At 41.8% G+C, this 144,179-nt stretch overlaps 1 protein-coding gene across 2 annotated transcripts; it reads right to left on the bottom strand.

The window, feature by feature from the left end:
• Window positions 1–40,889: 40,889 nt before the first annotated feature.
• Window positions 40,890–90,268, bottom strand: RAD50 (RAD50 double strand break repair protein). 2 transcript variants are annotated; one of them, XM_075009361.1, is made up of 26 exons: window positions 90,222–90,268; window positions 87,409–87,592; window positions 85,506–85,589; window positions 82,334–82,485; window positions 81,380–81,565; window positions 81,007–81,211; window positions 79,178–79,306; window positions 77,091–77,256; window positions 74,582–74,775; window positions 72,366–72,572; window positions 71,686–71,868; window positions 71,299–71,456; window positions 68,982–69,157; window positions 67,919–68,156; window positions 62,831–63,020; window positions 61,124–61,250; window positions 60,674–60,867; window positions 60,192–60,302; window positions 56,276–56,368; window positions 56,086–56,199; window positions 55,075–55,202; window positions 52,254–52,478; window positions 44,089–44,174; window positions 43,532–43,674; window positions 42,108–42,241; window positions 40,890–41,357 (listed from the first exon to the last, which is right to left on the bottom strand). In XM_075009361.1, the coding sequence occupies exons 2-26, from the start codon at window positions 87,535–87,537 to the stop codon at window positions 41,171–41,173; spliced, it is 3,939 nt and encodes a 1,312-aa protein (XP_074865462.1). In that variant the 5' UTR covers window positions 87,538–87,592; window positions 90,222–90,268; the 3' UTR covers window positions 40,890–41,170. The 2 variants fall into 2 exon arrangements, with proteins under 2 accessions (XP_074865462.1, XP_074865463.1); XM_075009362.1 differs by having other exon boundaries at window positions 90,111–90,232.
• Between the last annotated feature and the right edge of the window lie 53,911 nt (window positions 90,269–144,179).

Here is a 144,179-nt window from a genome sequence, read left to right on the forward strand (position 1 = left end):
AACATCTGCAACCACCGCCTGCGCAACTTCACTTGCTATCCTTATCTGCAAGTCTACCCGGTTGGAGTCTGCTTTCCATTTGCCAGAGAAAATGTATGCCTTGATGCCAAAGCCACTACTTTAATGTACCCTTGGCTATTACTTACCAGGACCAGGGGTGGACATTTTTTATTTTTGGGTTGAGGTAAATTCACTAACTTGGTAGATGCTGTAAACTGGACAAGAAAGAAAAGAATGTTAGTTTGTTAGATTATCCTGACTAAATATAACCATGAGAAAAAACATCAATAAATTCCCTGGTGAGGTGGTGAATGTTTGTTTCCTTCTGAATTCTCCTCTCCCCAGCCCGCTTGTTTTTCAGTGACCATTCCCTGTGATGTGGCTGTTGTTCCCTGATGCCAAACGCTTATGAAAACTTTACAAGTGCTGGTATAAAACTGTGAACTCCCAAAGAGAAGCCTCTGGACCCACACACAAGCTCTCTGGGGGGAATGTCTGCCTCACCAGACCGTGTCTGCCTTTCTATGAAGGGGCTAGGACAGTGGACTCTACTTCCCCCCCCCACGTTTCCCAGGCAAGCTGCAACCTACAGGGAGACAGCAGGTTGCATGGTAGCGTCTGCAGCAGCTCCTCCTGTCACCTCTCTGCCCCACTACTCTGGGGTTCCTGACATCCAGCGACTCTTCCCCCCAACTTGTTCTCAGCTTCCCCTTTTGAGCCTGTCCATCGGGAGGCAGGTCAGAGCCACGTTCAGTGGGACACGACGAGGACTGTACCTGGCTTGGTGCTTCCCCAAAATGCAAGAGGGGGCCAGTGCTGTGGAGGGCAGCACCCAGCAAAGAGCAGATAGAAGCGCCTAAAATCAGGAGCCTGCCTTGCTGCAGCAGTACAGAACACGGCTTTTCTATGAATGCAAGAACTGCAAAGCCGGAGATACTTGGCTTAGCTAGCAGTTTTCAAGGCGGGGGGGCGGGGAGAAGAGGGAAAGCAGCTGAGACTTTATCTGCTCTGACATCCTTACGTGCTAATTAAAGAGGCTTCCTGCAGATACCTGGGAGTGGAAGGATAATCTGCCTACCCTGCAATAGAACGGTAGAGTGTATATGTGTATGACAGACCCATGCACCCAGCTCCAAGAAAAGGAAGTTTCAGAGTGTTTTAGTTTTATGGTCTGTTGTCTTGTGACGGCAAAGCTCTTGGAGAAAAGGTAAAGAGCCTGCAAACCCTTTCTGTTATTGTAGGTCCAGAAATCCTGTCAGCGCTACTGTTCTGAGGGAATTACTCTTCACTGAAAGTAGCTGAACAAACCCCCTGACAAGTTTTCTTATGAGAAATAGTGGCTGCTAAATTTCAAATCCCTCCAGGAGTTAACTTCATGGCAGTGTTTTGCCTGAAGAAGGCCTATGGGCTTTTTCCCTTTTTCACTCAATAGTGGCCTCCCACTCAGGGGATCTCTTCAGTTCTCTCTCAAGCAGAATGAGAAACAGAACTGATCAGCATCAGTATGTCAGGGTATGTTATTGTCCAGTTCTAAGGTAAAAGCGGTAACTCTTAAAACACTTCAGTACCACTGGCAGGGTTATTGCTACACAATTTGCCTACTGTTCATTGAATGGGCTTTCTTGGGGATCACCATAACAACCAGATACTATGCCTGCTTTAGAATGATTGATTTATTTTTCTCTTACCGTTGCATTTGCAAAAACATTTGTCACATTCATCTCACCGCAGGAAACCTTTATCGAGGCAAAAAGAAAGAGAAGAGACATCAGGTTAGACTAGCTGATAACCCACAAGCTGCCTTGGTTTATCCTGAGGTTATCTTCTCTTCAAAGATGGATGATGACTAGTTTGCATAACAAAATTTTTTGTAGGGCACTGTCAACTCCACTCTTATCTTTACTTCAGCAGTTACAGAACCTTAAAAATGCCAGCTGTCCCTCCCACTGAATTCTGCTGAGAATTTACATACCGTTTGCTTTGTAAGGTTGTCCAGCATCTTGATGTTCTCTTTTAAATAGGTGATCCAACAAACATGTGTTTTCGAGACCACAAGATGGTTGCAGGCTGTCAAGCAGAAGCAAATTAGAAGAACTGAAAACCTTACATCCATATCTGATGATATATAATTCAAATATCTAGCAATTGTGAATCAAGAGGATTTATTTACATTACCTTGCTGTGTGATTCTGGAAAAAGTGTCACTACTTATAGACGTGAAGTTGCTGAAGCTACTGGAAAAATACTGAAAATTCAAATAAGCGCTCTGAACAATTGGCTAAGTCATTACAGTTTATGAGCTTACATCTGCTTCCAGGATATAGATAAAAGGGAAAAATTAGACTTGTTTCTAATCTTGCAAAAGTTTATCATAGGAAATTTCCGCCCTGCCGATAACAACTGATAGGAGTCTCTTCGTGATACTTGTATGCTGTAATTGCATACGAATAACTCTAAATTGTAGTTTCTCATTTTGTTACATCAAGCACTGTATAACTTGTTGTTGAGCAGAGTTCGAGCTAAGATAAGCCCAAACCAACAGCCCATATCTGCCACCCGGAAACACTGGTTCATTTAATTACATTGTCTACTCTTGCTCCTTTTTAAGAGCTGCAATTATTGATATCATGAAAAGATTCATTTTAAAAATGGCCATTGCATAACATTATCTAGCTACTGTCTTAAGCTGCTGCAAAAAAGACGCTTTAATGATCTCTGTAAAAAAAAAAAAAAAGACTACATTTAAAAGGAAGGTGGAGAATCATAGCCAGTACCTTGAAAATTGCTGCCACATCTGCCACACTTCTATTGCTTACTTCCATTGGGATAAATTCTCAGCACAAAGAAGCAAGTATAATATAATAAAACAAGCACCTTTTGGGAGTATATACTGATGGCTAGAGCGAAACCCACCCTCATCAAGGGACAGACTTGGAGGGCTCTAAATCAGGCCCCCACTGATGTCTTAGCAATTCAGTAACTGATGCTAAACAATGCCATAGGACTACAAAAATCTTGGCTGCAGAGTGACTCAGCCATTACAGGTGGTTCTATAACTGCAAAGAAAACCTCCCGAATATGAACTGGTGCTGCAAGGCTCGGGTGAAGAGAAGCATGAGCCACTTTATGCATCTTTAAACCCCCTACCCACCTCTGTGATCAGACGTGGAGGGCTGAGCCTGACCATAAGATGTCATGAAGTCCTGCTCCCTGAGCTGAACCAGGGCCAAGGTAGCCTGTCTTGAGCCATAAGAACGGCCATACTGGGTCAGACCAAAGGTTCATCTAGCCTAGTATCCTGTCTGCCGACAGTAGCCAATGCCAGCTGCCCCAGAGGAGGTGAACCAAAGACAACGATCAAGCGATTTGTCTCCTGTCATCCATCACCCGCCTTCGTCAAAAGGTTAGGCACCATACCTTACCCTTGCTAATAGCCACCTATGGACCTAATCTCCAAGCATTTATCGAGCTCTTTTTTAAACTCTGTTAGAGTCCTGGCCTTCACAGCGTCCTCTGGCAAGGAGTTCCACAGGTTGACTGTGCGCTGCGTGAAGAAAAGCTCACTTTTATTAGTTTTGAACCCTGTCTCCACTATAGTCTTGGCCCCAAAAGTCAGGTTTTGGTGACAAAACAGCGTAGGGCATACACAGTGCAGTGCTCCTTCTGCTGACAAAAGCTCTCCTGTTTTGTTGACAAAGCCACCTCAATGAGACCTATAGAGCTTTTTGCAGAAAAGTTATATTGACAAAAAGGTGGTGTAGCAACCGTGCCAGATTATGCTCCTGTAAATGGCATCTAGTAGATGTCCCATAATGCACCTTCCTGACTGCTCTGGTCATCTGTTCAAATTCCACTCCCTGGTGTCTACGCTCTGAAGGGCTGGGAATTTTTTAAATTCCACTTCCTATGTGGAGACCTCACATCACATCTTCTCAGCTGACCATGGTGGCATCACACAGCAAATGCTCTCCCACTTGAGGCACACCTGACTTGTTGGATCTGCTGGTTCTTTGGGGCTAGGAGGCTGTGCAGTCCCAATTCCACTCCTTCCATAGGCACTTGGACCCCTATGGTGAGATTTTTCTATGGCTTGTTGGCTAAGGGCTATTATCTGAACACACATCAGTACTGGGTGAAGATAAAGGAGCTGTGGCAGGAATACCAGGAGCTAAGGGAGGCAAACCATTGCTCTGGTGCTGCACTGAAGAACTGATGCTTCCATAAGAAGTTGGATGCCAGCCTTGGCACTGTTCCCACCTCCACCGCCAAGTGCCCCACGAATTTGTCAGAGGAGCTGGAGATGATGGACACCAGAATCAATCCTCAGGAGCAAGTCATGGAGGAGGAGGTCGAGTTGGAGGATGACGTGGCACATGTGGGAAGGTTGTCCAGTGGCATGTGAGTCAGTACTTGTTCTCCAGTGGAAGGTAACAAAAATGATTTGGAGGCTGGAGCACGTGACTTATGAGGAGAAGTTGAGGGACTTAGGCTTATTTCGTCTACACGATAGAAGACTGAGGGGGGATTTGATAGCAAACTTCAAGTTCCTGAAGGGAGATTACAGACAGGATGGAGAGAGGCTGTTATCATTGGTGACAGAGGGCAGAAGGAGGACCAATGGTCTCAAGTTGCAGTGGGAGAGGTCTAGGTTGGCTATTAGGAAAAACTATTTCACCAGGAGGGAGGTGAAGTGCTGGAACAGAGAAAGGTGGAATTTCCATCCCTAGAGGTTTTAAGTTCTGGCTTGACAAAGCCCTTATTGGGATGCTTTAGTTGGGACTGATCTTATTTTGGGCAGGGGTTTGGATTTAATGGTCTTGTGAAGTCTCTCCCAGCTCTAGGATTCTATCATTTCACTTTGATGTATCTAACCAGTACCAGCAACCATCTCTGGCTTGCCTGACACAGGAGAGGAGAGCCCCAGGAAGTGATTTTTTTTTTCAAATTTGTGCTGCTGGGTTATATGTGTTACAGCAGTCCTTTGCTCTTTATAGTCTAGTAGTGGGTGAAAGGCTAGACATCCATAAGAATAGTGGTGTTTGAGTGTGCCCCATTCCCTGGTACAGCAGGAGACCGTGCATCATACCCACTGAAATTTCATGGGAATCCTCCAGAGAGATTGCAAGAAAACTTTCTGGGAGGTACTCACCAATTCTGAGCTTGGCAGCGCTGCTTTCTTCCTTCCCCCACTGCAGTAAAATTTCCCACGCTACTCAGCAATTGCTTGTGCAGGGACCAAAGCGGCACAGGGGTGTGCAGCACGTCTGAAGTTGCAGTTTGTAATTCATGCACCACACAGGGGAAAATTTTCAGCCTTAGCTTCACAAATATTATGGTGCATGCAGCAGACTGCTATGACTAAGGCAATATTTTCCTCGTTTAGATCTAATCTGCCATAAGCGCCAGTACACTTTTAATCTGTCAAAGGCACATTCTATAGTCATTATGCACCTGCTCAGACTATTATTGAGGCACTCCTTGCTGCTGTCCAAGATTCCCATGTAAAGCTTCGTGGGAGTAAAGGGTATGCTGGATCACTATTGGCATTTCAACATGCCCCATTGATATCTTCTGATCTGGAAAGGAAAGGCCCGGGTTCATGCATTCCGTACATGTGTGTACAGGTGCAGGCTATGCCTGAAGATGCATACTCCTCCTCAGACCACCCTGTCCTGATGGAAATGAGATACCACTAGTGAGCCACAAGTAGCTGCAGTACCATAGAGACGTATCCCTTTCTACTGAGCTCCAGGGCAAGATGGTTCAGGGCCAAAATTGGAATATTTGTGCCAGCTATCACCTGGCCACAGCTAGGGAATCCCATCACTTCAGAGCCATCCAGCAGCTCACACACCTTGCCATGCGTCACCAGTCCTTCATGGCTGGGTGTGATTAATGGCCCTGCACACTTGCATTCCTATGGCACCAAAGATTGATGTCCTGATTTGCAGCCAACAGATAGTAGTCGGCAGTCATGTGCTTCCACGCAGTGACTGCCACTTGGTTCTCCACCGAGAGGGCAGTTGTCATTTTGGTGTCCTTTCACGGCAGTGCTGGGGTGAGTCCCACATGCACTCAATTCCAGGAAGATGGCATTCCACATCTTGTAGTTCTTCAGCTACAGCTCAGCATCCGCAGTGCTTCCTAACAATGCGATCCTACCACTCAGTGCTTATTTCCTGGGCCCAGAAGTGGTGGTCTTCCATGCTTAGCTGCTCTGAGAATGCCAAAAGTAACCTACTAGTGTTTCTTTTTCCTATGGCACACAGCAGGTCAGGCACCGCTGAGTCTTATTCAGCTTTCTATTCATAATATTCTACATGACCAGCCATGATGTGGATATAAGAGTGACCACAATGGGGGCATGGAACCCATCCCCTGCGACATCATGGGACGCTAAGCCCCCACCCCTCCTTTATGGCAGCGAGACTTGGACCCTGTATGCCTGACAGGAAAAGAGGCTGAACGTCTTCCACTTGCACTGCCTCAGGCGCATCCTTGGAATATCATGGAAGGACAGAGTGACCAACACCACCGTCCTCGAGCAAGCTGGAATCCCAACCATGCACACCCTCCTCAGGCAGCGTCGACTCCGCTGGCTTGGCCACGTCCACAGGATGAACGATGGAAGGATTCCAAAAGACATCCTGTATGGTGAGCTAGCCTCTGGCAAAAGACCTCCCTGACGCCCCCAGTTGCGTTACAAAGATATCTGCAAGAGAGACCTCAGAGAGGTAGACATCGAGCTGGACAACTGGGAAGATCTAGCAGACGACCGCAGCAGATGGAGGCAGGGGTTACACAAGGGCCTTCAGAAGGGCGAGATGAAGATCAGACAGCTAGCAGAGGAGACGCGAGCGCACAGAAAGCACAATAAGGACTTGCCAGACACCCACTACATCTGCAAGAGATGCAGCAAGGACTGTCACTCTCGTGTGGGTCTTTATAGTCACAATAGACGCTGTAAATGAAGTCCTCAATTGAAACTTTAAAGGGCGCGATCCATAGTCTATGCAGACTGAAGGATGCCTACTACTACCACACTGCCCTGAGCTTCATTTCACCTTTCCATAACACAAAGCTGCAGAAGGTGGGGAGTAGCACAGAGGAAGAGTTACCCACGGCGCACTGTTCTCATTGTTGGTGCTACAGCTCCAACGGTGGATGTGGGCTGCCCACAGGAGTGGTGCATGACCATGCACATTTGATGTTGTTCTGCTGGTTCTTGTGGCAGTTTAACATGCCTGGACAAAGTGGCACAGTGTGGATAAGGTCTTAGTTAGCCCAGCCCTAATAGGTGTTTGTCTCACCTGTTCTGGGAACAGTTCCAGTGACGGGCCATCCACAAACTCCCTTGGAAGCCTAGCCCAGCGTTTAGCTCACCTTTAGTTAGGTCCCCCCGCCAGTAGCTCACCCTATGGGTCCCAGCCTAGAGGCTTTATGGGCCCAGCTGTGTGCTAAAAAAATCCACCATTTGTCACTCTCTGCTGGTGGGGAGGTGGGGCTGGCTAAGGGGTCAACAGCATCAGGCGGCTGGTGAGTGTTGCCTGGGGCAGAATGCAGACGAGTGGGTCTCGGTGCAGGGGATGGTGAACAGTAGAGGGATTAAGGGAGGTGCTGGTAACAAAGGCGCAGGAATTGCAGGGTGGTGCTGCAGCCTCTCCTTCATTTTACTGGGGCTCCACTCCTGGTCCTTCACTGTGGGGGTCTGGCTCACAGCCCTGTTGGGGTTGCCAGGTATCCATGCTTTGACTAGTCCGCCTGATTCAGAAGGGCCCCTGGCGGCTCCAGTCAGCACTGCTGGCCTGCCTCCTGCGGCTCCATGCTGCTCCTGCAAGAGCCCGGCAAGTCCCTGCCGCCCCTGGTCATAGGGGCTCTGTGTGCTGGCCCTGCTGCGAGAGCTGGTGCTGTAGTTCCCTTTGTCTGGGAGCAGTGGGGATGGCGCCTGTAGGCATGGGCAGTGCTTGGAATCCCCTGGCTCCGCTGCAAAAAAGGACACAGGAACATGCTTGCTGCTTTCTCAGCCCTACATCCTATACCCCCTCATGCACCCCTGCCCCACCCTGAGCCTCCCCTGCACCCACATTCCCTCCTGGCAGCCTGTCCTGCACGCAGAACCACTCAGCCCTAGCCCAATGTCCTCTCCTGCACCCCACAACAGATTTCACACCTCCAGCTAGAACCCTCCTCCGTCCTTCTGCCCCAGTCTGGAGGTTCCTTCCACACTCTGAACTCCCAGCCCAGAATCCCTCCTGCAAGCCTTAACTTCTTACCCAGATCCCTTTGCCAGCCAGAACCACCTCCCTAAAACCCAAGCCTGTGCCTCAGTCCTGAGTCCCTTCCCACACCTCAAACCCTTCATTTCTGCCCCCGTGGGGCCCGAGTTCTCCAACCAGCACCCTCACCCCAACTCTCCGGCTCAGCCTGATGAAAATGAGGGGTGGGGGGTGAGTGAGCTGTGGTGGGTGGAAGGATGGCGTGGGTGGAGCCTCTGAGAAAGGGGCTGTAATGAATGGGCTGAAGCAGGATTTGGCAACCAAAACAGCAAGAAAAGCCATTTTAAAAAAAAAAAACCTAAAAAACCCTCAGTAATTCAAGAGCTGCAATGCATGTAAATACACGATGGGCCTTAATTAAAAATGTCAAACCACATTCTTTGTAACCTGCTGTTAAGAACAGCAAACATACCATGCTTTATAATACAATGCATGTTTACTGCAGGACGTTCACTGACTTTTTAGTATTCTATTTCCTCACCCTTTACAGGTGTAAATTTGTAACACTGCCTTCCGGACTGTCACACCAGAACCTTCTTTCTCCTGCTGGAGGATGTTAGTCGTCACCTGCTTCCACTTGTCAAACACAGTAAGCCTGTAGAGAGAACAGTTATGTTGTTTGAAACAAATACACGGTTAAAGTGAGGTCATATCAACAAAATGGGACATTTAATTGTTTTTAGGATCATAACTACACTCAGAAAAAGTTTTCAACTTATTGACATTTTCAGAGGATAGAACTACATGAGACTAGAAAGTCGATTTTCGATAATTGATGTATCAGAATTGACTTTCTTACCTAGTGTAGGCCAGAACTCTTCAGGCTCACGCCAACGTCCCTTACTCCATGTGATAGAGTGGAGTACAGGGGTCACTGGCTGAGTCCAGAGAGATTGTGTTTTCTGATTCGTAACGCATGTTGCAAAAATTGAGCGCCAGAAGCTTGGCTGCACTGCAGTTGATTGGTAATTATAGATCATAGACTAGGCCCAAAACACACTAATGATGTGATTTTTATATCAGTGAAATTGGACCTTCAATTATTTTCGGCATCCAAAGTGTTCAGCTAACCAATATTTTAATAAGATTTCTGCTCGTGACATTCTTTGGAGAGTCATTCAAAGTTTGGAGAGTTGGCTGTTGTTTTCCTTTGCAAGCAGGACTGTAGACTTTCATTGTTCAGTTGGCTTCTCAGTTTGCTTTTTATGACATTCATATTTGAAAACACTTGCTCGCACAGGTGAGGATATCCAGCGATTGACAGGATACCAACTGCAGCTCTCATCATGGTACTATAGGCATCCAGTCTTGTTTTTCAAGGTCAAGCATTTCAGTCCATCTGTGTTGAAGTGCCAGGGTAGATTTCTGCCTTTCTAGATCTTCAAATTCACTCACCAAGCCTCTGAATTTACAAGTCCACATGTCCTTGTCCTGCAAATCAGCCTATTCCAGTTCTGCTCAGTCCACTGCTGTAAATGTGGACATGTGGCATGCAGAGGTCTCAGCTTCGCGGGGTTTCAACACAAATGACAAAGTTGCCTTTGCCTTTCTAAATGCCTGAAATCATCCTTCAACGGCGTTACTCATTTCACATGCTCGCGTTACCACAAAACTAGCCTCAGTTATACAACTTGGTGATTTCACACCTTTAGCAAATGTGTTCTTACTTTGCTCCACACACACTCAGCTCCTCCACGGCTTTTTTTCTGGCATCTCCAGCTGGATGCTGTTCAGCACAAGTAGTGTGTTTTGTGAGAAAATGCCTCCCCAGGTTGCATTTTGTTGTTGGCAAATTTCTCATTTCAGATGAGACAAAAGGGGATCCCAGCTGAATGTGAGATGAATGCAAAGGATTGGGTCCATTGAGTCTGAACTTCTCTCGTTTCAGCTGTGATTTTCTTCTTTTTTTGAAGCCTTTCCAGCCCCACTTTATTTTTGTCAATTTTACTTTACATTTCATTTCAGTTTTCTTTCTTAAAACCCACGTTTCCCCTTCCAGCAGGAATGCTGCAAGCTTCCTTTTCAAGTCAAGATTTTATTAGCAACATGATCAAAACACAGATACAATATCATATCCCACAAGGCACTGCACATATTAAAGGGTGAGTTATCCAATGTTTTGAGAACACACATAATTTGCTATTGAGGTATGAGTTGTTTATTGTTGAGCTTTTAGACATTCACCGTTTATTGAAAATAATTAGGAGTTTTTTTTTTAACTTTGCAAACACAACAAATTCCTTAAACAGAGCCACATGTTGCAGACCTCGGGGCTAAAGGATGTGGGGGGCAAGGGTGATCACTTGTCTGCAGTTTGAAAGCTGGCACTCCTAGGCCAGCTCTGTGGGGGGTTTCTGGGCAGGGAGCACTGGAGTTAGGGGTCTGTGGTGGCGGAGGAGTGGGAGGGGTGTTTCTGGGCTGGCTATAGGGAGTTGCGGGGGATAAGGAGCAGGGGATTGCTGTGATGCAGGCCTGCCCCCAACGATACAGCTCTGGGCTGGGTGGGTCAGTATTCAGCTCAGTGGTTCTGAAGCTGCTGCCAACATACTGCATTGTGGGCTGAGTAGACGGCTCACAATGATAATAAGTTGAGAACCAGTGAGCTAACCTAAATTTCCACTATGCCAGCCTTCTACTGACTTGAGGAACAACTGATCATCATCCTTTTAATAACAGACCTGACACATTAGGATTCTGTTAGCAGGTGGTGCCCCTCAGCCTTTTTTTCTCAAACTGTTTCAATAGTGCCGCTAGGTCAGATTTTCATTTTCTTTCATTTTTTTTTCTTTTCTGTCCTCTGGACACTCTCCAATTTGTTCACATCTTTCCTAAAGTGTTTCACCCAGATTTGGAGTCAATGCTCCAGTTGTGACCTCGCCAGTGTCAAGTAAAGCAAGATAATTACCTCCCACGTCTTACTTCCAACACTTCCGTTAACACCGCCCACCTGAGAATTGCCTTTTTTGCAAATGCATCACATTGTTGACAAGTTCACTCTACTCCCCCATTGCTTTTCTTCAGGATGACTGCCTAGCTAGTTAGTGCCCATTTTGTAGCTGTGCCTCTGGGTGTTCCTGCTTAAGTGTAGTACTTTATACTTGTATTTTTTTTTAAATTCATCTTGTTGATTTCAGCCCAACTTTCCAATTTTGCAAGAACATTTTGACTTCTAATCCTGCCCACCAAAGCACTAGCTACTGCTTCCAGGGTGGAGTGCTGCACATAGTTGAAAAGCATCTGATCCACTCTAGTGTCCAAGTCTCGGAGGGTTTTGTCCATGGCAGGTGCTACAGGACTGCTTGTTGTTTATGAAGCCACAGACTAAGAGCCTAACAAATTTATTAGGTCATGAATCTCCACGGGTAAGATCCAATTCTTCAGATGAAAAAAGTGGTGGGTCTTACCCATGAAAGCTAATGACCTAGTAACTTTGTTAGTCCCTAAAGTGCTACAGGACCATTTGTTATTTGTCCAGTACTCAACTTATTGATGAAAATAGTGAGTAATATCCAACAAACCCTGCTGAGACTCCACTAAGATGGTGAAGTTACTACAAACTTCCATGGAAGTCAGTGAGAACTGACCCCCTCAGTGCCCAGGCAGAGAGGACGCAAGTATTTTTTGTCCCATTTGTGCACACAATTGTAAATCAAACCAATTACTTTAGCTTGCGTCACTTATTCTCCTTCAGCCCAGCACATTTACGGTCAGCAATTATTGTAAGTCAGCTACAGAGAGATGCTAGTCAACCAAGTGTTATGGAGCAAGCAGGATGCAAAAATAGTACCATGACCATGACCATATGGGGATTCAGACAATAGATTTCCTCAGCATCATAAATGGGTGCTGCATCCGGCAATAATACTGAGAACAGAGCTGAGCTGGGAAAGTTTGGAGTTTTGCAATAACTAACTGGTATTTTTCAAACTCAAATAGCAACTGGCAAGGAGATGCTAGATAAGAGTTACCAAGTGCACAGAAGTAATTGAGGGGCAGACAAACTGAGAGTCTTTGTGTTTGTTCTAGTCCTGAAATGCCTCAGATGGCAGGAGTGTCACCGACTGAACAGGCGCTTTCAAAGGGGAGCTGAAATTTGAATGGTGTGAGGATGTGTGTGAGTTTATTTGTTGCTTGAGCGTAGATTAAGTAAGTCTAGCGGGAGGGCCCAGCAGTTGTAGTATCTCTGTTGATCGGAGGTACTGGGATGAATATGTGGGCGGAGGTGCACTTTAATAATGAGTAATGTGTATTGCTGCCATGCTGTGTCTGTACCATACGTAGGGATGGAGCTTTCACCTCAGGAGTCTGGTGGGGGTAGGAGAATCTACCAATCATAAGGAAAGAGGGAAGAGGCACTTTCTAGTAACTGTAGTAGCCTAATAATACACTGAAGAGACAAGGCCCCAGCCAGTAGCCAGAATTTATGGTCTAGCCTATGATTCTTGTGGGAGGAGGAGAGAGACACATAAAAAGACTTTTTGAACAGGAAAATTGAGGGGAAAACCAAGCTTAAAAGTCCCACAGACTCACAGGAGGAGCTGAGTTTGTAGGAGATTGTACGTAAAGTAGCTCTGTTCCACTAACTGAGCAAAACCTGTCTGATTTACTAATGAAGCCTGAGATTAGATGAGCCTCACTGGCCATGCAGGTGTTTTGCCAGAAATCCCCTTTTCACAGATGTGATGGTCCAACTGCTGAACAAAAATATATATATATTTTGTTTTATGAAGGTTGTTGATACCATCGCAGCTCAGGAAGGCTCCCCATAGTGGAAAGTTACGAAAGTAGGAATCAGTGACCTGCTCTGATAAACAGACAGAAAAAAATTAACCTTTAAACTCCTCACATTGACTCACTGTGGAAAACTGCATCACTTATGCCATAGCAAAACCACTGGGCTAGACTTAAAAAAAAAAAAAAAATTACCATGTGCTGTGCTTGGCGGAGGCTGCAATGTGTAATATTAATGATATTTAGGCACATAGTATGGCTGCAGATTGCCTAGCTGCAGGTTGGCCTCCCTCTAGTCCAGCACCCTTGGGACCTGACTGGTGTCGAATGAGAGAATTTGCTGGACCATGGGAAATCAATGTTGTCTAGCAGCATTACCAACGCTGCCACTGCTTACTGAGCTCTGAGAAGACATGTCAGGGCAGAGGATCACTGAGAGCCAGGACTGGTGGCTGAAAACAACTTTATGGGACCACAGGAAACTTGACCACACCCATGATAAGTGGGCTTCTGGCTGACAAAAATCAAGCTGTATGGTGTCAGATGAGAGAGTACCAGCCTGCAGAGGTTCCACATGTAGTCATAAACCCTAGGGTCAGTTGTGAAGAATTTAAAAATCAACTCAATGCAATCCCAGAGGGAACACGTGCATTCATTTCTCATAATCTCCACAGCCAATGGCCGCCTAACATAATGACCAGCTCCATCTTTCCAGTGTACAAGTAAGTCAGTACCTATAACAGAGTGAGAGGTTACACATTCTGGTGTGAAGACAAGGACTCTGGAGGTGAGCCGAAAGAGGCTGCTACCTGATGACAAATAAGTACGGCTGATAGAATTGTTTCCAAAATAATTCTATAAGCCAAAGGCTGCTAAAACTCTTCCTTTCTGCCCACAGCACCAGCTTTATTTCATTAGAGAAAGAGAGACTAGAAGAAGGAAGGTTTCGAGTTGAACATTTCTTTTTGCTGTTGAATGTATCACATACACCCTAAACTTCCATTGATTTTGCTGGAACGTTAAGGGACAATGGCAGCAGAGGCCAGGACCAAAGCCAGACCAGTAAACTCCTCCTTTAGTGAGATGGCACAGGAGCCACACACAGATAGCCTGGTCTTTGTGCCAGTAAATTAATAACATTAGTTTTCACACCTCAGATTAAAAAAACCCGTAGAGTTCTGAAACTTACCAATGACAAGGATCTTTGTGGGCCTTATTGTGATCTGTTCATGTCAGAAAACTTTAGCCTGATTATCAGTTGCTGCTCGGCAAGACCCAAAAGTGTTTTACGAATGGATTGACATGATTTGATTCTGCTAAGGCTCTGGGTTGCAGTCCTTGGAGCTCTTTAGTTTGTCATTCATAATAGGCTTTTGAGTGGCTTTCCTCCTTCCCCCTCACCCCGCCCCACTGTTTCTGGGACGTGGGCAGCCAGGGGAACATGCAGTGTGAAATCAAGCATTGTTTCAGGGTGTTATGTAGAAGCATTACTCCATTCGAGAGTGGCTTGCAGTGATGCTTTTCTGACAGCACCGTAGTAATTTTAGGTGCTGATTTGCAACTGTGACTGCTGGTTAGAGTGCGGGATAAGACTGACGATTCCACAAAGCAGCATATGCGGCATGTCAATGAAAGACAAAAAAAAAAAAATGATGTGGCATTTGAGGGCCATTTTGCATTTCCTTGTCAACATGGAAAAATGCATTCACTTTACCCATCATTTGAACAGGTCCAGTGAAAATGAGATGGAATGAGCGAAGGAGAGATTTAAATACCCAAAATGGCTTGTGAAAAGAAGACTTTTGGTTTTGATTGTCGTATGGAGATATGAGATACGGCCAATGTTCCTGGCAGCTTGCACTAATGGATGGTTGTCCAGCCTCATACTGCACTACTGTGTCGGCTTCGCGTCCGGCTGTGAATCACTATGGGAGTTGCAGACCAGATTTCAAGACAGCTTTAAAACTGCAAAGTTACAGCACCTGCCTCCTTTCTTTGGTGTATATTAACATTAGCTGTATCACCTCTGAGTCCCAGTCACGGTGCTAGGTGCTGTGCAACCACAGCTGGTTCTTGCCCCAGAGAGTGTATAGTCAAAGCCTTATGTGCTTTCTCTGCCTGGTTGTCTCCCTTAAACAAGTTTACAGTCCTGCCTGACCTTTTCCTATATCCCCTCAGTCTTCCTTTCAGGGGACTTTGACGTCAATCATGACAGCAACAAGGCTGTGTCAGGGCTTACCAGGGCTGAGCACCAGCACCTCTGAGTTTGGTGCTGCGTATCCCTGGCACCTCTGCATGTTCCCTGCATCAGCTGCGAAATTAAAACATTGCTTGCACCACAGCACGTAACTGCTTAAGTGCCAGCAGCTCTCGCATTACAGGTTGAACCTCTCTCGGCCAGCACCTTTGGGACTTGACCGATGCTGAATGAGTGAAATTGCCAGACAGTGGGAGGTCAACATCGTCTAGCAGCATTACCACCACTTCCAATGATTACTGGGCTCTCAGAAAGACATTGAGGGGTAAAGTACAGCTAAACAACAGCACAGACCACGGAGAGCCAAGACTGGCAGCTGGAAACAAACTTTATGGGACTGCATGAAACTTGGCCACACCCAGGGTAACCGGTCACCTGGCTCACTAAAATCATGCTGGATTACGGATGTGATCAGATGAGAGACCTCCAGATTAGAGCGGTTCAACTCGTACAAATTAAACAGTCGTGGAACACAAAATTAACTTTCTCATGCATCAAGTAACCCCTTACTAGTAAGAAGTTGGAGCCCAGAGACTTCATTGTTCTGAACTTTGTTTTGGTTTGCTACACAATCGATTTTCTTCAGTTTGGCTTGATCATTCATTGTTATAAGGGCAGGTCCAAAAGCCCTTCATTACATGACTTAATTGAAACCAGTATATTGCAACTGCAGGGTTGGCCCTTCACTTGGGCTGGCTGAGGCTTATGTCTCCAAAAATGTGGCAGCTGCTGCTTTTTTTGCTGTGTTTTAACCAAGTTACTTTATAAAATACTGTGAAGAATAATACTAAATACAGTCAGTTAATTGCCAAACATTTTGGTTTATATTTTATTGCTTGGTTGCAAACAGAGATATTTTATGTTGTCAGTAGCAACATGTCATAAAAAAATAAAATACAACTATATGACAGCGAATATATTAACTCTTTTGTAACACAAATAGTTTAAATATAGGGAAGAAGAATAAATTATGGCTCAGCAAAGGCTTGGTTGCTGTGCTGAGAAGGCACCCAGAAAATAACAATGTCCTGAGAATGAGGTAGCAGGATTTTAAAGACACAGAATTACAAATATATACGTTAAAATGCAAGATGTAAATTCCAAGCACTGGTCTCTTATTTTAGATTCCTGTTAAATTTAAACACATATGTTCCAAAAGCAGGACTTTGGTCTTGATCAAATAATTTTTAGAACATCCACTAAAAATAAATTACCTTTAAATAAAATACAGCAATAAATAAAATCAAGCTCTATGGTGCCATGGAATTGCTAAAATCATTAAACCATCCAATAAATGTCAATATGTTTCACAATCCTGGACTTTTACCATTAATGATGTAAAAGGACACTGTCAATATAAAATCACATATTTAAAATTATTTACTTTTCTGTACTAATTATTGTTGGATTATTACAAGTGAAAAAATTCCCACCCTTCCATTGTTTGGTGTTTTGTTCACTTTTTCCGCTTTGCTCTGCTTGTAGAATGAAACTAAACGGGTTCAATTATACTCAGTTTCACTTTCTCATTTTAGCTGTCCAATCAGAGTAACCAAGGGAATTTAGCTGAGATATTCCCACGCCTGAGCTCACCACTGCACTGTGGAGGAACATTTAAGCCTCAACGATATGTTTCCATAGGTTTGTTTTTTTTAAAAAGTAATTTTGAATATATTTTTATTGGGCTTTCTAATTGCACGTGACCTGGTTTTGATGATAAAGTATTCTGACTTTGTAAATGGGAGAAACAAGCAGCTCCACCACCCTCTGACTCCAAAAATTGAATGACTATGAGCAGGAAAGCACTTAAGTCTGCCTTTAAATTAAGCATGTGGTTAAGTGCTTTTCTGAAGGAGGACAGTTTCTTGAATTAGGTCCTGTGCTCTGATCCCCCACATCACAGCTCCCTGCCCCCAACCCTCCCCTGAAAGCCACCAACCAGGTCAGTCTTGCAATAGAAACATTTTTATGAGCTAGAGATGCCATTTGCCCAAGTGCAGAAATCACAAAGAAAGGTCATGTAGGGCCTCTAAGCCAGCCCATTGTTGGCTGACCTGTTCAGGTTCTGGGGGAGGTGACTGGCTCAGGTAGTATAGATATCCCAAGAGCAATCTGGGCACAGAATGCAAAGGTAACAAAAACCAACCATTTCAATGTGCCTTGAGGAGCATGCTCACAATTACACCACTTATATGAGTCCCATTCAACAAGGTACTTAAGCACATGTGTAATTCTGAGCACGTGAGTAGCTCCACCAAAGTCAGTGGAAAAAATTCCATCGTAGTCTGCTATGTACCTTGCTGAAGGGAGGCATATATACAGAAGAAGGAGCTTTATGTTCCACAAACAGTGCAAACTAATTATCGTGGTAACCCCTTTATGATTAAATTGCATACAGACATAGGGTGGGTTAACGTCAGTGATTTGTCACTAACCTGTTCGAAGTGGAGGAAGCACACGTTACATTTATCAATGTTACAACCTATTATAAGAGCTATTAGAACAGAGATTAATTGGCAGTTGGTTTTGAAACATCAGTGGTGACCATCACACTGATCAAGTGCTGGTTTCGTTTAGTTTACTCATAAGTTTCTGATGAGTCCTTGCGTGAAGTTTCCCAACTCAGGCAAGAAGTTTTGCAGGTAAAACTCATCTCCATTCTCCAAAGAGCAGTTATGCTAAAGAAAACAGGTAAGAAATGATTAAACAAAACCAGCAGCAATTTTCAGTCACTTAAAAAAGTAAATGCACAATTGTTTGTTTTACAAACCAAGGACGTAAGCAAAATCAGTTCTATGAAATAATTGCCCCTACTGACTGTGGAGACAATGATGGGACCTTGGAAGTAAATGTTAAGCTCTCCAGGTCATTAATTTTCTCTGTTTTGCAGTAGAGGTTGAACCCTCTAATCCAGAACGCTCTCATCTGGCAACATCTGTAATCTGGCATGATTTTAGTTCACCAGATGACCACTTAATGGGTGTGGCCAGGATTCCTGTGATCCCATAAAGTTTGTTTCCAGCCACCAGTCCTGATTCTCAGGGTTCTGTGCTGTTATTTAGCTGTAATTTACCCCTGAATATTTTCCAAGAGCCCAGTAAACAGTGGAAGTGTTGGTAATGTTGCTAAACAACATTGACTTTCTCTGGTCCAATAAATTCTTTCATTCAGCACTGGTCAGGTCTCCAGGGTGCCGGATGAGAGAGGTTCAACCCATAATATACCCGGTATATCTACAGAGCTTTAGAGATAAATAATAGTAGAACTGTATGCTATATTCAATTAAATGAGGCATGTGTTATGAACTTGGAGTTAAGGGATTCTGCTTTTCTAGGAAAAGCTGATGGGAGAAGACCTTCATGTTCAGAAACAATGCAGCCTTTATTTTATTATATTATATTAGAGTTATTGCTATTAGCACTTCTATAGCATCCCCAGTGTGACAGACGTTTTACTGATAATAAAGGGCCTGTCGTGTACAGGCTACTGAAAAATGTTTCTCTGCAATCTGATAAAGATTCAAAGATTTGTGGGAGGAAGCAGAATATTATTTCATTGCTTTACTTGCATTAAGAGGACAGATTTCTAATCCATTGCTGAGAAGTTTCCTCGGTTCGGGAGACGGCAACTTCTTACAGCTACCATAAATCTGAGCCATTCTAAGCTGGGTTTCTTTAAATGCTCTGCATACCATTTATTTTCACAGCACTAAGAGCACCAGATTTGCTATGCACTGGTGATTATTACCATCCTCATAATAGCTTGTATCTACCTGAAACTGATGCTTAAGATCTGGGTGAGCCTACTGTGAGAACGTTTCAGATTTACTCTCCAGCACTAAGCACAATCACATTGCAAAAAACCACAGGTTTAAAATACAAATTTGCTGTATAACTAATAGAGCTGAGGAATAAGAATATAGTCAGAAACGTAAACTTTTCAACAGATACTTACTTTCCTTTCATGCAGAATGCGCAAATTGCTTACGATTGGGTCATAATGATCTTTACATTTAGTGACACTCTTCAGTACCTCGAAGGCTTGGCACAACTTTTCAGACTTGGGCAGCTATTAAACAAAAGACAGCAGAAGAAAAAGATTAAAACCTTGGCAACTGCTTTAAACAGTCACATCAGTCAGTGGTTTCCAAGTATCTCCTCCCATTAAAATCAATGGGAAATTAGACTGACTCACTAAATCAGAATCCCTTTTGTTGCCCTTCACGGAGTTTTTAAATGTCATTTATATCCTTCCGACATGACAAATGACCTTGCAGTTCCGTGGACACTAAGTGGCTACACTAGTCAGTAATCCATATTAAGATGCTTTTGATGAGCACTTACAACTTGTCAGGCCTGGGTACTATTCTCAACATGGCCTGTCTTTATATCAGCCCCTACTATATGAAACCTAGAAGAACTTGTATACCATCGACCAACTAATATATTTTTTAGCTGTATTAATTACTGAAGTCTCCAGATTGGGTAATGCAGAACAAATCATTGCTGCTGATTTGGATGTAGACATTACACTAAAGTTTCATTTTCAAACCAATTTAGTAAATCAGTGAAAGTTTGTGTGAGAAAAAAGCGAGCAGTCTTTGTTTATGTTTGCCCATTAAATACCACTCAAATATAATATTTTCATTATTTCTAGGTCTTACATATTTTTTTCTGAGCACTTATTTATCATCTCTTACCTTTGAATCAGAGAATTTGACTTTCATCACTCTGGTATCATTGCAGGGTATCTAGAAAACCAATGCAAGTGATAGCCATAAGACTGAGAACTTACTCAGCGTGATTCAAAACAAAACTAAGTTTTTAGCAGTTGGTGACTGTAAAGTAATCCCACTCCCAGTAAAATCAGGCAGAGCTTTTTGATCCGCCTATGTGTAAACCATTTCCTTATAATTTCTTTTGGGCAGACTTACTCCCCTCCTCCAAAAAACAAAAACCAACCCCCTCCCTGAAATCAACCAACCAACCAGCCCCCCCTCCCCCAACACACACGCCACCCATCCCCTTTCTTTATTACAGACAGGGAAAGGGTTTGGCATAAGGAAAGACACTTTGCCCTGAATCTTTGGTACTGAATCAGGCCGTAGAAGAGCAAACGTAGCTGCTGCTAACAAGTAGAATAAATGTTTTTAAGAAATAAAAAATAGAGCCTTAAATAAACTGAATATTTTCCAACGTTATATGAACACCACAAAGTTCTTTTGAGAGTGAGAGCTCATCCATTGTCTAATTAGTCCCATTAGTCTAATTAGTCTCATCTCCATTTCTAAATGACTGCCTAATGGCCTGGGCAGCCCAGTCCTTCCAAGTCAAACAGACTTCTTGGGTGTCAGGTACTCAGGTTCGCTGGCACCTTCCACAGCAGACAACATGCCAGATCATGTTGTGTGTTATTTTTTACCCCATTCTCCACCATTTAGCTGTTCGTGCCACATTGTGGTGTGCTGCTATTGCTATGATGTGAGTTCTGGTCTCGCTCACATGCCCGTAACTCCTTTGGACTCAAACAGATCGAAAATTAACTCCTATATGTTCAGTATTACAGATGAAATTTTCAGACGTTCCAGTAGCATGGAGCTGTGGGATAAGAAAACTCCTCGGGTGGCTGATGAAGCAGGAGGATGACCCACGAGTGGTAAATTTAAACACCTCTCTCCATACTGAGTGTATGACTTCATCTCAGATTTGATTTTGCGTGATCAACCAACCAACCAAATGAAAAGGCGTTCGTGGGGGAAAAAAAATCCAAGCTATATTAGCCAATCAGATTACACCTTCAGTCCTGCTCATTTATAGACATTACACATGCAGAGGGAAATACGGCAACAGTTATTGCTGTTTTCTGCAGCAAAAGAGAAACCTGTAACTATATAGCACAACGCGTATCAGTTATGTAATAACAAAAGTGAGCTAGCCAGATTTTGCTGCCTGTATGCACGATTAATGTCATAGCCCCAGATAGTTAGGTACTGTACTTAACTGTAAGAGCACAAGTCATCCAACTGAAATCAAGGAACAGTTTACGTGCTTTCAGTAAAGCACAGATATGTGGAAGAACCCGGGCTTCTGTTCACAGCACAAAGGAAGAAAACGTGTGGCAGAATCTGACCCATATATTATGCACTGGATACCAATAATTACTAAATGCAGAAACAGTTCCTGAGGTATTATTAACAACAAAACATCAGTTGGATGTTTTTACCTGAGCTCCTGAAGTTATGTTGGTAATTGTCTTGACAATCTCCTTCAGGCTTGATTTCTGGCGGTTACCCATGGCAGGAGTATTAATTGTTGGTCGTGAAGAAATATGATCTATCAGACAGAAAAGAGCAAAAGTTGTCTTTAGCAGAACAAACATCCTGGCTCTTCTGCTCACAACCCTTTGTATTGCCTGCTTAGAACTCTTTGAGGTGCCCTCACTGTTTATGCACTTGGCGAACTAATTATTTATATAGTGAAAAAGAGGAAAAGATGACGACGTAAACTAATGTATGGCTTTTGATGACGTGCAAAAAGTTTTTTTTTTAAAGCAAACCCATGTCACTTAATCTGATAAGATTTTAGGTATCACAACACGGCTATAATATCACTGCATCCTAAGTGAAAACAACAGTTTGTATTTAGATATAAATAAGTGTGTTCCGCTTCATAATTTTTTCCGACTCGTCTACCGCGGGGGAGAGATCCTGATGAGAAACTCATGATTAGGCATTTTGCTCCATGTCCACTTCCGAACCACAAAATGATTTTGTCTTTTATCAGAGCTAGAGAATAATTCCTGGCTGTGAACTTAGTGTACATATGCCGTATACATTGTCCCTACAATATATGAATACTTGATTTTATTGTTAAATAATTTTATGTATGTATTAAATAAGAACAAACAACATTTCATAGACATCCAACCTCTTAAATTGCATACACACAATAACTCCCAGTAACCAAAAGGCTTTGGGTCATATCCATTATTAATATACATGTACTATGTACCTTACTTTTGCTGTTAGAGAGCTTAAAAACCAAATTAATTAATATACAGTAACATAATTTCTTATTAACATGCATATACTCTGCTGAATTGTTTATAATAATGTTAACAACAGAAAAAATTCTCTTAAAAGCAATCAGAGATCGGTACAGCAAAATGAAAACAAATAACATAACCACACATCTAAAATACATGGCCACAAAACAAATCACAAATGCTATTGGTATTTCTCCCCTCTAGTCCATGTCACTAGAATTACACTATTTCAAATGTTTGTTTTTTTTATTTTCTCACATTTTGACAAATTTAATCTTTTAGATGAGGATATCAGGAGCCATGCAAGGTTAGAGTATTATTAAGGCAATTGTCAAAGCAATATATAAGAAAAACAAGGTGGGGGGTGAGGTAAAAATATTTATAGGTCCAGCTTTTTTTGGTGGAGAAACAGAGGATTTTTTGCACTTCACAGAACTTCCATGACTAATTATAGGAGATCAAAAGAACAATTTTTATAAAACAATTAACAAAAAATTTAGAAATGAAAAATAAAGACGCTGACAACAATGAAATATTTTGTGAATTCAAGCTGTTTATTCCACACTATTTGGGTTAAAAATAATTCATTTTGACATTTCTGAAAGTAAACCTTAATTTTTTTCATTTAAAATGACTTTTTGGTTCAATGTTCCTTGAATTCTATTTAAAAATGGTACAAAATATTTTATAATGGTCTAAGTCAAATATAATTAATTTTCTTATCTTATTTTGGTTTGAGAGCCACTTTTCTTTCTAGATTTTTTTTATGTTGCTAACACACTAAAAAAAAAATCCATTATTGGCACAGCTGTAAACGTATATTACTGATGCTGAGACATTGTCCGGGATGAACACAACGTTGGTTTTTCAGCAACTCAGTTGCTTCCAATGCTCCCAGTTTCAACAAACAATTTTTCACCTGTAAGCTAAGGAAACAGGTGTCAGTAAACACACAGTCCATAACAGACATGAAGATGAACTCTGCATAATTTGTAACGCTGTCTTCCTCACCAACAGAAGTTGGCACAAGATCTCACCCACCTTGTCTTGCAAATAGACCCCTCCCCCCCCCCCCCCCCCCCCCCAAACCGGGCAAATCACTTTGCAGCGTCAAACTGCAATTAGGCATTACAGAGGTGCGGCTCTTTTTTGATGTTCCAACTTTGTAACATAGCTGCTAAAGCTTCTGCTTGCCAAGGGCTGCTTGATAACAGCTGCATTCCTTTGCCATTTTATTTTGTGCTGTTTCAAATTTATGCCAAACATTGGGCTATCTACTGCTGAAAAAGCTGCATTCATTCTTTTTTGGATGGCTTCAGCCTATCAAGTGATCCCAAACAGGCAGCCTGGCCTTGAAAATGTAAAAAAAAATACCGTGTAGATGACTGGCTTTGAAAAATCCATTTGTCAAGAGGCTAAATTGGAATAGTTCTTGTGAGATGGTTACAGTGAATTGAATCCAATTTTATGTCATTTATATTTCCTCAGTGTGTGACAGCTGACATCCATGGCATAAATGGGGGGACTTCAGGACCTAAATGCATGCACTGCTACAGCTTGTATTTCGCTTTCTAGTTGGGACTGTAACAGATACAACATTTGTGGCCGGGCCCTGCAGCAGGACCTATAACACACTCACAAAGGGGTTACATAATCATATCTGAAGATTTAATGAACAGTTCAAATTCAGTTCCTTCCCACGCATGTCCAACATTTAAAAGATGCAGAGTTACCCAGCTCAGCTGCAAAACATACTTAAAGAATCATAGTGTTCTAATCAGTGGCTAGAAACTACACTTTTTAACTCTGGATTTGAAAGTAGCCCTCAAGAATAGCAAGATGCTAAACCTAGAAAGCAGCTCACATGGGACGTGTGACGTTAAATTGGTCTATGTGCTGTGAACTGAGTGCATAATACTGATCTAGCACAACACCTGCAATAGCTAAACCAGTAGCGTTTCAACTCCTTTCAGCAGTACAACTTCTGTGGTGGTGAATATGAAAAGTTGGCCGTGTATTTCCCAGTCAGCCTGAGCATTGCATATTCAAGACTAGTAGTGGATAGCCACATTATTCTAGGCTAACACAAGTTAATCCAGAGCATAAAACTTTTTCACAGACGGATGTATGTCTTTCGAGATGTTCTAACACAGTTTCAGGAAAGCACGGCTGCCCAGTCAACTCATGCTTTGTTACACAAAGAAGACTTCTTGCTTCATTTTTATCACGGCAGCACAAGGGCTGGGGCTGAGATTATGTCACTGATACTTCCAGTTAAAAAAAATCATGGACAGGTCACATGCAAAAATTCATGTATCCTGTCTGTGTATTTTACTATAACGATCCCTGACAAAATGAGGACAGGCGGTGGGGGGGTGGGGGGCAGGGGGCTTGCTGGCTGTGGTGGCTGGAGCTCTGGTGCTGAGGGTTCCCCCACCATTCTCAGGCCAGATCTACACTAGACCCAAAAGTCAATCTTAGATGCACAAGTCCAGCTACAACAATCATGTAGCTGGAACTGACCTATCCTAGATCGATTTTTTTCTGTCCAGCCACACACAGGGAGGTCAACGAGAGAAACTCTCCCGTCAAACTCCCGTATTCATTGTGAGTCTGTGGAGTAATAGGACTGACTGTAGAGCCCTGATGGTTTGATTTAGTGTGTCCCCGTTCGGCACTATGACATTAACGAATTTTTAATACCCTCAGGGTATGTCTACACTTACTGGAAGATTGATTCTTTCAGGGTCGCTCTTCTGGGGGTTTGGTTTTGCACACCTAGTGGGGAACGTGCTAAATGGAGCCAGCAGGGCTCTTCAGTCAGCCTTGGTACTCCACATTGTCACGAGGAGTAAGGGAGCTTAACAGGAGAATTTCTCCTGTCGACTGACCGCCGTGGTGACAGCCAGAAAAAGCGATCTAGGATATGTCAATGCCCACTATGCAATTATCATCGCTGGACAGATGTGTCTCAGATCAACTTTTCAGTCTAGCGTAGGCCTGGCATCAGTGGCTGAGAGCGTCATAAGCCACCTACCACCTGTGGGGGCTGGCAGCTGTGGCGTACCCCTGGGGACCTTCCTCTAGAAGTGGCTTCTAGCTGCACTGGTCCAGTCCCAGGGCAGAAAAGGTCCTGGAAGTCTCTGGGAGCCAGGGATTCCATGAGATACCCATAGCCTTAATTATGGGACAGGTCCTCTGCTGCATATGATTTAACACTTGGCATTAAAAAAAAGGATTGTGGGTCTGAGAGCTGGTCAATATTTTATTATTATTATATACTATATGGCCCAGTTCTTTACCTAACTCTAGCTGGTAGTCCAGGGCAGACTGTGGAAACCATCCTAGGGTTCAAAGTGGTGGCTGGAGAGGGTCTGACAAAATGTTCTACTCTCAGAAAACCCTAGGCTGGAGAAAATGAAATGCTTAGTGGAAGCAGGGTGGTTTTGATAGAGGGGTGTTGTAAAAAATTTTGGGGAAAAAAAAAATAAAAAGGCATTGCTTTGTGATACCATCAGCATGGTCTGTGCTGTCCATATAGGCATGCAGTAGTTGGATAGGCCATGTTGAAACGACTTCACAAATGTCTGGCAATGAATTGTACACAATAAAAAGTGATAACGTTATAATGAAACATTTTGATTTTCATGTCGTGGTTTGATTGTGCCACTAATAAGGTCAATGTTTTGTGGGCAACTGTGCAATTTCTCTTTGAAATGGTGGGGTGGGAGAAAAATAAAAAACTGTGGAACAGCCTGCAAAAATAGAAAACCCAGCCCAGCAGTAGGTCATCTCCAGCCTCCACCTGGCCTCCCCACCTTCTCAGCCAGAAGTCACAGGGCCAAAGATTTAGGAGTCAGCTATGCAGCAGTCAGCTAGAAGTTTTGTCCCAAGACGTGCATCTGATGAAGTGAGTGTTCGCTCATGGAAGCTTATGCTTCCAAAAATCTGTTTGTCTATAAGGTACCACAGGACTTGTTATTTTTGCAGATACAGACTAACACAGCTCTCTCTCTAATACTTGTCCTGAGCCAGAGTGAAATGGAAGAGACTTTTAGATGCCCTATGCTCCACTCGGACTACAAGGGTTTAAGTCAAGTATGCTAGGTTTATGCCTAATGGAGAGTCCTCCAGCTAAATGGTTAAACTGAGTCCCTGGTGCCCTATGCTATCTGAGACACTAAAGGAGTTTTGCTCCAACATTATTTTATTATTAAGGAAATCCCTGTTCAGTGTCTGCGGTTGTAGAAACTACGGTGCTTAGTTCCTGCCGCATGGAGCTCACAATCTCAAAATCTACTGCCCAGCCCAGATGTAAGAACACAGACATTCCATGGCCTCAGGGACTTTCTTGATGCCAGTGCTGAGAAAGTGCCTGTCATCTTTGTCCATTGTGAACGGGAAGTGAGTGATCTGGGGTTGTTAGGAGACCGTTGCCAAAGAGGTTGGAGGATGACAAGCACTACTATGAGCTGTGGTAAATACAGGTCTGTGACCCAGGCGGGAGATAGAATCTTTTACTGGAGAGATGACAGAATATGACTCGAGATACTGTAATAGTTAAACAGGTGGGGAAAGCCTACCAGACTCATGTCGGCTCAGGCAGTGTGGGAGGAATGCAACAGAGGAGCCTGCGGAGAGATATTCTAAGAAACAACACTAATCTATGGGTTTAGTTACCAAACTACTGAAGAGCAAGGTGGAGGGAAAGAGGGCTTATCAGTTGACCCAGTATGGTGGTGTGATGAGGTGGGGAAGGAAGACAAAACTTCATTCTACAGATCTGTCTCTGATTACTGAAAGTGCTACAGCAAATTCAGCAACTAAGGGCATGTCTACACTGCTGTCATGGGATGAAATTTAACTGAGCTACTTCACATGCTGGAGCAGTGAAGCCATGCCAGCATGGGCCTCAGCCTGGGCTGTACAAACTGAACCCTGGGTGATTAGTTGGGGTTGCTAGCTTGCACAGAACTGCTTCACGCCTCCAATACTGACTGCAGTGTAGACATACCCAAAGGAAAAGGATAAAGCAGAATTCCCTCCCCTTGAGCCCGAGCTTGAGCAACAATTTACAATTCTGTGCTTGGTTGATGGAAGGAGGAGGGTCTGTTCCTTTTGGCTTCCATCTTTGACTCGCTAATACAGTGTTCTGGGAGTGTCACAGTGAGACACTGCCAGTGATGGTGAACTGAGGGCCATCCTCTTTCCAAGATCCATTTCCCTGGTTTTTTTAATGCAAATTTAGGTATTTAAAATATTATATACCAATCTATGCAAGCAACCCCAAGTGTGCAAATGTGTGTGCATTTTTGTGCATGCAGATGGGCTCTTTGCTGTTGAATTATGGCCTTGCTTGGTCAGTCTATGTCTTTGCTCAGTAGCAGAGCAGGTGAAAAACATTTGAAATTCAGCTAAGCAAATTTCATGTGGATTTGTCTTTCCTGAGAAAAATCCAAACTTAGGCCATGTTCAGTAACAGGGAATGAAGGGCGAAAATAATCACTGCTAGAAGTAGGTGGGTGAGAACAGGAACAATTTAATTTAAACCACTGCAAAAATTAGCTTATTTTAAAACCACAGCGAGCCCCCAAACCAAAAAAATCTCCCACATCTGGGAGAGAAGGGAAAATGAGAAGCTTGGTTAAACTGCAGGGCTGTTCCATTCTGAATCTCTACAATTGACTGAACCAAAGAGCCAAGCGTGCCTGCGCTCCAAAGAGGTTTGATATGGGTTCAAACTTGGGTGCTCAAGTCCACTAACTGTGGCTCTGGGCAGCACTACAAATCTCTGTTCAGAACTGTACTTACCAATGTGATGTATATTCCATTGCCCCTTGACTCCTAAACATTTAGGTGAAACCAGGATCTTTGCTTCTGAAGCACACACGTGGTCTTGTTTTTTCCTAGCTGGAGGACATCATTGTCTCAGTCTATAGCCTGGCTGTGGTGTGGCAGAGAGATTAAGGACTCACACTGAAAACTGCATTGCCTGCAATAAGCCAAAACCCTCGAGATGCATGAATCACTGTATAGTGTAAAACTCTAGGTATCTTCTGCCCATCAACACATGCCAGATTTTTAGGTTGTGTGCTCTTCCGAGACAGACTGGCTGGGTTTGAGTCCTGCCCAGCGCCTAGTACATTAATCAATAGTAACACTGAAGAACTTTACCTGTTTTTCTCTGATCAAGGGAGGCAATTGCTTGTGAGGGGCTGAAACCCCATTGATCGCTACTAGAAAATTAAACTGTACCTACAGCTAAGGCCTTTTTAGTGTCTGGCACTAACGTTAAAGCCACGCCACACCTTACAAATCTGCACACAGGACCGCTGGGGGCTTCCAAGTAAGGCTCAGGGTTTCAACATTTGTGCTTCTAAATGGTGACGCTGTTGAAAATAAGAGGGGGAGATGTGAATGCTCAATAAGATATCCATTGCTCCCGAAAATAGACAACTGCGCCCTTCCCCCAAGCACACAAGACCACCTTAAAGCAATGAAACTATCTTTAGCAGAGATGAGCCTTTGCTACAGCTTATTCCCAACGCTATGTTACAGGGCACAAAAACTGGCACCAGGGAGCCGGGAACAGTAGCAAATACGCTGAGAGTGATATTTGTTCTTTCTTCTAAGGGACGCTGTCACTTAGCACCTCCCCAGCAATCCTCCGCCTCTTCGTCCCACGTGGCTGAGGGATACTTGCTTTTTCCATGCACTTCTTTCTGTGGCTTTTTTTTTTTTGATATCAGGGTTTGTCTAGATAGGAATTTTTTCCAGGCGTACCAATATAATTACAGAGGTGTAGCTAAAGGAGTGTACAGGTACACCAATGAGCCTAGAAAAAAGCAGTCTGACTGAAAGATGACCACGTGTACCCACATGGGGACAACAACACATACTACCCTATTATAGGCAGGGCTGGGGTGACACTGTCTGTTATTAAGGATGCTCATCACTGCCCTCTATACACCTGTTTCAGTGACACAAAGGGTGTCTCTACACTTGCATTCCTCTTTCGAAAGAAGCGTGCAAATGAGGCAAACCAGAAATGCAAATGAGGTATAAATTTGCATATTCAACAGCTTATTTGCATATTCTAATTTCAAAAGAGCTTCTTTCAAAAGAAGAAAGCCAGTGTAGACGCTGCTCTTTTGAAAGTAAACCCATCTTCGAAAGAAGCCTTTCTCCCTTTATTTAATGAGAAGAAGGATTCTTTCGAAGATGGGGTTTACTTTCAAAAGAGCAGTGTCTACACTAGTTTTCTTCTTTCGAAAGAAGCTCTTTTGAAATTAGAATATGAAAATGAGATTCTGAATATGCAAATTTATATCTCCTTTGCATTTTCGATTTGCCTCATTTGTATGCCTCTTTCGAAAGAGGACTGCAAGTGTAGACACATCCAGCATGTTTAAAAAAGGGCTTTTTTATTTAGCCAGCCCTCAGTGAACATAGAGCCCAAAGCACAGAGTGCAAAGGCGGGGGGGAGGGAAATGGGAAAAGCATTGCCTCTATGCATGGGTATCATTGACACCTTAGACTGCTCTTGCTCGTCAGTAAGTTTCTTTCAGCCTCATTAAATGCACCCCTGGTGGGGAGCAGCTGGCTGGTCTGCTCTTGGTAGTTGTGGTGCTGGCTCTGTGTAGCTGCCTGTCAGGTTGCACTGATGCTTTAGGCCAGCTTTAGCCCCTACTAGCATTTGAGGTTTAGCATTTAGTTTGCTCTTATTTTCAATGTGGGGCAGGTAAATCATTTTAGGTTGGGTGGTGCCAGACAGATAACTTCACTTCAAGCAAGGAAATAACAGGTTTTAGACCTGGCAGACTAGGTATGGAAACCCTTGTGCTGAATCCGCCAATGACCCTGACCATCCTTCATGGAGCACCTAAGACTCCTGGAATTCCAGCTGGTCTGGTTTCTGTTTAGGATGGTATAGCCAAGGGGTGCCCGTCCAGTACCACAGTGCATCAGCTAGTGCCCATTGCTCTGGCTGTGCAGGTGCTCTGTTGCGTGATCCTTGATGACATGATGATTCTAAGGACTCAAGAATTTTTCTTACCAAAGATAAGATTAAATGGGGTGAGAATGAAACAAATAGTGAAGACTCTCCTTGAAAGTAGATGTCTGATTGGAAAGCTGGTGTTGGCTGAATGCCTGCACTACCTGCTCTTCCAAAGAAACCTGGTGAGGCCGACAGAAAAGCCACCCTGGAATGTTTAATAAAAGATGTTGAGAGCTGACCAAGTTGCTACACTGCAGATTTCCTCAGTTAAAGTGCAAGGTTCTGCCCAAGTCACCAGAGATTGTGTGGAGTGCCCCTCAATACCTTCCACACTAGATTCATTTGATACTTTGTGTGCCTCCATCATACAGCACTTAATCCATCTACCCAGGCTAGCTTGGCTGCCTGAAAATCTGCACTTTTGGTGAACAAACAAGTTGAACCAATCTAGTTGATTGTGTGCTTGACGTAGATCTTAAATCCACTACATACATTCAAGATTACGCAGTATCTCTGTAATATGATGCCATGGATGCAGCCGGAACAATGTTCACTACTTGCCATATGGGGATGGAGAGTGGCAAATTTCTTATCTGCACATTTCCTTTCTGCTTGCAGTATCTTCCACAATTCTCTCCTCCCTGGTTTGGCTTCGTTAGCCAAGGGACATTTTTTTTTTTAAATGTTTCAAGTATGTGGGGCAGGTAGCCTACTGCATAATTTCACTGGTTTACGTTAAGGTTATTGATTGCAATAACATTATAGGAGCACTAGACTAACGCTTTTGATGGGAAAGTAGTGTAGGAGACATGGCAAGCCCAGGCTACACTAAGGTGTAGCTATCGCTGGATCTGCAAGGGAGTCAGAACAGAGACTGCTATCTAAAAGGCATATGTTGGGTGAGAAATTTCCCATTTCCTTGGCCCATAGAGCGCTTTATTTTAGTAGTGTTGCCAGTGCTTGTAATTTCACCACACGTGTTGTGATATTTTGTACTTTCACGCAAAGCCATGGCCATGGCAGCAAAAGGTTGCATGAACAGTCTCAGGGTTTGTGCTTTTTGGCTTGTTTTCAGTAAGTTTCTAGCACTCATATTGTCAGAAAAAAGCTGGAAACCAGAAGGGAAATTAAAGAAAAATTAAAATAAATTTTTAAAAATCCTGGGATATTTTTTAAAGACAATCATGATTCTGGAGGCCCAACGCTATTTTAGAAAAACTTGACTTTGGCAATACTGTTGGTTATGTACACTCATCGGAAGACAGACAGGCCCATCATGATTATATAGTCTGACTCATGCATGTTCTGGAAGTCCAGACATCATGATTTAAAGATGCCGTGTTACAGAGAGTCCATTATTTCCTCTAGTCTAAATCTGCAAGTCTTCTGCATCCCATTCTGCAGACAAAAAATGAGTAACTCCTGGGGTCCCTGCCAAGTCTGACGTGGGAAGAAAATTCCTTGCGGACCCCAAAAATGTGGTGATTAGTTAGACCCTTGGCATATCGGTAAAACACCAGGGAACACCACTCAGCCAGCTGGGAAATAATTTTCTGTAGTAACTAAGAGCCCTCTCCATCTGGTGTCCCATCATTAGCCTTGGGGATATGTGCAACTAGCAAGCACAGATCTAGTAAGTTGCATTGTGGCTAGTTGCATACAATTCTCCCTATGAACTTCTCAAGCTCAATTCTGAAACCGGCTAGGTGTTTTGCTTTCACTGTTTCCCTTGGAAAGCTGTTCTAGAACTTCATGACATCTAATTTCACGGCTAATCTTGGCCAGTTTACACCTATGTCTTGTGTCAGCATTGGTGCTTAAAGAATTCCTTTGACACTTGCGTGTTTCTCTCTTTTACGCTGTGGGATTAATTGGCTGTACATTCCCATTCTTTGATGGCAGGTTTCCTTCCAATTTTTCTTTGGCCCTTTCTCCACTGGACAGGCTGCCATAGCAGAGGACTCTCTAGAGAAGCCTCAATGGCCTGCAATCTCCTATAGGATCTGCTCTGCAAGATTGTCTCTCTCACATCAGCCCTGTGAAGACATCTTGTTTCCTTTCTGTTTCTGTTTCAATACCTACCAACTGCCAGCTGTCCAGTCAGCCTTGTATTCTGTCCCCTTCTGTAAGAAAGAATACTTCTTGCGAGCCATGTTCCTACCCACATCAATAAATCTAATTTTCCTGTATCCTCTGTGAGTCTGGTGAACTTTCAAGCTTGTCAAGGGCAGTATGGCCCAGAGTTTCTGCTCTTGCCTTATGACCACTGCATAGAGAAGATGAGAGATACCTTTCCTAATTGGGAACTCATCTGAACTGACTTTTATTCAACCCCGCCTATGGTCTACAAATGCTATGATGGTGGCCCACTTTCAGGGTAGTGATTTTCCACATCATCTTTTACTAATACTCTCAATGATGACTTCTATTAACTACGTCTCACTCATGGCAACTTGTCAAAGCATAGTTTAAACACTGCACCAACAGTTTTTGCTTGATATAAAGGCTGCCTCCATATTTCTGAAAAACATGGGAAATGCATACATCAGATAACACGGTGTAACACTGGCTTGTTTCCTTATATCTATCGCTTATGTTTTTTAAAATTTGAAGGATTTGTGACTGCTACTTGTTCTATGCCCTATTTTTACATGAATTCGCCATGTGTAATAAACCAGGTGCTACTCAGATACTACAAGAACAAATGATATACAAATTATTATAAATAAATTGAATATATTCATGCGCTCACTAAAGAGTAAAATAAGTAACAGTATTCCCTCAGTAATGCAAAAGAATATTAGGAAAAAATACTCATGTCATGACTAATTTATTTTTTATTATGTAGCAAAAATAGTGTGTTAAGCACTTGCAGATACATACGAAGACAAGGTCCTCACTCAAAATTTCAGTCTTTAGAGTTCTACAGTGAGGGACGTTAGAAATTCTTCCTTTGCTCTCAAAACTATGTTCCCTGAGTCTTGAAATAAAAAAAAAAAGACTCAATTAAAAGAAAAGAAAAAAAATCAATGGTTCTCCTAGGAAGAAGTAGTCAGCATAGCGTGTAACTTAGACGTTCAGGCTTTTTTTGCATACATAATTATAGCCACTCAAGTTGCTGAATATGCAAAATAAGGCAATTAGTTGGTTAAAGTACTCCATTTGTGTGTGAGCAAAAACAACTTTGCAAAAACAGTTACACCCTAAACTTTGATATATAGAAATTTAAAAAAATATTTTAATATCTCCTGCTAATTGTGTGAGAGTTGATATTTAAACACCATTTACATATGTGTCATGTATTTCAGAATGACAATACTGTGTGAATGACTTGCCTAAGATATAGCTAACCAATAGTTTAATCTCGATTTGTACGTGACAACTGAAAGGGTTCAACTTTGGCTGACAAAGCAATTTACAATTCTCCTTATTTGCTCATTCTATCAGCCCTGACCCATTTACAAATAATAAATAGCTATTTGGATTTTTGCATCAATCATTTACATTTGCTTATGTAGCCAAATGATTTGCTTACTAAAAATGTGACTGTTGTATATTTCCAATATACTTATCGAAATGGCATATAAAAATCAACCACTGATTAAGAGATACTACACATGCTGACATGAGATATTGTGACTCATATCTGTTGCTATTCTGGTTATTAAAAAAATTGTTTAACTCCTACATCATCATCTGAAAGGAAAGATCTGTGCAACAATCATAAATGCTAGAAAAGCCCTTCCTTCTGTGACGTTCTATATTAGCTGGCAACAGTTACACTACCAAGTTTTGGCAACAAAATCCCAGTTTTTTGTCAACAAAACTGGTGGAACATCCACACACAAAATGCATTTTTGTCAGCAAAACTCAGCACTTTCGCCAGCAATGTTCTGCCTCTCCGCCATGAGGTATAATGCTGCTGTTGACAGATTCTGTCAACAAAAGAGCTGTGTGGATGGTCTGGGGTGGACCTCCCTCAACAGACAGGCCAGCCAGAACAATGGGCAGTCCTGTCTGCTGCGCTTCCAGGTGCATGTTTTGATGTGAGTGCAGCCGATTAGTCTGGCTGCTCTGTTGCCAGAGCAGAGCACTCTTCCAATTGGCTTTTGTGTGTGGCCACACGCTGTCTACAGAAGTTGTGCTGGGAAATCTCTTCCAACAGTGACTGCTGTCGACAGATCACTGTAATGTACCTGGAGACTCTCTGAGGGGCTGTCCAGGGGTTGCATACTCAGAAAAGTGACCTAATAACATTGTAAAAGTTACAACATTAAGCACACAAAAGTTATGGACTGATGTATTCATAGATTCCAAGGCCAAAAGAGTGCATTACGATCATCTTCTAGCTGATTGCCTGTATTACACAGGCCACAGAACATCCCAAACATAAGTCCTTTCGCACCAGAGCAGCTCTTTAGAAAAGATCCAGAGATGTCAAATCGCCAGAGATGAGCATCTTCCACAGCTTGTCCTAAAAACGCACACTTTGTGTCTCGACTGTCTAGCTTCAGCTTCCAGATAGGGTGTTATAACATTGCTAGATTAAAGAGCCCATCACTAAATATTTGGCCCCGGTATGGGGACATCTAGATGGCAATCAATTCACCCCTTAACATACATCTGCCAAAGTGGGTCTTTGCCCACAATGGCTTATGCTTCACAAACTTGTCTGTCTATAAGGTGCCACAAAATTTCTCATCATTTTCACTCCTTAAACTTCTCTTTGCTAAGCAATGTAGATTGAGCTCCTGGGGCAGCAGTCACTCCAGTGACCATAAGAACTGCTGTACTGGGTCAGACCAAAGTCTACCTAGCTCAGTAACCTGTCTTCTGGCACAGGCCAATGCCAGGTCCCCCAGAGGGACTGAACAGAACAGATAATCATCAAATGATCCATCCTCTGCTACAGGTACTGAGCTTCTGAGAAGCAGGCTAGGACCATCATTCCTGCTTATTCTGGCTAAAAGCCATTGATGGACCTAGCCTCCATTAATTTCTCTCTTTTTTTAATCCTGTTACGGTTTTGGACTTCACAACATTCTCTGGGATGGACCACCACAGGTTGACAGTGCATTGTGTGAAGTAGTACTTCCTTTTGTGTTTTAAATCTGCTACCTCTTAATTTTATTTGGTGACTTCCTCGTTTTTGTGTTATGGGAAAGGAATAAATATCTATTTGATCACTTTTGTCCACGCTACTTGTCATGTTCTGGACGTCTATGATATCCCTCCTTACTTGTTGCTTTTCCAAGCCAAAAAGTCCCTGTTAATTTCTCCTCATATGGCACATATTCTATACTCTTAATCATTTTTGTTGCTGTTGTTTGAACTTTTTGAGTTGAGGAGCCCACATCTGCATGTGGTACCCAAGATGTGGGCGTACCATGGATTTATATAGCAGCAATCAGATATTCTCTCTCTTATTCTCTATCCCTTTCTTAATTATTCCTCACGTTGTTTACTTTTTTAACTATGGATGCATATTGAGTGGGTGCTTTCAATGATGACGAGATCTCTCAAATGTTAACAGCTAATTTAGTCCCCATAGTTTTATGTGGATAGGTGGGATTATGTTTTCCAATATGCAATTATCAGTATTAAAAATGTTTCTGTGTGAAATGGCATGTTCCGGGGTCAACGTCGACCCCAGGACTCCTTGCAAGCCACGAAGATTAAAGAAGGTCAATGGGAGGCATGCTCCTGTTGACTTTCTGCCATGAAGACAGGGAAGAAAGCCGAGGGCTGAAAAGTCGATTTTAGTTGCTCAACTGACACACCTACAATTACGTATCAGCTGTTGACCTTTTGGGTGAGTGTAAATGCAGCCTTAGTCTGTATCTTAACAAAACAAAAAAAAACAGTCATGTAGCACTTTAAAGACTAACAAAGTAATTTATTAGCTGCTGTGCTTCCATGGGGCAGACCCACTTCCTCAGAGCTGGAGATAGTGGTGATAGTCTATTTCCAATGCAGTGTTATCTCCACTATCTCCAGCTCTGAGGAAGTGGGTCTGCCCTGCAAAAGCTCATCAGCTAATGAATTATTTTGTTATTTTTTAAAGTGCTACATACCTGCTTTTTTGTTTTGTTTTGTTTTTTAATGTGGGGAATGGAAATATAGGCTCTTCAAGCTTTCAGACAAACATATGTGAATCCAGTGTCTGGAAGTTAAAGCTAGACAAATTTTGAGTAGAAATATGGTGACATTTTTTTAACCAGGGAGGGTAATTAACATTGAAATAACTTATCAAAGTTTGTGTTGGATTCTCTATTACTGGAAATTTATATCAAGAGTGGATGTTTTTCTAAACAAGTCTCTAGTTCAAACAGGATTTAAGTCAGGGAATTCCTATGACCTATGTTACTCAAGATGTCAGACTAGGCCCTTCTAGCCTTACAATGTATTAATCTCTAATTGCATTAAGGTTAATATATTATATAATAACAGCTTTAAAAACTATATCAATCAGGTGCTGGAGTGTTCAGACAGTTTTGGAAGAACTCATCTATTGGCCTGGGCTGAATGGTGAGGCTTAGTATTCAGTCTCAAGTGACAACACTGGACTGGCTCCAAGTCCCAGGGGTACAGGGCACAAGTGACAAAGGCAGAGAAAAGCTGTATAGTAGAACTATTTGGAGTGGACATCTGCAGTCCAAAGCCTGCACCAAATATGGCATCTGTTTGATGAACTGGCTGTCCTGGATTTGCTATTGTTTGAAAAGCATGGGAAGCAGAGGAGGAGTAGATGCAGGTGGGTTAGATCGCCATACTGACAACGTCCCCATCCAGGAGAAAAAGAAAAAAAAGATTATAAACTGTTTGCTACTTCCCCAAAACTAAATGTTGCCACAGGAAATGGTTGGGGGGGTACAACAAGCTACCATTAACTGCTGCCCCAGAGGCAGAAGTTCTGGAGGGAAGGTGGCAAAATGAACGTGCCCAACCCAGGCTATGCTGAAACACTGAACCATCTCCAAAAACGTGGAGAAGGGGAACAGGCCACATGGCACAGAAAAGCAGGGCTATTTGGCTGCAGAAATGAGCTGAAACGCTGTTTTATTGGATAAGATAGTCCTGAGCGCCTTGTGTCAAGATATGACATTATATGGAAAACCTGGCAAGTTGCTATGACATAAAAATATCCTGGGGACAACTTGCTGTTCTGGTTTTAAGAGTATCCACTCACCTTTTCCAGAGATAAAAGGCATGTGTAGTTGCAAAGTGGATGGTGGGGAGGCAGCAGAGCTTGAGTGTGATGCACTCCTGATCCTCAATTGCTGGTGATAGCTACATGCTCCTAAGTTGTGCCACATGCCCAGACAACAGGAACTGACTTCCATAGGGTGAACCTCTCTGGTCCAGCACCCTCAGGACCTGACCGGTGCCGGATGAGAGAATTTGCGGGACAATTGGAGGTCAATATTTTCTAGTACATTACCAGCACTTCCATTGCTTACTGGGATCTCAGAAGACTGTTAGGGGTAAATTACAGCTAAATATCAACACAGAACACTAAGAGCCATGATTGGTGGCTTTAAACAAACTTTATGGGACCATAGGATACTGGGCCACACCCATGATAAGCTCTCACCCAGCTAAATAAAATCATACCAGATTATGGAGTTTGCTGGACAAGAGAGTTCCAGACTAAAGAGGTTCAACCTCTAGTTTTCTCTGGGGTGCAGCCAAATAGCGGTGGCTGGTGAGTGTTGAGCCCCACTATTTTTTCTTCTGTGGTTGCTTGAGTCTCAGAGGACCCACAGAGTCAGTGCCCATGGTTCAGAGTCTCTGCCCCTGCCAAGGGCATTTCCTTGTATTTGTATGTTTGGGAAATTATTTTTGTTGGGTTTTTCTGTTGTTTTTTTTCCCCCCAAACACCTTTTAGATTTGTGGGTGACACTACTGATTTTTCATGATGAGAAGTTCTCTTTAGAGATTCAAAGGTATTACCCCACTATTTTAAGAAACAGCAGGTTCCTCTTCTTCTCTGAGCACTAGGGGCTTGAAGAAGAGATGCAAAGAACTCCTGAATAGGACATAGATCAAACCATTTCAGGAGACTGTAGAGCAACTGCGGCAGGGAATGCAAGCATCCTTCAGGGAGGTTAATGCTTGAGACCTTGAGTGAATATTAGAAATTTTACCATCATTGGAAATGTGGAAAATGTTTGTGGAGAAGAAGGTACTTTCTCTTTTCTCTGCTGCTCATTTGTGCACGTTGTAGAAATAAATAGGGTGGCCTTGTTAACACGCATTTATCCAACAGGATAACAGATCAAAGTTGGTTGCAATGGGAAAGACAGCTCCCAAAAGCAGTGGCAGGTTTTGGAATGGCTAGTGTCTCTATCTTCCCACTACACTTACTGTCATTGTGAGTGATGGAAAAGGACAGATGTTTCCTTGAAAACTGAAGATGCTATCTGAGGCAGAAAGTTGTCAAATTTGCAAGTAAAACAGTGGCTTGTTATCCTTGTGAGTAAAATGGCATCCTTTGTCAAGGCTGACAACCCTTTTGGTTTCTGACAGGGAGATGATCTCTACCAGCAAAAACATACTCCTTGAGACCTTTAAAAAATGAAAAGCATCCTTGATTCTTTGGCTAAAGCACTATAATCTCTCAAAGGGCAAGTCCTTAATAGTGACTTGTACCTCTTTGGGAAACTCAGGTACTCACAACCAAGAGGTCCATCTCATAACGGTCACAGTCATCAACTCTGTGGTTGTGCTGGATGTCTCCATAGCTACATGCAGTGAAATTCTAGCAACCATTTGGGACTCATGATTTCTTGCCACTCCTCCCTGTTGTTCTCCTGTCAGAGATCTCTAGCAGGAAGGGAGTGACTCTATCCTGCTTGAGAAATGGAACTGGAGTCAGACAGAAATGTATTCTTTGTAGCTACAGTCTAATTTCATTGTATTTTTGTCCTTAGATGTTTTCTCTTGGACTGTAAACACCAGTAAAGATCCTGGAGTTGGTGGATATAAAAATGTTCAAAGACCTTCGGAGATATCTGGGAATTTTTTTTACCTGTTTAGATACAGGAGGAGAGTAGATGAATTCTGACAGAGTACCTTAGCCAGCTCCAGTCTGCCTCACTGATGGGGAGAAAAAATCCTGGCTGGAGTTGTTAAACTTGAAACCCGTCCTTAAAAGACTGTGGGCTCTCTTTCATATTACTACTATTTCAATGCCGAGTCTCTGCAATGTCAGACAGGAGAATGCTTTGAAATCATCAGTTCTCAGGGGAGGAGCTATTGTCACTGCCTCATCAGGTGATGAGGCCTGGACAATATGACTGCTGGAGAATGAAATATCTACATGCGCGAAAGGGGGATCTGCTCCCAGGCATATGCAGTGACAGTTAGGCAAGTTACAGCACAGGATACTGATTTGCGTGCAGCTGGTTGTCCTAGCATCTCAAATGCATCACCTTGGATGGAGTCCTTAGCAAGGGAGTTGTGGCAATGACCTTGGGGTTGCTCTCTGAAGGCAAGGGAAAGGCCTAGTGAGAGTGAGGGCAAGTAAATCTCTTCAAACAGCAGTGCCACAGAGTAACATGGCTTCTACATCAATTCTAGAGCTGGTTGCCACTCTGCAGTGGGGAATGCTGGAGCCTCTTGAGGGGTGGGAATTAAATTTGTAATTGGCTCACTCATCAGCACAAGTATCAGTGCCAGGACTCCTACACCCTGTGCCAAACTCCCCTTGCTAGAGGACTTGGGAGGCTCTGTGCTTGTAGTAATATTTTACATCCTCTTTGTTGGATGATCCCATGTGCTTTGTGGAACCAAGTTTATGCTCTGTGTAGGTTTGTCCCTTTCTGTGTGAGTGGCATAGATTTCAGCTGCATTATTGAGGGTCAAGGTTATCAGTCCTGAGGACACTGTTGCCGAAGTTTTCAGGGTTGACAACAATGATGCAGGTTTTGACTATGTCCTTTTCATTTCCTTGCTTTCACTGCCTGACCCCAGGCTGTGATGTTTACTTGGGGGAGCACTGACTGATGCCTGTTCTTTTGGCTCTACATGGCGGACATTTACCTTGGGTCTGAAGGGTACATCTGCTCAAGCAAGCCCACACTGGTTCCTGGAGTACATGTAACTTGAGATGAATATTCTTGACATGCAGGATCTAGAGAAAAACACGCTGCACACCAAACACATTTCTGGACACCAGAGTCACAGGTTGTATCTGTGACACTGAGGGGGATGAGTCTGTCACAGGGTGGACAGGATTTGAATTCTGAAAGTTTAGCTTCAAACATGTTGGCGCACAGAATCTTGCTCTGCTGTTCAAGGGTGTGTGTGTGCCTCCCTTGGGGAGGAATTGGAGACATCCAATTAAATAAACCTTGGAATAAGGATGAAGGTAAGTTTTCATCCGCAATTTAAGTGAAAAAAGACAAGGTTGAAGCTCTGAAAAGTAGAAGTTTGGAGACTTGCTGGGTTCCCTCTTGCTACCATAGGAGGAACTGAGGGCTATTTATGAACACAGATCTAGCAAACACTGAAGTTCAAAAGAATCTGACCTTATATGCATGAGACACAGATGCACTTACAATAGCACCCAGGCTGACACACACACACATAACGTGGCTTTATTTATATTCTTAAAACACTGGGTACATTTTGCAACAATTCAAAATCCTCCATGTTTTTGTACTTCTATTTAATATAAGGACAGAAATGTTTATCTTTTAATTTTTTTTAAAGAAGCCCATTTTAATAGTGCAACGATCAGATACTACTTAACTATACTTTAAACATTTTTTTCAGTGTCAGAAAATATAGTTCCTTACTTCATATTTAGCATCTTAATTTTTGCTGTGTTATCCTATAATACAAATTAATTTGATTGTTCTAGTGATCATAAGAACCTAAGGAACTAACACTGCACTTCACAATCTCAGAACATTGATCAATGTTCTTCTTTATCCTGTAGAATTTCTCCACATATTCAGAACGGCCCAAAAGCTCCACAAAATCTTCATCATGCGTTATGACAAGAAGCTGAAAGTTGCGCTGTTGTGAGCGGCTTTTTATTATCCTATGAAAGAGTTGAAGTTTAGGACATTTTTATCAAACTTGCATGCTAACTTTATATAACTTGTTAATACACAAAATAAATATTCTAAAACAATATTAAAGCACTGTTCTTATTAACACCGTATTCAATAAAAAAGTATCATCGTACTTATCTCTTCATTTTTAATTTTTTCTTATATAAGAATGCGATTAACCACTTGGGCAAAACAAGAATGTTTCTCCCTCAGTCATTTAATGAATCTTTTCATTAGTAAAACACTTCACAGTTCAGTTTTTGGCTCTGAGCATATGGATATGGTGAACTCTTAGAAAAGATAAAAGAATAGTGAGCTGTGACCCATATTAAGTGCATCACTAAGAAGCTCTTCTCTGTTCCTTTAGTAGCCCAAACGTGAATTCGCTGAGAGAGAGTATGAATAGTCAGATAATCAAACAGCTACTAATATAGAGCTCCTCTTCTCCTCCAAGATGTAGGAATTAAAAGCTTTTCTTGTCTAAAATATGGTAAGAGCTGTACAAAACTAACAAGCTATTGGGCAAAATTCAAAAAACAAATAATTTCTAACAAATGGCAAAACTACTGCAAATGCTGGACCCAGCTGGGTTCTCATTTAAAACTGAATGTCACTGAATGCACAGTTGTGTAAAACCATATCTATTTATAACAAAGAATCCACCTTGTCCAAGTCTACTAAAATTCAGAAGACATTCATCCCTAAAAAGACTCCCAATGAAAGCTGAAGTCACTTACTCCACCAGAGCATGTGCAAGAGACTCAATGTTCTCTCGATCAAGATTGGTAGTAGGCTCATCTAGTGCAAGAATGCCACAGTTGAGGCAGAATGTTTCTGCCAGAGCAAGACGAATAATGAGGGAAGCAAGAACCTAGAAGAAAACACAAAACCACTATTCAGTATGTACTTAGAAAGCACCAAGTACATAACTGTTCAATTCACAGCACAAAACAGCTGCAGCAGGAGTTATCATTAAAACAGAACACAGATGTTTGTAAATACCCATTATCAAGTTCATTCATGGTTAACAGACAGAACTAAATGAAAAAAAATTCTAATTTTAAAAAAGCTATGCAAAAAGAATGTAAGTTTGAAAAGTGAAGCACTTAAAACAGGAAATAACAGAGTTAAGTATGTCCCAGGAACCTTAATTCAGCATTTAAGAATGTATTACTAAACATTCAAATGAGCTGATTATTTTGATCCACTGCCATACCTTTTGACAATGTATTGAGATCTGTATGCACATATTAATGGACTTGGCTTCTTCTTGCACCACTGAATCACTGATTATTTTTCTGAAGTTGACACACTTGAATGGCTACACTTGAACCGACAATACAGGTTGACCCTCTCTAATCATCTAGCACGATTTCAGTTAGCTGGATGACCACTTATCATGGGTGTGGCCAAGTTTCCCACGGCCCCTTAAAGTTTGTTTACAGCCACCAGCCCTGGCTCACAGTGATCTGTGTGGTATTTACTAACACGGCTACCTCTCTGTTGTTTCTTAGCAGTAATTTACTCTTATATGTCTTCTAAGAGCCCAGTAAGCAGGGAAAGTATTGGTAATATGCTAGACAATATTGACTTTCTGTGGTCCAGCAAATTCTCCCATCCTGCACCAGTCAGGGCCTGAGTGTGTTGGATGACAGAAGTTCACCCTGGGCCCAGGCTGATACTATGTTACTAAACCTGACTGAGCAAGATCTCCTGTGATCTTTAGACTAAGTGAAAATTATAAACACACCATGAGAACAGCAGCAGGAGTATACTCTATTAAAGCATACTTTCCATTAATTACAGATGCAGATGTCATATTCCCTGATGAACTAGTTCTCAGAAAATTAATAATAATAATAATAATAATAATAATAGGAAGAAGAAGAAACAAAGATGTTCCACTTACATTTAAAAAAGGGCAAGTGTCTTAGATTTTGCTCAAAATGTAATGCATGGAATTGTTATGTACCCTTTCATTGTGTCACTGCCATGGAGCTGCTAGATATATTTTGCACCACTCATTTTAGTTGGAGGTTAATTTTTGATTTCCTTAACTTCACCTCTAAAATCTGGAATATGCTTATTCTCCCAATCTTCCTAATCTCCAACAGATTTCTTGCCTCTCAATTGTGTATTTAAATAAAATGCTGTAACATACCTTTTGCCCAGCACTGCATCTCCCTCGCATGTCCAGAGCAGTTGCTCCTTTAATCATTACTACTCTATAATTGTAGCTCCTTCTTTTATCAGACGCTGAAACATTTTCATCTGCATCAGAACGAATTTCTATATACTCAATATCTAATATGGAAAGAAAACGCATTTTCGTTATAAAAGCATATTTTGTAACAATGGATTGAGACAGTGAGGTGATAAAATTTGCAATATGAGATAATTGGAAAAGAAGACTCATGCTATAGGCAATATAATTATACAAAAAAAAATTCAGAATGCCTGTTGCCAATAAATGAATCTTTGGCAGTGTTAGGTTATATTAATCCAAACAGACAAAACTAAAGTATACTTAAACGGTACAAGATTTTTCTTTCAAAGGATGCCTGAATGTTGGAATACGTGGGAAGGGAATTAATTGCTTCTGGTTATACCGAACCATGGTTAATCATGCAATTCTTTATTACTACTACAATCTGCTCACATGTTAAAGTGGGACATATACAGATTCTGAAACGGAAACTACAAAAATAACGTATGTACCTTGACCTCTGTAGGTGTTTCGCCAAAGATCACGAATAATTTTATTGATTTCTTCCATTTTCATGCTGTGAAATGTCATTATTGCTCTAAAAAAAGGGGGAAAACAGTCTATTTGCTTTGGATGTAACTGTGTACAGCAGCTGATTGCAAGTTCCTTGGAGGAAGCACCACTCTTCTTTCTAAGTAAACTGTTGGCATGCACATACTCTAAAATAGTAATTTCTAGGAGTGAGTACAGTAGTGATATCTATACAATAAATACAGTAAAAACAAGGCACCTTTTTATTTTTTTAACCTTAACATCTTTTAATCTTGAGAGACACTGGAGCAATAAAAGCAAAATTCTTTTGTCTGATCTTCTTAGGACTTGTCTATAGGGCAATTGTGCATCAGCTTCCCATGCAGCTGTACCTTAAGCTGCCACATTCCAGGACTTTTACTGCACTGTGGCTGTCTTCACATGAGATGATACCATTTGGGAAACATTGCTTCACACCCTCTCTTGAAGCACGGTAACTTCCCATGAGACAAACTCTTGGATTTGCAAGCACTCACCAAAGAACAGAGTTACTGACTTATACAGTAAACTCTTTGATAACTGGCATCTTCAGGACTGGGAGGTTGTTGGATAAACCAATATTCTGGATAAATGAGAGGACTCATGCTGGGTGGAAGAGCAGAGGAGCCTGCCATCTGCATTTACATGCAGCATGGAGGGATGCAGGGACACAGAGGGAGTTTGTCTCTGTCAGCCTTCGGGGGCAGTTGGGGTAGAAGGTTGTGTCCCAGGTAAGAGGCGGACCCTGAGAACTGTGCACCCCTGATCTGTGGGGCCTGCAGTCAGGGTTGCTCAGACATGCTGGGCTGAGGTTAAGGGTGTGGGGATGGCTGGGGCAGCCTCTTCCTTCCTGCAGCCACTGCTTGTCCAAGCTCCCAGGGACTCTGCCAGCTCCAGCTGCACAGAGGAGACTGCCCCACCATGTGGGCCCCACAGCTAACAGCCAGAGAATAGCTCCCTGTGTTCACTGCCCCACTGTCACCCTCCCAGCAACTGCATTCCCCACAACATGCACGTGCCTGGGGCCTCACTCCCTTACCCTCATGTCCTGGCCCTTCTCCCTGAGTGCCCCAAATGCTAATACCAGGGAGTGCACCACTGTGATCCCCAAAACCCATGCTTGGGACCCTGCTGCGACCCATCCCCCAAACACACATGGCCAGTGCCTTGTTCCCTGCGCCCATCCCACCCAACACATGCCTGGTCTGCTCTGTGTCCTTCTGTGCTGTGTTTGAGTGCAGCCAGCCGGCTCCTCTGCTCTCTTCATGCTCCCGACTCGTGTCCCCTGACCAGAGCTACTCAGCTCTGAGTTATGCCAGTTATTTGAGGGTGATGGTTAATCAAATACTGTAATGTAATCATAATCATATGTAAAATCTGCATTTCAAAGCATTACAAAAAATAAAAAGTTTCCTCAAATTTGCTGTGACTATAAAGTAATTGTGATTAAGTTACACTGCAGTTAAGTTATATTTTGCACTGAAGTGGTAAAAATAAATTTAACATTATGGGTGCACCACATTTAAAAAAGTCTCAGTATACTTTCACAGAAGTGCCACCTGCTTAAGATTCTTAAAGTTACAAATTGTGGACTTCAGCCCTGATCCTGAAAACACATATGCTGGTGACTATCTTTACATAGGTTAGTATCCTCACAGAGTTCAATAAATGAACTTACGCATGTTACCAGTGCATCACTGACAACCTACAACCTATCCTGGAACACAATCCCTCATTCTCACTGAGCTTGGGACAGGCCAGTCCTCTCCTTCTGACAGCCACCCAACCTCAAGAAAACACTCACCAGCAACCACACACAAGACCACACAAACACTAACCCAGGAACTTATCAGTGTTGCCAACTCTGTCCACATATATATACAAGTGACACCATCACAAAAATTAACAGCACCAGCCACACCATCAGGCTCATACACTTGCGCATCCACTAATGAGATATAGGCCATCAAGTGCCAACATTGCCCCTCTGCCATGTACACTGGACAAACTGAACAGTCTCTGTGCAAAAGGATGAATGGATATAAGTCTGACAGAAGAAATTGGAATATACATAATCCAATAGGGGGACACTTTACACATCCCTGGACATTCAAGTAGCCATTTTTCTACAGAAGAATTTCACTACAGGATTACAGAGGGAAACATCTGAAATGGAATTCTTTTACAAACCTGACATGTTTAACCTGGGCCTAAACAGAGTTCTTAACTATCTTAGGAATTACAAGGGCCATTTCTTCACCTTTGATATCGGCAGGAATGTGACAAATTCTACTTAATTTGCTTCATTAACTGGTCCTACTACTGACAGGTAACCCTTACCCCTCACCCCCGCCATATAAACCCTGGATTCTGTTTTTACATCCCCTTCATCTGAGGAAGTGGGTTTTACGAAACTTCACGACCTAATGAATATGTTAATCTCTAAGGTGCCATGGGATTCCTTCTTGCGCAAGTGCATACAATTTTATTAAATACACTTTCTGTTCCTTTTGTATATTGCTAATATTTTATTTTTATTTACTTTTTGAATTAAGAGGAACAGAATATTGACAGTACAGGAAAACAGCACTACTTTTCACCTTTACCACTGATTCAACATAATGATTTTCAAGTAACTTCAGGGAATTAAAAATGAATAGAGATTGTGGTTAAGTATCCTAGATTCTAAAAATATTTCTAAATAGTAAATAACACAGGTAATTTTTATACACTGATTTGCAAATTATGCAATACTTTAACACAACAGGAAGGCAAAGGGATATCATCAAGAATGCTGGGCTTAGAAACTCCCCATAGCACTTCGCAGCCATATCTTGCCTCACAGGCATATACATCCATATGACTGTGTGCATATACATGTTGGCTTACTTCCTGTCCCATTCTATCCATTTATTTCAGAGTCCTACTTTTGAAGCATTCAGAGAAATATGGTATTTTTGGCTCTTGTCTGTTTAAGAAAACCAAGCAGACTAGCAGAGTGGAGGATGACACCATGTCCAAACAGAATGGCATTTTAAATCACATTTAGGGACCTGTCAGTGAGTCTTGCAAGTGGACTTTGAAATAATTTTGTCTTTCTTCACTAAAATGTCAATTTTTAGCAAATTTAAAGCCACAGATATGACTTAATTTTTAAAAAAATAAATAAAATAAAATCCTTTTAGAAATGAATGATATCTGGCAAGAAGTCAGTGGAAATCACATAATATCACAAACAAAGGACATTTGAAGCTTGGGATATATTTGGTATGCATTGCAGAGTTTAAAATTATGGACAAGTCAATGGGCAAACTTGTAGGCACTGACTAAAGTAAAACGAGCAAACAACCCGATACTAGCACATGATGGTTCACCATTCCTGCCTCTTAGTTCAGCTGATAGCAGAAGCAAAGTCACTAGTAGATGTAATGTAATGTTTGGCATGTTTCCCTTTCCTAAGCAAAAACCTCTGTTTGGAGCAGGTGGGTGAGTTTTTTCTTTTTTCATTTTTATTATTATTGTTGGCAGCAGTGTCTTCGATGGAAGAAAACATCAGGATTGTGAGCATCAATCTTATGTGAGAAGGCTTTTTGTCTTAATAGTGATAAAGGAGAAAAAATGAACTTGATTCTTTTGTTGATGTGTACATATAGAAAGATTTCTTCCTTTCAGCTAGAAAAGAAACATTTATGTCCCTTTACTACTTTGAATGAGGTATGCTCGAAAAGTCAACTTAGACATTCACTCTGCAGTCAAGAAGTCAAATTGATAACCTGCTGGATTTTGAAGGCAGCAAGAAATGAGGGGAGCTAAGTAGTGTTTTCTTGATTAGAGAGTGCGAATCTTCCCTCACTTTGGCCTCTACCAAGAATACTATTTCCATAAATGGAAATGCTTAATTCTAGTAATAAATTCCATCCACCTTGTCCTACAGTAGTAAAATTGACATCACTGATTGCCTATTTTACTTTACTTCTCCATCTAATAATGTCAAATGCATTTTTTTATGATGAATCATTTTTGGCATTGAGGAAAGACCTGCAAGAAGTAGCATTGAAGGAAAAATGCATTTTTGAGTTGACCTTTAAACAAAGTAGCGCTCAATCTGGTGCTTTGCTATATCATCAGATAAGAACGTGGAAATAGAGCTAAATTGCTGGCTCACGTCATTTACATGAACATTGTCTTTTTCCTTTTTTAAACTGAGGTAGTAAAATGTACTACTTAAAACCAATTTTTGCCATCTACAGGAACATTTTATACTTCTTTTTGGCATATACAAAATTCCCAGTACCATTAATGGGAATTATTTAGCATGAATGAAGGGGGAAAAAAAACCCTTCAAAAACACTCTCAAGGACTTAGGAATTTGTTATTCAATATTTGTTACCAGTCTTCAAATTTCAAAACAATAAAACTATATAAAGAAGAATGAATCTTACAATGAAGCCTTTACAGCACAAAAAAAACATATTACAAATACGCTGGTTTTCTCAGCCTACTTATAGAGATTTCAAACTCTGACCATTAGAGGCAAAATTTCTTCTCACTGATAATTGTAGATTACCAATAAGTGATGCTTATCTGTTTTTTCTTGAAATGACATGACTGGATTTCCTGTATTACCTTAAACAGACACACAACAGAATCTATAATGTGCAAGTGAGTTCTGTACTCAAAAAGGTAAAGCTGCAGGGGAATTCCTGGAAAGCACTTCCATTTAGGTTGCAAGGTAAAGTACTGCTTGTACTGAAGGTCAACACTCACCATTTACTAAATTCTGGAGAAGCTTATAGTGCAATATTAAATCTTTAACTGAAATTAATATTTTTAGTAATAAAATTACTTTAAGTTCACTAAATAGTATTCTAAAAAATCAACACATAAAGAAAGTATATTTTAACTGAAAATAAACCTTGGACACAGCAGAAAACAATGAGATAAAAAGTACTGTATGCAATTATAATAAAATTAAAACATAATCCGCATTCATCATAATCTATAAGTATCTCTGGTTAAGTCATTACCTATTGAGGACTAACATTTATATGTCTGCATTATTTCAATAAAAGACTATTACGATTGTGATAATTTACTATAATATGCTAAGCAGCATACCGTCAACTTCAAACTGTGGTGTCTCTGTGTCTCTATTTTTTTTGTAAAATGCAAAATACATTAAAGAATATTGGCTTAGTTTAAATTCCATTGTAAAATAAACATAGAATAGCTTTATTCTGAAAAATTTTAAACCCACTAGAAAACTAGTTTACCGCTTTTTAAAAAATATGGAGGGAAACAGTCCCCAGCAGCTTGCATTATCTTTACTATTCATTTTACATTGAGCCTGAGAACAAAGCCATCAGCTCTTAGGGAACTCCCACCAGCACAGAATGTTTCATCTCAGCTCTTCAGCAGTAAGTAATCTGTCCTCTGCTCTTGATACTGGTTTCCCATAGAACATCAATACAAAGTTCTCAACCTTATCCAGAAAATGCCCAATAAACTAGGCTGACTGAGCCTATCTTGAAGATCAACTAAATTTTTGGAATGAAGACTGTGATGAACAGCCTGCTTCTTGGAGACAATGGAGCTCTGTACGAGAAGGGAAAGATCTTCTGTGCAAGAGAGAAGTCTGTGGCTATGGTTACAAAACTCAAGGAGCATGAACACACAAAATGGGATTTGTCTACTGTATCTCAACAAAACACAGAACTTTTGCTAGCAGCATTCGGCCTCAAAGCTTTGAAACAGAATGCTGCTGTCAACAGATTATGTCAACAAAAAATGTGTGTGGACACTCTGGGGGGGGCCTTCTCTCGACAGACGAGGCATCCACAACAACAGGCAGCCCTGTCTGCTGTCCTTCTGGGTGCCTGTTTTGTCAAGAGACCAGTTGGGCAGTCTGGCTGCTCTGTTGACAGAGCTGAGCACTCTCCCAATTTGCTTTTGTGTGGCTGCACTCTGTCAACAGAAATTTTTTTGGGAAATCTCTTCCGACAGTAACTTCTGTCAACAGAGTGCTGTAGTGTAACTGTGGCCTGTCTTGAGGTGGTCATTCTGAGACCAGACAATACTCCCACAGGAAGTAAACACCATCCCAAACCTCTGTTGTAAGGAGCACTCACACTTTTCTTCTCTAACATAAAACACAGCGTGTACATTAATACAATCCTCAAACTCCACTAACTCAAAACATTATACTGCACAAACATTTCTTCATCTCTTATGAGAGTGAGAGAGTGAACCATTTGTGACAAATGCTACTCATATTGCTTATTGCACGAATAAAAGGTGCTAAGATACTATGATGATAAGATTACTCATATAGCAAAAAAAAAAAAAAAAAAAAGAGTTTTGGCATCCAAATATACATATGTTTTATATATAAATATACACATATACACGTTTTTATACTCTATGTTGCTCATAACTGTTATTTGGACATTTGTCTTTTGAGTCTCAGCGTTGTAGCCATCTTTAGCTGTAGCTTCGCAAAAAATAAAACAAAAAAGCAACCCCCTCCAGTGGTCCTGTAGCACCTGAAAGACTGAGATGCTACAGGGTGCTTTTTTTTTTAAAAGTCTTTTGAGGTTATCAGAGAAAAAAAAAAAGGCAGGAAAAAAAAATCCTTGATTATCCATAACAAAGATCTACAGCTGATGTATCTTTACTGGCTAACTATACACTGCCACTTTATTGTGCTGACACTCTCTGGTTCACAGGTGTGAAAAAACACCCCTCTCCCAGAGCAGGTGCCCTGGCCATATTTTCACTCTGAAGTGCTTCAATGGCAACACTTTACATTTAAAGTGCAGACAAAGCCTGAGTCCAAAGTTTACTACGCCCCTGCATCAACACCTCTCTCCACAAAAAACAAACCAACCAACCAACCCAAAAAAGTAGGAGGTGTGCCAATGATCAGAGGGAATGACAAGAAAATGAAATTGGGGTGTGCCTCCCCTTATACAGTTTCTAAAAAGTCCTTTATGTGGGAAAGGACACACAAGAGAACAGGGCAATCTCCATGCAGATCTTATATTTCTTAACTGTGTTTGGATCCTCTGTTTCCCAGAAGACTCTGCTGATAGGGAACTGTACTGCCTGGGTTTCTCCTACCTGTAGCTGCCCTGGAGATCCCCGTGAAGGGAGGTTTCCTATCATGGAAAGGATTCTACAGAAAAGGCCAGCAGAATAATCTTGTCTTATCCACCGGACAGTTTTGCTAAGTATAATGGTGTGAATCTTGTCTGATACCTCTTAACATGTACATCCAGTCCCAAAAGATTTTCTCCAAAGAACTGGGAATGGAGTGGATATGGAGGGATAGGACAACTTTGTTACAGAGTCAAGTTTAGTTCTATTGTGTGCAGAAAATGGAGTAGATGACATAATGACAGATACACTTAAACTTCTGGTGATTTTTTGTGGTTCTGATCTTGCACAATGTGCTAAATTATTTTCTTCAATAATAAAATTTGTTTTAAGAAAATGCATCAACTTTAATCCTACCTTTTAAATATAAAGAAGTTGTGGTTGCACATTTTCAGGAAATATATTATAGAAACATTTAAAAATAAACACCCCACATTTCTATGTTATAAAACTTTAAACTTTTAAATCATGGTATTTTTCAAGAATGTCAAGAATTTTTAAAACTTAATTTATTGACTATTCAAATTTATTTTAAAAAGTCTGAAATTATAAGCTGTTTTCATACTCAAACTCTTCCCTTTTTAGTTATGCTCACCCAATGGTTTGTTAATCACAGTTGCTCCTGAGTGTTGGGTTAATCTATGAATAATTTATTTTCATCACACTGAAAAGTTTGCTTTGATCAAATTCTACCCAACTTTGATCCACTCAACTGTGACAATGTCTTTTAAAATTACCATCTCAGAACAAGACAATATTGATCAGACTTTTTTTTCCCCGCAATAGCCAAATGTGAAAATTTAGATTTAGTGGAATAATTTGCATTGTAAAAGATAACACTGCATTTCAAAATTTATTTTATTTTTAGGCTAAATAAAAGGGAGGTGTGTGATATTACCAAGTGCAAAAGTCTGCAAACATTTAGTGAGCATCATCTGATTACAATACTTACTTATCGAGTGCCTTGTAGTACATGTCTAGGTCCCTGTTCACAAGCTCTGTTGTTCTCATTACAATCATCATTTCTCTGTACTTTTCCTCAGCATCTCTGAACTGAGATTCTCGAAGCTCTTTTTTAAAACGAATGATCTCTTGTTCAAATCCAACCTGCCGACCTAATGCCAAACTGTGATTTCTTTTCAACTCCTCTATTTTCAACTCCAGATGTTGTCGTTCACTGTCATGTAAGAGAGGAGTCAAGGACACATAAAGCGTTTGTATTCACAACTTCATATACAGACATGCCTTCGAAAAACATATAAACTTCTTCATTTTTTTCAAAAACAACCCCAATGTCAGCTACACTGAAATGTCTAGCACTTTCTTGGGACATTCCTCTCTCTTTCCACCTAGGACTGACTTTCTCAGTGCGGTTTTCCTATTGGCAAAATACGAGAATATATTTTTGATAAAATTTTACAGACTAAACTTAAATCCACTGTTTAGTCAGAGAAAGCAAATTACCAATCTTGGAAGCTGGAATGGTAAAAATATACAAATTAACTAGTCTGACATTAGAGATCTAATTATTCATACTGCTGCTCAGCGACAAGTTTATTTTGATAATTTGTTGGGCTGTTTGGCACTGTAGAAACAAATATAAAAGACAGATATACTGCCACAAAGAATTTACAGTCCAATAGGTTCGCATCAAATTGCTGAAATCAGTAGAAGACCTACTATTTGCTTTAATGCAAGTCAGACTGAGCATGACAAAAAGAGATATGAAAAAATGTTTGATGAGGGAATTAATTACCCACACATTGTTTGGATTTATTATGAAAAAGTAATTGAAACCATTCGGTGTGACATAGCAGTAGCAAAAAGGGCAAAGATATTCCTTCCCCCAGCTACACTTTTAAAAACTGCATGTACAAAAGTATTAGAAAAGAGACACTGGCTCATAAGACATTTAGCTGTATTAGACATGGGACATAAAAGAAAAGAAAAGTGGTAATATGGGTTGCACCCCCCAAAACTGGAATTCTCTTAGAGAGCCCCGTGTTGGGAGCCTAGTAGGTTGAGGGACAGGTGAAGTTTGTTGATGGGGGTGGGGGTGGGGTGCTAGTGGTTCTCTGTGTTGTAGGGGGAGGCTGGCAGGGCTTGTGCTGTGGGATGGAGCTGGCCTCTGCGAGGCCAGCAGCTCAGCCAGGGCTGGAGATAGCTTCTGCAGCCTGGGTGTGGTGTCAGCTCAGCAGGAGTCAAGTTGTAGGTAAGTCCTGGGGTTGAAGCTGCGGGCAGAAGGGCAAAGCAGAGCTCGAAGCAGGGCGGGGCAGCAGGTTGTAGGACCTGAGGCAGGGAGTATCCCCTTGTCTTTCAAATTCCCTCATTCAGGACCAGTCAGGTCCTGAGGGTGCCAGATTTGGGAGGTGCAACTGTATTGTTTTTTATATATGAAATGATACCTGCAGGATTGGTAGCCACAGTAGTCACAAAGTATATGACTAGAAGACTTAACTTGCATTGCTTAGGTCATTCAGGGCAGGTGGCTGAGGTTGTGGGTGATGCAGGCGTCAGGGCAGGGGCTTGAGGACACGGCCATGTGGGGCATGCAGGAGTTCTGGGGCGTGAGAAGCGGCTCAGGGCAGGGGCTTTGTAGGAATCAGGGTTGTGAAGTGAGGAGGGCCTTGGGGCTGGGAAGAAAGAGGCAGGGCTGGGGGTTGGAGGATGTTGGGGGGGTGCGGGAGGGGAGGCTCAGGGCAGAGGCAGTGGGTGCACGAATCAGGGTAGGCGGTTGGGAGATGGGCAGGGGTTCAGGACGGGGGCTGTGCAGGCCCAGGGGGTGGCTGCTCACTGGAGGTGGCTGGGGTCATGCAGCCCAAGGAGGTGGTTGGGATGGCAGATGCTCCGTGGGGCTTGCCAGAGTGGAGACTACTAGCGAAGGCTCTGGATGCTTACTGGGGCTGGCAGAGACCATGACTAGTTGTTGGGGCTGGGTCACCTTGGTACCCTCATGGTCATTCCGGGGTCTAACTATCCACTGGGCTTGCTGCCCCCTCTCTCCTGTGGGCATTTGTTAGTATAACTTGCCCTGCTATCACACCCTCCCTTTCCATTTGAAGTGAAACAATCACATTCCACGCACAACCCATTGTTCCTGCTCAACTACATGCTGACTTTGCTGTAAGTTATGATAAGAAGGCGCATAATAAATTTGGTAGTCCTAGCTCTTACTGTTTAGGAGGTGTTCTTGAACCAACAGACCCACAGATGAATGGATGGACACAGAGACAGAAGCACAAACTCTCTCAAATGTACAGTAGATTACATTGGGGCTCAACTTGCAAACACACATGTGAGCAACTACTATGAGGAAACATCAAATTACACCAACAGCAAATGAATTTATGTATGCATATGATCCTACTGTTGCTTTACAAAAATCTCCAAAGGTGTAATCCTGGAGGATTATGCTTTTGGATATTTTGTACAGCAGAAGTCCTCATAATTATGCTTTCTAGAATATTTGCTGGTTGAAATCCCAAAAAATGCTGTCCTCCCCCTTCATTCCAATGGCTAAAGGACAAAAAAAGGGAGAAAATATTTAATGTATTTTTAGTTAGCACCCCTTCTCAATTTAAACATTTAGTTTATGTTGGAGATGACACAGGGATTTTATGCAGGCATGAATTTGGAGGAGAATTGGTCTGTGTGACTAGAAAGAAAGAGAGTCAATGAAGCAAACTCTTTGATAAGATGCAGTCAACTTTTTGAAAACACTTGCTGAACATTTTAGAATTCTTTCTTAAAATAAAAGGATAAGATAATCCTACTCTTTTAGCTGTGGAACTTTCATTTCCCCCATCTCCTTCATATATTGTTTTCGTTCTTTGTCAACTTCTTTCAGATCTTCACTTCTTTTTCTTAATGTAAGGTTATCCTCTAGCCATCTTTCTTGGATCTAAATTCAAATAAAGTCAAGTGTTCTAAAAGACGGATGCATTTTTTGAATTCTAAGTGTTTTACAAAAATACATAACTTTCAACAGATAAACTAAAATAAAGAATTACTTTGAAATATTTACTCCATTCACAGCTGTCAGTTAATCAATGGTTCTGGAGACAGAAGTCATTTGAGATGAAATCTTACATAAACCACATATGCTTCAAAATGCCTTTGGGCACTGCAATGAATATTATTGATTAACAATAGAATATCAGACATTCCAATGGAATTTTTGCTTGCAAAAAAAATTAGGTGTCATGGTACTACTTTATTCTGATTAAACATATATGATGGGAAATAATGGGATAAATCCAATCTTATGTTTGAGAATGTAAACAGTATTTGATAAATACATCACCAAGAATTTCAAAGATTGAAAAAGCACAAGTACAAGCTAATAATTATATGTTCAACAATGACTTCTGATGCCTTGATTTCAGTATATCCTTACAGGGCCCTCATATTAAGAGGGCATTAAACCTTTGAAAATTTCAGCTGTTAATTACGCTAAACACTTATCTCTTTTGGATATAAACTGAGCATTATACACACAACTTTTCAAGAATGCTTCTACTTTAGCATATATAAGTCTTGGAATGTTTTTGAGGTTGATCCATGGTAACTATTCTCACTAAGGTCCTGGTTAGGCAAACCGATCTATGTGGAAAGACCCTTCTGCCAGAGCTTCAGTGACTCAGGCCCTTCTGCTTGCGTGGGTCATGCCTGAGTCACTGAAGCTCTGCATGAGTGCTGGGATGACCTGCTTGGACCCACCACTGTGATGAAGGCCTAACCAGTCTGTAAACACTCTATCATAAACCAGACCAATTGAAACCTACCTTTTGAGTATCAATGTCTTGTCTAATTGCTCCCATCTCTTTACTTATCTTTTCTTTCTGTTTCTCACAATCAGCTAGTTGAGTTTTTACTTCATCAAGTTCAGATTCTTTTTGCTATAGAAAAAGGAAATTTTGTTAATTTAACCAAAATAAAGTTTAAGAGTATTTTTACTTTTTATTATATAATTACCTTTTTATAGTCTTCTCTTCCTTCTTGAACATAGCTCTCAATTGCTTTCACATAGTTATGGATATTTTTAACTTTTTCTTTGATCTCATTTATCTGTGGGAAAAATACCTAATGAAATATGCGTTTATGTCTTAAGAAATGTGCCTGTATGTGTATATAATTTACAGAACTGCACAAACTTTAAATACAGACCATTTTCAAAAAGCAGCTCATTGTCATAACTAAAGCTTAATTAGCTGTGAAACTGTATAGTTTTTAAAAGCCAGGTATAGTCCAGTTTACTTTACATTACCATATTTTTCGAAATTCATTAAAATATTTTATATCCTAGGGTTTTGTCTACACTACAGTGATCTGTCAAAAGAAGTTGCTGTCAAAAGAGATTTTTAACAAAACCTCTGCTGACAGAGTGCGTCTGCCCACAAAAGTGGATTGAAAAAGCAATTCGCTCTGCCTACAGAGAGCAGTCATGCAGCCTGGCTGCTCTCTCAATAGAATGGATCCTGGAACTGCATCAGACAGAGTTGCATGGCCAGCAAGCCCTTGTGGGAGCCCTGGCCAGGTGTGCCCTTAAAGGGACTCTTCCACCCATGTTCCCTGCCCATGTGAGGCCGCCTACCTCGTTGAGGGACAGCATAGCTACCGCAGGGCTCACACACTTTCTGTGGGAATTTGACCTTTCCAGATAGCCATGGTGCCAGAGCAGCTCCTGGGCTTGCACTGGACCCACTCCGAATTGCTTGAGCTGCTGGATCACCCTGATCACAGCTCCCCCTCCTTGGGGGACATGACTGTAATACTCCACAGTATCAAGGAGCATGCCCTCCTAGGGGACCAGGTAGGTCTCGAGGTACACGACTGGTTCTGACTGGTGGGACTGGCTGGTCAAGGGGCAGCAGGACAACCAGCAGTGGCTCCAGAACTTCCACGAGAGGAAGGACACCGTCCCGGATCTCTGTGCCCGGCTCACCCCTGCCCTCCATAGGGAGGACACCTGGATGTGGCCTGCCATCCCCCCGGAGAAGTGGGTCACCAGTTTGGCATGGGGTAGTCCACCATCAGGGACATCCACATGCAGGCAAGGCACTCTGGGGCTGCAGGCCCCGCATAGCGGGGGTCGAGGGATGGTCCCGCCCAAGGGGAACCCTTGAAGAGTGGGGTCAGGGGTGCGAGAGGTGGGGTTGTTGGGGGGGGGGGGGAGAACCCCTTCCCTGGGGAACTGTGCTGTCCCACCCTCACACAGACCTGATGATGTGGGGGGCTGGGGTGCCCAGAGTGCCTGGGAAAGAAGGGGATGGGAAGGGACAGGGAAGCCTGATGGGGCCCAGAGACTCCCTCCCTTAGTCCCTCATATGCGTTTGGTCTCCTTCCCTTGCAGGTAGTGACAGCCATCAACACGCTCCTGCTCTGGAGGGTCATCCACATTGCAGACCTAGGGGTGGTCACGGCCAGCTTCACTGTCGTGGGCTTCCGCAACTGCTTTGGACAATCGACGGGATCCACATTCCCATCTGTGCCCTGGACCACAGTGTGCCTCAGTACATCAACCACAAGGGTTACTACTCCATTATGCTGCAGGCCCTGTTGAACCACCGGGGATGGTTCTTCAGTGTGTATGCTGGGTGCTTGGACAGGTCACATGACACTTGCTTGTTCTGCAACTCCTGGGCTACGTCTACACGTGAAGCCTACATCGAAGTAGCCTATTTTGATGTGGCGACATCGAAATAGGCTATTTCGATGAATAACGTCTACACGTCCTCCAGGGCTGGCAACGTCGATGTTCAACATCGACGTTGCACAGCACCACATCGAAATAGGCGCTGTGAGGGAACGTCTACACGCCAAAGTAGCACACATCGAAATAAGGGTGCCAGGCACAGCTGCAGACAGGGTCACAGGGTGGACTCAACAGCAATCCGCTCCCTTAAAGGGCCCCTCCCAGACAGAGTTGCACTAAACAACACAAGATACACAGAGCCGACAACTGGTTGCAGACCCTGTGCATGCAGCATGGATCCCCAGCTCCCGCAGCAGCAGCCAGAAGCCCTGGGCTAAGGGCTGCTGCACATGGTGACCATAGAGCCCCGCAGGGGCTGGAGAGAGAGCGTCTCTCAACCCCTCAGCTGATGGCCGCCATGGCGGACCCCGCTATTTCAAAGTTGTGGGACGCGCAATGACTACACGGTCCCTACTTCGACGTTGAACGTCGAAGTAGGGCGCTATTCCCATCCCCTCATGGGGTTAGCGGCTTCGACGTCTCGCCGCCTAACGTCGATGTTAACATCGAAATAGCACCCAACACGTGTAGCCGTGACGGGCGCTATTTCGAAGTTAGTGCTGCTACTTCGAAGTAGCGTGCACGTGTAGACGCGGCTCTGGTGGCCCCCTGTGGGGCTGGCAGCAGGGTGGCGCCTGTGCCCAGGGGCTCCCTACTGGGCTTGGGTGGGACACACTGCCTTGCACATTGTTGCATGAGCTGGGACCACAGTGCAGGATCCTACCTGAACTGGTCTGGTGATGCTCACAGCATGCCCTGTCTGTGCCCATCCCACATGCCTCAGGGTGTGTGACCCATGGGGTACTCACTGAAGTGTCCCTCAAAGAGATCCAGAGACACCATGGACATCATCTCACTGGACGGGCTTGAGTCCAGGGCAATGATGAGGGTCCCCTGGCTGAACTCAGGGTCTGTGTCAGGCTCTGGCTGGGGCTCTGACAGGGTCCCTGGCAGCTCCTGCAGTGCTGCGGGGGCCTTCTTGGCAGTGTCAATGGTCTGTTGGCTTGGGGCGCCATCCCTACTCCCAAGAAGTTGGTGGGGCTCTGCCTAGAAGGGGCAGATGGCTGTCCCTGCCCCTGGCCTGCAGCACACGTCCAATACCCAGACGTACCCCTGGCACTGTTCTTTTACTTTGGCCAGCACCTGCTCGAGGATGCAGGTGGAGTGTCCACTGCTGGCAAGGGCTGTGACGAGCCAAGTGTACCCCAGGGTGTTGTGCCTCTTTGCTGAGGGGTCCAGGAGTACGGCCTCTGGCCCAGAAGGACCTGGAGGTCTGGCCTGGTCCAAAATGGGGTTTGCTTCTTTGAACCCTGGCGTGGGTCCTGAGATGCCTCAGGCAGGTCCTGCAATGGGCCAAAGGAGTCTTGGGTGCCCTCAGCCATCGTTCTGGGTCCCAGGGAGCGGCTGTGAGGGCATGTAGCTGGAAGTGTGTGGCTCTGCTGCTTGCACACTCTCAGCTTCCTGCCATGGGGCTTCCAAGGCTTACTGCAGCTTTAAGACTGGCCCGAGGCAGGGAGCATACAGCTGTGATTGTTGTGGACAGGGAGTCACCCCCAGCCAGCGCCATGGAGGACTGTTCTGTCAACAAATGGCCACCCTGGAGCATCCACACGGCTTTTTTGTCAACAGATTCTGTTGACAGACGTGTTCTGCCTCATAGGGGAGAGGCAGAAGACTGTTGACAAAAGAGCCACGTTCTATCAAATTACTGTTGACAAAAAGCATTTTAGTGTGGATGCTTCATAAGCTCTGTCAACAAGCTTTCTAGTGTAGACATAGCCTACCAGAACAATAGCTAATCAATTTTAACGATAGGAGAAAAAAATCTCTAACAACTAACAAGGCTCTCTCATTACTACTTTTTCTTGACTTTTAATTAATTGTTGTCAGAACTGTAAAGTACCTACATGCTCTGGCAATGGCTATCACAAATTCTAAATATAAATTCTATACAATCAGTCTCACATCTCATGGTTTGCTTCACGTAATATTCTATTTTGTAAACCCACCACAATCCACAAGGCAAACTTTCTTACAACTAAGTCCCTGCAGCTTTGTACAAAAAATGTGTCTTTTTAATTGACTGAATTTCTACTCTCCCAACCTAAGCAAAATACATTTGATAAGTAGTCTGACCTTTGCTTGTGTTACTTCATTACTTGTGTTCTTTTTGTTGATAAGATCTACTTTCTCTTGCTGAAGTTTTTCTAAAGTTGATTCTAAAGGAACCAGCTGATCCTTCGCTTCCTGGGGGAGGGGGGAAAAAAGCCAAGATGCTTAATTTCCATTAGAAATATGCCCTTACTTTTTCAATACCTTAGAGATAGTTTTACTAGCAATAAAGGAAACAATGAAAATAATGCATGAATGCAGGTGAGCACCCTTAGCTTTTCTGTGATCTAGAATTTTTTAAGGAAGTAGGTTTATTTCTTCAGTGTTAATGAAATTGTGACTATGCAACTAAAGCAAGTACCATTGGCCCTTAAATTTATATGGTGGCAAAATAAACATAAATGATAATGTTAAAATAGGACAAAGTCAAATCTTAGTGCACCCATTTAAATTCCATATTTAACAGTATTTCAGCACAAGAAAAAAAAACAATTAGATTTTCTTACTTTGATCTCTCTATACAGAGACTGAACCTCAGTGGACAGTTCCACAGTCTGATCCTCCAGTTGTTGCTGACGCTGCATATTACTGGAAATCTGTAGCTTCTCCGCTTTAAGATCATTCACTGTACTCTTTAGCTGCTGCATCTGAGCCTGCTGGTCCTGTTTAAGTTTTTGATTTAACTCAATTTTACCAGTAACTGAAGAAAAATTAAAAAAAAAAATCAACCTTACATTAACCAAAACCTGTTATACTGCACTAACTGAAATCCTACTCTTAGTACCAGATGAAAGATGCAAAGGATTCCATTGAAAAATGAGAAGCAGTGTTCCTAAAGTAAGATTTCATTAAAAGATAGAGACTTTCATAAAAGAAGTTTTAAAAAGTTACTTGCAATATTCAAAATGCATAGAGGCTTTGGAATAGAAAACTACCCATTTACTGATATGATTTACCTGTATCCAATAGGTGGTTTTTTTCCTGTTTTTCCTGGCTTACTTGTAGAACAGTTCGACTCAAGTCTACTCCTTTCAGCTTAGTGGCCTGCTGGGCAATTTTTCGTTCAACATCCCTTAGATCAGTCTGAAAATAACAAGAAAAAAATTAACATTTTTGTTGTGTTTATCATCTTGCACTTAAGGTACTTCGAATGTAGAGTAGTTTATACTGAAAAGTATGTTCGAAACTAAAATGTATGACCTATTTTTAAAAAACACACAAATGGACAAGGTTATTAGAATTTGAGTTTATACTATAGACAAAAATTTGCAAAGGGTAGTTAACTCCAATTCCAAAACTGCATAATTTATTTCGAACACCTGAACATTCTCGAATTCAAAACCTCGGTTGTACATTGGAAAACAGAAGTCACCCAAGGGTTTCTATCTGAAAAATTCAGATGTGGACATCAATAATGAAATTTTGTAGTCCTTTTTATTAAATTAGGCATAACTGTAAAAACTTATACTCTGTCAAAATAAACAAAAGAAAAATGTTGCCAGAATAATAAACATGCATACATACAGTTTGCACCTTTAAAATGTGGTACCCTTGTCCAGCAACATCCATGGTTCAGCAGGACCACAGATGTTACAAAATGAGTAGTGGGATGGTGCAGGAGCAACAGTGGACCAGGGAGCCAGAGCCACTGCCTGCCCCATGACAGTGGGGCGCAGAGAGGCTGCTGGGGCTGTGAGCTGCAGCTCCCATCTGCCCTGCACCACCATGGGGCTGTGAGCCAGAGCCTCTGCCTGCTCTGCAGCAATGGGGGCCTGGAGGCTGCAATGGGGCTGTAAGCTGCATGCCCTGCCAACCCTCTGGTAGAGTAGAGGCTGGCTGAAGCACAGTGGCAGCCCTTGGGAGCCTGGGCAGGGGCCCGATTCCCGTGGGAAAGAGGCTGGGGCTGCTGCAGCCCTAAATCACAGGGCTGTTAGGGTACAGAAGCCATGAACCTCCCCTTGTCCAGCAAATTCTCTTGTTTGGGACTTGTGAGGTCCCAAACATGCCAGATAAGGGAGGTGAAACCTGTACTTTGTTTCCTGCCAATCTGACACCTCCTTTAAGCGCTATGCCATGGGTTGACAAGCTGAAACTACATGTCAGCTTGTGCTGTATTTTTTAAAGGAACATTCTTGAATTTATCCTCTCATATTCAGTGCTGCTTGAATATTTTCACTTAATTATGAGAAAATGCTGCCCCCCACGTGTATGTGGATGGTACTATAACGTAGGGGAAATATTTGGAGAGGCACATCGTATGAAGTTGAGATGCAGGAATAGCTGGAATACAGTGATGAAAGGTTAGGACTGTAAAGGACAGTAAGTCACTCTGGAGTAGCTTTCAAAGTGTCTGTATCCCCACCGGAATGCCTGCAGGCCACACTAAAAAGATCTCCCCGCTGCTTCCATCAAACTCAGGGATGCCTAGTGAATTGTTTGTAAAGCACATTAGGATATACTGAAATGTAGGGTACTATCCAAGTATATGTTCTATTGTTATTACCACCCACCTATGAGAAATCTGGTATTGTTTTTAAAAAATCCTCTTTTTTCCTCTACTGGCTATGAGATCTTCCAACATTTTACGATACTCTGATGGACTGCATATCCAGTTAGTACTAAGGGTATGTTGCTTTATTCATTCAGAAGTCTAGTAAACTTACTTGATACCTTTCCATAAGTGTTATATCTTGTAAACATGCTTTGGCACTTTCCTCCTCAGCTATAATAGCACCTAAGAGAGCTTCTTGTTCTTCTACATCACTTTTTAGGCGCTGAATAACTCTGTTTATAGTCTGTAGCTTGTTTCTTAAGTCTGGTATGTCCTTTTCTTTAAATTCAGCGATGGTCTGCCTTAATATAAAATACAAATCCATAGTAACAATTGCCCATTGAAAAATAGTAGCTTAAGCTCGATATAACGGGTAAGTTTAGCTATGATTTAAAACTGGATTAGATGGAAACTTTTTTTTTTTAAAACAGAAACTGTCACGTACTGAAACCTGCCCATCTGATCATCTAATTTATCAATCTATAATAATGGAGCCTATCCTTTCAGTCAGTTCAAAGCCATGAAAACGTATGAAAACAATGTACTCAGAAAACCACCATACAATACTACCACCTTGTGAAGGAAAAGCATCTCAGCTTTTTTTGTTTTGTTCTTTTTTTTTCTCTCTTACACACTAAGTCCTAGGCAACTCCAACTGATCCAGATTCTAATAAAAACAAGTTCCCCAAACTACTTTAGCCTAAATTTTCTTCTCTGCAAAATGCACATTTTCCACTCTAGCCCCATTTTCTATCAGTACTGGCATGAATGCTAACTTTTTTTCCCCAGTTTTGTTTTGGCTTTTACTTTCAGGAAGAGAAGAAAAGGAGAGGAAATCAAAGTGCCTTGTGTGATACATTTATCCCAGTTTAAAAGGTAATTCTAAAGCAAGGAGAATTAAACTTTTTAGAGAGATCTGCAGGAAGCCTACTGGAGCTATTATAAAAATAATTAACTGCTATCTGGTGCCTTCTAGTAAACTCCAAAGGCAACAACAACTGTTCCTCAGAAATACCTAATTTATTTCATGCAGGGATGTGTTAGACATATACTGACACAATAATAGATTCCAAAAACAGAAGGAAAACACACACACACTTGAACATCAGCAATAGAGAGGAGGTACTGGGGACCCACTAGGAGGTCTCTGTAGAGCCCTAATTCAGAGCTTCTGCTCCAAAAGATCAGAATTCACACAGCCTTTGCAGAAACAGAGATTAATAAAAATAATTGGTTTATTTCTCCTGTAACAAAAAGTTTTAGTAGAACAGTAAGCTTAATTCAGTTTTTTTTAAAGCAATGTAGCATCTGCTTCAGCATTTACAGCAAATATTTTTACGTGTAGAATGAAGACATTTTATTAACAGCATGAATGTCACCATTTTAAATTATAAAGATGTTAAAAAGTGCAAAAGAATTTTTATGCTGGACATGGCCACTGCAAAAAAAGCAACACTTTACTTCTTCTGCTAAATCCCCAACAGAAATGTGGAAGTACTGGACCTGTCAAACTCACAGCACATTTCTAATGGAGTAGAGGGCAAATCTGGTGTAATGACATTATGCTAACGTAATGACAGTCTTATGGGTTAGTGTTCTGACAGTTCCTTGTGTTTATCCTTAAAAGAAAGAAATGTTCTCTGTAGTGCACAGAAAAAAGTTATATTTCGTAACTATTTGAGATGTGTTGCTCATGTCCATTCCAATAAGGTGTGTGCGCATGCACAGGAGCCAGAAGATTTTTTCCCCCCTAGCAATTAGCCATAGGGTCAGCCTGGGCACTCTCCCGGCACCCAATACAGTGCCTTGCTGACCTGCCCACTCTGACACAAGGGATGAGGGAGTGGGTACTGGAAAGGTCATGTACGCATCTCAAAGAACGAAAGTTATGAGAAGGTGACTAACTAAAGGCTTGTTCATGTGAATTCCAGTCTAACGTTCCTTCTTATCTTTTCCATCCATGTGAAGAAAACTTTTTTATGTGCACTGAGGTATGTGTGAATGTGCACCAATAGAAACAAAATTTAGCTGTGGGCTCTGCTAATCAGCTGGAGCATCTGAATCTCTCCTGAGTGGGTGCACAAGTGCACAGCTTACAGGGAACATTGTTCCAACAAGATGATACACAAACCCATGTCAGAAGGTGGGGTTGGAGTTTTGTGCTGATTGGAGCACTGCCTGTCCAAATGCCACATCATCCTAGCCCGATGTGTGACTGCATAATTTGTGGCAAAACTACAAAGAAAGGACGAGGTACTGCTCTACAAATCCCTGAGTTGGGATCTGAGTCAGGAAAGCTCAGAAGAAGCCCGAGCCCTAGTGGAGAGTGAGTAAGCCAAGGTGGAGACATACCTGCAAGGCTGTAACATTCCCAGATACAGGATACTATCCACAATGAGATCAATTGAGACAATACTGGGCAGCCTTTTATTCTATCAGCCACTGCTACAAACAGCTGCAGTGATTTCCTAAACAGCTTTGTTCTTTCATTGTAAAAAGCCAGTGTTCTCTGCATGCTGAGAGAGTGGAATCTCTGCTCCCAGGTAAGAGTGCGGTTTGGAGCGAAAAACTGGGAGGAAGATGTCTTGGCTCCTGTGGAAGTGTGGTATCATCTTCAGAAGGAAGGCTGGATGCAGTCAGAGTTGTACTTTATCCTTATAAAAACTGTATAGGGAGGCTCTGATGTTACAGCCTTAAGCTTAGACATCCTGCTGGAAGAAGTAATTGCTACCAAGAATGCTACTTTTTAAGAGATGTAGATCAGGGAGCATGTGGCCAATGGTTCAAATGGTGGGCCCATCAGTCTGCAGAAGACTGGGTTGGGGTCCCAGAGGAGAGCCAGTTGGCAAAACTAAAGGTAAAGTCTGTCAAGACCCTTTAAAAGTTAGCTAGCCAGGGGGTTCACTGTGACTTCAGCATCAAATGCTGGATGTGACAGGGATCCTGTATTAGAACATTTGGGGAAAGTGGCAGGGTGACTTGGGTTTCTACGGACATGTCCAGAAGAGATGTGTACCTGTGATGATGAGGCCAAGCTGATTCAATCAACATCACCTGAGCTCATTCTCTTTGTATCTTGAGGAGGACCCTGTGTACAGGCAGCATGGAGGGAAGGTGCATAGACTAGATCACCATAGGAGGAGGAATGCATCTGCGTGGGAGCCTGAGCTGTGGCTCTGGAAGGAACAGAACTGTTGCCACTTCCTGTTGTGATGCGTAGCAAATAGGTCCATTCAGGGAAAGACCACCTATGGAAGGTCAAATTCATTGCAACTAGGAATAGGGAGCACTCATGGCCATGAAATGACCTTCCGAGGGGGTCCACTAGCTTGTTCTGCACCCCTAGAAAGTAGGAAGGTTGCAGAAGACTTGAATGTTCTACCTAGAAGTCCCACAGCAGGAAGGCTTCTTGACACAAGGGATAGGAACAGGCTGCCCCTCACCCCTCTCCCCGCAAGTTGTTTATTTAGAACATCGCATAGCTAATTCTAATGCACTAAGAAACTCGTTACAATCAAATTCTTATCCTAAACAGCTGTTCTTATTTCAGGTATACAGTTCAAATCAGAGTTGGTCTCTGACTTGGCTTTACAGCCTTGTTCAAACTTCTTTTCTATCCTTTTAGAGTGTGCCAAGAAGTTTCAAAAGTCCCCTGAAGACAAAGGGTGATTGTTTCCCATTGCTTAAATAGAATTTCATCCAGGGTAGAAATCCTTAGTTTTATACCCCACACACCTATGGAAAAATACCTGATACAAAATGGATTCCTGTACCAGGGGGTATGGTTACCCATGTTCCCTCTAATCTTTTCCATCCATGTGCAGAATAAATTTTTATGTACACTGAGGAACATGTGGATGTGCAGAAGCAATAGAAACACATGCTGCTGGCTGTGGATGCTCTGCTAATCAGCTGGGTGGCATCTGAATCTCTTCTGAGCAGTTGCACAAGCCCACAGCGTACAGGGAACACTGATGGTCACATGTCTTTCTAGGACCAACCACCATTTGTGTTTACTGGACAAAACAGTTTACAAGTCATTGTGTTGCTCACTGAGCCATTAGGCTTCCAGGGCACCAGGAATGATCCCCATTAGCACAGTCAGAATTATAAACAAACCGCACTTCATATTTCTAATTTCATGTACAAAATTGATACATGCACGTAATTCAGCAGATTGTAACTGTAAAATTGGTACGTGACCTGTTTTGCAGGAAACACCTATGAGTTATACATATTCACATTCATGAGCCAATTCTCATAAGGTATGGACAAGGGGGTCATCACAGTAAGTACTCATCACCTTTGGAAGGTACAAAATACTGGTGCTCCTTGCACTTAGTTGCAGGTTGCAACAAGGCTGGGGTCTGCCATAAGGTCCTTGTCACATCCATGACTGTTTTAATTGGTGGTAATGCAAGTCTAGACAGGGCAGAGAGAGCTAGAATGTCAACCTCAGCATCAGCTTCATCAGCTACTTCTTCCACTTTAAATGCGCAGTCCCTGGGCAACCAGATACAAGAGCTGCTGCAGTACATGGGAGTCCACCAGGACTGGGGCCACTGAGGACCCAGACAAGGCCTCATCTGGTGTAGAGGGGGAGAGTACCAAGCGGGGAAGTTGGGATCTCTTGACCTGAGTAGTAAGCCTACTGGATGGAGTGCTGGCTATGATAAAGTTCCTGGTGGTGATGAAGGTGCTGCAGATGGTGCCTCTATGTACTGTGGTGCTCTACGCTCAGCAGTCAACTGTGTCAATGCTAGTGTTGGTTTTGGATCTGATAACGGCACAGGTATCAGTGGCAGCAGCAGTTATGCTGGCAGTGCATTTTTCCCCAAGGACAAAGCTGGGGCCATGTTATGTTTCTGGTGCCAGAGTCAGTGGTCAAGGCTGCTGCTCAATCACATGTGGAAGCATATATGACCCAGAAGCCAGTGACGTTGCACCCAAGTGAGACTCTGGGTCCCCAAGGGTCTATACTGGATGCCATGAGGGCACCACTCCAGAGAGCACCAGGGTCATCCCTATGGCTAGATGCTAGGGTAAAAATCTTCCAGCTATCGTGCACATGTGCCTGCTCACACCTTACTGAAATGCACATGAACAAGCACTCAAAGAACAACTGTCATCATCTGGAATAATATGATTCCTTTTAAAAATGTGTAACAAGAGGTGTAGTATACTGTGCTTGATACCTTACCTTTTTGGTTTAAGTGCCATCATTTCATCACGCTTCTTTTCTCTTCTTTTAAGTTCAGACTCTGTTGATTTCAGTTTGTCTGGAGCAAGACGTAACTTGGACTGCAGATCGCTAATTACATCTTGTAGCTCTGACTCTGTTTCAAAGATCCTCTGACAAACTGGGCAACACGACTGGTTCTCATCTGTCAGCTGCGTTATAAACTGTGAATAAACTGCTGTGGCTCCAGCAAGCATAGCTGTTTTAAAATAATAAATTGAAGTTTTTCAATTAAAGCAGAATAATGAAATCGGCAACAATTTGTAGCACTATAAAGGAGAACAAAGTTGGTATCTGTGAAATTAACAGAACAAGGGACTATTTCAGCTTTAATTACTCTCTCTCTTACATAAATGAACTGTGAAACTGACTACAATTTTGTTTGAATACTACCAGACTCTCCTGCTAACTCTGGGCATTACAAGCCACATCTGTGATCATGCTGCAGCTGCTAGTTTGTGACGGTTTGTATAGCTGGCAGAGCCCCATATGGAAATATTCTCCCAGCTTTGATACAATCCAGGACCTACATATTTACTATGTCAAAGTAGTTATTACTAATAAAAATTCAAATTAAGAGAACAGAAAATATTTGTGTCTTTTACATGCCATGCAGAAGTAAAATAATAAATCTAAGGAAAACCAAATGCAATTTTATTCTTAAATATGACTCCTTCAGGTTGGGCCCTATATCAAAGTTTATATTAACTGTTGGTCATGTCCAGTGTTCCCTGAAAGCTGAGTGCTTGGGCAGCTGCCCAGGAGAGATTCAGGTGCCACCCGGCTGATTAGCAGAGCACCACAGCCACCCAGAATGGGCAGCATGTGTTTCTATTAGTGGTGCATATAATAAAATTTATTCTGCCCATGGTTGGAAAACATAGAGGGAACACTAATCATGTCTCAAATAAAGATACGCACTACATAAAACAGCCAGGATTATTGTCTCAAGATCTGGAATTTAAATTTAAAAAGAGCTTTACAAGAAAGTGAAGGACTACATAAACACAACACATAAACACACCTCGCTGCTTTGAGGTCTTTTCAATTTCATCCTGCAGTTTATATAGATCACTGTCAAAATCTTGGCTTCCACAAACTTCAAAAAGTTCATCTTCGTAAGTGGACAACTGCTCTTCTCTTTTTCTTAACTCCATACTGATATGATTTTTATTTTGTTCTGCTGAAGCTAGTTCTGTGCTGAAACAGGAATGTGTGAATTCTCATACTAAAGAATGGCACCAAAACAAGCTTACAAATCATTATAGACCAGAAATTACTAGGCTAGTTTGAATCTCAAATTTATATTGGACAAATTCCTGCCAGTTTGGCTGAAAAATTAATATATATGGAATATTTTCAATACTATATTAATTGTATAACACTATTTATATGACAATTTGAATAATGGGATAATGTTGCATTTCAAAAGTCTACTACCTAGTTATTATTTCAGTTTTCCCACTTGTTCCTGAGGACCATTTCTGGTCAGTTTTCCAGCTCTGCAAGCAGAAGGGAGCTGGGAGCAAGGCTGCCACCTGGTTCCCAGGTCTCCACCACTCCAGGGACTGGGAAACCGCTGCTGTCAGGCAGCCCCTTGCATCCTGGCTCCCCTCCACTGGCTGGAGCCAGGAAACTAACCATTAGCTGATCTGTTTCCTGGGTCCCATAAGCAGCAGGGAGCTGGGAACCAGGCTGCTGCTTGATTCCTATCTCCCCACTGCTTGTGGGACCTGAGAAGCTGACCAGCACATGGGTGGTCAGTTTCCTGGATCCTGCAAGCAACAGGAGAGGGGAACCAGGCTGCCTCCTGGTGGCTGGTCAATTTCCCAGCTTCTGCAAGCTCTGGGGAGCTGGGAACCAGGCTGTAGCCATGCTCCCGTCTCCCTTTGAGTTGCACGAAAATGTGAGTTATGTCGGGGTTGCAGGAATGCAATTCCCACATAACTCGAGGGTTCACTGTACTATACTTAAGCAAAACGTAAATAAAATTTACTTACGGTTAAAATGCTGGTTATTTGAGAGTTCCAGATAACAGAATGTCGAATATGAAAGAGTTTACTGTACATGAATATTTCCAGTATAAAAGAATCAGGTCTAAATTACTGAATAAAACATTATTTTACAACCACAGTGGGAAGAAACCCAATCCAAATTGTCATTCTCTTCAAGAAAAATATATTTCTTGACCAGGTTGGATTATCTCTTCTCAAGGCCTGCGGCTACTAGATTTTGTGGGGCCCCTAAACTCTAGGGTCAGGCTAAAAATTATGGGATAAACGTGTGGGAAGGGACTACGGGATGAAGTAGGAGGGTGGATGTTGTATGGGGGTGGTGAGAGCTCTGGGGTGTAGGGAGCTCAACACTTGGTCACGGAATTTGGAGTGTGTGAGGAGGCTCAGGGCAGGAGGGTTGGGATGGGGGTGCAGGGTCTTGGCAGGTGTTTGAGTGTAGGAGGGGCTCCAGGGTTGTAGATCGTGGAGGGAGTTTAGGACTTAGGGTGCGGGAAGAGACTGGTGGTGCAGGTCTCAGAGGGAGGTAGGATGCCAGAGACCGCTGATGCAAGGGGTTGGGACGCAGGGACTTACCTGGGGCAGATCCTACAGGTGGGAGGGAGGGGAACCAAGTGGCTCCACATGGCCTATGCTCACTTGCAGGCCTTGGCCCCCATAGTTTCCATTAGCTGGGAATCGCAATCCATGGGAGCTGCAGGAAGGAAGCCTTCCCAGTACAGTGCCTGTTGCAGCAATGTGGCTGTCGGGTGGGGGTAACAGCAGCGCCTGTAGTTGCCTCCCTTTCCTCACCATGCCAGGCATAGTCGACCTGGAACACAGCATGCAGGATCCTGGGGTGCAGCCCCCTAACGCCCCTTTCCTTATCTGGCCCTGTTCTTGACTGATGTTGTATTTTTTGTTTCTGAATCTTACAGTACCACTGAGTCCCAAGTCTTGCAACCAGATCTGCGTGCATGGACCCACATGCTTATTTGGAGTCTCATGAACTTCAACTGGATTCTCTGCAGTTCTAAGGGGTCTGACAACATGTACCTCCTTGAAGCACTGAGGCTTCAAAAATTTTACAAAAAGAAATTAAGCTCTTGATATAGAGATTTCTGGGTGATGTTTTTTAGCCTGTATTATGCAGAATATTAGATCAGCATAATGGTCCCTTATGACCTTATATATATACAATAATTTTAAGAGGAGAAAATAAAAAACAGCAATAATAAATCAAACAAGACACAACTGTAGTAAGGGAACAAAATCAATGGATTAAACTCTAAATTCAAAATGAACTTCAGAAATTAATTCTGAAGTCAGAACAAATAAATGAATACTTACTTAAGCTTGGCAAGCTTGTCTCTTGTCTGATTAATCTCTCTAGTTTTAGCATGAAGCCAATCCTCAAGCTGTCTTTTGTCAGGAAAATATCCCAGCAAAGAGGTCAGTTCATCAGTGTGTCTAGATTTTATTTTTCTGATCTGTTCCTCTTTGTCCACCTTGGGGAAGAAAATATCCTTAAAATATACTTTTCTATATTCATGTTATTTTATTTAGTGTACTTATAAAGCTTCATCTTTTTTCCAAAAGGCACAACACTTTATCTTATGAAAGATGTAAAATTCTGACAAATAACGGCGCCTCATAAAGCCTTAATGAAAGATAATTACCTTCATGTAACTTTTTAATGAGAAAATAATATTGGAAAAATAAAAACAAATACACTACTTTGTCTTTCTTCAACATATCCACTTGGGTGATCGTCATGGTATGCAAGTTTAGCTGTTCCATCTCCTGATCCAATTTCCGAAGAACCTTGTCCAGGTTTGCTTTCTCACTCTGAAGTTTTTGTACCTCCAGATCAAGAACATCCACATTGCTGTTTTTCTCAGCCTTATGCAGTTCACATTCCTAAACAAAAATAAAATGAACAAAAAATTATTTTTTAAATTGTGATTTATAATGATGCCAATTTGGGAACAATATTAATGAAGTCAAACTGCTAACGAAATAAGAAAAGGGTACTTTTCATAACTCAACAGCAGTAGCTCTGGTGGATAAAAGAAGACAATTACATGATCTGAAAAGACTTAATACAGAAGGATGAAGGCTGTGGAACATGACTTTAGGAATGGCTTGTTACAAGTTTGTAACTGTGAAAATAATGGCTCCCCGTGCATTTCAGTCATTAATTTTTTTGGTCTCTGATTCCAACAAGTAAAATATAGTTTGCTCTCACAGACTATGATATAAGTTTCAGAGTGTTTTGGGACAGCAAGGGTGACCAGTTTTTTCATTATGTCACTACTGTCCACATCTGCAGTATCTGATGTGAACAGAGGCATCAAGACAACTGCATATGCTTTCACTTGTGTATCTATTTAAGTCACTCAAATATAAAATCTTACAGCCTTGATGAGTTCCTGATCCAGTTCCAGAATCCTGTCTGAAGACTCCTCCAGCTGATTCAGTTCGTATTTCACATTCTTCAGTTCAAGCTGTTTCTTATTTTGAATGTCTGACTTCAGGTCAATGGTTTTTTCCAGTCCAGTTTTCTTATCTCTTATATCATCTATCTGTTTTTGTTTCATTATTTCTTTTTCTGTAAATTCTCTCTGAATGAAGAAGTCATCCAAGATAGTCATTAAGCAATCATCTATGGCTGAATTATTTTATAGTGCTCCCCGCTACGGATTATTTTCCTGTATAAGTAGGTTACTATAACCATATTGACACCTGTCTAATGCAACCTGATGAAATATTTTGGAATAATAAATCTGGCTGAAAATTTTCTACAGAATCATTGAAATAAAACCATTTTACAGAAGAGAGTGTTGATTCTGACAAATCTTTTGACAGAAACCAGGCAGGCATCCAACAAACCTTGCCTGTTTTTCCACCTGCTCAGTTCCCTAGCTTGTGACCAGTTCATTTGGTGAAGAGCTTGGGATGCCAGAATGCCTAAGCAGATGCTTCCTAGGCTGGGCAGCACAAAGAGCTACACATTTTGGAAGTCAACCATCCTAGGAGGAGTCAGACAGCACTCTGAGCAAACTGAAAAAAGGGTTATGGTTTCAATTCTCCAGATGTGGCACAGAAGATTTTTGTTTTGTTTTTTTACTCAAATTTTTCATAGGTGAGAATTTCTTTCCTTGCCAGGTCTAGCCAGTCACTTCAGGGGTCTGCAAACTGTGGCTCTGAAGCTGCATACAGCTCTTTAAGGACTTCTTTGTGACTCCAAATGCTATAATTGCAAAGCAAAAAAAAAAAACCCTCCTGATTATTTTCAATAAATGGTGAACATCTAAAAGCCCAACATATTCACATGCACTCATATTTAAATAGCAAATGATGTGTAATCTCAAAAGCTTGGAAAACTCCCCCTTTAATATGCTCAGTGCATTGTGGGATCTGTGTTTTGATCGTGTTGCTAATAAAGTCTTGATTCTGAAAAGGAAGCTTGTGTCATTCCTGCTGTGAAGGGCAACATGTATTTTAAAAAAGAAAACTGAAATTAAACGTGAAGTAAAATTGACAAAGTGGGGTTGGAATGGCTTCAAAAAAGAGCAAAATCAAAAATGAAAAAAGAGAAATTCAAACTGAATGGACTCAATCCTTCGCATTTATATGAAGTTCAGCTAGGCTCCCTTTATGTCTCATTTGCACTGAGAAATTTGCCAACAACAAAAAAATGCAAAATTGTGAGGCATTTTCTCAAAAAACACACGACTTTTGCAAACGGTATCCAGCTGGAGATGCCAGAAAAAAGCCATGGAGGAGCTGCTACGCAAAGGAGAGCAAAGTAAGAACATGTTCACTAAATGAGTGAAATCACCAAGTAACATAACTGAGGCTAGTTTTGTGGCAACTCAAGAGACTGTGAAATGAGGAAAGCCATTCATGGATGGGGAATATATAAAAGGTGCTTTATCAAAAGTTTCAGAGCAGATGTACAGTGATTTCGAAAACAAAAATAAAATTGTTCAGAATCTACTATCTTCCAGAGAAAGAGAAGGTTCAGAAGTGAAAGTCAGGAAGACAGTGGTACAAACACACACATGTAAAGTGTGAGGAAACAGAATACGTAAAATGATTGTGAATATCCTGCAGCAAATATGCATCACATTATAAGTCATTGTGTGTGCGTCATTCTTAAAATAGGGGTTACAAGAAGTATGGTTTGATGTTATTTACCAAGGAACACCTCATATTCACATGCATTGCTGCTCTTGAATTATTGAGTTTTTTAATGATGTCGAACAAAATGTCTCTTCTTGCTATTTTGGTTGCTGACCCCTGCTCATGTTAAATAGAATTATTAATATTTATACTACAGTTCTACCTAGGAGCCCCAGTTGCGGGTCAGAAAACTACTGTTCCAGGCACAGTACAAAGAACAAAAACCGGTCCCTTCCCGTGACAACGCAGGTATTAAATTATTCTTCACTGCATCAGAACTTATCACAAGTTACACTATTTGTAATTTAAAACAAACAAACAAAGTAAACAAAAGGTGTCATTGCAAGCTCTTCATGGTAGAAACATCTACCAATCAAGCATATTCTAACATTTATTGACAACTGAGAATTAATTATGAGAATGCATTACGTTGACAAAATCTTACCATTAACTGACTGGCAGCTTCTACTTCTCTTTCTTGTCTCTCTTTCACAAGCCTATGGAAGCTGTTAATTTGTCTTTCATTAAAAGGTGATCTTTGAAAACCATCCAATTCCAACAGTGCTGCCAAAGTCTGGATTAATGAATCTCTGGTTCTGATGTCCTGCTGGTGACGATCTGCTTGTAGCTGAAGACGTCCTTTACACATACGTTTGTACACATAAATGCATCCACACGACACACACACAAACAGGGTTTACACATTTAGAATGGTATACATCAAGAACCTATTGTGCCACTTATATTTATGTTCAATGGTAAATCACTTGTAAGGGATGGTTCTGCTCCTTTTTTTTACATCAAGTCCATCAATCACCAGTTGAAGAGACTCTTAAAAGGTCTTTTTTAAAGGAAAGAAATTAGTTTCACTTCTTATGTCACTAATGTCACTTTAGGATTATTAACAGACATGATTTAATATACTTATCACTATTTATGCTGGCTGTTTACATCTGTCCTTCCCTTAGCTTAGACAATGAACATAGCACATAACCAACAAGACTTACATTTGGCCTCCACGAAGAGTTTGTACTAGTAGATCTTAACAACAGATCACAGCTTTTATTTGCTTTGCAATGAAACAAGGCATTGGTGCTCTCGGTGTGTATTTTACAGAGATTTTAAAAACCCTTAAAAGCAAAATGTTTTTTTGACCAATTTAACAAAAAGCCATTTATTCTAACATGGCAATGCTAGTTGGTGGGACACAGGAATACAATGGCAGATCAGCAAGAGACAATCTTAAATTCTGGTGGTAGCTTATTTTTACTTTTCTGTTGTGAGTGTCTATTTTGTGGCCTCAACCAGTCCATGAATTCAAATTCCATACTTCTTAAAATTGTACTAAAATGGTCACCTTACATTTTCTTTCTTTTCCTTCTAAATCCACATAAAATTCAGCATATAATTTTTAAAATTATTTTAAGTAGAAAAGCAGTAACTTTTCTCCATATTATGTGTATTAAATTAATCTCGCCTATTAACGAATTTTGATAGTCATCTGAACCAAGAACACAGAACCAAAGGGATTAACTAGAAAAGCCAAGAAGAAACGTCAGTTGTTTGAAGGTCGTGTTCTTACTATCTGAATATTCCTGTTCAGTTTTCTAATCTTTTCAAAGATTTTTATTACCCATACCATCCAATACTGGTACTATAACTGTAGTGATGACAGCATATTTATAGACATTTTCATTAAACTTGCAATTACTGTATGTACAGTGAACCCTTAATTTAACAGACTAATGGGGGAGAGGGGTGTCTGTTAAATCCAAGGGTTTACTGCCCACCCCTGGCCAGGCTCTCCTACCCCAGATTCCCCCCTCCCACTAATACCCTCAACAAAAAAAAAAAAAAAAAAATGCCAGCAATTCACCAGAGCTGCCCCTGCTGGAGCTGGAACTGCCGCTGAAGAAGCCGTTGGAGCCCGCTGCCAAGGTTGGAGCCCTACTGTGGCTGAAGCCGCTGGAGCCACGGCTGGAGCCCTGCCATGGCTGGGACCACCACACTTGCGGCTGAGGCCCCACTGTGGCTGAGGCCCCACTGCCGCTGGAGAGTCTGCTACAGCAGCAGGAAATGCCGCTGCTGGCGCCTCCTTCAAGGCCTGTTAGGGGGTGCCACTGATGGAGCTGCCACTAGCTCCTCCCACCAGGGGTGGGCCACGTACATGAGTGCCATCTGCCCAAGGATGTAGCCCACCCCTGGTGGGAGGAGTATGCAGCGGCTTCAGCTCCAGTGGCTCTGGTAAGTCACCTGACATACATTTTTTGTGGGTGGAGGGGGCCGGTGGGTTTAGGATTTTACGGGTCCTGATTAAGTGGACTTTGGGAACACCCACTGTTCCCAAAGTCCACTAAACCAGGGTCCGTAAAATTGAGGGTTTACTGTATCTTGAAATAATTATAAGCTATATAGATATGTGATATTTACATAATTTTAGAGAAATTAGATGAAATACAACCAGCCTGAAGTCCTCTCTTTGGGTACATATGGGGCAGTTACTTCCTTCCCAGTAATTTTCCTGGCTAAATGACATTAATTAAAATTGGCAAAAGATCTCAATTCGAACTGCAGGATTCATGCTAATGTACCTAGCTTACAGACCAAATACATACTTGGTAAATTCTTAGACTGATGACTTCTTGGTGACCTAAAATGGCTCCTTTCCTGCAAACAGTCCATAAATGAATGAATGAATGAATGCAATGTCAACAATGGTCAAAAGGGTAAGTGTAATGCCATAGAGAACACTAACGACCTTTCAGTTACCTCTGACAGTCAATGCCAAATTAGAGATTTCTGACCTACCGTACTAAGCAGCCTATGAGTAAGTATATAAAATTTCAAGGTTTTCACCCAAATCAAACATGGAAATTCTGCCCGTCACCCTGTTACAAGGGTCTATATTATATGATCATCACTGTACCGTTTTTTTTTTAATGAGCCGACTGTACCTTGCTCAACAAGTAATTCTGATTTCTCTCGGTTGAATCTCTGGCATTCTTTGCTTGCTCTATCCAGCTCACGTTGACAGTCTGTTAATCGTCTTTCCTTTTCTTTTACTGTTCTCTGATGGTTCTGGTACATATCTCTTAGTTGGTCATCTGTTCCTTGAAAAACCTATGCAGTCAGAGTATAATGCGCCATTAAAACGTTAGCTTCTTTAGCTGATTTATAATAAAATACTTTGTCCATGCTAATAAACTATACAATGCATTTTCCAAAGCCTAAACACAAAATAAAATAAAAAAGGATAACATATCATCTGATTTGTAATTTTTATCATAAGACCACTCAAACTGTAGCACTGAGAGGTATTTTGGTTTAGAGTTAATAAAATTCTTATTGAAGAAATTAAGCCACAAGAACTAAATACAATATCTGGATCCAATAAAGGCAATCCCTTTTTTCATACTGATAAAACAATAGGGCTAAGATTACACTGGTGAGTTTTCCTGGCAAAACCCCAGTTTTGTTGACAACACTAGTGGAGCATCCACACACAAAATGAGATTTTTCAACAGTATCTCGACAAAACCCTCTACATTCACTAACAACCTTCTGCTTCTCCGAGATGAGGAAGACTGCCTTTTGTCAACAGGTTCTGTAGACAAAAAGGTTGCATGAATGCTCTTGGGGGCCTTCTCTTGAGAGACAGGGCATCCAGAATAATGGGCAGCCCCATCTGCTGTGCCTCCAGGTGCCTGTTTAGTTGAGAGAGTGAACGGGCAGTCCAGTTGCTCTGTCAATAGAGCAGAGTGCTCTTCTGATTGGCTTCTGTGTGTGGCTGCACTCTGTTGACAGAAGTTTTGTTGGGAAATCTCTTCTGACAGTGACTTCTGTTGACAGATCGCTGCAGTGTAATCGTAGCCTAGGACACTTGCTCTGTGATGTGATCTTTTGGACAAATTGTTTTTAGCTGGTTAATTTAATATATGTCATATATTTAGCACAAACACATGAAAGACAACTAATTTTTACACTGGTTATTTTAAAGGTGAGAGAAAACAGGAAGATTTGTAATGTCAAAATAGCAGAGATGTCCTTGTACTTGTAGGTCTAGTTTGAGTTGCTCTGTTGCCTGCTGTTAGTTAATGCTATTTACATACGGTTATGACCAGTCGTTTTTACTCTACAAAAACATCACCACATTGAGCAGTTTACCGTACTTGTAGATCTCGTAGGGAAAGGTAGTAACAGTTTTAATCCCCATCTCTCTACTAAATTAAAAACAAATACACCTTCATGACCTTGTAATTCCAGCCATTTGCTATATTTAAACCATTTATTTCTAAAAGCAACTCTGGTAATGGTGGCCACTCCTTAATACACATGGCTGTCCAGTAGCTCTGCTTTGTGAAAGCTGCAGCGCACTGAAAATGCACTCTGTAGTGTCATTGGAAATTTCAGAAATCTTACAGGCTGAATAATATTTATGTATATTTATTAGTGCCTAACTACATTATACAACAACCTATTTCATATTGCATGCCATCAACCACAGCTGATGACTGATAAAGGGCATTGATTAGGAGGGTCAGAAACACTTAACTCTTCAATTCTCTTAAACTGTAAATTTTAAAATCACAGCCACCATCTTTCATTTGTTCCTTTGCCCTTTCTTTACTGAGCTTTTATAAACTTTGCCACCAATCCAAAAAAAAAACCACTTGAACATGTGAATAGTCCCAATAAACTAAATGGGACTGTTCATATTTTCAACCATTTTCCTGGATTAGGACTTTACTAGTGGGGTGATTTTTTAAAAAATAATAATTCATATATTGATGAAGAGAAGTACTCCATGGAGTGCATTAAAAACATTCACACCTCTCTGCATCCAGTTTTACAACAACCGTGGCCAAAAATGTTTGGAAAATAAAACCAATAGAACAAAAATACACTGTTCAGGGTATGGGCACATAAGCTTTAAAAATTTATGGCTCATTCCATAGCAAAGGTAGTTTTCAGTCTGTAATGCATGATTGCTGCTGTTTTTTTAGGATGAAGGATGATGACATGTAGGATTTATAAATCAAACCTTCTCCATCTTCTGTTGTAAATCCTGATTATCTTTTTCCATCTGCTTTTTTCTGCTGTCCAGAGCTTTAATCTCATTGTCAAGTCTCATTACTTTTACAAGATTCTGTTCAATTTCTGCCAGACGGTTCTGAAAAGGAAAGAATGCTAAAATAAACTGGTTTCACTATATGTTATGGGTCTTATAATCACATTTTCTATTTGAATATATTGCACTTTAAAAATGGGTCATGTCCAGTATCTAAAAGACCATAGACAGCAACGAAGGGTCCTGTGGCACCTTATAGACTAACAGAAAAGTTTTGAGCATGAGCTTTCGTGAGCACAGACTCATTTCATCAGATGCTGGTCTTGGAAAGCATCTGATGAAGTGAGTCTGTGCTCACGAAAGCTCATGCTCAAAACTTTTCTGTTAGTCTATAAGGTGCCACAGGACCCTTTGTTGCTGTTACAGATCCAGACTCACATGGCTACCCCTCCGATAAAAGATCATAAGGATTTTTAGATGCTCGGACAAAGGTTCTCAAATCTTTTCACATTCTGCCCTACGCATCACTCGAGACATTGTCTTGTGGATAACTTCCCTTTCCTGATAAGACAGCATCACTGAAGCAACTACAGCAATTACTTACATGGAAAAGTAGAATTAACAAATTATATGAAAGCTTATCCTTCAAAATTTTTTCTCCACGGTTGATGATATCCTGAGTGCAGATCCAACAAAATAATTTTTCCAAAACATGTGCAGAATGAATTTTGTTAGGTGCACAGACATAGAGGTGAAACTCAATCACTTCAGATGTGGAGTGATCTTATGTGCTGCTAAGGATGGTAAGCACAGCATCTGTACCTTCCTACTGTGGTCATTTAGAATATGTAGGCCATTTACTTACAGGCTTCATTCATTGACAAGAAATGCCTGGTTCCCTCATGGATTTGCATGAAAAATAATTAATGTTTAAGGAGCTTAGATTCATGCACTTGACCTGCTTGTCTATATAAATGTAACACAATACATGAGCAATATGTTTAATATATTTTAACATCTTTTAAAGATAGTTAGCAGTCAGTACTCTGCATATTGTTTGTTAAAAACTTCTGCACTTGGGTATACCAGAAAAACATGGACAGCAGTACTAATCAAAGAGTTACAGGTATAAGAATTGCTATTATTTATCTATATTCGTTGTAGCTATTGAATATACCATGGCCCCACGGTAAATATGGGCTCTAGGAATTATTTACTTAGAGGCTGAGGAGGGCTTTGTACAGGCACTTCTCTCACCATTGCTGACAGTATATTCAAATTGTAATTTAGTACTTGAGAGGAAGGTAGTAAGATGTGACAAGATATAATATACCATGCTGTGAAACTAAGCACATAATATAATCAATCTTCCCAAGCAAGTTCTTCAATATATATTGAAAATTGCATCTTTCCAAAACTTTTGTAACTAAAAGAGAAGAAAGCGACACATTCCTTTCAATGTTGGCCCGAAAATCCACAATTAGAAGTAAATTAATTTAAATAAAAGAAAAATAAATTGGTCCTAAATTACGTAAACACAAGATTGGATAACTTCCACTACATGGGTGAATATAAATTTTACTTAGACAATTTCATTATTCATTATGATGAAAATGGCTTTTAAGTTTTATGGTTAAATGGAAAAATATCTCCCTGATAATGCAACATTAAGCTTGAGAGAGTTTAACCACACAGATGTCAGGAAATTCTCACCGCAAGCAATATTTACTCTCCCTCTGCTAGTGAATATGTACAGTATTATAATAAAATCTTTAATTATATAGCCATACAAATATAATTACCTTTAGAGGCTCAAGTTGATTCTCAATAGATTTTACATTTTCCTTAGAAGCAGCCAGTTGAGTTTCCCTATTTTCAAGATTATCTTGAATTTCACGTGCTTTTTCTTTATTTTGTTTTAGATATTTCAGTTCCGTCTGACATTCTTTTACCCTCAAGGTTTGCTTCTGACGTACCTGACGAAGAGTGTCCAGTGCTTTAATATATCTTTCAAAAAGAAAGCCATGTTTAAAATGTTAAATCCTCCTGGTGCAGGCAGCTTTATGAATCAAATCAACACCATAAAATAAGCATTTTTAATAAGAATTTAAACAAATATAATCAAATGGAAGAAATACTTTACTGTCATTATTTTAACTATTGAAAGAAATAAACCTTGTTGCTGAGAAGATCTCATCAAATTTTTGTTTCAGGGCCCTTCCCTCACTTAAGGGCCAGTTGGATTCTTCTTGATGACAGAAAATGACATTATTAATCACTGATTTGGAAACACCAAGGGCGCTGATCATCTCTCGGTCAATTTCTGCACACTTGGAACTGAGACTGACCTTCTCCCCATGCCTGTAAACATAGTTTAAGAAAGTGCATAACAATAAAATGTCTAGTGGATGCTGTATACAGTTATTGTTTTCTAAAGTTAATAATATGTTGCAAAATTTCAAAATTCTAACCACCCTGTTTTGATGCTATAATCACACATTTCTATTTTTAAAACAAAAAACAGTCAAGTAGCACTTTAAAGACTAGCAAAATAATTTATTAGGTGAACTTTCGTGAGACAGACCCACTTCTTCAGACCATAGCCAGACCAGAACAGACTCAATATTTAAGGCATAGAGAACCAAAAACAGTAATCAAGGAGGACAAATCAGAAAAAGATAATCAAGGTGAACAAATCAGAGAGTGGAGGGGTTGGGGGGGAGGTCAAGAATTAGATTAAGCCAAGTATGGAGACGAGCCCCTATAGTGACTCAGAAAATTCCCATCCTGGTTCAAACCACGTGTTAATATGCCGAATTTGAATATAAAAGCCAGCTCGGCTGTTTCTCTTTGAATAGCAGTGCGAAAATTTTTTTTTCAGTAACACGCATACTCTTAAGTCATTAACAGACTGCCCCATTCCATTAAAATGTTGACTAACTGGTTTTTAAAACATAAAAGAGAAAGACAGTGAAGTGAGAATACATGTAACTTTCTGTTAGACTTAATTTATTTCAAAAGACGAGGTGGAGGTTGAAATAAATTATTCACTTATCTCTTTTCTTACATCTAACAAAACAAATGGACTCTCATACTATGAGGCACTGTTTAAAAACATCTAAAACTTACTTTGTTCGGGTTATGAGACCTTCAAGGGTTTTAAATTCTGTTTTCTTGCCTTTCTGAGTACAAACCATGGATCGCTGGACAGCTACAAGCTCTCCATTAATATCACGAAATTGCAGTCGAATCTGAGCTTTGACATCTGTTTCATTAGCAACCTTTAGAAGGAAAAAATATGAAAAACCTAATTAACAAAGAAAACTTGTCATCACAGAACCATAGAAATACAAGGATCCTTGAGAAGTCATTAAGTTCAGTTCCTAACATTCTTAGCAGGACCAAGCATTATCTAAATCTCCACTGACAGATCAAAAAGCAGTCCTGTAGCACTTTAAAGAGTAACAAAATAATGTATGAGGTGATGAGCTTTTGTGGGACAGACCCATTTCTTCAGATCTGGAAAATTCTGATGAATGAAAACTGACCTGACAGTTGCTTGTCTAACCTGCTCTTAAAAATTGTAATGGGTAGCAGGTTTAAAATGAACAAAAGGCAGTTTTTCTTCACACAGCGCATAGTAGGCCTGTGGAACTCCTTGCCAGAGGACGCTGTGAAGACTGAGACTTTAAAAGGGTTCAAAAAAGAACTAGATAAATTAATGGAGGTTAGGTCTATTGATGGATATCAGCCAGGCTTGGTAGGAACGATGCCTCTAGCTTCTGTTTGTCAGAAGTTGGAAATGGATGTAAGGAGAGGGATCGCTTTTGTGATTACCTGTTCTGTTCACTCCCTCTCGGGCATCAGACATTGGCTTCTGTCAGAAGACAGGATACTGGGCTGACCCAATATGCCCATTCTTATATTCTTATCTCCATAGGAGATTCCATAACATCCGTAGGTTTAACCACCCTCAGAGTTATGAAGTTTTCCTAACTGCCAACCAAAACCTCTTCTACTGCAATTTAAACCCATTGCTTCTTGTCCTATCATCAGAGGTTAAGGAGATTAATTTTTCTCCTCCCTCCTTATTACAACCTTCTAGGTACCTGAGAGCTGTTATGCTCCCTCTCAGTCTTCTCTTTTCCAAACTAAGCAAAACCAATTATTTCAATCTTCCTTCATAGGTCATGTTTTCAAGACCTTATATCACTTTTGTTATTCTTCTCCGTACTTTTTCCAATTTGGCCACATTTTTCCTGGACAGAATACTCCAGTTGAGGCCTAATCAACGTGGCATATGGTGAAAGAATTACTTTTTGTATCCTGCTTACAACACATTCCAGAATGATTGCTTTTTTTTGGAAGTGTTATCCTGTTGATTCATAGTTAGACTGTGGTCCAATATGACCCTTAGATCCTCTTCTGCAGTACTCTTTCCTAGGTAGACACTTCCCATTTTGTATGTGTTCAATTAATGTTCCTTCCTAAATGGAGTGTTTTGCATTTATCTTTATTGAATTTCATCCTATGTACCTCAGACCATTTCTCCAGTTTGTCCAGATCATTTTGAACTGTAATTCTATCCTCCAAACCACTTATGCACGCATCTTAGAGTAGCTCCACCTCGGTGAGGGGCAGGCAAAATACGGCCCACGGGCTGGATTCAGCCCATCAAGCCTTTTAATTTGGCCCAAGGCTGGCACCTGGAGTTGCAAGGGCTCAGGAGATTCAGCCAATGGCAGCTGAGAGATTCTTTCTGGGGCCAGGGAACAATTTCTTGGTTCCTATTGGCAGATTTCCACTCAATAGGAGCTGAGAGATTTTGCTCAGGAAAGGGACAGTGCCCAAAGTCCTCCTCCCAGCACAGAGAAGCATATGCAATAGCCAGTGGGCTGGGGCTGTTTGCAGGCAGTGAAGCCTGCCTCACAGTGCTGCTGGCCAGGAGCTGCTTAGGTAAATACCTCCTGCCCAGAGCCTGTCTCTCTCTGGCTCTGTACCCCAAGTCCCTTTGACTTCAGAGAGGCTAGAATTTCACATGAAATCTTTTTTCTTTTTTCCCCCTTACAGGTTATTATCCAGAGTTCTTATGCATACCCTGTGTTTTGGCTATCCTTACTCCATAAAATGCAAACACTCACCAACACTCCTCTGATACACGGTTATTATGAGAGGGCCTTCCCTGAAGTAAACAGAGCAGAAAAATAGCCTCCTCCAAGTCTGATACCAAACATTCATTTCTGTAAATGGTTTTCTTAATAGCATGCAAGTCACTGCAGAATCTGCTTTATATTGTAGATTTGAACCCTTATTAAATACTGATAGCACCTCCCTGGTCTGATGTGGTTGGGGTTTGACTGGTTCCCTGCATAGGCCCCAAACTGCCCCTGGCCCCTCTCCCTGGGCTGCTCACCTATCTGCTATTGAGCTGGCCAGACTCCAGCTCCAGCCTGCACTGCCACAGTGGGCTCTGACCAAGGCTGCCCCAAAGGGAGCTGACAGGGGATGCCAGCGCCAGCTCCAGCTCCTTGGTGCTGCTGGGCAATGCTGTGGCTCTCCGGGGTATGCCAGCTCTAACTTGCCCTCCTGTGTGGGCTCTCTGGTCCAGAAGCATCCCTGGTCCTGCCGGATAAGCAATGTTGCCAGACCAGAGAGTGCTGATTTTTGGAGGTGCAACCTGCATCATCTCAAATACATAGAGTTTAACTCACCCTAAAATCGTATTTAGTTATCACTAACTTAGAAGGAATAGCTCACGTTCAAGAGATTACAAGTTAAAAATGTTTATTTAGTAATACTAAGAAAATACCAAATAGATAATTGGCATACATCTGTATCAAAACACAATATACAAAGCGATCAGGTCACATGTTATTTAATCTTGTATAAGTACTTTCTGGCAACTAAAATACAGAAAACATATAGCCAGAGAATGATGACTGAAACTAAAGGTAGTTAGTCCCATGAATTTATCATTTTGAAAGATTTAAAACAAATAAAACAATTTAGCACCTCACATGTTGTGTACGTACATGTGGAATCTTTCATAAAGTTAAATTAAAAGGTAAATTTAACTGCAAAACAATCTACAATCTGTAATGTTAAGATTATTAAAAAGACAATCAAGAAATGTAAGTTTGACAACTCATTTATTGTAATTTTTCCCTCCCAAAGTCAATCATTGCTTTTGTATTACAGGAAAATGGACAATTTAAATAATTAACTCTTACTGTACTACTCCCATTTGTGGCATATTGAGAGTACATCTTCACTACTACTAGCTAGCCACCATGACTCCTACCTTTGGATCATGAACAAATGAGTGTCCTTTGGTGCCTGGAGGGAAATCTCCAGTGGAAATATATTTAAGGCATTCAATGATAGTCTAGAGAAATGGAAATAAATATGTATCAGTAACATTCATTTGAGCAAGTAAAAAGCTGCACTAAACTAAATGTCTATAAATATCTGAGAACCAAGAAAAGAGAAATATAATGGGATTAAATTGACGGTATGTCTTCACTACGCAGATCAACCCAGTCAGGGTCAATCTTCTGAGGTTCGAGTTCATGTGCCTAACAGGGACAGATGAAATCGAACTATCTGGGGTCGGCAGTTGATGCCTATGCTCCTCAATATCACCAGTAAGGGAGGTCGATGGGAGAGTTTCTCCCATCAACCTCCCGCTGTGAGGACAGCCAGTTAAGTCAATTGTAGATAAGTTAATTCTGACTACCCAATTGCAGTACCTAGAATTGTGTATCTACAATCAACATTAATGTCTAGTATAGACCTGGCCTAAGATAAAGTGTTCTGAGTACTGGGAAAATGGTTATGACAACAGCCTTAATTAGGGACTCTTCTGGAAGAGTCCCTCAAATGGAGATAGTCAAATAAACAGCAGATTAAAATTAGATAGTACACAATATTAATAAATGTACAACATAGCATAAGTCTGCACTGGCAAAGAGATTGATTAAATGACCTAATGCATTGTTTCCCAACCTTTTCATACCAGGGACTGTCTTGCTTCCTTCCTACTGTGACAGGGTTATCTTAGGGCATGTATGGGGAACCCCTACTCCTCTCCTACATGCCCCCGCCCAGATCTCCCACCCACAGCCCGCTCCTATATCCCCTGCCTGCTCAGACCCTCCATCCTCAGCCCACTCCTCCATCCCACTGGCCCAGATCCACCCCCAGCTTGTTCCTGCACTCCCCATCCTACTCAGACTCCATAGCCCTGGCTCCTATATAGTTGGGGACCACACAGTGAGGTTTTCTTTTGCTTTTCAAATTTGTGGCCCAGGCTGATTTGTCTAAGGGTCAGTGGCCCCAACCCAAAAAAGATTCCCCTCCATCTTAGGGACATTATCCCAAGATCCAGAGAAGTCGATCCACAGAATAGTAATTGAGAAACACTAACTATCCAGTACATAAACAGATACAGGATTTGACCAGCCCCAAACAAGGAAATTTTCAGGACCGGGGAGGTGCCCTGCCTCCAGCCCCTCAGCCTGTGACCCGTCCCTGCCACCAGCTCCGCTTCTGCCAAGCCAAATCCCTTACCTCTATCCTCCCACCTCCAGTACCAGCTTTCCCCCTTGCGGCAGGCTCCAGTGGCTCCTGCTGAGATGATGCTGGCTACAGACGCTAGCCCTAGCCTGACTGCTGGGCTGCTGCTGGCCCCACCACCATCTGGGCTGCCAGATACCCCCCACTGATTCCAGCCCCAGCCAGGCTACCAGCCTCATGGATGATGACTCCAGTCCCGCAGACATAGGCCTCTTCAGGCTCCCGATGTGGCAGGGTCACCAGTCCCCATCACTGGGCTTCCTGCCCAGCTGGACTCCCAACAACTGACCCTCCTCCTACTAGTCTCCCAGCCCCAGGGCTCTCTGCCAGACTACAGATGTTGACAGACCAAAGAGTCTTGGTTTTTGGAGGTGCAACCTGTATTTGTACAATTAATGCTCTGACCCTACAAGGAGTACTGTGCATGCAGAATCCCCAGCCCACACGGAATCTGTTGCAGAGTGCAGTTCTGAAAGTGAAGCTCAAATTATGCAAATGTCACAATATGCTAACTTTTAAGGGTTTATAATGTAATTAATTATAAATTAATGTAAACAGTCAGTCTTTTGTATGAGTTTGTAATTATTTATAAAGACATGAAGCCTATTTGCACTGCACAAAAGTCTTACCGTTTTTCCTGCACCATTTGGGCCCACCAAAATGGTTAAAGGACTAAAGAAAGTGATAACTTGCTTGTCTTTGTCTTCTACCCCAAAACTCCTCACTCCAAGGATGCTCATCTTATCAATCCTAGACATTTCTACGAGATGTTTTTCTTCTTTTCCAAATCCCAGAAGCTAATGATCATAAATCCTACAAAACAAACAGTTAAATGTAGTAATGATTAAGTGACCATTAGCCCATTTCTCTCCAAAAATCTTGTACTATCAAAAATGTATTTTTGTGTAATTTAAGAAAGCAGAAAAGGATTATTTGATTATGGTTGAAAATGTAGATTAGAGACTCATTTAAATATTTTAATGAAAATCTTACTTTTAATTTAGAGATTTTTCCCTTTTCCAGTGGAAAAAAAACTAAAATACAGGATGGTATTTTAAGAAATGTACCACTTGTTCCTTATTTTCCATTACAACTAAACAATTAAGGTGAGCCTAAAAATCTCTAACATTCTCTGACTGTTTAGAAAATGAAATATCGCGAATTAACCATAGTAAAAACTGCAACATGCTTTTATGATTTTTGCAAATTGTGTAAGAAAAAGTTATAGAAATTAACACTTCTTCTTGAAAAAATACAAAATTGCCTATAAACAAGCATCAAAACACAAGCACATGTGGACTGGCTACAGTAATCTCCTTCACCAATACCTAACATTTAATTCACATAAAGCCCTAGCACTAGGAGATATTTTTTGTTTTTGACAGATTTACAGACTTAGACCCACAATGCTACAATCATGTAAGGTGGTATGGCAGCTACATGGAGTTCACTGAAATGAGTGGAGTCAGTATAGAAAGCAGGGTCAGCCAATATGGAGCTGGTACAAGATTGTGGAACATTGTATTTAGGCGTAGAAAGTTTCTTACTCAGCAATATTTGCCAATATGATTTATTTACAAACTTAAAAAATAAAACAGAACAGAAAACCAAAGTCAATAATGCAGAGATGGAAGCATCCCTTTCAACCAGCAAAAAGGACCTGCTGGATGAAACCAAATGTGCATTTTAGTCATTTGGCTGTTATTAGATGAAGCAGTTTGCCTTGTGCATCATTCCACCAGTGATCTCTGAAACATAGTAGCATGGTATTTCTTGAGGGCAAAAGGTTATTTTTACTGACAGGCAATTTGCAACAGCAACAGATGGGGAGTAGGGAAAAAAGACATTTCTCAGCAATAGCAGATGATTTGTGCCTGATTCCACAGATTATTTATAATTATTCAGTTCCAACCATTATTATTTGTACTACAGAAGCTCCTAGAAAGCTCAAATAAAAGCAGGGCTTCATTGTGTTAGGCACTTAAAAAAAAACACACACACATTACAAGAAACAGTTTTTGCTGCAAACAGCTCTCAATCTAAACAAGATAAACCAAATTTGAGGTGTAATTCCAGCACAGATAAGTGAAGTGACTTCCCCACCATCACAGTACATGACAACAGTTAAGTTGGACACAGGTTTTGTGAATCTCAGTCCGGTGTGCTATATGCTATAACATGCTAGTCTGACTAGTGGGAGTGAGTACAGGAAATGTCCTGGAGACATCAGGTTATCAAAATCGTAATGGGCTAGGGGAATTTCCCTAAAAACGACAGGTTTCCATGACGGGGGTGGAGATTTTCCCGGCCTGGCATATTTGGACTCAGGCGGTGGGTGCAGGATCTTTTGCTGAGACAGCAGATTACCAGAGTGAGTGGGGTATGATGCATTTTCCAGATATGATCAGGATAGCATTTGGTAATGGGTACCTTCTATAGATAACTCTGTGGTGTGTGGGAGGGGCACACAGAATTTTTCAGGGATGCCAAGTTACCAAGGCAGGGGTGGGCACAGAAGATATTCCAGGAATGGTGGGTTAGGGCAGGACATGGGGCTACTCGTTGGCTTGGGAATGGAGCATTTCCAAGAGTGGTGAGATGGGCACAGAGCACTACCAGATGTATCAGTTTGGGAAGATAAGAACAGGTCATGTCCAGGGATTATAGACTGTAGGGATGGGCTCAGGGCATTGAGAGGTGGGTTGAAGTGTGGGCATGGGGCATTTTCAGAGGTGCTCTGGGGGCGGACTAAGGCACTTCTGGGGAGGAGTAATACATTCTAAGAGTGGGCCAAGGGCACTTCCATGGGTGGCAGGTTCTGGACGTGAGCCTGGGGCATTACTGGGGAGCAGGCTGTGAGGCTGAGCTCTGGGCACTGTGGGGGTGGTGGGGTCTAGGGATGGACCTGAGAAACTTCCAGGGCTGGCAAGACTTGAAGCATTTCCAGCGATAGCAAGTCGGGGGAGAGGGGGGCTGGGAACGAGGCACTCCCCGGGTTGGCAGATTTGGGAAGAGGCCTGGGGTATTTCCGGGGATGTGGAAATGGAGCACTTCCGGGGGCGGCAACAGAGGGGCGGTGGCTGTGACAGACTGAGGAATGGGCTCGAGGGTTCCAGAGATGGGGGGTTCCTGCGGTGGGAACGGTGCACTTCCGGGAGGGCTCGGGGCATTCCCGGAGGTGACAGCGACCGGGGACATCTCCCAGCCACGCCCCGCCCCGCCCCGCCCTAGGGCGGACTGCGCTCAAGGGCCGGGACTCCCGAGCACCTTGCTTGGCCATCACAGCCCAGCCCAGCAGCCCGCGAGCGCCTGAGGCTGGGGCGGGGCTTACCGGCCGCCCGGCGCTTCGGATCCCCCCGAGGAAACACTCCCCGCCCGGGCACAGCACGACGCCACCGGCAGCGACCCGACCCGACCCGACCCATGCCGCGAGTCACCTCACCAGAGGCCGCCACGCAGCTCGCGCTCGCCGTTACCCGCCCGGCTCGGCTTCCTGTGGCGCGTGGCCGCAGCCCCGCCCCCCGAACGTAGAAGGGAGCCCGCGCGCCTGCCCTGGCGACACTGAGCGCTGGGCCTCGCGCTTGGGCTGACAGTGGCCCGGCTGGTTCCCGCAGCGATGTTCGCGTTTACGCCAGCCCCCGTTCTGTCCGCTTCTGCGCCTCCTCCGCCCAGCCAGCGCTCTGTAGCTTTCCCTGCTGCCTGCCGCCGCTCCCTGCGTAACTCGCCTGGCGCTTCAGCAGGGCCCATTACACAGCAGTGGAGCGAGTCGGACGTACCCTGAAGCACCCCCCCCTTCCACGCGCACACACAGTTTCCCCCCGTAAATTAATTGTTGGTGGGCGTTTTGCTGGTTCTCTGAATTGTCCCTTTGTTCAGTGAATGCCCATCCCCCTGCTTTTCCTTCTCACTTCTTTCCCCTCTCCCCCTGCTTCTCCCAGTTTTGTCATGTCGCCACTGGAAATGGGTGGAGGGAGAAGAAAAGAAAGGGGAGAGGAAAGAATAACAGGAAAAATATCCTGAGAAATTGAGAGTCTGTCTTTGCAAAAAAGTACAGTTTCCTGACTATCTTTCCACAGCAGTTTGGGCACCAGCCTGTGGGACACTGATGTGCTGAGTGGGCTGTAGGTGCTCATCCAGGGAGTTATTTAATCCAACTTTGAAAATCTGTGGCCAAGTGTATTAAAGCTATCTGAAAAACGAATTATTTTTGTAGGTCAATACGTGCTGCCTCCTTGATGTCAAGTCACTTCTAGCCTTGAACTCTCTTTCTCTATTGGCTTTGGAAACCAAGGCTAAGCAAATAGTCTGGGCTGTCCAAAACACAGCAGCCAGCCTTCTGAGTGATGTGAGCCACAGGAAACATGAGACAAGTGCTCTGCATGTCATTCTAATTACTCATTTTTTATCTAAATATTTGAAGTCCTTCATAGACTGAAAATAGATTATTTTGTCATGTACAGGCTCCCACTGGGGTGAGCAAAATGGTGGCCCACGTGAAAGGGCATGAAATTTCATAAAGGGGGGCACAGCAGAAATCAGCTGCTGGGTCTCAGGCTTTCCAGCTCATTAAAAATGTTGAAACACATTACCATTTTTATGTAAGTATATTCCCATTTATATACCGATTAATAAAGTTTTTGCAGTCTACATACTTATTTTCTTACACATGCCAAAAAGGGCTTTTTTATATGAATATAACCAACATTTCCATCTGTTTGAACTACATTAGACAGGTTGGGAGATCCCTGCTAATTGCAGGGACAAAACATGGGGCCTAACATAAAAAGTTTGCTCACTCCTGCCCTAGACTACTTCACTCATCAGGGACAGCAGAGCTAAAGGCTAGATGTTATCTGCATTTGGCCATAGGTTATGGAATTCTTCACTGGCGATCAGAATATATTCTATTCTGTCTGGTTTCAGAATACAGCACACTGCATCCTTTTCATAAAAGTCTACCTAAACTAACCGGTCATATGCTGATAATTATATATAAGTACAATTGATCAAACCAAAGAGAAGTAAGAATACCATTCTTTATTTTAAAATCCACTCATTCAATTCAGCACATCAATACTGTCATGATAATTATTGTGTTTAGAACCTAAGATAAATAATACACTTACACAGAACAACAATCCCAACCATATTCTAGGTAAATGCTTGAGGGGACTTTTTCCTACATTCATGGTCTGAGCTTACAGCTCTGTGGCAAAAGCCGTTGTACCATGACGATGTCAGTGTAAGTGATGCAGCTGCTTTCCCTCAGTGACTGCCTTGATCCAGGAAATGGTTATGGTTAGTAGTCTAAATAGTATTTTATGGGCCATTTATGAACTTGAATGAGAAGTCTATAAATTAATACAAAAATGTAAAAGAATCCCATTTCAAAATATTAGTCCTTATTGTAGGATTAGGACTCAATATAGCAAGTTATTTTACTATAAGATTGTCATTAACATTTTATGTTGAGGACAAAAATCCTATCCTTTAAATCTGCCTGGAAAAGAAATAGTGTTTAGAGATTAATGTAATGCAATTAATTTAAGTATCTACATGTGATAAGGTAGGATTTAACAGGTTTCAGAATGGATTAAACATTGAGATGAATAATATTACAGTGATGGGCATGACATAAAAATTTAAACAAGATGGTTAAGAATATCTCCATTTATATTACATAAGATAAATAATTATAAGGGATCTAAACCCTCAGTGTTTCAGTACAAGTATCAGTTTTTTCATCCTTACTTAAAAGAAATCTCTGCACTACAGTATTTAGGTGCTAAAACACCACCACTTCAGCATGAGAACCTAGATAGTCTTTTCTGTACCATCTTAAATAGGAAAAACTTTCCCCCTTGGCACACTGTTGTATGATTATCTATTATATAGATTTTATACCTTCCTCTGAAGATGTTAGTAGCAGTTACTACTGGAAATAGGATGCAGATTATAAGGTCCATTGGTCTGATACAGTAGGGCAACCATTATGTTTCTAAACACTATAATTATGGTAACTATGGTTGCAATAACAACTCCATTACAAATCCCTGTTTCTAGTTGTTCATAGCTTTCTGAAAGTGTTGTGGGCTGAATTTTTCCGTGGTACCAGCCAAAACGCAATGTTTTAAAAAAGGTGGAGCTCTGTTTGAATTATAGGAGAAAGAAACAAACACTTCAACAGTTTTTTCAACTGAAAAAAATGGAATTTTCTGTTGATTGCCAAGTCATTCTAAAGTTGTTGAACAGCACAACTTCAAAATTTCTCTGTCTAGTTCTCACTAAAAACTAGTATTTCATTTATTTGGAGAACAAGCAAATATCCTTACTAAATTATAAAAAATTAGGAATAGTTAATGTTGCTTCCTGACCTATTTCATGGGGAATGGTGAAATACCTTCTTCAAGATCCCATGTAATCCCATTGCCACAAAATTAATCTGTCCCATAGAACTCTGTAGGTGAATCTAAGATGCTTTCTGTTATGCAAACAGCTAACAGATAGTTTCTGTCTGAATCATTTATTTCAGATGAACAGGACAAATCCAGGAATATCAGCAGTGAACACTCCATATGACCAGCAGTCTATATTCGGCTGTCATAACTATGACATACAGTGCTATTTGAATTCCACTTCAAAGAATTAAAAAAGCAGTTACTTATAAAACACAAAATAGGAACTACATCTAGAGAAGTTGTAACTAACAACTTGCTAATCTGTTTGTCCATCTTCGGATACAGTGGCAAATATTAAAGTAGTGAGGCAGCTGGTTACTGTCAAGAATTGTTTGGATGAAGAACTAAGAGTTGGAGTGATTACCCAATTTCTCCCCTGCCCACAATGGAGAGAAGAAGAGATGCAATCCTGCTCCGTTTGCAAGGAGCTTCACCCACATCTTGGGTGGCTGAAAGTACCTAGCCATCCCCTGAGCTTTTCTGAGTACATCTGAGAACCTTATATTTTGCATTTGCTGGCTTTTGGTGTTTGAGCTTGTAACCTTAACATTTCATGAATATAGTTTGTTACATAGATTTAACATATTTTGGGTTTCAAAACAAAAAGCAGTCAAGTAGCACTTTAAAGACTAGCAAGATAGTTTATTAGGTGAGATTTCGTGGGACAGACCCACTTCTTCAGACCATAGCCAGACCAGAACAGACTCAATATTTAAGGCACAGAGAACCAAAAACAGTAAGCAAGGAGGACAAATCAGAAAAGATAATCAAGGTGAGCAAATCAGAGAGTGGAAGGTGGGGGGAGTTCAAGAATTAGATTAAGCCAAGTATGCAGACGAGCCCCTATAGTGACTCAGAAAGTTCCCATCCCGGTTTAAACCATGTGTTAATGTGCCGAATTTGAATATAAAAGCCAGCTTGGCTGCTTCCTTTTGAAGAACGGTGCGAAAGTTCTTTTTCAGTAACACACATACCTTTAGGTCATTAATAGAATGCCCCATTCCATTAAAATGTTGACTAACGGGTTTGTGGATCTCGAGTGTTTTGATGTCTGTTTTGTGCCCATTAACCCTTTGTCTAAGGGAGTTGGAAGTCTGTCCAATATACAAAGCTGGTGGGTAATTCAGGTTTATGAATATTTGGTAAAGATCTTGTAGTTTTTGGTCTCTGTCTTCTAGATATGATACATGTATCATATGATTTGGACCCACGGTACAGAGACTCTAGAAGAATTCCACAGAGACTTTAACAATCTACACCTCACCATCAACTTATGCCTCGATTACAACATGCAAGAGATACACTTCCTGGACACTACAGTACTAATCAAGCATGGCCTGATCGGTACCACACTGTACCGAAAACCTACTGATTGCTATACTTACCTACACCCTTCTAGCTTCCATCCTGCACACATAACTAGATCCATTGTTTACAGTCAAGCCCTTAGGTACAATTGCATTTGCTCTGATCTTACTGACAGAGACCAAAAACTACAAGATCTTTACCAAATATTCATAAACCTGAATTACCCACCAGAAGTAAAAAAACAAATCAACAGGGCCAGACAAATACCCAGAGACCAGCTACTCCAAGATCGGCCCAAAAAAGCCAATAACAGAACACCACTGGTCATCACCCACAGCCCCCAACTCAGACCACTGCAACGAATTATTAAAGACCTACAACCTATCCTTAATCAGGATGCCACACTCCAGAAGGCCCTGGGTGACATGCTGTTCTCTCCTACAGACAACCTCCCAAACTTTTGAGGATTCTCACCAACAGCCACAGTCTATACCACAGGAACACCAGTCCTGGGACTTTTCCTTGCAACTCAGCCCACTGCCAGCATTGTCCACATATCTATTCTGGGCATACCATCACTGGACCTAACCAGGTTAATCTCAGAATCACGGGCACTTTCTCATGCTCCTCTATTAACATCATATATGCCATCGTGTCAACAATGCCCAGATGTTTTGTATATTGGACAGACTTCTAACTCCCTTAGACAAAGGGTTAATGGGCACAAAACAGACATCAAAACACTCCAGATCCACAAACCAGTTAGTCAACATTTTAATGGAATGGGGCATTCTGTCAATGACCTAAAGGTATGTGTGTTACTGAAAAAGAACTTTTGCACCATTCGAAAGGGAAGCAGCCGAGCTGGCTTTTATATTCAAATTTGGCACATTAACACACGGTTTAAACCGGGATGGGAACTTTCTGAGTCACTATAGGGGCTCGTCTGCATACTTGGCTTAATCTAATTCTTGACCTCCCCCCCACCCCGCCACTCTCTGATTTGTTCACCTTGATTATCTTTTTCTGATTTGTCCTCCTTGCTTACTGATTTTGATTCTCTGTGCCTTAAATGTTGAGTCTGTTCTGGTCTGGCTATGGTCTGAAGAAGTGGGACTGTCCCGCGAAAGCTCACCTAATAAACTATTTTGCTAGTCTTTGAAGTGCTACGTGACTGCTTTTTGTTTTGATAGTGTATAGACAAGCACGACTTCCTCTCTGTTACTATTTTGGGTTTGCGTTTCATCTAGCGATGACCTGAACCAAAATCCTGGATTTTAATATCCCATAAGATTTGAAATTCTAAGATGGATCTGAGTTTTGCAGCTGTTACTTATTTCTATAACGAAACAAAAAAGCAGTAAAGTAGCACTTTAAAGACTAACAAAATAATTTATTAGGTGAGCTTTCATGGGACAGACCCACTTCTTCAGACCATAGCCTACCAGAACAAACTCAATATTTAAGGCACAGAGAACCAAAAACAGTAATCAAGGGTGACAGAAAAAAAATCATCAAGGTGAGCAAATCAGAGACTAGAGGGGTCGGGGGAGGGGGGGAGAAATCAAGAATTAGATTAAGCCAAGTTTGCAAAGAGCCCCTATAATGACCCAAAAAATTTGCATTCCGGTTCAAACCACATGTTACTGTGTAGAATTTGAATATAAAAGAGAGTTCAGCAGCCTCTCTTTCCAAAGTAGTGTGAAAATTCCTCTTCAGTAACATGCAAACTCTTAAGTCATTAACAGAATAGCCCTCTCCATTAAAATGTCGGCTGACTGGTTTGTGGATCAGGAGTGTTTTTATGTCTGTTTTGTGCCCATTAACTCTTTGTCTAAGAGAGTTTAAAGGCTGCACAATATACAAAGCATCTGGGCATTGTTGGCACATGATGGCATAAATGAAGTTTGTTGAGGAACATGAGAATGTGCCCGTGATTCTGAGATTAACCTGGTTAGGTCCAGTGATGGTATGCCCAGAATAGATATGTGGACAATGCTGGCAGTGGGCTGAGTTGCAAGGAAAAGTCCCAGGACTGGTGTTCCTGTGGTATAGACTGTGGCTGTTGGTGAGAATCCTCAAAAGTTTGGGAGGTTGTCTGTAGGAGAGAACAGCATGTCACCCAGGGCCTTCTGGAGTGTGGCATCCTGATTAAGGATAGGTTGTAGGTCTTTAATAATTCGTTGCAGTGGTCTGAGTTGGGGGCTGTGGGTGATGACCAGTGGTGTTCTGTTATTGGCTTTTTTGGGCCGATCTTGGAGTAGCTGGTCTCTGGGTATTTGTCTGGCCCTGTTGATTTGTTTTTTTACTTCTGGTGGGTAATTCAGGTTTATGAATATTTGGTAAAGATCTTGTAGTTTTTGGTCTCTGTCAGTAAGATCAGAGCAAATGCAATTGTACCTAAGGGCTTGACTGTAAACAATGGATCTAGTTATGTGTGCAGGATGGAAGCTAGAAGGGTGTAGGTAAGTATAGCAATCAGTAGGTTTTCGGTACAGTGTGGTACCGATCAGGCCATGCTTGATTAGTACTGTAGTGTCCAGGAAGTGTATCTCTTGCATGGAGTAATCGAGGCATAAGTTGATGGTGGGGTGCAGATTGTTAAAGTCTCTGTGGAATTCTTCTAGAGTCTCTATACCATGGGTCCCAATCATAAAGATGTCATCAATGTATCTTAAGTAGAGGAGGAGTAATAGGGGATGAGAGCTGAGGAATCGTTGTTCCAGGTCAGCCATAAATATAAGAACATAACATAAGAACATAAGAATGGCCATACTGGGTCAGACCAAAGGTCCATCAATATATTAGCATATTGTGGAGCCATGCAGGTGCCCATAGCAGTTCCACTAATCTGGAGGTATAAATTGTCCCCAAATTGGAAACAATTGTGGGTGAGAACAAAGTTACAGAGGTCAGACACCAGATTGGCTGTGGTGACATCAGGGATGGCATTTTTTCTATAATGGTAGGACCAACATTTTATGTTTAAATGCTCCAAGCATTTATCCATCTGTATTTTTCCATCTCAAGCTCATCTGTGGTTTAAGAGATTAACAAATGAATGACATATGCAGTTGATTTAGACTTCAGCATGAGATCTTACACAACACTAGTTTTGTAGCTGGTAATTCAGGCAATGAATATGAGCTTAGTCCAGTGATAATGCCACTGATGAAATCATTGTAGCTGTGTCTATACTTGCATTCCTCTTTCAAAAGAGGCAGGCAAATGAAGGAAATTGAAAATGTAAGTGATGCACTGACTTATACATTTGGCACCTCCTTTGTGTATCCTCCTTTCAAAACAGCTTCTTTCAAAAGAAAAAAAGCAGTGTAGATGGGGCTTTTCTGAAAATAAACCCCTTCTTCGAAAGAACCCTTCTTCCTGAAACAAAATAGGAAAAAACAGGAAAGAAGCTCTTTTGAAAGAATATGCAAATGAGGTGCCAAACCTCATTTTCATTTTCAATTTCTTCATTTGTGTTTCTCTTTCAAAAGTGCAATGCTAGTGTAGACACAGCCTGTGATTAATAGTAAAGATTGAATAGGCTTGGATGTATTAGTAAATATCTATTTCACCAATAACAGACACACCAATGAAAAATACAGGCAAGGAAAAATATGGCCTGAGAGTTTACTGGAATTTGACATAAGGATACTTACTCTGTATATTTTGACATAGGATGACACTTGGATTTTAATTATTATGAAGCTTTTTTCTGAATTTTAGTATCTACTGTTTTAAAAAAATTATTCTCACTGCTCCCATTGTCTGACCCCCCCATAGTTTCACACAACTATCAATATTAAAACTGAGAAAAATATAAAAATACTCAAAATAAACATTTGTGTAGCTGTCAAAATTAATTTAAAAATAATTGGATTCTACCAAGCCACATGTAAGTAAAAGTCAGGTTCATTATTTGTCAAGAGCAGGTACAAACCATACAGAATTGGATTTCATGCTATGTTGGAGGCTTGATCCCTTGTGCTTACTTATCATTACTGTGCAGTCATGATCTGGTTGCTATATAACACAGTGCCATTTCTGCTGTCTGTCTATTCTTTGAGTGGCATAGTTTCATCTCATTATTTATTGATGAAGCTACATCTTTAATAAACTCCTGCCAGGGTTTCTTTCATGAGAGACTTTCTCTTTCCAGCATTTTTTGTTGTTCCTAATGACAATTTATTATCTCCCAATTAACATGCAACTTAGTGCCTATAGGGGTAATTGATGAAGAAAATAATGGGAGTGCATTGCATTATTTTTGAGCAGTCTTCATTGACTGGCACACACAACACAGTTGGATATCCAGAAGTGTTTTTATGTTAAAATAGAATATAATAGATTTGAATAGATTTAAAATCAGACCAAGATATATAAATGTGGAGACTACTTTCACACAGCCATCATGATGAGTATGGCCTAAAAACCATAACAACCACACATTTTCATTAAATAATATGGACAATTAAAAACTAAGATGTGAATTTTTCCCCTATAGGCTAGACTTTAAAGGCATCAAAACAGGAAAAGAGATCCACAGAAATTCATATTGCACAGCTGTATTTGCATATTTTTCTACACCATGTCATTTTGAACCCATCATGCTTCAACCTTAATTTTTTTCAAATTCCTTTTTAGGGCCCATGATGTCTACAAGAAATTGTCAACTGATGATTGATATATAGGGTAGTTCATATCTATTAAAACATTTCATAGTTTATTCCTCTCCCACGTGCCCCACATAATGCCAGTCATCCTAGATTGTAAGCAAATTGAGACAAGCATATAAATATTTGGCAAGAGCTAGGCATATTGTAGATATTACTGATCCAGATGATGACAATAAATAGTAATAAAGTGTGACATTGCACCTGTTCCCCATCTTTCTATAAGAAACATTTTATTATTTTATTTTATTGTATTTTATTTCAAAATTACAGTTTACCCTTTTGGAAGGGTAAATGACATGGATCGGAACTGGTTAATAAGGCTCTGGTATGAATATTCAGCACCTCATTAGCATAACAACAGTCAATTACACTTCAAAAATGCTGCTTTCAAAACTCAGACTGGCTGTATAGACGTGGGCTCTTCAAAATAAACACCAGATTTCGAAATTCCTGTATTCCCCAAACGAATTTGGAATAAGGGAATTTCAAAGTCTGGGGTTTATTTCGAAGTGCCTGCATCACAATGGCCAGTTTGTGATAGGAAAGCAGCACTTTCGAAGTGCAACTGGTTGCTATTATCCTAATGAGGTGCTGAATATTCATATCAGCACCTCATTAACCAGTTTTGATCCATGTTATTTAAATTCCCCTTCCTGTTTCAGATCCACAATCTGGGAGAATGAAATTTCTTTTAATCTGAGAAAATGTTTTTGATCTCTATCTTTCTGGGCATTTCCCCAAATCTACTGTTCTCTCTGCCTGAACGTGGGATATCCTGTTATGGATGGTGGGTGTTGTAGGCAATGATTCCCATCTTTAAGAATACAAACGGCCCTTTCATCCAATTAATGAATCTTTGCACTTCCGTGAATATTTATTTTGCTGAATTTCAGGATTAGTTGTATGAGTCAAAACCAAGATTTTGAAATTGAAATATTTTTAGTCAGCATATTCTGCAAGCCCTAAAACATATCTATTTGTATTTATAAAATTAGTATGAGGTCCAGAAAAAAAGTTCAGCCTCTGTATGGAGGGCTGACTTGCCTATGATGTCTTCTGTTGCCTTTGTAAAGGCTCTATAAGGTTGTAAAAAGTTAAGAGTACTTCCAGAGTACAGAAACCGGGTGGTTCTTCTCTCTTGTTGTTCAGAGGTATTTACCCATTTTTAGCAGGTTTTTTACAACCAATTTTTGTCTTATAATGAGCAGTTGCAAATATCATAATGTTGTATGTTCTTTATGTAGACACCACTAACTTTTCAGCACATGCACCTTCCCTTAAAAATTGAAAGACTTCTCTAGATTACACAATACATTTTAGGGAAATAGTCTCAGAGGGGTAGCCTTGTTAGTCTGTAGCTTCACAAAAAACAAGCAAGACCCACAGAAAGCTCATTACCTAACAAACAAAATTGTTAGGGCTTGTCTAGACTTGCCTCCAAACTCTGAAGGGGTCATGGTAATCAGGGTGATGGGAGATTACTATTGAAGTGCTGCAGTAAATATGCAACTCTTCATTAGGCTAATTCTCCCTGTGGCAACTTCAAAGTGTCAAACTTTGAAGTGCCGGCATGCGTGTAACCATGGGCACTTCAAAGTGCCCGTGCTATTTCAAAGTGCCTTTACTCCCCAAAATTGCAGCACTTCATTAGTAATCTCCCATCACCCTGATTACCATGTCCCCTTTGAAGAAGGGGGCAAGTGTAGACATAGCCTTATTCTTTAAGGTGCTACAGGACTGCTTACATTTTAGGGAGAATGGGAATTTTGGTTGCTAGTTTCTAATATTGTTTGCATCATGGATTAGCTCGTTGACTTTGGTCAACTTAGTCTCTCTGAGCTTTGGTTTCTCCTTATGTAATAATACCTAATACATTGCACAAAGAATGATGCGGATTAATAAAATAAAACTTATAAAATTCTCAGAACTTCTTTAGGTGTTTAAAATGCGCTATTATTATTTCAAGGAAAAATATGGTTTTACAACCAATCCAGTAAGCAAAACTCCCAATGAATGGAAGATATCTAATATAAACCAAACTCAAGATCTACCCAGGTCTCCAGGCTTCCCGTCTGTTCATGATGTAAAAGCAAGAGCAGAATTACACATCTATATTTAACAGCAAGAGGAATACTCCCATTTCCTTTGTAAAAGTTTTTGGTATCATGCGGCAAAATGACAAATCTTATCTACAAAAGGTGTTTCCCTTACCTAGTGTCATAGTGAAAGGAAATTCCTATCTGTCTCAGTAAGGCCTCCCACAATATGTAAAATAATGACCGCGATGTACTTTTCCCTGTATCCTACACAGAAATTTAATATTCACGGTGTAGGTGAATATATATAAACAGCTTCAGAGGCCAAAAATGCATGAACCAAATAGAAGCTCTCCTAAAAGTGAAGATGTATCTCTATTTGTTCTTGTTGAGTTGCTGCTTATCCTTTTCTGCAGGCAATGAGACAGATGAATTTAAAGAAAACTTGACAGCTTTTATGAACTTGACAAAAAAACAGGTGGGCCATTAATTTTTCTTCTTCATTTTCATTTATTGTTTTGGATTTAGCATAATGTTGGTGTTCTCTGTTTCCAGCTCTGGTTTACAGATATGGTTTCTTGTTTGTTACAATTGAGATGTTCGCAGTGCTGAAGTATGTGCAGCAATTGCTTCCCCAGAGGAAGTTCAGAAATAGAAATGTAGATGAAAATGATATGAAGTTAGAGATGATGAACAATGGCAATGTACTTTAAGTGGTATCTGTTTATAATGTATTTCTTTTATGTTTTAGATCTTTCTTCCAGTACTGAAAAGGAATAATGAGGTAAGTTTTTTTTAATTGTTATAATTATATCATATTATCAAAGTCAACCTAGTGCGAATTATTGTTATTTAACTGTGATATACTATTTAAAAAGAAGAGAAACTAGATGAGAGTCAAACTATTAGATAAACACCAAAATCTGCAAAGATTTACCACATGTGCTTCACTTTCCGCATGAGTTGCTCCAGCAAATTCAATGAAACTACTCACCTGCCGCAAGTTAGGCCAGTGATCAAGTATTGAGGCTCAGTCTTGGTACTACTGAAGTCCATGTAAAATTTCTCACTGATTTCAGTGGAGTAGGGTTAGATTTTTCATGGCATTATTTAACAGTTTACTGTCCTCAACATTACTGGCATTAAATATGACCCCGAAGTCTACAATCATTCACTGAAAGGCAACAGATTTTAATTATTAATAATATTAATCTTAAACATGCTTGCATCTCAGACAATAGATTAAATCTTTAAAATATGTTAACTGCATTTAATCTGCAGTAGTCTATGTTAATGTAGTCTTTTTACTAAACTTTAGTACTTGCCTGTTAACTGTCATTGAGTTCAGTTATAAGTAGGATATCTGATAAGTAATCTTAAAATATCTTTCTGAATCACCTACACAGAAAAGAACAGAGTTACTCAAGAATGACTCTGTCCATCCCCATTGTGGGTCTCTCTCCTATTAGAGAAAGTCACAGTATTAGTCCATATCGTCACAAAACAAAAAAGCAGTCCTGTAGCACTTCAAAGACTAACATAATGATTACCATTTTGTTAGTCTTTAAAGTGCTACAGGACTTGTTTTCTGTTTCATATTTAGCAAAAGTTTGTGGTCAACATTCGCTCATAAAATCAGCATGAATGCTTGGCTGACACTTTATCAGTGGATTCTGCACCTTTTTATCTCTGTGGTTTCTTTGGCGATTTTCTGTTGGTCTCACTGGCTGCGTCTACACGTGCACGCTACTTCGAAGTAGCGGCAGTAACTTCGAAATAGCGCCCGTCACGTCTACACGTGTTGGGCGCTATTTCGAAGTTGAAATCGACGTTAGGCGGCGAGACGTCGAAGTCGCTAACCCCATGAGCGGATGGGAATAGCGCCCTACTTCGACGTTCAACATCGAAGTAGGGACGTGTAGACGATCCGCGTCCCGCAACATCGAAATAGCGGGGTCCTCCATGGCGGCCATCAGCTGGGGGGTTGAGAGATACTCTCTCTCCAGCCCTTGCGGGGCTCTGTGGTCACCGTGGGCAGCAGCCCTTAGCCCAGGGCTTCTGGCTGCTGCTGCTGCAGCTGGGGGTCCGTGCTGCATATACAGGGTCTGCAACTAGTTGTTGGCTCTGTGTATCTTGCACTGTTTAATGAAAGTGTGCCTGGGAGGGGCCCTTTAAGGGAGCGGCTTGCTGTTGAGTCCGCCCCGTGACCCTGTCTGCAGCTGTGCCTGGCTCCCTTATTTCGATGTGTGCTACTTTGCCGTGTAGACGTTCCCTCGCTGTGCCTATTTCGATGTTGGGCTGAGCAACGTCGAAGTTGAACATCGACGTTGCCAGCCCTGGAGGACGTGTAGACGTTATTCATCGAAATAGCCTATTTCGATGTCGCAACATCGAAATAAGCTATTTCGAAGTTGGGTGCATGTGTAGACGTAGCCACTGTGTTTATTTGTTTCAATAGATGGACTAGAATGCTCTTTGCTCTCGTTTCTCACCCACCAAAGATAGGGATTGCAGAAAAACATTAAAAATGTTTTTTTTTAAAGAAACGAAAAAATCCGAGCAAAATAATACACAAAATACAAATGAAGGTAAATAATTGTCTAGCATGTTAACTGTAGTGCAGACAGTTGGTTACTGAGCTGTGTGAATGATTAATATTTAATTTGTTTTGGTAGAATATAATTTTGTTATTTTTTATATTTCAGTGCAAATGTGCTCATAAGTACCTCAGTGATACCCTGAGACATCTGGAAAATTTAACAGAAAAAATGAATGATGAGTCAGCAGCAAAGGACAAGCTTCTTCTGATGCAACGCAATATGCAGCATCTGATGGATAGTCTAGAGAAAGGAACTACAGTAAGTTTATTGATATATTTATGATAATGATAAGACAGGAGAAAAACTAAGATTACTACGATAGGTCTGCCTCTTTATTAACAAAACCAAAACAACTCTGAACAAAATCCTGGCTCCTTTGAACTCAATGGCAAAATTTCTATTGACTGTAGAGGGACAGGATTTCACCCTGTGCACCTATAAGCTGTGCAGACAGCTGGTCTGTACAAAATCACATATATAGCACTGTTTGATCACCTTCCTCTCGCATCCCCATTTGTTTGTTTCAGCTGTCTGTTCCATCTTTTCTTAAAATATCACTGCAAACATGTAAGGGCTCTATCCTGCAAAGTACTGAGTGCTCTGGCTCCCAATTGACAAAGCACTTTTGCGTATTTTCAGCTTTAGGCATGTAAATAATCCCATATAGGTAAATGTGGTTGGGATCAGGACCTTAATCCCCTAAAAGATGTATTAGATTTTAAACTAAAGATGCACTTGAGATTACCTAAAGGCCAAAAAAATGAGTGATAATCAACCAAAATCCATTAAACGGACATAAAATAAATAACCCAAAAGAGAAACATTCCTATTTTTCAAGGTCTTACTTTTGTTTCAACAAATGTTTCCTTTAAAAAAAAGGATGATTATTTATATCAAGCACAAATATTAACGTCTTCATTTTTTTTAGGTTAATTCATCTAAAAGCTGTATGACAAGAGAAGTAGGACTGAAGACGGCCTTGCGTTTCTATATAAAATTCTTTGAAAACCTGAATGAATTTAATTGCACTAAATCCCAATGAACTGAGATGCACAACACATCCTAGCTGGATACACATTGTAGGATACACTCTATTAAGTATTAAGAAAATACGGCAAATGGAAATGTAAGCACACACACAAGATTAATGTGAATATCTAAAACATATCACATATATCTTGAATTTATAGTGCATTTTATTTATTTATTTATTTATTTATTATATTTATATACATTCATAACATTCAAACTATGTTATGGAGTGAAAGGGACAATTTAAATATATGATTCTATCTAATTCTTTGGTGAGGTGCTTCAATATTTAGTATATTTTTAAACAGGCAAAGGGAAATCACATAAATGAAAATTATTTAACATGCACATTAGTTGGTAGAATGGACAGCTCTATCTGCAGACATCTTTGAAAACAGATCATAAAAACTGGCAAAATGATACCAACCCCAAATCATAAAATCACTTACGAAAATGCTTATTTTTAATTTCCATTGATGTCAATGACTTTCCTGAATATGGGCCCAAATGCATTTCTATGGCACCCTTTATTGCTTGGTATATTTATACATAGTATCAATTTCATAGCGCTGTGGTTTTCAATCTTTTTTCACCTGTGGACCACTAAATATTTTCAAATTGAGGTGCAGATGCTTTTGCAAATCTTAGGCAAAGGGATCTGCAGGCCCCAGCTTGGAAAAAACAGTTATATTTATGTTAACAACAGTATATTTATGTCAACATATTTATTGTGAAAACAGAATGTACATATTGTGTATAATTTCAGCGTAATATTTATCATCCAAATATGTTAGATTGTAAGCTTTTTCAAAAGGGACTGTCTCTTTGTATCTGTTTGTACAGAACCAAGCGCAATGGGGCTCTGATCCTAAATGTTAGCACTACAGCAATTAAATATTATATTAAAATAATAATAAATAATTATATAAAGCTGAATGTTTAATTTGGGTGTACTAGTTTTATATAAAATGTTGGGTGGAGTCTTGGTGGGAGGGAGGGAAAATGAACTGGCTGGGAGGGTCTGTGTGGGAGAGAGGGTGCAAGAGCAGGGTGGTTAGGGGCCTGGCTGGGAAGGAAGAAGGCTACAGGAACAGGCAGAGGGTGGAGGGATGGGCGGGGGGGCTGGTGTCTGAACAGGAGGGGTGCAGGAGCAGGGTGAGGTGGGGGGTCTGGGTGATTGGGGGTGCATGACACCAGTGCCATCCCTTCCTCCAGCTGGGGGAATGGCAGTGCAGGGAAATCTCCCTGGAAAGGCTTTTCTCCTGCTGAACCCAGGCATGCCCCCTGCTCCTATAATTGGCTGAATTTCCTGGAGAAGCCTCTTCAGACAGCGCGGTGCTGCCATTCCCCCAGCTGAGGGACAGGTAAGGAGGAGCAGCTGTAGTGGCACTGCTTCCTACACCCACCAGGCAGAGCCAATGGGTTAGATCCAGCCCCAGCTGGCATGACTCCAGCCTGTCAGGCTCAGGGCTCCACACCCTCCACCCGCCATGGGGTGGATGCTATGGAGGGGAGCCCTGAGCCTTGCGGACTGGATCCAGGCAAGTTGTGGTCTGAATCTGGACTGTGGGCCCACTCTGGACCAAGGCCAATATGCTAATAAGGGAAGAAAAATCTTCCCAGCTCCCCTCAGTGGGGTGGCTAGCATAATGGCTAGAGCAGATCTAGGTGGTAACATATCAGCTGAATGGGTGAGTGCTGCCTACCCTGCTCCATGTGAAGAGGGAAGGGCCAAGGCCCAGACTGATTCTTTTAAACCTCTCATTCATGGGAGATGTCAAGGCTGAGCCCCACTCTGACACTCTGAGTGCAGAAGGTGGGGGCCCTTAAACATACTCTGCCTCTCTAAGCTTTTGCCTAAAGGTTTCTCAAAGTTACAGATTCCCTGAGCCTGGGAGGTAGCTGCCACCACCCAAGTAAGAAACCATCCCACCTTAAAACCTCAGAAGACACACTTGAGATGCCTCCCTGCGGGGAATCCCATGCTCTTAAATTTCCTTTAGGAGAGGGCTTGGAAACAAAGAGGAAGAAATTGTGCTGCAATCTGAAGGCTGACCTTTTGGTCTTGGACATGCATATACACAGACCCTTCTCTAGGACACAGGAATCAAATCAAATCATTGCCTTAAAAAAGTGACTTATTAACAAAACAACTGAAGTGATAAACATACCTGGTTGGTAGATATAATAGAGCAAGTTAAACAAAAGGTAGATAAAAGCACAGAGAATAACTGTCCTGGGATTTGGTTTAGAAGTTACAGTGTACAGGGGTGTACATCAGGCAGCCTGAGAAGTCCCGCACCAAACCACACCTGACTGCCTCTGACTAAACATTTCCTTTCAACTTACTGTATCTGTAAGCCCAGTTTGTGTTGGGGCCTGAATATTTACTGGATTAAACCTGCTCAGGATTAAATATCTCTGTCTCTCTGCTCCAGCCACACAAAAGAAAAGACCCCTTCAGCAGATAATTGCTTCAGTTCAAAAGATTCCCCTCTCTCTTCCCATTGGCTCAGCTGGCTGCTTGCTGACAGACAGCCCACTATCTCTCTCTCTCTGGGTTTAAGCCTTTACAGGCATTCATTCAGGACAGGAGATGAGTCAGCCACTATACTACTGCATTTACAGCAGGCTTTTTACATCAGCCCTCTTCCCCCACAAGCCATAAAGCACCGTTCTCCTCTACCAGCCAAAGACCCCCACAATCAAAGGGGGAGGTGGTGAACCTGGAGGATAGTAATATGAAAGAGTCAGAAGCAGCAGAGTAGAAGAAGGGGGCCAAACAAATAAATACGTAAAATAAATATTATGTGGTAATGAGTTTCATGTATTAATTAGACATTGCACAAAACCACCTATTTCCTTTTATCTTTTTCAATGGTTGCCTTTTAGGTTCAGCTAACACCTTCTTGAGTTTGTACCAGGGGAAAGAACAAGGGCCTCCAGATGGCCTCCACCATATATATATGGTGAGCTGGAAGGGACCTCATGAGGTCATCGAATGCAGCCCCCTGCCCAAAGTAGGATCAACCCTAACTAAATCATCCCAGCCAGGACTTTGTCAAGCTGGGACTTAAAAACCGCTAGGGAGGGAGATTTGACCTCCCACACTGTAACTTGAGACCATTGCTCCTTGTTTGGCCATCCCTCACGACTGAGAACAGCCTCTCTCCATCTTCTTTAGAACCCCCCATTCAGGAAGTTGAAGGCTGCTCTCAAATTGCCTCTCACTCTTCCCTTCTGCAAACTAAATAAGCCCAAACCCCTCATCCTCTCTTCATAGGCAATGTGCTCCAGCCTTCTAATCATTTTGGTTGTTCTCTGCTGGACCCTCTCCAATGCATCAACATCCTTTCTATACTGTGGGGGGCAGGGAAGGGGCAGAACTGGACTCCATATGTAGCCTCACCAGTGCCAAAGAAAGGGGAATAAAATGTTGTTACTCTTTTAAGATTTGTCCTTCCTACAACCCCATCCCAATTCCATCCTGTTTTTGTGTTCCTTTCTGTTTCTGCCAGGTGAATCCATGCCATTGGTTTATTCAGTGATCATCAAAATATCCTGCATACTATTCTTTGTCCCATTGTTACTATGATCATACTACCTGCAGAGTTTTTATTCATTGCTCCCAAGTTATCAGTTTGAATTGATTTGCTATTTGTTAGTTGGGGAGATTTGCCTGTAGCACTTGCTGAGAATCTAGAACTTTAGGAATTTGTAAAACTGGAATGTAGCTAAACATCAAATTCTAATCTCTTCAGTGACAAAGATAAACCCACCATGGTTTTTTACTTTAGTAATCTACATCACCACTGACTGACTGAAAATCAAATTTCATCAAGTATTTTCTTACCAAATCAAGACAAAAATCAAAACATTGAAACTTTTCATAGAACAAAGAGTGCCAAAAATCAAATTAAAAATGTTAAAATTAGGACTGTCAGTTAACAGTTAAAGCAAGCAATTAATTAAAAACAAATTAACTTGATTAATCATGATTAATTTTTAATAACAGTTTTAATTGCATGTTTAAACAGGAATAGAAAAGCCATTTAAACTGATTACAGTATTAATGTTTTGGATGTTTTTCTACATTTTCAAATATATTGATTTCAATTATGACAATCATTTGTAGGACCTCATGCTTTGGCTGCCTTTCCAGAGGACCTATTTCCATGCTGAAGAAGTATGAAGGGACATACAAATGTCTCTTGTATATGGCAAGTGACTACTATGCAATACCAGCTACAACAGTGCCATGCAACACCTCTTCTTACATTCGGGTGACATTGTAAAGAAGAAGAAGGCAGCATTATTTCTTGTAAATGTAAACAAACTTGTTTGTCTTAGCAGTTGGCTGAACAAGAAGTAGGACTGAGTGGACTAGAAGGCACTAAAGTTTTTTATTGTTTTATTTTGAGTTCCGTTATGTAAAACAATTCTACGTTTAATTGCATTTTCGCAATACAGAGGTTGCACTACAGTACTTTTATAAGATGAATTGAAAAATATTATTTTTGTTTATCTTTTTTTAGCATTCAAAAGTTTGTAAGAAAAATAGTAATAGAAAGCACTGCACACTTTGGATTCTGTGTTGTAATTTAAACAGAAATATTGGAAAATGTAGGAAACATCCAAAAGAATTAAATAAATGGCATGCTATTATTGTTTAGAGTGAGATTAAAACTACGGTTAATCATGATTTTTAAAAATCTCATGATTATTCATGACTAGTCAATTTTTTAATCATGTGGTCTATTCAAAATGCTTCATTTTGACTTTGTTCAAAATTAAACTGCATCTTATTTAGGCCATGGTGCTCCGCAATGACTCAGCTAGAAGTGAGACTGCTCTTCTTCTCAATAATGAGTGGGATGCTTTCACGTCACCCTCCTATTTGTGAGTCTGTTGATATCTGACCAGCTCAGTTCCAGAGCCGCAGAGAAGTTTTTGCTGCTCTTTCTCCTTCGCTGTCTCTCCTCATTTGCGCTGTGACAGGATTTCTCAAATTGTACCACGCCCTTATGGATTATCGCTTTTCTGCTGGACAAGTTTCTCCCAAATGTTGACACCAATGCTGCACTTTTCCATGCATCTTAAGCACATCCTTATCTTGCTTCTTCTGGCCCCCAGCACTTCTCTGCCCTTTCTCTGACTTGGAAACAGAATCTGTTTTGGTCAGACATCCAAGCCATTTGGCCAGTCCAACGAAGTTGCCTTCAATGATGATCATATTTGACTCTTCCAAGACACTAGTGTTTGTGCACCTATCCACTGAAGAGATAATGAGGATTCTCCTCAAGCAGCATTGATGATATTGTTCAAGTGTCTTAACATGATGCTTGTATGTTGGTCAGGTTTCACAAGTCTATGAGTGTGTTGGCACAACCACTGTGCAGTATGCAAGGAGTTTCATCCTGACACAGATGTCTCAGTTCACAAAGACCCTTTATCAGAGACGGGCAAAAACAGATCTTGCACAGCTCAGACGGTACTGGATTTTCGCGTCAATGTCGACTTTAGAGGAAAGATGAATTCCAAGGTATGGGACATTGAGATTGAGGTGCAACATGGCAGACAAAATCCAGCCATATAGTTTGGCCCACAGAGGAGTAAAGGGGTACGAGACACTTGAATGACAGCTTCCATGAAGCACTGTAGCAGATGCAGTTAAATCTTGACCTAATTCAAACCAAAATGTTCCATTATGCATTTCATTATCCATTTAACTTTGCATTTCATAGAATACTAGAATACTAAAACTGAAAGAGACCTTGAGAGGTCATCAAGTCCACCTCCATGCCTTCAGAGAGACTTCTTGATGCAGAAGTGATGCAAGCTGAAGTATACATTACAGAAGGTTTATTGGTTTACTAAGCCAGTTAAGTGATAACAGGCAACTCTCCTTGTGTTCATGTAGCTTGTACTGGCAATAAAGTGCCTTTGCAAGTTAAGCTTATACTGATCTCAAATGCAAAATAAGCTATACTGACAAAAGTACTTTAATATGCTGGAATAACTATTTTTGCTACATGGAATCTGGTGGCACCTTAAGCACTAGCAAATTTATGAGGGCATAAGCTTTCTTGAGATACAGCTCACTTCCTCAGATGCTTTAAGTGAAAGAAAGACAGGGATACAGAGATGGGAGTGTAACATCAGTACTAATTAAATCAGGGTGGATGTGGCTCACCTCCAACAGTGATGAGAATACTGGAAAGACATGGGCGTTGGTGAAGCTGCTGCTTGGGGAGGCAAACTCCCCAGCCTGTGCTCCCCATACTCCAACTCTGCTCTGCCCAGATTCTGCTGCCCTCCCCACTGCCCCAGCCCCTTCCCACTGTTTCCCTCTTCTCTCTGCTCACCCATTCCAGCCAAATCCCCGATCCCAAATATAGCAAATGACATTTGGAAAAAAACAAGTGGTCCTGTAGCACTTTAGGGTATGTCTACACAGCAGCTGTATTTTGAAATAAGCTATTCCAGAAGAGCTATTCCAAAATAGCTTATTTCAAAATAACATTGCTCCACACAAAAATTCATTTAGAAATAGCATTTAGCTATGGAAGGGGGACATTGCAAAGAACAGTTCTGGGGACATCAGCAATGATTGGAGGAAGGAGGGGAGCATTGGAACTACGCAGAAAAGAGTGGGGTGGAAAGTAGGGGGTCACGGCTGTGGAGCAGTGGATGGTGGGACCCCTGCTTTGTTGTTCCAACCACCCCATATCCATCCATCAATTCTAGGTTCTTAAATGATCTTATCATTGTAGTACCTGAGTACCTCCCAGTCGGTACTGTATTTTTACTCACAAATCACTAAAAGGTGACGCAAGGCTAGTGTCCCCATTTTAAAGATGGGGCTTTCAAACACAGAGAGACTAAATGACTGGCCAAAGGTCACACAGGAGGTTTGTCACAGAGCAGGAATCTGAACCTAGGTCGCCCACATCCCTGATCCTAACCACTGGTCTATGCTTCCAACGTCTTGTCTGACTCCACATCCTCTCACCACTTCCTCAGCCTGTGGTTCCCATGCAGACACCTGCCGCGCTGTGAAGATGATGTCTGGGAAAGGAGAACAAGACTGTAGAGACAGAAGATGATGCAGACGCAGAGAGGGACTATCATGCAGCCAGTCCAATCCATGGTGATGGTTGCCAAAGAGCCAAAAGCTTTGCAAGGACACAGACAGACAGGGTGTGGTAAATGAGGATGTCTTTTAAAAGCCATAGAAATTATATGTCCAAAAATTTAGTTAACACTGATGTAAGGTCTTCTAGTGCACCCTAGTGTCTTTTGATGACATAGAGTAAGGCTAAATTTAGACTGACAAAACGCAGAAATGGTAGAAATAAGTCTGTGCAAATTTAAGCCTCTGAAAATCATGGAATCATAGAATCCTAGGGTTGGAAGGGACTACCAGTGCTGACTAGAGGGGAATAATAACTTCTCTAGATCTGTTCCAAATGATCCTCCTAATGCACCCCAATATGCCATTAGTCTTCTTTGTTACAAGGTCACATTGTTGACTTATAACCAGCCACTCATCCTGTCTAATCCCCAGGTCCTTTTCTGCTGCAGTGCTACTTAGCTGGTCACCAGCCTGTAACAATGCTTCGGAATCTTCCGTCCTAAGTGCAGGACTCTGTACTTCTCCTTGTTGATCCTCATCCTATTTATTTTGGCCCAGTCATCCAATTTACCTAGGTAATTCTGGACCCCCTCCCTACCTTCCAACCCTATCCCTCCCTGTCCCTCCATCCTAGTTTCATCTGAAATTTGCTGAGGGTGCAATCCATTCCCTCATGCAGGTCATTAATAAAGATGTTGAACAATACTGGCTCTGGAACACATCCTTGGGGCACTCCACTTGAAAGCAACTGCCAAACAGACATTGAGCCCTTGACTGCTCTGTGTTGGGCCCAACCATCTAGCCAGCTTTCTATTAACCTTACAGTCCATTTATCCAATCCGTGTTTCCTTAACTTGAGGGCAAAAATATTGTGGGACTCTGCATCAAAAGCTTTGCTAAAATGAAGGCATATCACATCCATTGGCTTCCCCATGTCCCCAGGGACAGTCACCTCATCACAGATGCTAATCAGATTGGTCAGACGTGACTTTCCCTTGGTGAATCCATGTTGACTATTCCTGATCATTTTCTCCTCTTCCAAGTTCTTCAAAATGGACTCCTTTACTGGATCATCCATTTTTCCTTTTTTAAAGATGGACACTACATTTTTCTTTTTCCAATCATCTGAGACCTCTCCTAATCTTCATGAGTGTTCTAAGATAATGTCCAAAGGCTCTGCAATGACATTTGCCATTTCCCTCAGTACCCTTGGATGCATTAAATCTGGACCCATGGATTTGTGTATGTCTAGCTTTTCTAAATAGCTCTTAACCTGTTCTTTCCCCACTGAAGGCTGCTCGCCTTCTTCCCGTACTGCATTGCCCAGTGCAGTAGTCTGGAAGCTGACCTCATCTGTGAAGACAGAGGCAAATCATGAAATAAGTCAAAGTAAATGCAAATTGGGTGGACCAGGATCATGGAGACTGAATCAAAAACCTTACTAAATCAAGTAACAGAGAAGGAGCTGTGCTAGTCTATATACTATCAAAACAAAAAAGCAGTCAAGTAGCACTTTAAAGACTAACAAAAAAGAAAAGATATATGGACAACAAATTATTAAAGACCTACAACCTATCCTTAACCAGGATGCCACACTCCAGAGGGCCCTGGGTGACAGGCCTGTTCTCTCCTACAGACAACCTCCCAACCTTATGAGGATCCTCACCAACAGCTACAGTCTATACCCCAGGAACACCAGTCCTGGAACCTTTCCTTGCAACAAAGCCTGCTGCTAGCTTTGTCCACATATCTTTTCTGGTAATACCATCACTGGACCTAACCAGGTTATTCACAGAATCATGGGCACATTCTCATGTTCCTCAACTAACATCATATATGCCATCATGTGCCAACTATGCCCAGATGCTTTGTACATTGGTCAGACTTCTAACTCCCTTAGACAAAGAGTTAATGGGCACAAAACAGACATCAAAACACTCCAGATCCACAAACCAGTTAGTCAACATTTTAATGGAATGGGCCATTCTGTTAGTGACTTAAGAGTTTGCCTGTTACTGAAGAAAAATTTTTGCACCGCTATTGAAAGGGAGGCAGCTGAGCTGTCTTTTATATTCAAATTCGGCACATTAACACATGGTTTGAACTGGGATGGGAATTTTCTGAGTCACTATAGGGGCTCGTTTGCGTACTTGGCCTTCCCCCCCATTCTACCGTCTACTCTCTGATTTGCTCACCTTCATCATTTTTTTTCTGATTTGTCCTCCTTGCTTACTGTTTTGGGTTCTCTGTGCCTTAAATATTGAGTCTGTTCTGGTCTGGCTATGGGCTGAAGAAGTGGGTCTGTTCCACGAAAGCTCACCTAATAAACCATTTTGCTAGTCTTTAAAGTGCTACTTGACTGCTTTTTTCTTACTAAATCAAGATAGATGTTATATAGCTTGATTTTAGTAAGAATTTTGATACAGTCTCCCATGACATTTTCATAAGCAAGCTCAAGAATTGTGGTTTAGATAAAGTGATTGTAAGGTGGGTGCATAACTGACAGAAAGACCAGAATAGTAATCGGTGGTTTCCCATCAAAGTGGGAAGGCATTCCTAGTCATGTGCCACAGGGGTCAGTCTTGGGTCTGGTACTATTCAATAATGTCATTAACAGGTTGGATAAAGGATTAGTGAAAAAGTTCATACAATTTCCAGATGACACCAAGCTGGGAGGGATTGGTAGCACTTTGGAGAGCATGACTAGAATTCCTTGATAAATTAGGGAATTGGTCTGAAACCAATAACATGACATTCCATAAAGACAAGGGCCAATTACTAAACTTTGGAAAGTCAAATCAAAATCCCAAATAAAAGTGGGTCATAACTGGCTAGGTATTGTAGTGCTGAAAGGGATAAGAACATAATACCACCCATACTGGGACAGACCAAAGGTCCCTCTAGCCCTGTATCCAGTCTTCCAACAGTGGCAAATGCCAGATATCCCAGAGGGAGTGAACAGAACAGGTAGTCATTGAGTGATTGCTCTCCTGTCATCCATTTCCAGCCTCTGACAAAGAGGGTAGGGATACCATTCCTGCCTGTCCAAGCTAAGAGCCATTGATGCACCTAACGTCCATGAATTTATTTAGTATCTTTTTTGAACCCTGTTAAAGTCCTGGTCTTCACAATATCAACAGATCCGGGGTTGTCCAGTGGCATAGGAGTAAAAAATTAGATTGTAATTGAAAAAAAAAAAAGATTAACATTCCGGGGGGTATTAATGCAAGTGGTGTTTGTCAGATGGGGGAGGGTAACTGTCACACTTTACTTGGCACTGGTGAGGCCTCAGCTGGAGTACTGTGTCCAGTGTAGGGTGCATTGCTTTAGGAAAGACATAAACAAATTGGAGAGAGCCCAGACAAGAATAACAAAAATGATAAAATGGTTAGAAAACCTGACCTGCGAGGAAAGGTTTGGAAAATGGAAGATGGACATGGTTAGTCTGGAGAAAAGAAAACTGAGAGGGTACCTGGTAACAGTGTTCAAATATACTATTTGTGGTTACAGAGAGGAAAGTGGTCTATTGTTCTCCCTGTCCACTGACAGGGGTGACAAATTACATGGGTCCATAGTGCTAGGGCTCCAGGAATATTCCTGTCCCAGGGGCCCTGCTCCAGCAAAGTTAGGGGCTGAGTTTTAACCTTGGCCCCACCTGCTGGCCCCTTGAGCTCCCCCCGCCCCACCCTCCGCTGACCCAGTGCTTCCCCTAGGTTACCTGCTGCTCCTGGGTGACTTAAAAGGGCCCAAACCCTCACCCCTTCTGCACCCAATCCCCCACCAGAGCCTGCACCCCATCCTTCATCTCAGTCGCCTGCCCCAGCCCTCAGCCTGCAACCAGACACAAACAATGGCCGAATGCCTGCATAGCTCCCTCACCCAAATTCCCGCCCAGAGCCTTAGGCAGATGGAGGGGAGTTGGGGGGGAGGGTGTGGGCTGTGAGTATTCTGGGCACCACCAAAGTTTCTACAACGCTGCCACCCTGAAGGTAGAAAAAGGAAGAATCAGCCTCATCTGCAGGAAAGTAGATTTAGATTAGATATAGGGCAAATCTTTCTGTCCAGAGAGTTAAGCATTGGAATAGGATTCCAAGGTAGGTTGCAGAATCCACATCACTGGAGGATTTTAAAAACAAGTTACACAAACACCTGCCAGAGATAGTCTAGATCCAAGATTAGAGAGTGAGCTTCATGAGTGGCCCTCCTGCATCTTAGTGGACCACAGGACTGTTGTAACCAAGGCGGTCTCCCAGGACAGGGTAGTTTTGCTCACTTCACTGGCATACTTTGAATTTGCAGGGTGTGCTGACTGAACCATAGCTGTGCTTTGATTGGATGCAGAGGGAGCGCACAGCTCTGACAGTCGATGTGCGATCAGCATGGACCTCGACTTCAGGTTCACTTTGGTAATACTGGGAGGAAAAAACTACACACAGAGAAATCTGTGGAATCTGGCAACCAGTAAAGAAATGTCTTGTGCGTCATACCTAGAACCCCAGTGGGCTGCAGGTCGCCCACCACTGGTCTTAATCTACTTGGTCCTGCTGCAGCATGGAGTGCTGGACTACTTCTCAAGTTCTCTTACTGCCCTACTCAATGATTCAGTGACATGGGAGGTCTGACCAGAGCGTACCCAGATGAAGCAGAGGAGTAACATGGAGCCACAGAATCTATTTTGGTGTGTAAAGCTCGACCTCCATAACCAAGGAAGTGCCTGAGTCTCCAGTAACCAGCTGTCTCTGATACGAGTTACAGCATCAGAAGGCACCAGATAGGAAGAAGCAACTTTTAACATACTAGCTAAGGGATTCTCAAATGCTAATGGGCTAATGGGACCAACACTGCTAACCCCTCAGGTTTAAAAGTCAAGAGTCAGATGTCAAAGATAATTAGATTGGCCCAAAATGCTTATTTTCCTCTTTAAATATTATATGCTGCTTTTTGTTACATCTGTTTTTTAACTTTGGAACTTTCCCTGCCCATCTCCTGCATGTGTGTGTACGGCACTATTCTTATTGCCTCCTCTCCCAGATGTAGCGGGAACGGCCATTTTGGGCTTCACTTAGGGTGACTTCCATCCTAATTGGGTGGAACACTCTTGAAGTGGATGTCCCAATCCCAGGTCCTGTGTATGGTTGTGTTATCTTCTCCCCTCCCTGAGGTGGGTGCTGCAGGAAGGGAAAAGGGAGAGGGTGAAGCAGAGAGAATTCTTGCTATTGCTTACAGGAAGGGGAGGGGCTCTGGGTGCGGAGGTGCTTTGAACTCCTGGGATTTTTGCCTCCTTTTTCCCCATCTCCTATTATAAAAATAGAAAGTAGTACCTGGGGTGGCAGGGACATGGTGTGTGTGCACATGGGGAAGACAGCCTCCAAGGCAGGCCTGAAATTGCTGCATGGAAGCATCTTGTGTCATATCAAGACCAGCTCCAGCCCCAGCTGAAATTCCATAACTTATGAAAAAGAAAAACAAGCTGGCAACACTAGGACAAGAAGGGGAGAGAGAGAGCTGGAAACGTTGGCAGGGAGAGGAAAGTATATTGTGGGAGATGGCTGGAGAGGGCAGTGAGGAAGGAGATACTTCGGTCTCCACTCATATGCTTAAAATTACTGTAACCAGCAGACTGACCATGTTGTGGTTTTTCACACTTCTAGGAAACACCCCTCTCCAAGTATTTCAGAGCATAATCTTTATCACTAGTCCACCATAACAGAATGTATAGGATGGGGGCGAAGTCACATAGCATCCTTTATCTTTAGTTATACCAAAACTTCTACTGAAAACACTGTCACAATGTCATCTTTCTAAATGACTACCAACTGCTACAAACGCATTTTTTTTCTGGTTAAAAAAAGCAAACACAAAGAAAACTAGGAAATTTACTGAAAACAAACGTTGCCACAAAGTTCAGGGTGACCCACAAAATGACATTTTAGAACATCAAGGTCAGCAAAACCCTCTGAAAAGCAGAAAAGAAATCAGGTGCATGACGTCACCTTAACTCCACTCAACATACCCATAAATAAAACATCCTGGGAGCAGGACACATGATGACGGGACAATAGAGTTCAATGCCTTCCTTTTGCTGAAACAAAACTCAAACCACAGTGTTATGAGCAAGTGTTGCCCTTCACTTAGACTGTGGCTACTCTGCCCCCTCCCTTTTGGGCATAGGTTGACATCAGTGCTATTCCTCATGGAATGAGGTTTACCTATTTTGAAATAAGCTAACGGCTATATTTCAAAATTATCTCAAAATAGTGGTTGCGTTGTGTAGATGCTAATAAAGTTATTTCAAAATAAGGGCTGTTTTTTTCAAAATAACGTTGCTGTGTAGACATACTCATAGGCTGTGGCTACACTGCCCCTCCCTTTCAGAAGAGGCATGAAAATGCAGTCGTTCAGAAATGCAAATGAGGTGCAGATGAGGTGCTTACTTGCATGGGATCTCAATTTCTGAAGAGCGGATTTCGAAAGCCAAAACAGCTGTGTAGGTGGGGTTCATTCGAAAGGAAACACCACTTTCAAAAGCACCCTTCTTCCCGAAAATAAATCAGGAATAGCTCTGCTGGAATAGCTTCTTTCGAAATAAGGCTACTGAGTAGACATACCGAGACAAAACCTCACTCCTACTATGTAGTACGGTTGAGCCCATGGTAACAACATCACCCTTACTGATAGGCTTCCAGCAAACACAGCACTTCTTACCCACCATAATGTCCCCACACCACTCTCTTATTCCATCTCCCGGCTGACTCCCTCCATAGGAAGGAAATCCCTGGGCACTGTTACTAACCCACGCTAACCAATTCAGCACTGAAATGAGACAAAATGCAGCCATCAGAGCACATGTGCACCTGTTTCCTTTCATTGCAAACATGGGGTGAAGGGCAGACAGAAGAACTCACATCCTCTCCTGAGAGGCAGGACTTCCCCATGCCACCTCAGCAGGCCTGCCATTCTGGGAGGCAAAGGAAGCAGTTGCCCCAAGGCCTGGCCTTCCAAAAATGGCAGCAGCCAGAGCTCCAGACCCCTTTAAAGAGTTGGTAGCCCTGCTCTGCGCAGCTGTGGGGGGCCCGGTGATGCTACAGGGGATGACTCTTGGACTCACCTCTTCTGCCCTTGGCCCTGCCCCTTTTGGGAGCACAGAGCTGGGTCCCCCTCCCACTTAGCCACGGGGCCCATGGTGGCTGTCAGCCCCACTGCAACTTATACCACAGTCACAGTTCTACCAAGCTTCTCAATTAACCCCTCCACCAGCCAATATAATATACTGAACACACTGATGTTGGAATGCGCAGAGATAATTACCAGGGATAACAGCAGCTCTACGGCGGACAGAAATAAGTTAGCAGTAGCATGTGCTGCAACTTTTTTTCCTGGTTTCCAGATTTGAGTTGTGCTGAAATCAATATTCTAGATGGGCACATAATCTCCATGGGCCAACCTTAACTCTGTGTTGACTAAACAGTTTTTTAATTAGTGGATACACTTTATCTGACCTACATAACTGTAGATTTATCTAGATGAAGTGAGCAAAATCTGCCACCGCAGACAGTTGCAATTTCCATATGATCCAGCCACAGGCATTAAGGTTGAGATAGCACATGGTATGTCTAAAATGAGTACCTGTCTCATCATTCTTCGACATCCTTTACTGCACTTTTAACAACAATAGGACTTCTACATTCCGTGAGACCAGAGGTTAGGCACAAAAGATTGAAAGTGACCAGCAAAGGAGAAAACTAAGAGGACCCAAGCTCTCAATCAGTGAGGATGCTGCTGGCGGCTGACCAGGAGTAGGAGTGAGGCTTACGAGATGAGCACAAGGCTAAGCCCCTCATTAGTACAAGGAGCATCAAACTTAAACCTAAAACTGTGAGGAGCTTGCTGGCAATTTAAAGACTAACACATTTATTAGGGTACTAGGGCATAAGCTTTTGTGAGTTGTACCTCTGAGATTTTGACCCCTTGGGAGTTGTATCTCATGAAAGCTTATGCCCTGACACCCTAATAAATGTGTTAGTCTTTACATGGCCACTGGATTCCTTGCTGTTTTTCCTGAAACAGACTCACGCGGCTTCCCCGCTGCAACCTGAACCTGGTCATTGGGGAGTAAAGTAGCAAGGCCATAGTGAGCAGAGACGTTGCACTCCTTAGGGGAGGCAAGATATGGCCCACAAGTCAGATCCAGTCCACCAAGCCACCAAACCCCTATTTGACTCCCTGCCTGCCCCTCACACAGTGCTCTGAGAAGCCGGCTGCAGGGGCCAGGTGTGCTTCTCTGTACACTGAGTCTAGGTGAGGAGTAGGGATAGGTTTCCCCAGCACAATCCAGTAGCTCCATATGGCTGGTTTACGACCAATGGGAGATGTCTGTTTGCAAGACAGGTAGTTCGCAAAGTACCTGCCTCCCCTTCCCCTCACCCCCCCAGCACGCGGGCCCTGCAGTCAGCTGCTCTGAAAGGCCTTTGGGGGCATGGAAAGCAGGGAACCTGGCTCAGGGACTTGGTGGGCTGCTGGGCTGCTGGCTGGGAGCCCTCCAGCTAATTGCCCCCTGGTCAGACCCTACCTCTGGCAACTTAGTCCATCCGTCTCACTAACTCGCTGGCCCACCTCCCGAAGCCCTACCCCCTCCCAGGCCCATCACCCCCTCAGGCATGCCTGTCCCAGAACACAACGCCCTCCCAGACCCCTGCCCCAGGTCACAATCCAAACCCCTGCATCCCTTCTTACACCTCTGCCCCACGTCACCACCCACTCCCAGACTATGCCCCCCCTCCAACACCCTTCATTAAGGTCAGAATCCTCTTCTGTAGCCATACTGCCTCCTGGATCCTGCACCCTCTCCTGCACCCCAGTCTTGTTCCCCAGGTCACCACCCCATCCTTCCCCCAAACTCCCGCCCAGATCCCACACCTCCACCTGCACCCCAATCCCTTACCTTAAGCTCCCTTCTGCCCCCAACCTCCATCCCAGACCCCACACCTCTTTCATTAATATCATGCAAGAGTGCAGTCCTTGACCACTTGGCAAATTCTCAGAGTGCCCCCTCCCCCCAAAATTATTGGAAAGCAGCTTGGGAGAAAGTGACCATGAAATCATAGAGCTCATGATTCTAAGAAATGGCAGAAGGGAGAACAGCAAAAAAGAGACAGTGGATTTCAGGAAGGCAGATTTTGGTAAACTCAGGGAGCTGGTAGGTAAGGTCCCCTGGAAAGCAAGACTAAGAGGAAAAACAACTCAAGAGAGTTGGCAGTTTTTTAAAGGGACATTATTAAAATAATTAAAATTTAAAGGGACATTATTTAAATTAATGTTTAAAGGGACATTTAAAAGCAAGCTACGCCACTGCATAGGAAAGCTAGAAAGTGTAGTAAGCTAGAAAGATTGCTTTGGCTTAGCCAGGAGAGCTTGCATTATCTCAAAATCAAAAAAGAGTCATATAAAAAGTGGAAATTAGGAGAAATTACACAAGATGAATATAAGCAAACAATACATGTATCCAGGGGCAAGATTAGAAAGGCAAAGGCACAAAATGAGCTCAAGCTAGCCAGAGAGATAAAGGGTAACAAGAAGACATTCTATAAATATAGTAAAAGCAAGAGGAAGACCAAGGACAGGGTAGCCCACTACTTTGTGAGGAGGGAGAAGCAATATCAGGAAACTTGGAAACGGCAGAGGTGCTTAATGACTCCTGTGTTTCAGTCGTCAACAAGAAGTCAGATGCAGAAATGCCTAACGTAGTTAATGCTGGTGGGAAGGGGGTAGGTTTAGAGAATAAAATAAAATAAATTAGTTAAAAATTACTTAGAAAAATTAGATGTCACAAGTCACCAGGGCCTGATTAAATTCATCCTAGAATATACAAGGAGCTGATAGAGGAGGTACTGGAACCCTTAGGCATGATCTTTGAAAAGGCCTGGAAGTCAGGAGAGATTCCAGAAGACTGGAAAAGGGCAAACATAGTGCCCATCTATAAAAAGGGAAAAAAGAACAACCCAGGAAACTGTAGTCCAGTCAGTTTAAATTCTATGCTGGAAAGATAATGGAGCAAGTAATTCAGGAATTCATCTGCAAAGATCTGGAAGAAAATAAGGTGATAGGTAATAGCCAGAATGGATTTGTAAAGAAGAAATCATGCCAGACCAATGTGACAGCTTTTTTTGACAGGACAGCAAGTCCTGTGGATAAGGAAGAAGTGGTGGTTATAGTATGCCTAGACTTCAGTGAGGCATTTGATATGGTCTCACATGATCTTCTTACCAATAAACTAGTCAAACACAACTTATATGGGGGTACAATAAGTTGGGTGCATATCTGGCTGAATATGCATTCTCAGAGAGTAGTTATTAAGGGTTTGCAGTCACACTGGAAGGGCATAATAAGTGGGGTTCTGCAGGGGTCTGTTTTGGGACATCTCTTCATCAATGATTTAGATATTGGAAACAAGAGTATGCTTATTAAGTTTCCAGATGATACCAAGCTGGGAGAGATTGCAACTGCTTTGGAGGACAGGGTCAGAATTCAAAATGATCTGGACAAACTGGAGAAATGGGCTGAGGTAAACAGGATGAAGTTTAATAAGGTCAAGTGCAAAGTGCTACACCTAGGAAGGGCCAATCAGCTTCATACATACAGAATGGAAAATGACTGTGGACCACAAACTAAACATGAGTCAACTGTGTGATGCTGTGGCAAAAAAAGCAAACATGATTCTAGTATGCATTAACAGGAGTGTTGAGAAAGCAAGGCACAAGAAGTCATTCTTCTGCTCTACTCAGTGCTGATGAGGCCTAGTTGGAGTATTGTGCCCAGTTCTGGGTACCACATTTCAAGAAAGATGTGGAGAAAGTGGAGAAAGGCCAGAGGAGACCCACAAGAATGTCTAGAGGTCTAGAGAACATGAGCTATGAGGGAAGACCAAAAGAAACGGGCTTGTTTAGTTTAGAAAAGAGAAGACTTAGAGGGGCATGATAGCTGTTTTCAAGTACCTGAAAGAGGGTTACAAGGAGGAGGGAGAAACAGGATAGGACAAGAAGCAACGGGCTTAAACTGCAGCAAGGAACGTTTAGGTTGGACATTAGGAAAAGCTTCCTAATTATTGGTGTGGTTAAGTACTGGAATACATTGCCGAGGCGGATTGTGGAATCTCTATCACTGGAGATATTTAAGAGCAGGTTAGATAGACATCTTTTGGGGATGGTCTAGATGGTGCTTGGTTCTACTGTGAGGGCAGGGGACTGGACTTGATGACCTTTTGAGGTCCCTTCAAGTGTTCATTTTTGTGTGTGTTCTATGATTGACTACCCTTGAACTACACCTAACATTTAGCCTTCCTTGCAGCCATATGAATAAAGAAACCATGTGCCATGATTTGATCAGACCAGCTCTGCTATGCCTCAGGGTCCCAAGGACTCTCTTGTGAATGCCTGCAATGTCCTGGTATTTCATAAAGCTATTCAGGGTTTGGGGCTTTTTAAAAAATAACTCCTGTAAAACCTCAGTGGTATGAACACCCTGGGGAATGGAGGTTGCTCATAACACCATCCAAAATGTTATGCATGTTCTTTCTAAAGTTTACAGCTGAACGTTATCGTTAATATAGCTTTGAAACATTATTATACTGATGGAAATGCTGTTTTTAACCCTCAGAATTTCAACAAGTGCAAAAAGAGTTTGCCTTGTTAAGTTTTCTTAAACTTTCCCTGTTTTAAGTAGCTCACATTCACAGCACTATAGTGTACCAGATTTGCATTTTTAATATCTCTGCTGCCTGATTGTGAACTTCTGGCTTCAGATGAGGTGCATGGCTGCCTGGTCAGTGCATAACTCTGTTGTTGGCAGTGCTTTTTTCTACACAAAAAGGTGCCAGAACTCAAGCCCCAAACTGCCCCCCCCACCACCACACCACCCTGCTCAACCTGCCTGCACAGCCTCAGCTCAAGGCACACCCCCGGCAAAACTCCCTGTGTGGCCCTGGCTCAGCCCCCCCAATCCACCTCCTTCCATAGCTCAACCTCTTCCTGTGGCCCTGGCTCAACACTCCCAACCAACCCCCTTCCCCAGCTCAACCCCCCTGCGGCCCCAGCTCAACCCACCCCCCCATAAACACACAGCCCTCGCTCAACTCCCTTGGTCCCCTTCCCCCAACTCAGCCCTGCTCACAGCCTCATGGCCTCAACTCAACTCAACCCCCTGCCCTCCCACAGCCCTAACCCACGACCAGGCTCAACCTCCTACCCACCTTCCACAGCCCCAAACCATCGCCAGACTTAACCCTCCCCAACTGCCCCCCCACCCCAAGACCCACATTTCAAAAGGAGCTCCAGGTGCTCCTGCTTCTTCCCCAGCTGCGCAGCTCCCCCTATGTACAGCTGCAGGAGCACCTCCCTGACTTGCACGCTGAAAGAGCAGGAGTCAGTTTAATTGGTTTAGTGGTCCACCTGGCCGTTAAGCCAATTCAGTTGAGTCCTGCTCTCCCTCTGCAGGCAGGGAGCCAGAGGTAGAGTGGTGGCAGCAGCACCTTTTAAAAATGGCCTCTTGTCAAGGCATAGCCTAAGAAACACTAAATACATTTTAATATCCCTATCTGCCAACGGTTAATTGAACTGCCACAGAAGCATTTCCAAAACATGAATAATTCATGAAAGTGAAGCATGAGCCTGTCCAGTCTCAGCTTAAATTGTCTACTTGTTCCCTTCCTTCTCTTCTCCTGTTCAGTGAAAAGACAGGGTTTGATCATTCACCGTTTTTAAAAGCAGTGTCGTATTCCATCTGCTGGAACACGCTGGAGTTCTGGAACATTCTGGTGTCATGGCTCCAGCCCAACCACCCAATGTAGATGTCGAGGAATTGTCCACTAGGGCCTGCATCACCGTGGATTAGTAGTCCTTCCTATTAAGATATTGGCCAGCACTATGTTCTGGGGCCTGTCTGAGGACGTGCGTCCCGTCCAGTGCTCTGCAACAGTTGGGAAAGCTGATGCAGTTGAAGCCTGCGACCAGGGTGTCCACATTGCCCATCCACACCAATCTCTGCAGCAAGATGGTGCTGATGGCTCGTGGGGGAGACCAGACATACCTGTAAGGGTCTGTGAGGGATGGGGCCCCTGGGCTACAGTGAATTCCACATCTCTCAGCCCTCTGCTCCTCCTGTCCCTCTCCCTGTCCTCCCACCACCTGTGCCCCCCGCCCCTCCCCCTCTGCTCCAGCTCCTGACCTCCGTCTGTGCACAGCCCGTGGCTGGACAGTTTCCTTAACTGCATAATGATGTCACCTACGGTTGACCTCCTGACGCCAAATTCGTGACCCACGGAGCGGTAGCTGTCGGGGGTGGCCAGCTTCCACAAGATGATTGTGATCCTCTTCTCCATGGGGATGGGTGGCCACTTGTTGGTGTCTTAGGGCAGGGCAAGCCAGTTGCACTGTTCCAGGAATCTGTCCTTGTGTCTCCTGAAATTCTGTCTAAAATTTTGCCTAAAATATCCTCTTGGTGGAGCCTCTTCACACATCAAAACTCAATACTTAATGTTGAGTGGGTAGGTTTTGTATTTTGGGAAATGAATCAGAAAGGTAACACCTCGATCACTAGTCAAATAATTAGTTACATAATTGGCAAGAACTAGGGAAAACATCCAGCTCCTGACATTTTGCTGCTCACTCTATTGGAAGTTTTCCCTGACTAAAGAGTGAACATGAAGGTGGAAAAAAACATTAACTGGAAATTTTTTGTTTCAGAAAGCGTCAACCAATGATTTTTTTTATCAGCATCAGCAATCAAGAAAAATTATTCATTTCCTTATAGAAAGACCATAAAATGGTAGCAGATAAGTCTAGGAGCATGCGTTTTCAGACCCTCTTTGAGTATTTCAGAACAATGAGGGTGAACGTTTATTTTCTTTTGCTAGCTTTGAGTGCCTACGCTACTCCTGAATTGAGTAGCGCAGTTCAAGAAATTCTGAATTCCACAAACATGATTAGAAGTTTATTGAAAGATGATGAGGTAACTGTCAATTTAACCATTAATACATAAAGTCATTCTTAGCCGTGCAGCATTTACTTGTTACTGAGATGTGAACCAGCTTACTGATGCTACCCCATATCTTTTATATGTGTTCATGGAAATAGCATTTGAAGACTTTAATTACTGTTTTCTCTTTCAGAGGTTCAGTATACCAATCCCAGTTCATCAAAATGTAAGTAGAAGTTTTAATCAAAGCGTGCTTCGTGACACTAGAAGCATACAAATGACTAAGTGGTGAAGTGCTAACATTGCACAGACAGTATTTTAGACAAGCGGATTCTTTCAATTTAATTTTCAAAAGAATAGTTGCCTTTTTAAGGCAGTTAATATACAAGTTACCATGAAATTCAGAAACATTTGCTCCAAATAATCCTTGAATAAGCATATATTCAAAGAAAAGTCTTTGGAGGGATGAAAGAAATGAAAAACAGTGAACATCTTGTTTTTATATTTTTCATATACAGTCAGACATATGTTGCGGGGAAATGATTTTGTAAAATGACATTTCTAAAGTAGATTCCTTGATCCAGATCCCAGAAGGCAACAACATTATAAAATAGTTTTCACAGTAAAAGGCAAACAAAAAGGAAAATAAGGACAAAAAAGTCCACATATTTCCCTGCTCATGCATAAATGTTCTGCACATAATTCACAAAACTACAGAGCATCAAATTGTATAGTGTATTTTTAATACTATTTAGCTAGTGGTATACTGGCATCCAAGAGAGGGTTTATTAAAGTAATTCTAAAAAAAAAAAAAGAAAAGAAATTTCAAAGTATATGCTTATTTAATGTTTATATTTACCCAAGTAATAGATATGAGGTTAAAAGACAATTTTAAAACATTCATAAGAAGCTTTCTGTATGTAACTTGTTACTTCAATTGTACTGATTAATTTCAGAGTTTAATTCCTCTCTCACACATTCTATCCTTTTAAGCACCTTATAATATATGTAATTTTCAGTTTCAAAAATGCAAAGACCCTTTAACTGACTCTGCAGCCACTATGTCACACCCACCTGTGGTAAAAGCGGATGCAGTTGCTTTTACTTCATCTGACCTTGAGGCAGTGAGGATCACATTTTCAAGCAATCATGCACTTCAGCTGCTCAAGAAATTATAAAAATCATGCATACCAGATCAGCTATTTGTACATTGTACTTCATTTGTGCCTTCAGTTTTGGTAAATATGAATAAAAGTAGGCACACACGCGGTTGCCTAAATTATTTGAAAAATTGGTCCTCAGATATCACAATCCATTTGTCTTCCTGCTGTGTAAAACATGTCAATACTTTTAATCACATATTTCCATTTAACAATTGACAATTCTTGTATCTCATTTTGAATAAATATCCTTTTCTTTAACTTTGTCCCCTTAGATTAGAGATTGTGCCAGCATAATCTTCAAAGGGATAGATCACCTGAAAAAACAACCTGAAATGAGAGGATTCTCCATTTTTTTCTCAACCTCGAAAGAGTAAAAACATCATTCCAAAAAACCATGAAAACACAGGTAGATTTTAGTTCCCTGCTTACGCTTATTCTGTCAGAGATTCCGCATTCCTCATAAGCAGCATAATGTAGTGAATTGATCAGAAACTTGCAGGGATCTTTTCATATCGCTGATTTTTAGACTAAGCGAACACTAAGTTGCATTGGTTGAAATGGCAAAGCTTGACTTTTCTCTGTGGTTTCTGTAGCATGCACAAGTTGCTAAACATCTCCTGACTCCAGCTTCTGCTGATCTCAATGTACTTGGTTGTAGTCCAACAGAATATTTAGTTGGTTTTTTTCTCTTTTTTCTGTTCTTTTGCTCTTTCTGCTAGAAGTTTAAAGCACTTCATGTATTCCAGTTATTTCTGCTACAATATCAGATGAGGTTTCAGTATCTCTTTTTTCCATTTCACTTTGACCTCTCTGCAGAAAGAGGCATAACACAAGTACAGTAGTGCACCATTTATCTGATTCTCTATCTCTTCACATGAGCAAACAGCCAGCGTATGCACAAAATCACCACAAAACATTAAAATCTAGCTCCCGATCTTCACTTATAATGTACATGAACTACTATGTACAGTAAAGGGTACAGTACCAGTTTTTAAAAATGAAGAAATGATAAACTCAAGCAACTAAAATATATTACAGGATTATTTTTGCTGGAAATTAAAATGATAATTTAAAAAAAACCCTGGTACTGTACTCTTTACAAAAAATATGAATTTGTACATATGCTAAATAAAGAAAGGTGTTGTTTTAATGACTTTGTGGATGGATCAGTTAATTTAAAATCAACTCTCCATCTTAAAATGACAACTAAAAAAGCTTTTTGCCCATGCCCTGGATTATCCACATTTGTAATGATTTGAACTAGTCCCAAGTAATCAAATAAACAGGGCTCTGCCGTATTTATATGCTTTTGTATGTGACTGCAGGGTTTGCAAATATTCATGAATGGCTGTCCAATTTTTTGAAGATATAAATAAAGAGGTATAAGTGTTAAGTATGTATTAGTTAATTTTTAATTTTTGGTTCATTTTGCAGGAAAATTGCGATACAGAGAATGTGACTGTGAGTAAATTCATTTGCAAACTGGAACATTTAATCAAAGCCGAATTCTTTTTAGAAAAACAGTCAGAATGACATCATTAGAGTCTACAGTCAACAAACATTTAAAAGAGCAGTGAACGTTTCTATTTCTTTTTGTATTATTCTTTCTCTCTCCAAAGACATAGGGGACACGGGTCACCTCTTCATGCAGTGTGTACTGATTTGTGTTTGGACTATTATCTTTGCAACCATGAGGACCAAGAATGGAATTTTTATTTTTAAATAGAATTTTGAATGCTGCAGATACAAAGAAATGCCAGTGTAGTGTATTATCACATCCCAGCTCAAAATGCATGTCTTATCTCACATAATGGGTCAAACTTGGGTTGCTACAATTTTAGCACATTGAGAGAATGAAGTTGGCCTACTGTGTCTAAAATATTTTTGCTTTCCTTGACTTTGAAGATTATTAGCTATAACAGAAATAGAAATGTAACTGGCGTAAAAGTGGCTTAGAAATGTTCACAAATGTAGTATAAACACCAACGAATATTACACATGCACAGCAATGAGTTATATTTATACACCTTATCTTATCATAGTAACAGAGAGGAAGCCGTGCTCTGTGCCTTAAATATTGTGTCTGTTCTGGTCTGGCTATGGTCTGAAGAAGTGGGTCTGTCCCACGAAAGCTCACCTAATAAACTATTTTGCTAGTCTTTAAAGTGCTACTTGACTGCTTCTTATCTTATCATGTGAACCACTTCAAGAACTCTTGTGTTATGTAAATTAAAGCACTGAGTCATACACAATGATTACAATGATAAGATGTGGTATAAATATACTACGTTTGCATTTGAATCTTATTTATGGGGATATGTTTCATGAAGGGACCTAATATAGGGAAGGGTGTGACAGGATTCAGAACCTTTCAGATGTAAGGCAAATTCTCCATTTGAGATATGTGCCTCTGTATACAGTAATGTCATGTGAGGGCTGGTTTTCTGCAATATTTTTACACCAACAAAACCCTAAGTGTTGAGGAAGTTAGACCAGCATGAGTGCGTTTTCTGATATCACTTATAACTGATGCTATAAGCTCTACTAGTTAAAGCACGCTTTTTGCTGATGCAAGATGTGCCTACATTAGGAAGGTTAGTCCGTATGCCTAAACTGGCAAAACTTTCTACCGTAAGTTTGGCCACAGTCACTGGTTTGAAATGTGCTGAGGATAACTAGCAAAATTCATTTGCACCTGCCATTTTGTTTGGTGGTCTCTCTAGCCTTGAACGTGGAGTTTATTTTGTACAACGATCTGCAAAGAGAAAAAGAGTAGAGGGGTTGACAATCATCTAGGTGTTGGTGTAGAGAGTGTTCAGCCTGTTGCATCACCTCACCAGGAAGATTTGATCATAGTAGATAATCGAGGACAGTACAAAGGCATCCATTGCTAAAGAGCAGGTAGAGACTGTGTCTCAAAGTACAAGTGCCACCGTATAGAACACACCTCTTCTGGACACACTGCTGGCAGCTGTCTCTGAAGAGAAACCACTGACTGAATGAGCCATTAGGAATGAACTCTCTCCTCCCACTCCAGATGAGGTCTTCCAGGAAAGAGATGGAACAGCCACACAGCATGGGGAGAGCTTGTGTTCTACCAGTCCTATGGGGAAACGGAGGACTCCAGTCTCCTACACCATCAGCCCAACAACCTTCATAAAGCACTAAATCACTTAGAAAAAAATGAATGTATTTTTCTTGTATAATATGTCATGAGTGCTCAGCTCACTCAGAGAAGATTCTTATTTTGTGAAGTTAATTATTTTATGTTTTACAGGTGTATGTATTTTATGGATAAATATTTATTATATATTTTGCAATTTTTGAAATAGTGAATAAAATTGTTCTGCCTCTCAGCAAATTTGCTCCTGTACATGTATATGTCTAGCATATGTCATGTTACTTACGTGAATTAGATGCTTGGTTTTTGAGAAGGATGAGCCAAGTGGTTGCTAGAGTTAGTTTTTAGAGACTATGCAGTAGGAAACAAGAGGATGTACATCAGGGTGGACAATAATTTTTGATGGGGTGCACTCCAGAATTTGGAAATTGGTCAACGGGAGGATGTGTGGGGTCTGGGATGGAGGCTGGGTACAGAAGAGAGATTGGGTAAGGAATTGGGGTGCAGGAGAGGGTCAGGGATTTGGTTTGAGACCTGGGGTGGGGGTAGGGTGCAGGGTCTGGAATAGGGTTTAGGTGCAGGAGGAGAGGCAAAGGGTTTGGGTTACATGGAGTCAATTTTATTAGTTTAATGGTCCAGCTGGCCGTTAAGCCAATTCAGTTGAGTCCTGCTCTTTCCTCTGCAGGCAGGGAGCTGGAGGCAGAGCAGTGGCAGTAGCACCTTTTAAAAATGGCACCAGGAAAAAAGGTGTGTTCTGCTACATTCTGCTGAAAAAAAGCCCTGGTTGTTGGAATTAAACTGCTTAGCTGCGTCTATACTAGCCTGCTACATTGAACTAGCAAGCACAACTTTGAAGTAGCACACAGCACATCTGCATGTGCCACACGCTACTTCAAAGTTGACCTTGGCAGTGGACCCTCAGGTACTTACCCCACAGGAAACACACCCCTGGAACATGGGGCGGGGGCTCCACACATGACCACACATGTCCCCCAGAGCCCCGGCAGACCCTGGCCTGCCCAGGCCCAGCCAGACCATGGCCCTGGGATGGCGGCACAGCTGCCAGTGCCCGTCAGCACCCGCTTCCGTGGACAGTGCCATGCCCCAGCGGGCGGTGTCGACAACAAAAAGGGGCCACGCACAGGGCCACTACATCCATGGATGGGGACCCAATGCCCACAGGGGGATGGACAGTGTGGGCCACAGGGCAGAGATCACTACTCATGGCCTTCTCCTCTCTTCCCTGCTGTGTTCGCAGCCATACTGTCCGATGGCCAGGAAGGCCTCACAGCGTCAGTTGTCCCGGCCGGTCCCCCGGAGGCAAGGGACAGTGACCACGCAGAGGTACCACCGGTACCAGGAGGGGTCCACTCTCACCACAGCCAGAGGTGAATGGCCAGGGACCCACTTGTGGCTGCCTCCCTTCAGTGCCCAGTCAAGCTGGCAGAGTGGTGCCTCTGCTTCCAGGATTGGGAGGCCACCTGGTGCCAGGAGGCCTGGGTTGCATTCATGTGCACATTTGACAACTTGGTGGCCTACCAATTGTAGTGCTGGTGACCCAGGTCTGTTGGCATTACAATTGGGATAGAACCTGTGATCAAAGGGGCTGAAGCCCTGCGCTCTACCACATGAGCTAAAGGCCAGCTAGCTCTCAGCCAAGGCTGTAGAGCAGAGACTTCACTCATCCTAGTATGAGGTCTCAGTGCCACTGGGTACTACATTTTTTTCTTGTATCCAGCATAGACATTAGGCATAAGGCGACTACGCAGGAGTCACAGAGGGGTTCTCTCTTCTACACATGGCAGTTTTGTGAGCTCATTCTGAACCTCGTCTTTAGGGGACAACTTATGCTTGAACATTTTGTATTCAAGGTCTTTTTATTGTTATCACTAATTATTTTAAAGATTTCTTATTTGCCCTTGTTAGTGTCAGGGCTCACAAACTCCTTCTCTCATTTTTGCTGCTGCACTTAACCCGCTCTCCCGGCCAGAGGGAGGGGACGCTAAGTCTCTCTCTGCATTGCTTGGCACTACTACCACCAAGGGTTCATATGCTGACTCGAGGTCTTTCCCCAGGCAGACGGCCCCCCCTGTAGTTCAATATAAATCAACCTGCTCTGGGCCCAAGAGAGAAGAGCTAAGTTCTCCCTCTTGTACTCAGCCTTACTATGACCGAGGGTGTATGCACCTAGTATTTTCTGGTTTGGAGTGAGGATTGCTAAGTCCTCCTCCGACAGCCCTACCATGCTATGACTGGGGCATATACACTAGACTCGGGGTATTTCCCTTAGCAGACAGCCCTCCATAGTCAAATTTCCCCTGGCACTCTGGGTTGGAGGGAGGGATGCTAAACCTCTCTCCTGTTACTCGCCCATGCTACAACCAAGGGTGCATATACAAACAATAAGTATCACAATTAGTTCCTTATTAACTGGTACCTCCTGACTGCGGTGTGCCCACCTTCTTCCTGCAATATTTGTCAATAATTACAGGGCACTTCTCCCCCTTTGCATTCTCCACCAAAAACGTTATGCTTAAAATGAAGCACACGAGATCTTTTATAGGGGAAAAGGCAAGATGCTGCATTGATTGAGAATACTTTTTCAGTCACTCACACACACACACACACACACACACACCCACACACACACACCATGCACATGGTCCCACCAGACAAAGTTATAGTTACCAAGCCAGAGCCTGGATCGATCTAGTGGCCAGCTACATTGATCACAGAGGGGGAGCAGGGCCTTGTTGATTGTGATCCGATGCTCTCCTGGAGTTGGTGGCAAGATAAACCCAAAGTCCCATGGCAAAACACCCTGCTTTTATGATCCTTTTCTCTGTTGAAGTCTGCAGTGTCAATCTGTGGCTGGTGTGTTGTCGTTTCGATGTCAGTCGTTCTCAAAACATCTCAGAAAGGCTCATCCTGTAATCAATTGTCTTCAGGGGTGCCTGTTCCATGCTTTAGAGTTGTCAGTCTGCTAGTCCGATCACTTGTTGACCGGGGGTACGCACCGATGGTCCTCCTCAGATGCCGTTAATTCTGTCTTCACTCATACTTAGCCCCTCCTTTCTTGGCCATCTGCCTCTGGCGTTAACCTTTCCACCTTCATCTCGACACAGAAATATCACTTTAAAACGTAAACAATTCTTGCAAGGACTCTCAGAGAATAGCAGACCAAAAGGCATTATAAATCAAACAGTTTAAGGCTTCAGCCTTCAACTTCATCCCGTAATCTTATTAACTTAGACATAATACCAAAACTCTGTCTCTTTCCCACTAAACTCACTAAATTTTAAAACAAAGACATATATTTAATTAAAAAACTTAATCAACAAAATTAATAAAATATTAAATGTGTTAATATGTTACCTTACATTGCTACATTATTAAGCCTAAATTTCAAAGTGTAAAGAGACTAAAACTCTCAACTCCAACAGCCGTTGTGAGTTGCCTATGTTTGTGGACAGAATCTGTCGACAAGAGGTATTGTTGCAGTTTCTCTGTCGACAGTGACCTATGGCGACAGAAGCTGCCTGTGTAGATGTAGCCTTTGAGTTTTCATTTTTAACCACCCCTTCCAACTTCAGGGTTATAAGTTAATGTCTGTAAAATATGTGAGATTTTTGGATATTCCAATAGAGTTATGCAAAATTCTCAGAAATGGATTTGCTACGTTACTTTTCTTTCCCTGGGCAATGTGCCATGTGTTTTGTATAAAATTCCGTTTTGACCCAGCCTCTTTACAAATCAGCTCATTACTTGGTGTTGAATGGGTGGGATTTGCATTTTGGGAAGTGAGTCAGAGAGGTATTACCTCCTTCACTAGTCAGGTAATTAGCTATGTAATTAGCAATAACTAGTGAAAACATCCAGCTCCTGACATTTTGCTAATCACTTTATTGGAAGTTTTACCTGAATAAAGAGTAAACACGAAAGTGGAAAAAACATAACTGGAAATTTTTGGTTACCGAATGTGTCAGCCAATGATTGTTTTTATCAGCCTCAGAAATCAAGAGAAATTATTCATTTCCTTATAGACAGACCATAAAATGGTAGCAGATAAGTCTAGGAGCATGCATTTTCAGACCCTCTTTGAGCATTTCAGAACAATGAGGGTGAACGTTTATTTTCTTTTGCTAGCTTTGAGTGCCTACGCTACTCCTGAATTGAGAAGCGCAGTTCAAGAAATTCTGAGTTCAACAAAAACGATTAGGAGTTTATTGAAAGATGATGAGGTAACTGTCAATTTAACCATTAATACATAAAGTCATTCTTAGCCGTGTAGCATTTACTTGTTACTGAGATGTGAATCAACTTACTGATGCTACCCCATATCTTTTATATGTGTTCATGGAAATAGCATTTGAAGACTTTAATTGCTGTTTTCTCTTTCAGAGGTTCAGTATACCAATCCCAGTTCATCAAAATGTAAGTAGAAGTTTTAATCAAAGCGTGCTTCATGACACTAGAAGCACACAAATGACTAAGTGGTGAAGTGCTAGCATTGCAAAGACAGTATTTTAGAAAAACGGGTTCTTTCAATTTAATTTTCAAAAGAATAGTTGCCGTGTTAAGGCAGTTAATATATGTTACCATGAAATTCAGAAACATTTGCTCCAAATAATCCTTGAAAAAGCATATATTCAAAGAAAAGTCTTTGGAGGTATGAAAGAAACACAAGGACGGTGAACATCTTGTTTTTATATTTTTCATATACAGTCTCACATATGTTGTGTAGAAGTGATTTTGTGAAATGACATTTTTAAATGTAGATGCCTTGATCCCAAAAGGAACAACATTATAAAATAGTTTTCACAGTAAAAGGCAAACAAAAAGGAAAATAATAATAGAAGAGTCCACATATTTCCCTGCCTATGCATAAATGTTCTGCACACACATTCTCAGTGTAGGGAGAAACCCATGCTAGTCTATACACTATCAAAACAAAAAAATCAGTCAACTAGAACTTTAAAGACTAACAAAATGATTTATTAGGTGAGCTTTCATGGGACAGACCCACTTCTTCAGACCCACTTCCTCTTCAGTGGGTCTGTCCCATGAAAGCTCACCTAATAAATTATTTTGTTAGTCTTTAAAGTGCGACTTTACTGATTTTTTGTTTTGATTCTCAGTACAATTCACAAAAATACAGAGCCTCAAATTGTTTAGCGTAGTTTTAACACTGTTTAGCTTGTGGTATACTGGCATCCAAGAGAGGATTTATTAAAGTAATTCTAAAACAAAAATTGAAAGTATATGCTTATTAAACATTTACATTTTACCCATGTAATAGATATGAGGTTTAAAGACATTTGTAAAACATTCATAAGAAGCTTTCTGTATGTAATCTTGTTACTTCAATAGTACTGATTAATTTCGCAGTTTAATTCCTCTCTCACACATTCTATCCTTTCAAACCCCCTATAATATTTTACTCATTTTCAATTTCAAATATGCAAAGACCCTTTAACTGACTGCAGCCAATATGTCACATCCACCTGTGTTATAAGCGGATGCAGTTGCTTTTACTTCATCTGACCTTGAGGCAGTGAGGATCACATTTTCAAGCAATCATGCATTTCAGTTGCTTAAATAATAACAAAAAAAATCATACATGCCGGATCAGTGATTTGCACATTGTACTTCCTTTGTGCCTTCAGTTTTGGTAAATGTGCATAAAAATAGGCACGCAGTTGGCTGCCTAAATTATTTGAAAATCTAGTCCTCAAATATCACAATCTATTTGTCTTCCTGCTGTGTAAAACATAAGTCAATATTTTTAATCACATACTTCCATTTAACATTGACTGTTCTTGTATCTCACTTTGAATAAACATCCTTTTTCTTTAACGTTGTCCCCTTAGATTAGAGATTGCACCAGCATAATCTTCAAAGGGATAGATCACCTGAAAAAACATCCTGAAATGAGAGGATTCTCCCATTTTTTTCTCAACCTCGAAAGAGTGAAAACATCATTCCAAAAAACCATGAAAACACAGGTAGGTTTTAGTTCCCTGCTTACGCTTATTCTGTCAGAGATTCCGCATTCCTCATAAGCAGCATAATGTAGTGAATTGATCAGAAACTTGCAGGGATCTTTTCATATTGCTCATTTTTAGACCAAGCGAACACTAAGTTGTGTTGGTTGAAATGGCAAAGCTTGACTTTTCTCTGTGGTTTCTGTAGCGTGCACGAGTTGCAAAACATCTCCTGACTCCAGCTTCCGCTGACCTCAGTGTAGTTGGTTGCAGTGCAACAGAATATTTAGTTGGTTTTCTTCTCTTTTTTCTTCTCTTTCACTCTTTCTGCTAAAACTTTAAAGCACTTCATGTATTCCAGTTATTTCTGCTACCATATCACAGAGGGTGTGTCTACACTTGCATTCCTCTTTCGAAAGAGGTATGCAAATGAGGTAAATCGAAAATGCAGATGAGGTGTAAATTAAATAAAGAGAAGAAGGATTCTTTCAAAGATGGGTTTAATTCCAAAACAGCAGCGTCTACACTGGCCTTCTTCTTTCGAAAGAAACTGTTTCGAAATTAGAATATGCAAATGAGGTGCTGGATAGGCAAATTTATACCTCATTTGCATTTTTGATATACCTCTTTTGCATACCTCTTTCGAAAGAGGAATGCAAGTGTAGACACACCCATAATGTTTCTGTATCTCTTTTCTGTATATCAGTTTGACCTCTCTTCAGAAAGGGTCATAGCCCAAGTACAGTAGAGCATCTATATTCTATGTCTGTTCACATTAGCAAACAGCCAGCATATGCACAAGATAACCACAAAACATTAAAATCTAGCTGCCAATCGCCATTTATAATGTACGTGAACTATGATGTACAGTAAAGGGTACAGGACCAGTTTTTAAAAATGAAGAAATTATAAACTCAAGCAACTAAAATATATTACAGGATTATTTTTGCTGGAAATTAAAATGATAATTTAAAAAAAAACCCAGTACTGTACTCTTTACAAAAAAAATGAATTTGTGCATATGCTAAATAAAGAAAGATGTTGTTTTAATGACTTTGTGGGTGGATCAGTTAATTTAAAATCAACTCTCCATCTTAAAATGACAACTAAAAAAGCTTTTTGCCCATGCCCTGGATTATCCACATTTGTAATGATTTGAACTGATCCCAAATAAATCAAATGAACAGGGCTCTGCCGTATTTATATGCTTTTGTATGTGACTGCAGGGTTTGCAAATATTCATGAATGGCTGTCCAATTTTTTGAAGATATAAATAAAGAGGTATAAGTGTTAAGTATGTATTAGTTAATTTCCAATTTTTGGTTCATTTTGCAGGAAAATTGCGATACAGAGAATGTGACTGTGAGTAAATTCATATGCAAACTGGAACATTTAATCAAAGCCGAATTCTTTTTAGAAAAACAGTCAGAATGACATCATTAGAGTCTACTGTCAACAAACATTTAAAAGAGCAGTGAATGTTTCTATTTCTTTTTGTATTATTCTTTCTCTCTCTGAAGACATAGGGGACACGGGTCACCTCTTCATGTAGTGTGTACTGATTTGTGTTTGGACTATTATCTTTGCAACCATGAGGACCAAGAATGGAATTTTTATTTTTAAATAGAATTTGAATGCTGCAGACACAAAGAAATGCCAGTGTGGTGTATTATCACATCCCAGCTCAAAATGCATGTCTTATCTCACATAATGGGTCAAACTTGGGTTGCTACAATTTTAGCACATTGAGAGAATGAAGTTGGCCTACTGTGTCTAAAATATTTTTGCTTTCCTTGACTTTGAAGATTATTAGCTATAACAGAAATAGAAATGTAACTGGCGTAAAAGTGGCTTAGAAATGTCCACAAATGTAGTATAAACACCAACGAATATAACACATGCACAGCAATGAATTATATTTATACACCTTATCTTATCATAGTAACAGAGAGGAAGCCGTGCTCTGTGCCTTAAATATTGAGTCTGTTCTGGTCTGGCTATGGTCTGAAGAAGTGGGTCTGTCCCACGAAAGCACACCTAATAAACTATTTTGCTAGTCTTTAAAGTGCTACTTGACTGCTTCTTATCTTATCATGTGAACCACTTCAAGAACTCTTGTGTTATGTAAATTAAAGCACTGAGTCATACACAATGATTACAATGATAAGATGTGGTATAAATATACTACGTTTGCATTTGAATCTTATTTACAGGGATATGTTTCATGAAGGGACCTAATATAGGGAAGGGTGTGACAGGATTCAGAACCTTTCAGATGTAAGGCAAATTCTCCATTTGAGATATGTGCCTCTGTATACAGTAATGTCATGTGAGGGCTGGTTTTCTGCAATATTTTTACACCAACAAAACCCTAAGTGTTGAGGAAGTTAGACCAGCATGAGTGCGTTTTCTGATATCACTTATAACTGATGTTATAAGCTCTACTAGTTAAAGCACGCTTTTTGCTGATGCAAGATGTGCCTACATTAGGAAGGTTTGTCCGTATGCCTAAACTGGCAAAACTTTCTGCCGTAGATTTGACCACAGTCACTGGTTTGAAATGTGCTGAGGATAACTAGCAAAATTCATTTGCACCTGCCATTTTGTTTGGTGGTCTCTCTAGCCTTGAACGTGGAGCTTATTTTGTACAACGATCTGCAAAGAGAAAAAGAGTAGAGGGGTTGACAATCATTTAGGTGTTGGTGTAGAGAGTGTTCAGCCTGTTGCATCACCTCACCAGGAAGATTTGATCATAGTAGATAATCGAGGACAGTGCAAAGGCATCCATTGCTAAAGAGCAGGTACAGACTGTGTCTCAAAGTACAAGTGCCACCTTATAGAACATACCTCTTCTGGACACACTGCTGGCAGCTGTCTCTGAAGAGAAACCACTGACTGAATGAGCCATTAGGAATGAACTCTCTCCTCCCACTCCAGATGAGGTCTTCCAGGAAAGAGATGGAACAGCCACACAGCATGGGGAGAGCTTGTGTTCTACCAGTCCTATGGGAAAACGGAGGACTCCAGTCTCCTACACCATCAGCCCAACAACTTTCATAAAGCACTAAATCACTTAAAAAAAAATGAATGTATTTTTCTAGTATCATATGTCATGAGTGCTCAGCTCACTCGGAGAAGAGTCTTATTTTGTGAAGTTATCTTAATTACTTTATCTTTTACAGATGTACGTATTTTATGGATAAATATTTATTATATATTTTGCAATTTTTGAAATAGTGAATAAAATTGTTCTGCCTCTCAGCAAATTTGCTCCTGTACATGTATATGTCTAGCATGTCATGTTACTTATGTGAATTAGATGCTTGGTGTTTTGAGAAGCAGGAGCCAAGTGGTTGCCAGAGTTAGTTTTTAGAGACTTTGCTATAGGAAACAACAAGATGTACATCGGGGTGGACAGTAATTTTTGATGGGGTGCACTCCAGAATTTGGAAATTGGTCAACGGGAGGATGTGTGGGGTCTGGGATGGAGACTGGGTGCAGAAGGGAGATTGGGTAAGGAACTGGGGTGCACTAGACGGTTCAGGGGTCTGGGTTGGGATGTGGAGTAGGGGTAGGGTGGGGGTCTGGAAGAAGTTATGGGTGCAGGAGGCAGGGCAAGGGGTTTGGATTATATGGAGTACAGTGAAGGAGGGGGCGCAGGATTAGGGTTATGTAGGATGGGGAATAGAGGACTGGGGGTAGGGAGGGCCTGGGTGCCAGAGGCAGAGTCTGGCTGGGAGACTTACATGGGCGACTCCTGGCAACTGAATTTGCAGACAGGCTGCCAGGCTATCTGGCCCTGGCAGGCACCATGTGAATAGCTACATACCTGGGTGGAGGGCCCTTCAAACAGCAAGCTCCCATTGGTTAGAAACCAGCCAATAGGATTTTGAACTCTCTCTCCCCTTTCTACTGGGCTCACAGCTATTGAAATACAAACAGGGCCCCTGAAGCCACTTTTCTGAGTGGCATGTGGGGGGTGGTGTGAGGCAGGCACATAGCCTGCCTGAGGCTCCCTGCTGCCTCTGTGGATCAGATCCAGCTGCATAGTGGGCTGAACCCAGCCCACAGGCCGTATTTTTTCAGCTGTGATGTACACTGTGGTGTTTGCCTTGAGTGCATGGTGAAGCAAAAGGTTAACTGCCTCCAGCTAGCCTCAGGAAGAGCCCATAATTGCACATTAGCAGAGCAGTCGAAGAGATGAAAAGTTAAAAAATAATTTACGGAAATACACATCTCATAGAACTGGAAGGGACCTTGGGAGGTCATCAAGTCCAGTCCCTGCCCTCTTGGCAGGACCAAGCACCATCCCTTTTTTTAAAATATATATTTGCCCCAGATTCCTAAATGCCCCCTCAAGGACTGAACTCACAATGCTGGGTTTAACAGACCAATGCGCAAAAAACTGAGCTATCCCTCCCCCCATGTTAAATGTATTTACCCCAGATCCCTAACTGGCCCCTTCAAGGACTGAACTCACAACTCTTGGTTTAGTAGCCCATGCTCAAAACTCTGAGCTATCCTTCCCCACTCAACTGGTGACCTACAAAACATGGACGTGTGCTGATGATCCATGGAGATCTGGCTATATAGGTCACTGCCTCCTACTCCTCCTTTCCGTCTCAGAATGGGAAGCGAAGTGATCCACATGACAATCCTGCCCCAAGATGTTCCCCCATCCAGTGATAAATTTCAGGGCCTTTGGACCACGTAAAAGCCAACACCTCACCTGTTCCATGCCAACCTTCAAACCCAAGAGCTGTCAATATTCTAACAGAAGTCTCTGCAGAGAGCGATTGACTCTTTCAAGAGATAATAGATCCACTCCTGCATATGACTCATTCATCTCTCCTCCCCAGATGGGGAAAAATTGTGTTTTTCTATGACAGGAAGGTCATGTGGTTAAATCAGTCTGCCCTGGAGACAAAGGAGAAGCCTCTGGAAATACGAACAAGGGACAATGCAAGAAGGAAGGTTGTCAGGCTTCAGAACCAAGGAGCAGAACCTTGCAGAATCACAGCACAAGAAGGAGGGCTATGGGGCCACAGAAACATTGAGGTGGCATCTGGGGACTTAGCGGCTAAAGCAGGTGTTTTCTGAAAAGACTTAGCAAATAAGATTCATAGAAGGGGATATTTGCCCCATGAGCAAAGTATTGCAACAAGGGAGCTGAGGGAGGGATAGCTATATGGCCTTGCTGTGCCACAAGGAGCCACGCTCTGGGATGACATCTGCTAGGCTCTCGAACAAATCCCTGAACATAGCATTTAAGGGTCAGCAAGTCCTGGCATGTGAGCCAATCTTCATCAGCATCTGAGGTGGGAGCTCACCCTCTCCCTCCTCCCCCATATAGCTGGGATCTTGCTCTAAGCCATGCTACCTGTGGATTAACAAAAGACCAGCTAATGCTACCAACCACCACCGAAACCAGCAGCTGGCAACCAAAATTGCAAGAAAAGTCATCTTTTCCAATTTGGTAAACAACTAAATAATTCAAGAGCCGCGATGGAGACAGTGAATATGAGACAGTCCTTAACAGATAACGTCAAACCAGACTTTTTGTAACCTCAATTTTAAGAATAGCACACACCCACTGATTTGTAATCCAATACATGAGTATTGCAGGATGTTCACAAACTTTTTGCACATTCTATTTCCTCACACTTTATATGTGTGTTTGTACTGCTATCTTCCTGCCTTTCAATCCCAAACCTCTCTGTCTCTGGAGGATGCTAGGGGGAATTATCCAATGTTTTGAGATCTAATATTTGTTTGCCATTTGGATAGGAGTTGTTCATTTTAGGGATTTTAGATGTTCACTGTTTATCAAAAATAATCAGGAGGGATTTTTTTTATACTTTGAAATTATAGCATTGGGAGCCACAAAGATGTCTTTAAATAGCCACATGTGGCTCCGGAGCCGCAGGTTGCAGACCCTTGATCTAAATGGTAAAGCCAAGTGGTTGCTAGAGTTTAAGGGAGGCACAGATCAAGAAACCGGGAACAAGAACAACACCAAACAATAAAGCTCTGCATCTTAACTTATTAATGAAGCTGTTGTAAGTGGGACTATTAGTGACATTAAAAGCATCACTGACACTGATCATACACAGAGGTCACAAGGTCAGCTTCCGACCCTCTGCCTCAGAAAGGCTGATATGCCACCTGGCAGGTTTGCACCCACAATAAGGCAAGAGGCTGCACCACTTGTGCAACAAAATCCTCAGAATAGTTTCAGTGGGTCCCAAAGACTTGTACTGAATTTGTTGGTAAATTAGCACAGCATCCAACCTCTGTGGCCAGAAGTGTGAGATGGGGATGAAGAACATGTAAGGAATTATGAGGATCCTCTTCTCCAAAAAACATTTGGAAACACCCCTGCTCTTTTGTTCAATCTGCTCAATTCCAAGGGTAAATTGTTTGCAGTATTCTTAGGCGAAGCAGGGGTGAGTATCTCTGGGACAGATAACTAAGCAGCATCCAGAGAGGGGTTGAAGTCCACCAAACAAGGTCTGACTCGTAGAAGTTTAATGCAGTGTTCATACGAGCCACTGTACCACACTACTAGTTAGAAGCACAAAATAGTCCTATGAAAGGAGATTGGAAAACAGCCTGGAGCCAGATCTCCCTGGATCTTCAGCATGGGAATGTTGTGCTGTCAGAAGCTGGACTGAGGCATATTGACTGTGAGCTTGTTACTTATTTCCTTTCATACTTTGAAATGTCTGGGAGTTGGTATACAGACCTGACATCTCTAAAAGACCATAGCGATGGCCATCCTAGCATGGGTGAGGACAAGCAGGGCTTGATTTTTAAATACAGTTCCAAGGAATAGCAGAAACCTATTTGATTTTCTACAAGTACTTACTTTGGGAAAACATGACAGATTTCTGTGTGCACAAATGTGCATAAACATTATTACCAGAAGGGTGCAGAATACAACACTCACGATTTTCTGTATAAATTAGTTGATTAGATCCTTTTATTTGTTATACCCAAGGGGTAATAGATAGATACCTAATACCTCCTTGAGTCTGAACACAGCAAATCCTTGTTTATCATACCCACTCTGTGTTAGCATTCTTTTCATGATCGGAATATGTGATAATTTATCTTCTTCCTTCAGGAGAACTGAATTACTCTTGCTCTGCGAATAAATTCTATGCATCTCCTCCCATTCTGAGGTATTGCTATTTTGAAATATGTTATCTTCAAGGCAGAAGATGCCATTGTCAGGGAAAGGACCAGAATCAGATAACAGTAGTAGTTTTAGGGGTCTACCCACCCTTATGGCTACCTGGTGGTGGATTTAAATACCTCCACACCAGAAGCTTATAGACTAAGAACCGGTCTCTTTCCTCCAGACTGGACAGCAGTTTATATTTTGAAAAGAACAGCTGCCGGGTATAAAAAGAGATGATTTATCGGCAGACCCTTCTTAACATCCGGGGGTTGCTGATTGAAAACATGTCTAGCTGTGTGAAGAGAAACCTGGCCCTTTTAAAATTACTTAGCAAATCACCCCTGCAGCAAAGAAAGGCTATACTGTGTTTGGCCTCTGACGATTTAGTCGCGGCCATCTCAGAAATAGCACTCAATACCTTAAAAGGAAACGTGCCTTTGACGCAGAATCAAGTGTGCATGCTGAAAAAGAAATGCACACTTATAAAAGCATTGTCTAATAAAAGTGTCTCGCTTAAAAGAAAGAAGCATCTGGTGAAGCAGTCTGGGGGGTTCATTCGGCCTCTGTTAAGTTTTGCTATCCCTCTGATAATGGGGCTTTTGAATAACCAATAATGGAGTATGCAGAAAAAATGTACTTGGTGCCCATCCACCAGCTGGGACAGTTGAAGGGTCCCCCTACAGCGGAAGAAAATATCAGAACAACTGCAACTTGCTTACTAGATGCTGAAATC

The sequence above is a fragment of the Carettochelys insculpta genome, chromosome 15 (assembly GCF_033958435.1).
Source record: "Carettochelys insculpta isolate YL-2023 chromosome 15, ASM3395843v1, whole genome shotgun sequence".
NCBI classification, from domain to species: Eukaryota; Metazoa; Chordata; order Testudines; family Carettochelyidae; genus Carettochelys; species Carettochelys insculpta.

Excerpts from the sequence above, each read along its gene's own strand:
- RAD50 (XM_075009361.1), bottom strand. The coding sequence starts at position 87,537 with ATGTCTAGGATTGATAAGATGAGCATCCTTGGAGTGAGGAGTTTTGGG. Across the intron at positions 82,486-85,505 it reads CATTTGTTCATGATCCAAAG|GTTGCTAATGAAACAGATGT; the intron begins GTAGGAGTCATG and ends TTCCTTCTAAAG. Across the intron at positions 60,303-60,673 it reads CTCTGTATAGAGAGATCAAA|GAAGCGAAGGATCAGCTGGT; the intron begins GTAAGAAAATCT and ends CCCCTCCCCCAG.